Raw genomic sequence first — 108,661 nt, 5'->3', positions numbered from 1 at the left:
TCATGGAGGGAAAGTGAGTATTTTGCGGGACATCCCAATCCTCATGTCACAGATTAGTGTTTACTGTTTTTTTTGTTTTGTTTTCTTTAATTACACATGAGGTGGCCACCCAGGCGCCCCTCTCTTGGTGTTTAAAGCCTCTAAAAGTCTCAGTCTGGCCATGACAAACCTTCACTACATAATAGATATTATGATTATGTTTTTATTAGAAACAAAGACACTAAGCTTGCCCTATGGAGTTTGCAATTTACAAAGCTTTTACAAAGCTTTCGTTCACTTTTGCAACAGAAATAATGATGTCATCAGCTCTCTCTTCATACATTAGTTCACATATCCATCCAATACATTCAATTGAACACCCAGGTATGCCACTACTGACCTTGACATAACATATTTAGAACATAATGACTATAAGGGCAGGGGTGGCTCAGTTGGTTAAGTGTTATATCTCAGGGTCCAGAGATCAAGCCCCAAGTGAGGCCTGTGCTGGGCGTGGAGCCTGCTTAAGATTCTCTCCCTGTGCCCTTCTGCCCCACTCTCATGCTCGAAGAAAAAATAATAATAAAAATAGTTTTTAAAAAGAACATAATGGATACATTTTCTCTGCCCAGATCTCTTCACATGGTTAGTTCCCCCTAGTCATTCAAATCTCTGTTTAAATGACCTCCTTCGCAAGGCCTTCTTCAAACACAGCCTCCCATCATTCCCCATCAGTCACTGGATTAGCAAGCAGCAAAGGCCTGACCAAAAACAACTCCTATAGATTCCATCTCTTCAGCAGTATTCTAATCGATCTACTTCTCTCTAGCCCATCTCCTGCCTTCACTCAGATTCTTTCACCAGATTACTGCCAACGGCTTTTCTATTCTTCCTATCCCTCTAATACATTCTTCACACGCTAGCCAGAGCTATTTAGGAGAAAATCGGATTCTCTCTCATCATATACTCTCTCCTGACATGATTCTACCACCCCTACCCACTTCCCCACCCACCTATCCCAAGATAACCTCATTCCGTCTTCAGTAACCCCTGCTTCAGATACCTTCTCAGATGCTAAAATCAGTATATATATACAAGATAACACACAGATTCAAAGTATCACCCACAGTTACAAGTGGAAAAAGAATAAATTTATAATGATGAAAACTGAAATATACCAGTTTAATAAATGATCGGAATTATCACCAGCCATGACATGTCAAATTACATGCCCATTGGTATGGTTCACTGAAAAGGGCTCAATATCACTTCTCCAGTATTCCTGCCAAAAATGTGTATCCTGAGTCTGAATCCTAGAGAAATAATAGACAAACCCAAATTGAGGGATGTTACAAAGTAAATGGTCTGTACTCTCCAATAATGTCAAAGTCATAAAAGACAAAGACTAAGGAACTATTCCTGATTAACAAAAACCAAAGAGACATAGCAACTGAATACAACATGTGACCCCGAGATTGGATCCGGAACCAGAACATGTTTTTTTCATTTTATACAAAAGAGATATTAGTGGGGAAATTAACAAATTTTGAGTAAGATCTGTATATTAGATAAAAGTACGGTATCAATGTCAATTTCCAGGGTTTGACAATTATATTGTAGCTATGTGAGAAAATGTCTTTTTTTTTTTTTTTTTTAACTAAATACACATCAGTAAATACAAGAGTTCTCCAGAGACAGGCGCCTGGGTGACTCAGTGGGTTAAGTGTCCAACTCTAGATTTCGGCTCAGGTCGTGATCTCAGGGTTGTGAAATCAAGCCCCACGATACCCCCTGCACTGGACGTGGAGTCTGCTTAAAATTCTCTCTCCCTCTCCTTCTGCCTTCCCCTCACTTAAAAAAAGCAGGGAGGGGGCGCCTGGGTGGCTCAGTGGGTTAAGCCGCTGCCTTCGGCTCAGGTCATGATCTCAGGGTCCTGGGATCGAGTCCCGCATCGGGCTCTCTGCTCGGCAGGGAGCCTGCTTCCCTCCCTCTCTCTCTCTGCCTGCCTCTCCATCTACTTGTGATTTCTCTCTGTCAAATAAATAAATAAAATCTTTAAAAAAAAAAAAAAAAAAAAAAAAGCAGGGAGGGGGAGCTCTCCAGAGAAACAGACTCATAGGATATATAAATATATTTGTATATATGTATATATATGGAGAGAGAAGGATTTATTATAAGGAATTGGCTCACATGATTATGGAGGCTGACAAGTCTCAAGATTTGGCAGATGGGTCAGCAAGCTGGAAACCTGGGAGAGCTGATGAAGGCCTGCAAACAAGGAGAATCAATGCTGCTGTTCCCATCCGAGGGCCAGTAGGCTGGAGACCCAGGAAGAGTCAATGTTTCAGTCTGAGTCCCAAAGCAGGAAAAAAGCCATAGTCCCAAGTCAAAGGCATTCAGGCAGGAAAGAACTCCTCTCTTTCTCAAAGAGGACCAGCCTTTTTGTTCTATATTCAGGCCTTTGACTGATTGATGAGGCCCATCCATATCAGGAAGGCAATCTGTTTTGCCCATTTAAATGTTAATCTCATCCCCCAAAACCCAGAATAATGTTTGACCAAATATCTGGGCACACTATAGCCCAATCAAGTTGACACATAAAATTAACCATCACAGCTGCTTAGAGGTAAGTGGGGCTTTATCTCTGAAACTTATTCTCAGATGGTTCAGAAAAAAATTATTTATGTGTAAATAAATACATAGAAATAAAGCAAACATAATGAAATGTTAATATTTGGATAATCTGAGTATCAGAGGAGGGATTATGTATTGGAGACACTCCATTTTTCACCCGTGTTGCAGAATACCTCAGTTCAGTCTGTCTCCTGTGTGTTTCTTCCCTGTGAGTCTCCTCTACTGGTCACATAAAACACCTCACTTCCAAATGTGTGGTTTTCCCCCAACACTAAACAATCTTCCACAACTCCAGCTGGGTGGCCTACAATTTAATTCATTTCTGACACCGATCCACCCAGGGACAATATCACATCCCGCAGGTTACAGGGCTCAGTCCCACAGGACTATCCCCCACCCACACACACATACACTTCAGACACCAGCTGTAAGCCCAGGCTGTCTGTCACCCGTCCTCCTGACCAACTGACTATAAATTAGGGTTCCAATGTTCCCCTCCTTTGGGTTCTAATAATTTGCTAGAGCAGCTTACACACCTCACAAAAACATTTTACTTACATTTACCAGTTTATTACAAAAGGATATGATAAAGGATACAGAAGAACACCCAGATGGAAGAGAAAGGGCGAGGTATGTGGGACGGGGCTCTCCTACAGGCCGCTCTCCCAGTACCTACATATGCTCGCCAGCCCAGAAACTGCCCAAGCTCCATACTTCTGGGATCTTATGGAAAATTTATCACATCGGCACGATGTATCATTAACTTCATCTTCAGCCCCTCTCCCTTCTCAAGAGAACGGGAGTGGGACTGGAAATTCCAAGCTTCTAATCATGACCTGGTCTTTCTGGAGACCACCCCTCAGGCAGGATCCCCCCTCAGAGTTGCCTTATTAGAACAAAAGATACTCCTATCACCCATGAAGTTGCAAGGGTTACAGGAGCACTGTGTCAGCAACTGGGGTCAAAGACCAATATTAGAACAAGAGTTGCTTCCAGTTAGGATCTTACAAGGTTTTTAGGAGTTTTATGCCAGGAACCTGGGCCAGGTACCAATATATATATTTTTTATTTTATATATATATAAATATATATATATATATATATTTATATAATTATATATATTTTAGTATCTCACAGGTATATATAGGAATTATTTGTATCATTTTGGGGATTTCTATAACTCTGAAAGTACTTCAGAAGGAAAAGTTAATAATAAAATACACACACATAGAACCATATATCCAGCTTGCTATCTCTTCTAGAATGCCATAAAGACACTTCAGACTCAAGCCCAAAACTGAACTGGGCGCCGAATCTTCCCCTTCTCCACCCTTCAAACCGGGTCTCCTTCCAGCATTCTGTATCCTACAGAACAAACGCCGTCCATCCGGATGTACAAGCCTGATAGTCATCCTTGACCCGTCCCCTCCCATAACTAACCTATCACCACATCCTGGGATTTTACCCTGCTAATATATGTATCTTGTAGTCACAACTTCTCTCCACTTTCACCTTCACCTCCACCACCACCACCATCCAAGTCATCATCATCTCTCACTGAGCCCGCTACAAATAACTCTGCAGCCAACCTCCCTGCCTTCACCCTTACCTCTCCGCCCATTCACATCACCTTTGCAAAATACAAATTTAAAGACAGCTTAATGCAATGCATGACCCTTGATTGGTTTCCCAAAAATAAAAAGTTATAAAGGACACTAATGAGACCACTGGGGAAATTTGCATGTCAGCTGTGTATGAGATAATAATATTGTATGAATGTTAAATGTCTTGCGTGTGGTAATGTTATTGTGGTTATGTAGGAAAAGGCCTTGTTTTCAGAAGATAGATGCTCGAGTTGATAGTAGTGCAATATAAAGATTTTTGCAACTAACTCCCAAATGACTGAGCAAAAATAACAATGATTTTATTATTGTTATTATAGACACAAAGTCAAAGAGAGACAAAGCCAGTCTGGTAAAATGTTGTCAGTGAATCTGGATGAAGCGTAAATAGGGAGCTCACTTTACTAATCTTGCAACTTTTCTGAAAGTTTTAAAAATTTTTTTAAAGGCTAGGAAAAAATATGTCATTATGTTCAATTTCTTGAGCGAGATAAAGATATTATGGTTATACAGGAGAATATACAGGTGATACATGTTGGTGTACTTGATGGTGAAATGCCTCTACTATCTGCAACTTATTTTCAAATTTGATAAGTATATTTTTAAAGTATACAGGTACTTGAATATATATTTATAGTACTTGAATATATATTTATAAGCATATACTATACATAAATGTAAAAAATATTGAAAAGTAGCTATTGCTTTGGATTCTATTTTTCTGCAGGTTTGACATTTTTCAAAATTAGAAGCTGGGGAAAATACTTGGGAATATATGGGAAAATAATCGATAACATATTAAAGATTAAAAAAATAAAGTACAAATTGAAAACTTACATATCATCTCGGAAAAAAGCTCATCCCGTTAAAGCCCTACTTAAAACCTTCACTAGCCTCCCACTGCTACCAGGATAAAGACAAAGCCACCTAACAAGGCCTACAAGGTCCAGTGTAGTCCAGCCCCTGCCTCTACCTACTCACTCACTCCCCATCATTATCCCTGCCCCTCCCCCCGCCCCCCTCCAGGCTCCGACTACACTTAACTAGACCCTAAGTAACCACTCCTCCAGAGTTCTCTCTCCAGGCCTTTGCGTTTGCGACTACCACAGCTTGACTATGAGGGAACTGAGACAGCGCTTTGGAGCTGTCTCTTCTAAACCGTTCTCCTAAAATCTCCTCTCTGAAGTTTCTTCTGCGCCCCAGGTCTGGCTGACATGATTCCTTAGCACCCTGTTCTCCGTCCCATCATAGCACTTAGCACACAATATTGTAACTGCCCGCTTGCTTGTTCATCCTCAGTGCTATCAAAAATTCTCGAGGACCAGACCAGCTTTATTTCCCAGTCTTCAGGACTGGTCTGCGCACAGTAATTATGTGTCCAGTAAATGTAACAGATTCCATTTTCTTGTATGTAAAGTAAAGGAGTTCAGCTCGATGGCAATAAAATGTATCAAATAACAGCAGTCCCAACTGAGCAGGAATTCCCGGATTTTTTCCAACTCTGCTTCACAACCTAAGACCACGAGTCGCCAAAGCTCATAGACTACAATTCCCGTTAGCCCTCGGGGCATCACGTGGGGCCTGCGCCCATGCCTTTGCCGCGTAGCCAGGACTCCATTTCCCAGCGTGCCTCAGGACGCGACGACAGCATTTGTCCGAGAACTTCGGGAGTCGGGTCCCTGAGCCACAACTGCGGTAGCCAAGGCTGAGCGGAAGGTAGAAAGGGTCCAGCCTGGGGTTTAAAGGGGACACTGGCTCAACCGCAAACCCCGAGTTGCGCGTACCCGGTCTTTGCAACCCCTGCACTCCCTGCTAAATGGGCCTGCTAAATGTGCCTTGCACTTCCTGCTAAATGTGCCTGTTCGCGGGCCCTTTCCGATCCTTCGTAGGCCCTCTGCTGCTGGCCAAATTCCCCCACGTCACACAGAGGGGAGGGTTGGTGTCTGGAGTTGAGGCGGGCACCCTGCAGGAGCGGAGTGCGGATGTGGGCGGTTTGGGGTGGGAAGCCCTGACCCTCACTGCTCTGGGCCTTGTCTCTGCGGTAGCCGATGCTGAGTGGGCAGCTGCTCCGGCGCCTGTTCTCCATGGCTGGTCGCGTCTGTTTGTCCCGGAGCAGCGCAGGACTGGGGACTATCGGTCCCGTCGAGGCAGCCATTCGCACGAAGTTGGAGCAGGCCCTGAACCCCGAGGTGCTGGAGCTGCGTAACGAGAGCGGCGGCCATGCGGTCCCACCAGGCAGCGAGACGCATTTCCGCGTGGCGGTGGTGAGCTCTCGCTTTGAGGGACTGAGCCCCTTACAACGGCACCGGCTGGTCCATGCTGCCCTGTCTGAGGAGCTGGCTGGGCCAGTCCACGCACTGGCCATACAGGCACGGACCCCCGCCCAGTGGAAGGAAAACCCTCAACTGGACATGAGCCCCCCTTGCTTGGGTGGGAACAAGAAAACTCGGGGAACCCCTTGAGCCCCAGGAGAGGGAAGACCAGGATGCTAATGGTTTGTGAATAAACTACGGGCTTTCTTCCGGTCAATACAGTCTGGTGTTTGTAAGGGATAAGGATTCTTGGGCCCCATTCAGCCAGCATATATATATTCTCTGGAGATAGCAACTCATTTCAGATCAGAGCTTACCCAAGGAAAGAGTAGCCTCGGGTGATCGAGGAAGGGCTTCCCTGGGGGGAGTGACCTAATTGGATCTTTAAAGGAAAGTCTACTTAAACCGAAAAGGAGAGGAAAGATGTTACAAGTAGGGGGAAGAGCTCAAGCAAAGGCAGAGAAACTGAACGAGACAGTGACTTGCTTGGACAAGACAGGAGTTACAAATACATTTGAATTTCATACCAGGGAAATGTTTGCCTTTCTATCAGCCTGTCCATTTCCAAAAGGATTTGCCTTTTTTTCTCAGAAAAATCCTTACCAAAACAAAAACTAAAACACACTAAGGCAGTGCAAAGATGATATTACAAAAAATGGATATAGAAGGAGAAAACTTCATATATAGCCCTTTTCTTTAGGAGTCTTTTAAAGTTGTATTTCTGAGGGGAGCTGAAGTGATGTCCAGATAAACAACTTTAATGACCTCAATGTGGTAATAGACTCTAGATACTAAAGAAAAAGATGAACATAAATCTTGATCATTTTGAGCTATAGTTTAGACTGCATCTGGTTGGACAATAGGAAGTCAGAGTTTTGAGGAAGGGCATACCACAGAGCATTCTGGGGCAGAGTGACCTGGCAGTGATGTGTAAGTGAATTGGCATAGGAGATGAGAGGCACAGAGATCAACCAAGAGGGAAGGTGGGACCCTGACTTCAAGGTCAGCTGTAGGCATGGAAAGGATGGAGTTTTATTAGAGAGCTACCATTAAAAAAAAAAAAAAAAAAAAAAAAAATCAGAAAATGGCTTGATTAGAACACAGCACAGACATAGCCATTTGGGATTTTAAGGATTTATTTCCTTTTTATTTTTCATCGTAATTTTTCATTTCATTTTTCACATCAACAGAGTTGAGTTTAGGGGGGTTCTCCAGGAGAGCAGGAGAGATGGATGGGTCCCTTCAGAGGGCACAAGGGAGAAGGCTGCGTCCAGCAAATGAAGGGTAAGGAAAGGGGGTACACACTTGTACACTGGGCACTGGAGAAGGTGGTCCTTTGAGCACAGACACCAAAGAGTTAAACAGTCCCCACCTGGTTCAGTGTTACAAAATGGGGGGAGTGACCACAGCGTGGGGGCACCAGACGCAGCACGAGGAGGGTGAATTTGGATTTTCTTGTTGTTGTTTTCACTTTTTTCCTTTTAACTTTTTTTTTTTTTAACATTTTACAAACAGCTAAAAACTACAACACGTCACAGCTACAGTGGGGGGAGGAGGAGCAGGAGGGCACCAAAGAAAGCAGCCACACAGTGGGGTGAGACAGGGCAGCTTAACTTACTGGGGCTATCATGTAGAAAGGGTGAAATGGGGAAACCGAGGCTTCTGGTCCCACATTAGGAGGTCCCTGGCTTATTGCCCAACCTCTTCCCACTTCAGAGGAGTTGCTAGGAGGGCCCCTGCTTTCTGCCCCTGCCCCAGCTCCTTGTGCTTTTTGATCTGCTGGTTTGACCCCATGCCTGGTTTCTTTCCCTCCCCTGCTACCCTGCCTGTGAGGGGACAGGTTGGGGGTGGGAGGGCAGCTGTGCAGTCCCTGTCTGTGCTATTGTGGGTAGAGCCTCTCACTCCAGAGGCCTGTGCTTCTTGAGAGGAGGTGAGGAGATGGACCTCGTCAGGTGCCCTTGGTCCGGCTAGACTGCAGGACTCATCCTTGCCTGACCTGGGACTCCTCCCTCCTAGGCCTGGCCCAGAAACAAGATTAGGGGAGGGACTATGGGAGGCAGGTAGTGTGTGTATCCACAGAGATCACTCTTGGCTTATATCTTAGGACAGTGACACCCTGCCCCATGGCACATACATACACATACGTGAAGTGTTACACACACAATCACATACACACAGGCCTGCTGAGCTGCCTCAGAACTTAATATATAAATAAATAAGAATCAGCTAATTTCATAAAACTCAGGCTCCTTACTTATAGCCCAAATTAGGGGGTTGGGAGTGGAGGCCAGGGGGCTGAGGTTTATTGCTGCTCCCCCAGCATCTGACAGCTGTGAGAGGGCACCTGAGGCCCTTCCAACTCTGAGAAGTTCTTTTGGTCCATGGACTACACAGAGCCCCAGCCCCCCGCCAGCCCACAACCACATGCCCATGGTTTCACCAGGGCCTAGGTAGAGGGGATGAGGGGGAGGGCAGGAGGCCTGTTCTGGACCCCCTAGAGCCGGGAAGAGCTAGGACCCCTCACTAACACTGGGGGAGAAGGGGGAGCCCGAGCCTTCTCCTGTGCAAAGTCAACGGGGGGAGGGGGTAGGAGGTGGGGAGGAGAGCTGCATCCCCAAATGGGGATGAAAGAGCCTTCCCTGTAGTTCCTGCCCACGGGGTCACACACATGCACACGCGCACGCGTACACACAAACACACGGCTAAGACATGGAACACAGGGGAGTGGGGAGTGAGGCTGCTTGGGCCGGGATGGCAGGGCAGGGAGGGAGAAGGAGCCGTTGGCCTCACAGTGTGCCTGCCACCCTCGAAAGCCCGGCGGCCCTCTCACTGCAGCACCTGCCCCCGGGTCTCAGGCAACTTCAGGGCCAGAGAGCTCCCGAGGGCAAGCGCAGCCGAGGCAAAGAGGATGGGGGCAGCCTTGGTGATTCCCACAAAGGATGTGAAGATGCTGATCCCCAGCACGGCCGCCAGTTTACAGAGGGCGTTCAGGAAGCCGAAAGCTGTGGTCCTGCTCCAAGTCCCCAGGGCAGTCCGAAGAGGAGATAACGAAGAGGCACGGGAGGATTTGTGGGGGATGGGCAAGTAGGTGGGAGGGCAATGGAGAGATGGCAGGTGGTGTCCAAGAAGGAGAGGAAGGATGGAAGGAGAGGTGAGGCATGGACATCAGGGAATAGAGATTGGGAGGCAAGGTGAAAAGAAGACCAAAAAATTTGGTTAATAGCTAAGACTTCAAGGAGCAAATACTAAAGTTAACAGCCCTTAGAGGAGAAACTCCATGGGAATGTGCATTCTTCTAACCCTAAAGATGATCTCCCATTTAGCCCACTTCCTTATCCCACCTCCCCCAAAACCGGCGGCCCTGCCCCCACGACACTCTGACTACCTCTTGTCCGAGGGGTAGAGTTCAACGGTCAACACGTCCAGCGCGTTCCAGGATGCAATGCTGACCCCCCCAAAAAGGCAGAGCAGGGCGATCATGGCTGACTCGCTGTTCCCAAAAGACAGGAAGAAGCAGGAGACACAGGACATCACGCTGGAGCCAGCTGGAGCCAGGAAAGGAGGGAACATGAACCCAGCCACAGTGATGCCCATCCACGACCCACCCCATGCCATCAACCAGGCTTGAGGGTAGCCCAGGATGAGACTCTTCTTCCCCAAGGACTCAAAACGAAGGCTCCTCCCTCATCCCCAACCTCACTTATAATTCTCTTTCTACTAGTAACGTTGGTAACAACCATCTCTTCAATGACAGCTATAGGCCAGCGAGCCTGATCTTTACATGCATTGATCTAGTGCATCAGGCAAATACTGTCATCACCCCCATTTTGCAGACGAGACACCTGGGCTCAGAGAGGTGAAGTAACTTGCCCAAGGTAGGTGGCAGAGCTGAGATTCAAAACCCATAGCCTCCAAGCCTGCGTGCTCGCTATTCTGCCTACTCCTTTACCCCCCCAGAGAAGCTTCCACGCCAGGCCCCACCCCACCTCGCAGCCAAGACCTAAACAGAAGAGAGAACCTTCTCTGACTAAGCTTTTCCTTCAGAATCAGGGGAGAAGTGTGTTGACAGCCTCGCCCTGGGTCCCCGGCCCCCGAGTCAGTTCTGACACACCACCACCCACCAGCCCCCTTACCAAGCATCCGGAGCCTGCCAATCTTGTCCATAAGCAGGGCAGACACGATGTTCCCGGGAAGCACAGCCAGCGTCCCCAAGAAGCTGACAAAGTACACCATGTAGGCGCCTTCGCCGGTCCCTGTCACGTCCAGCGGGCAGCCCTCCTTGTTGTGCAGGAACGTACTGTTCACCAGACGGCTGTTCACAAACTTGTACTCAAACAGGTCTGGGGGCCAAGACCAAGGAAGGCAGGTGGTCAGTGAAATGTGATAAGGAGGCTCAAGGCAGGGCTCAGGGCGCTGCCTTTGTGGGGTTAGTGGGGCAGGGTGGAGGGGGTCGTGGGGGGCAGGGCTCTCAAACTTGCTCAGGGCATTCATTATAAAATATCAAATGAGAGCACCTTGGCAACCAGGATTGTTCCTATGGTGCAGGAAATGACCACAGTCTATGAAACGGAACAGTGGTACCGGCTGTTTCCAAGTTATCTCACTAATAATCTGCTTCTTAGTCATTCCTTTTGTCTGCCCTAGCTGACTTTAAGCAGTAGTGATGCTGTGGGTCTAGGAAAAATTCCTGAGCCAGATATTAAAAATCATTAGAAGTCCTTTCCATTATTTTTCCTTGCAAGGTGGGAAAAACTTACCCAGTACTCCATTAGAGGTGGGATCCTCAGTCTAGCTGACAAAGCAGCAGTTCATGTTTGAGAATCACTGTTTTAAAAACTGGACTAATGTGGGGTGGGGGGTCACTGAGTTAAGCAGCAGACCCTTGATTCCCACTCAGGTGGTGATTTCAGGATAGTGGGGTCGAGCCCTTCGTGATGCTCCCTGCTTAGCAGGAACTCTGCTTAAAGCTCTTTCTCTTTCCCTCTGCCCCTCCCCGCCCCACCCCTCAAATAAATGTTTAAAAACAAAACAAAAATAAATACAAAACAGGGCGCCTGGGTGGCTCAGTTGGTTAAGCAATTGCCCTCAGGTCAGATCATGATCCTGGAGTCCCAGGACCGAGTCCCACATCTGGATCCCTGCTCAGCAGGGAGTCTGCTTCTCCCTGTGCCCCTCCCCACCCATGCTCTTTCTCTCATTCTCTCTCTTTCAAATAAATAAATAAAATCTCTTTTTTGAAAAGATTTTATTTATTATTTATTTGACACACACAGAGAGATATCATAGGTAGGCAGAGAGGCAGGCAGAGAGAGAAGGGGGGAAGCAGGCTCCCTGCTGAGCAGACAGCCCAACATGGTGCTTGATCCCAGGACCCTGAGACCATGACCTGAGCCAAAGACAGAGGCTTTAACCCACTGAGCCACCCAGGTGCCCCCACAAATAAATAAATAAAATCTTTAAAAAAAAAAAAACAAAACACCAAAAAACAGGCACTTAAAAAAAAACACACACACAAAAAAACAGACTAATGCAATGATTTCCAAACTTTTACCCACCAAATATCCCTTTTATGATTTTTTTCCTGAAGACCCTGTTGGAATGAGTTTTGCCCTCTTCAAAAGTGCATTCATAACATCACACAGTTACTTGAATTCCAGCTCAAAGGCAAATAACTTTGATGTTTTTGCCAGGTAGTCTTAAAACAGAGAACGTTTACAACGTTTAATTACAGAGAATGTTCCATTTCCGTTCGATTTTTTGAATTCTTGGTAGTAGCTCACAGGCCTGCGTACCACCTTCCTGCAGGGCCTCACAGATCTCAGCTTGTGAACCCTGAGCTAAGGAATGAGCAAGGCTCCTTCTCCCCCCTTCAGGGTCCACCCAGACCTTTGGTCTGACAGCCACCGGCCACACCACCTTACCAGTGTTATAGAACACAGTGTTGATGAACGTGCAGTTGCGGAAGAATGTGTTGCTCGAAGTGACATCCTCGAAATAACACTCCTCAAACAAGGAATCCTCAAAGGACACTGACTTCAGACGCAGCCCGATGAACCTGGAAGGCCAGGATGATGAGACATACTTTCCCCTCATCCTCATACCCTCCTCCAAGACTCATTCCTTGGAAGTGAGGAGAAACCCCAGGTATTTACCCCCCAAACACCCTGTCTCCGAACTCCCAGGCTCATACAAGAGGTAGAAAGGACAGGGATGAAGTGACATGGAAAGCTCCCCATGTACTTGTCATTGAAGTACTGTCCCCCACGGTGGATCTGATTCTCCAGCGTGAAATTAAAGGTCACGTGCTCCACACGCTCCCCAGAGAACAACTTGGTCCGGGCTGCGTAGTCCACTGCCTGGAGATGGCGGATCATATCAGGAAACCAGACAGTCAGGCCGTAGTAGCTGGAAAGTCAAGGACGATGGAATCAGACAAGGCTCAGGATTAGGACCAAAGGGTCCAGAAATGAGGGGGGAGGGGGAGAGTCAGGACCTTGCTCACCTCTCCAGCCTCATCCCTCCCCCCTCCTCCCTTCACCAACTGCCCAGGGTCTGGGGGTATTTCACATTGGTCTACTCACCCACCGCACTCTTCTCTCCCCTGCATCTGCTCTTCCCTCGGCCTGGAACAGTCTCCCCACCCCACCCCCAGCCTGTCTAACTTCCATCTGGTCTTCAGGACTCTGATCCCCACCCACCGCCCCCACACACCCCCTCACCTGAATGACATGGTGAACCACACGCCCATCATCATCAGAGTGATGCGTCGATATTCGGGACCAAAACAGGAGAGGAAATTGCCCCAAACCTAGGTGGAACAGAAGAGTCAGACAGAGGCTGCACTAACTTCTAGTACCCCCAGGTCCCCCCTTCTCCAACTCAACCCCTTCCCTTCAGGTCACCCACCATCCCCACACACAGGCTCCAGCCCTGCCTTCACCGCCACCTCTCCCGCTCCCTTCTCTCTCTTCACGGAACCATCCCTCGTTACCTGCCCCCCCAGGCTCAGGGCCCGGACCCCCCAGCGCTGGTACCAAGTCCCCGTGTCTGACTGGATTTCGATCAACTCATCCTCCTGATGAATCGTCTTAATGTGGGTTACCTGGGGTCAAGAGAGGGGGTTAGCCATCATATAGTCTCTATTTCCCAACCCCATTCTGGAGCCTCGGTTTCTCCTCCGGGAGCAAAATGCAAGCAGGGGGCGGGGGACAGACGTACCACGATACCCCAAGAGATGACATCGAGGGAGGGTATGGGGTATGGTTGGAGAGGTCGGGGAAGGTAGAGAGGGGCTGGTGGGGCTGGGACCGGAGTGCTATGGAGGATCATGGGGAGGGCTGTGGCTTACAGAGAAGACTCGCTCAGGATGGCCCTTGGCTCGCATGTTGGTGTCATGAACCTGCTTCAGCACCATCCAGGCCTCATCATGCTTCCCGTTCTAGAGCCACAGACACAGTTCCCATATCTGGGTTAGCTCCTGCCTGAGCCAGGGCAACAGGCCCCCTCCCTGTGGCTTCTCTAGTCCCAAGATACAAAAAGACTCCCCCCCACTACCTCCAACCTCTGGGCACAGACATCACCTGCTCTGAATGAGGCCCAAGAAGGGATACGGCAAAATATAATTGGACTTGGGCCATAGCAGGGGGAGTCCCGGAGACAGATACAACTACAGGTCCTAGGGATCCATGGGGACAATAAAAGAGAACTGAAAACAAGGGAATTGATGGTCAGAGGAAGAGCAGCTTCCTAACCCTGCTGGACCAAGAGCTACTTGGAGAGGGAAGAAGTAGAGGATGGGAACGTCTCTTGAACTCTAAAGTCGGGACCAGGCCCACTGCCCACAACATCTTAAGCCACTCCTGGGTGAGGAGGTACCCTCGTTTCTCTGTGCACAGAGACCACCCCCTACAGAGATACAGCGCCAAACAAAGGAAGCAAGCCAAAGTCCCCAGAAGTATGGACCCTGCGAGGGTCCCCCAAACCAAACCTACCGTGAGTGCTTGAACACAGAACCCCCTGCCTCCCCTCCCCCAGGCCACCCCCCGCCCCACTCACCTCCAGGAAGAAGCGGGGGCTCTCCGGCTGTGTGGTCAGTGCGCCAATGGCAAACACGGAAGGGAAGGCGCAAACAAGGACAAACACCCTCCAGCTGTGGAACTGGTAAGCAGACCCCATCTGAAAGCTCCACCCTGGCAGGGACAAGTCAGCATCAGCAGAGAGGCCTGAGGCTGGGGGGGCTCCCACCACCAGGCACCCAGGCGAAGAGGGAGACCCTGGGGCACGTTCCCTGGGGGCTGCTCACCGTAGTGGGGGATGATGGCCCAGGCCATGGCAGCGGCATACACTCCACCAATCATCCAAAACATGCAGAGCCAGCTCAAATGCTCCCCACGTTTCTCCTGGGCCAGAAACTCCGAGAAATAGGAGAAGACAATGGGGATGGACCCTCCAATCCTGGAGGGCATCGCAAGAACTGAGCATTAGAAAACAGCCCGTTCCTGATCCCTTGCCCCAGCGCTCCGCATCCCTGAGCGCCTTTCATCTGCCACACCTTAGTAAAAAGATTTCTCCCACAGTGCCCTGCATACTCCCTCCCCAGGAGCCAGGAACACCCTTCCTGGGGACCCTGAGAGACAGGCAGGGAGGCCTCAGGGGCAGAGGAGGCGCAAAACGTTGAATCTTGAAGATGACTGCAGAGTTGCACGAGGGAAGATAATTATGGACAAGAGGGGAAATGCCCAGAGGAGAAAGATGGGAAAAGAGTCTGAGGGCAGGCCTGTGGGGAGCAGGCCAAGGACAAGAGCTTGTGGCCCGGGCAATGAACACATGCTGGTACCTCAGGGAGTGTGGGAGTGTGATGGGTCAAGGCTTCCAAGTTCTGGCCGCCGTGGGTGTTAGCAAGGTCTTTTGTCAAATGCAGGAAATATGTCAGTAAGAAAAGGGATGACTCAAGGGTTCGCAGGCACCCAGGGCTAAGGCTGAGACCCACCAGGCCTCTTCATGAAGCCAGTCTCAGAATGGAATTAGAGGGTGGGTGGCAGACTGAGGAGTGCACCAGACAAGGGCTGGTGTTCTGGACAGGCGGTAGATGGGTCCTGGACAGGGGGAAGAGGGCCTGAAGTTGGTAGGAGAAAGGAATTCATTCAACGCATACAGATTGGAGGGACATCTGGTATGCCGGCACTGTGTTGGGCTCTAGAAATACAACAGCGACCATGGACGGTCCTCCTTCAGGACTCCTCCAGGGGCTTAGGAAATGGCCACTCACCCAACCCCGGAAAGGAGGCGGCAGAAGAGGAAAGTGCCATAACCCTGGACGAAAGATGAGAAAAAGGCGAAGACGCTGTTGACCGAGAGCGAGATGAGCAGACACTGCCTCCGGCCCAGCCGATCAGCCAGACCTCCCCAGAGGAAGGCTCCCACCATCATGCCCAGGTAGACTATAAGGCCTGAAGGAGGGAAACAGAGGCAGTAGGGGTATGAGAGGACATGCTGCCTTTCTCGCACTTTGTGAGCATTAAGTGAGATAGAGCTGCAGCAGAATGGATTGAGGAGCTGGAGGACTTCTAGAATAGCTAAGTCTACCCAGAGATGAGAGCAAGTAAGAGAAGGTGAAATATGAGCGAAGATGGAAGGCCATCCCCGCAGGCCAGGGATTCAAAGGCAAGAAGGCAGACATGAGAGACCCAAGAATTCTTTCTTTCTCGCCCCACCCCCCCAACCCCTGCTCTCTCTTGCTTGCTCTCAGCTCTTGCTCTCTGTCTCTGTCTCTCTGTCCCTCTCTCTCTCTCTCTCACACACACACACACCATCCCCATCTCTGGCTTGCCTGGAAGGAGCAATGGATTGTCCCACTCTCCCAAACCCTCCTAGGGTCACCTCTCCCCTCCCAGCCTTGATGCCCTCAAAGCAGCAGGAGGGGTCTCTCATGTACCTGGGAAAGCAGCTCCATTCCTTCTGTCCCCCCCCCCCATGAAATCCCCCACACAGAACCTGTCTTTCACTCCTCCTAGCTCCAGGGCTTCTGGACCTAAAACTCTCCTGTTTCTTACTTCTTTCCTATATTCGGAGTTGGAGCTGATCTTAAAAATCATCTACTCCAAACTCTGCATTTTAGCCATGCTTCAGCCAAGCCCCAAGGAGTGGGGATCTGCCCAAGGTCTCATGGCAACTTGGGAGCAGGGCAAGAACGACAGATCCTTTGTGGGTGAGTCTGGGGAGTTTCCTCCCTCAGGGTTCACATCAGGAAGGGCCATTAGAGACCACTCACTGGCCCTTGAGCACTCCCAAGCCTGGCCAAGAGCAAGTATGACCCATCTTCTCTGGCTGAAGACAGGCCTAGGATTGTTCCCCTATCCTAGTCAGCCTAAACTGACTTCCCATCTAAACTAGGAAGTTTAGACACTGATTTGTTTCCCAGATCAGGGAAAGGCTCAAGTTGACAAAAGAGAAGTGTCCAAAGAAACATGGCCACCTCCTGGAGAACTAAGCAGACCACCACCCAAGCCCCAGCCCAGCACAAACGACCTCACTGTGACCCAGCCTCAAGAGTAGGGTGTGTGAGGGGAGAGTGTGCAGAGGAACTCCAAGCTCTCTGGGCACATCTTGGGACCAGGCTTCTAGGAGCCCAGTGGTAAGGACAGGGGTTCTCACGACCAGAGGTGTTTCTAGAGTTTGGGGCAGGACAGGGCTAGAGTGCCTCCCCAGTGTGTCTTACCTAGCATGCCTTTGTTGGAGTCTGACAGGCACATGTCTTTTTCAGCGCTGGGCAGCACAAAGCCCACCACAAAGACTTCGACACCATCAGCCATCAGTGCCAGGCCAAGCACGAAATAGAGTGTCCACTGGAAGCGGCCATGGCCACACTCCCGGAGGATGGCTTCATACTGCTGAGCTAGTTCTTCCCGTTCTTTCCGCCGTTGCGCCTCCCCCCGGCCGCCAGGGGGGCCCTCCCCGTCACCCAAGCCCCCCCTCCCTCCAGCCAGGGGAGCCCCATCTGCCATCCGCTCGCCTTTGCCCCCAGACTCTGCCCGGGGGATGCCCTGATACTCCCCCTCATAGATCTCATCATCCTCATCGTGGCCCTCAGTGGCATCACTGGACACACCACCTTCCTCCTCGTCCTGGGCCCCTTCCCCACGGTAATAGCCATCAGCAGGGGCAGGGAAGTCATCGTCATCGTCCTCCTCCTCAAAGCGGGAGTAGGATCTACGGGAATATTCATCCTGGACTCTGTCCAGGCCCTTCACCACCTTCTTGGCCGCATGCTTCTTGACTTCCTTGGCAATGTCTTTGGCCCCACGGATGAAAGCTGCCCGGTCTCTGAAGCCTTCTTCCATGATGTCTTTGGGAATACTTCACTATACCTCCTCCACTCCCTGCTCCTTATTCAGATTTTGTTCAAGGATTTGTGAAGTTAGAAAGCCTCCTTCCTCCAGGTACTTAGATGAAGTGTGTTCAAATATCTCTAGCCACGGAATGAGAAAATAGGAAGGGGAAATGAGGGTGAGGAGTGCTGGCCAATTCAGTTGGATACATGGGGAAGGGAGATGGGGAGCAGGGGAATAGGAAAGGAGAGGGGAGCCAGGTTGTGGGGGCTAAGACGAAGAGCCAGGATAACTCAGGAAAGTCCGCCTACTTTTCTTCTAGAAGCTTCGGGAGATCTAGAAAATATAAAAGGGGGGGGGGGAGGAGGTTGTGAAGCCTAAGATGGTAAAGAAGGCCAAGATAGAGCTCCCATCAACCAGAGCCCCTCTGGGGCCATGTATTACAGATGGTCTCCTTGCTTCAAGCCCACGCTCAGTAAAAAGGGGTGATTTCCTGGACCAACTGTGGACCGTTCAGTATAAGGTCCCTTACTTTGACCTTGGAGATCAGCCCTATGAGATTTCTCTAGAGTCAGGGTCACCTAGAGCCCTCCTCTTGATCCCCTGTCCCACATAAAGATCAGATTTCTTGCTTTACCACCAACCTGCAAAGAACAAAACAGGAAATATGGGAAACCAGAATTCTTTATTCTAATCCGCTCTGGCTTTCTAACTTGGTGCAGAGCTTGGAAAGAATGTGTATACGGACCAAGTCCTCCCAACTGTTGACTTCAGTCACCTGAAGTGAGGCTTCTGTGCTCCTCCCCTCAAGTTCTATGCTTGTAGGCCTCACAGGGAAGGGTCTTCTCAGTGGGTAAAAGATGGGTTCCAGAGTTGGAGAGACTTAGGTTTGACTTTTTGGCTTCAACACTTACTAGTTAAGTGACCTCAGGCATAACTCTGAACACCCAAGCCTCAGTTTCCTCTTCCTTAAGAAGGGGAAAGAAAGGACTAAATGACACAACATGTGGAAGTTCCTTAGGATAGTACCCAGCACATACAAAGTGATGAATAAATACTAGTCATTACTCCTTGCAATGATGATAATATGGTGGGATCCTCTCCACTCCATCACGAGACCCCAGGACAAAAGCCACCCTGAATGTTCATGGAGAAAGCTGGTTTGGGGCAAAGCACACGACAGTTATATGACCTCAGTTGAAATCCCAGCTCTGCCATTTACTTTACTGACTGCTTTTGGGAAAATTATTTAATTTCCCTCAACCTCAGTGTCCTTATATTTAAACTGGGGATAATTTTATTTTTCTGAGTCCACAAGAGAATTCAACCTCATAGGAGATATTCTACAAATATTAGTTTCCCTCCTTCCTACTAGACTTAAAAAAAAAAAAATGTGAAGGAAGCAGGAAGCAGCAAGGGAAAAACTGAAGGTTGTACTTGGAGGTTGTTGTCCGGTATCCTCCCAAAACAGAGTCCAAAGACCCCTCTGTGTTCAAGTTAATTCCAGCAGATGGGCCCACACTGTCTCTCTCCAGACAAACTAGGAAAGACTCAAAAAGGGGAGACCTGGAACCTGAGGTCATGGAGAAAAGGCAATGTCTGGCTGCTGCCACTTTCCCTCAGGACATCATCCATGGCTCCTTCCCTGGTGTGGGCAGGAATAGAAATGGCTGACCAGATCTATACTTTTCCAGCATGGGGGTCTAATGTCCATAGCTGTGACTCTTTTCTCCAGGGCCTCCCTTCCTAACCTCCCTTAATCCTTTCTGCTCCTCCTCCAGGAGTCAAGGAAAAAGGAGTCCACAAATACCGTACTGCGTAGGAGGCCAGGAGAGAATGAAGGGGGCCTTGGGCCTCCCCCCAAAAAAGACATCCTCCAGAGGGAAGCACAGGAGAAACCCCTTTCCTTCACAGAAAAAGAGGAAGCAGGATGAGATTCTGATCAGAGAACATTCCCCTAAAAATATCCTGCCTCCTGCTCCCACCCATCTAGGGCCTTCCTTAAATGTCACACATGCATACAGAAGCTTGGGTAGAAGGGGTAAGTCACACTATGTGGCTCAGAGAGAAGCACTGACAAGCAGGGCCTTAGCCCCTTGGGCCTGATGAGAGCAGTGGACCACAATGACCAAAACCAGTGACCCCTAGGTCACCTTCTTTTCTTTGTGATTCAAGTCCCCAACCATCCCCCATCCAAGAGAGGGAAATGTGGAGTCCCCTCACTGCATGTCCATTTGCTTTCATCTCCTTTGATTTCCATCTAGGATCTCCCGCAACCCCCAAACCCTGAAGGAGATAGATGGACCCATCAGGAGCCACATCCTGTGTTTGTCAACACTAGTTACCCCAGAGAAGGTATATGGAGGGTAGGTAGATAAGGCCCCAGAGCCACATCCGGATATGATGGCTCAACAGTCAGCTCCCCCAGGGCCAATGAGCCCAGGAGGTCAGAGGGAGAGAAAGAAGAAAAATTCTTCCAGTTGGTGAGGAAGTGGTGCTATTTTTAGCCCCCAAAGCAGCACAGGGTGGCTAAGCCTGTGGGAGAGAGACAGGACTTGAAGAGGTGGAGGTTATAGGAGACAAGATTCAGGGTTACACGTCCCTTTAAGGTTGGCTGGCTCCTCCTGACCGGAAAAAAATGGGCCCAGGAGATTTTACGCAGAACAGGGGAGGGGGGCTCCCGAGCAAAGGTTTCCCTTCTGGACGATAAGGAGAGGGTCCAGAAGCTCCCACCCCCCATCAAAATCCCTGACTTTGGGAGTCACCCGCATTCCCCAACCCTCCCTAGTCCAGGTGACAAGGTCATTAAGAAGCAGTCAGTTAAAACATCCACCAACCGGGGAGGCTGGGGGTAAGACAGGAGCGGGTGGGGGGGGGGGGGACAGGGCTGGAGCTCCCCTTCTTGTTACAGCTGGGTGACTGAGCCTCGGCTCCCACCCAAGATGCCCCAGGCTGCACCTCCCCTCCTTACATCCTATCCCAGGCTTAGGAAGATGGAGCATTCACAATTCGGAAGGGGAAAAAGATGAAGGCACAGCGGAGGAATACGGAGACGCTGGGCGGCAGGGAGAGACCTCCACAAGCACAGGCATAGAGACCGCCTCTACCGGCATTTGCAGCAATAGCCAACCCCCTAGCACCCCCCACCCCATCTCCCCTCTGCTCTGGCGTAAAAGAGGAGCCCCTAGAATTGACTGAACCTATTCTCTGAGTGCCTCCCACCCCCCACCACCACCCTTAGTCCTGCCTCTGGGCAAGTGCCCATCTCGCTCAACACCCCCCGCCCCCGCACTCGGGAGCAACGACCCAAAGCCCCCTCCATGCGCGCTTCAATCCCGGTGGTTTACCATCTTTCTACCCAGCATCTCCATTCTTCCTTTCTCTTCCCTCCCTCCTTCACCTGCCCTTCCTCCTCTGTCCCCACCTCCCCAACTCCAGGCAAGCCGACTGAGGCAGTGTCCATTCTCTGGCCCCAGCCAAGGTCACTTATGATTGCGGGGGGGTGGGGGGGCCGGAGGGTGTGCAAGGTGAGGAGGGCATTGGACTTTGAAGGAACGCTAGCCCACCTAACAAACCCCCCACCCCGTCCATATCTGAGAGGTAGTAGCGACTTGGCTAAGGTCGAGAAAAACACCCCTACTCCATATATGTATTCTGATCCTCACAGCCACTGAAATAAATATCCATTCAGACCACCACCAGCCCCCTCACCCCTAAAGTGGGGACGGTCAACCCCCCTCCCCACCCCACCCCCCACCCCCAGCAAAGCATCGGAGGATAAAATGGCTGCAAGGCAAAGCAAGGATGCTTCTGCCCCGGGTGGAGTGGAGGTAAGACACTGAGAGACGGGTCTCACCTGGCCGGGGCGCCCCGGGTAAGGGGAGTCCCGGGTGCGGGTGGGGGTCCCGGGCGCAGGGCTGGCGGCAGCGTCGACTGCTGCTCCGGGTACCAGGGGAAGCGGCAATGCAGACCTGCCCCCCCCATACACGCTCCGGCCCCGCCTCCGCCCGCCTCCTCCCCCCCCCACTCCCCCCCCCCGCGCCACTGAGCACCGGGAGAGACCATTGTTGGGGGGTGGGGAACGGCAGAAGAAAAAAGGAGGGGATGGCCTCAGGGCATCGGGGAGCAACGATGGAGGGGCTAAGGGGGTTGTCACAGACACAGCTAGAGAGGACACACAGCACTTCCCCAGCCCGCTCCTAATAAAAGATGAAAGGAACTAAGGAAGGAATAGTGATGTTAGGAAGACAAGTGGGCAGACAGAAAGGGAGGTGGGGAACAAGGCAGCCCCTTTCCCAGCGCCCCATTCCTAGTATGACACGACTCAGGAATTTCAGGGCTTCTCTCTGCCTCCAAAACACCTCCCTTCTTCCCCTTCTCCACTAATCCCAGCCATACCCTTTTCCCACGACCCTCTCCCCAGTCCGGAGTGCTCAGAATCCAAGTTTACCTGGCCGTTTTTGAGAAAGCAAGAATAGCAAGGTTTTTGATTCTGAACTGCCAGAGGTGAGACTCGTGGAGAGATCCCTGCCATCTTTTCCCAGACACAGAAGCAGCCCTCATTAGTTATTTCCGGCGCAGACGTCCCCGTCCTTCCTTCAGCTGGTGGCGGCAGAGGTGAGTAGGGGAAGAAGTTGAGGGCGATTTACAGGCCTAACCAACTAGACATTAACCCTTCTATTTATTTGCTCCAATGACTTCAGAAGGGACTCCTTTGACGCCCCATCCCATTCCTTTTACCACACGTGTACACACACACACACACACACGCACAGTTCTGCTCTGGGGGCAGGAGATCCAAGACATACCCCTTAGTGACCAACCCTGCTCCAGAAGCGAGGGGAGCCCTGTGGTGTGGGGATATGCATCCTGAATGTCTATTCTAAGAGGTGAGGGCTTAGGATATTCTGGACAGAGCACTGACCAGAGGCTCCCACCTGAGTTCTCACTTCGGTAAGCTGTGGGCTCTTGCTCAGGTTCTCTGCTTCTGGGAACCTCAGTTTCCTCATCTGGAAAATGGTGCGCTTGGCACCCTTTCCAATCTAGCAGTGTGTGATTCTACTTTACCAAACAAACATGGCAGTTTCAGAAGATGGGAATATGGTGGATGGAGAGGCCTAGCCGGCTGCGCCCTGAGAGAGCACTAGGAAGGATTTACAGTGTTGAATGTACCACTAACAAGAATGTCCATCTAAAAACAAGAAACCAGTTCAAAAGTCAGAGTGTTTATTTCAGATCAAAGAATTACAATCCAGGGTACATTGATTTCGGTTGAAACCCAGACAGTGTCCCAGTTACAGGAGGTGGACTCCAAGTTTTTATTGGGGGGAAAAGGAAGATTAGATAAGTTGCTTTTATTTTTTTTTTTTAAAGATCTTATTTATTTATTTATTTGTCAGAGAGAGAGAGCGAGAGCGCACAAGCCGGGGGAAGGACAGGCAGAGGGAGAAGCAGGTTCCCCACTGAGCGGGGACTTGATCCCATGATCCCAGGACCTCAGGATCATGACCTGAGCTGGAGGTAGAGGCTTAACTGGCTGAGCCACCCAGCGCCCCTGGACTTCAAAACTACATCTTGGAAGTACTTGATTGTGCCAGTGAAGTTTACAATCAACTGAAATATGAAGCATAATGTAGCAGTATTAATTTACCATGAGAAATTTTACTGTTGCTCAGACTCATATCCAGTAATTCTCTTCTTTAAATCAAATCAGAATCAGAATGTCAACATATAAATGCACAATGACATAATTGAACAGGAATATTTTTATCTTTAATGGCATCTGGCCATCCCCAGTAAGGAGTCGTGCCAATGGGTTCAGAAAACTCTTCTTGGCTACAATTCTCCACCCCCATCTCTGTTCTATGGGCAGCTTTGCCAATACTCCCGGACTACTCTAATTCTGTTGGCTAAAGCACTCTTTCCAGGATGGTATTTAGTAAGGCGGTGCCCGCCTGGGCCTCAGGGACTCTCCCTTTACTAGGCTTCCATCGCTGACCTCTCTTCAGCTTGATACATTCTTCATTTAAATATGTTAATATTTTCAATTAGGTTACAGCCAAATCTTGCTGGCAGAGAGCTGGTTCTTCTCTTTAAGGTGACTTTGCATACTCTCCACTTATCCATTACTTGCTAAAATAGAAATATTATAGTCATACAGAGAAAGATTGTATATATTTTCCAGTTCTCAGGAAAGATTTGATTATTTTTCCCAGGAACTACAGACCCATGCACCCCAAAAGCTACTCCTCCACTGTCTCTCCTTTGCTGGGTCCATTAACACAAGAGTTCCTAGTGGATAGGTCCTGGCCTCTTTCCCCCTTCAATTCCCCCTTCCCCATTCTCACTTGTCAGATCAGATAGTCCCATGACTTTAGTCACATCTATATGCTGATGATTCCCACATTTATCTCTCCGGTGCAGATATTTCTGCCAAGCCCAAATTCAAAATCTCCACCTGTAAAATCAATATCACTGCATGGATATCTCATTAGCATCTCAAATGTATTATCTGTAAACAAACTTCAGATTGAGGTCTTTCTCGACTCTTCACCAAGGTGCTCAGGCCAGAAACCTTGGAGTTATCCTTGTTTCCTTTCTATATCAAGTCTTGTTAGCCCCACTTCAAAATATATTCTAAAATCTGTCCCTTCCCTGCTGTCCCCTAGTCTAACTCACCACCATCTCTGTCCTTTGCCACAGCAGCCTCTTAACTGATTTCCCCACTTCTAGCCTTTCTCTGCTAAAACCCATTACTCACAGTGGTCAGGGTGATTCTCTAAAATCAAATCTAATCCAACAGATACTCTCCCAAGAGAAATGAGTGCCTATGTCCCGCAAAAAAAGACAGGCAAGGAAGTTTTCCTAGTGGCCTCATTCATCATATTCAAAAACTTCAAACATCTATCAGCCAAAGATTGGTTAAACGTAGATAAACAAACTGGTATATTCATATAGGGAATACTACATGACAAATTTTTTAGAGACTAAAATACTATAGGCAACAGGATAAAAAGATCTCACAAACAAAATATTGAGCAAAAGAAGTTAGACCAAAAGGAGTACATACTGTATGTTTCCATTTATACACTGTTCAAGGAAAAGCAAATTAATAGTAGAGGCTACCACCAGGAAGGGGAAACTGACCGTGGAGGGGCACAAGGGAACCCTCTGGGGGCTGGAAATGTACTAACATCTTGATCTAAAAGGTGGTTAAAGGGGTACTTACATATGTAAAAATTCACTTAAAACCAATGTGTTTTTCTGAATATGTTAACCTGCAATTTTTAGAGAAAGGTTTTTTTTTTAATTTTTAAAAAAGATTTTATTTATTTATTTGACAGAGATCACAAGTAGGCAGAGAGGCAGGCAGAGAAAGAGGTGGAAGCAGGCTCCTTGCTGAGCAGAGAACCCAATGCGGGGCTTGATCCCAGGACACTGGGATCATGACCTGAGCCGAAGGTAGAGGCTTTAACCCTCTGAGCCACCCAGGCGCCCTGAAAAAATTTTAATGAGATTTTACCACTCCCCTTTCTTTAAATCCTCCAATAGCTTCCTACTGTACTAAGAATTAAATCCAAACTCCTAATCATGGCCTCAAAGGCCTTGTAAGATCTGGCCCCCAGCTGCCTCTCCAACCCTCTTCCTCATATCTCTGCTTCAGCCTCACTGATCTCCCTGCTGTGCCACCAACATGCCCAGTGCAGACACAGCAGAGGACCCTGGCACTTGGGGGTCCTGCCGCTAAAATTCCCTTCTCCCAGATCTTTGTCGCATCATTCAGGTCTCCACTCAAAAGTCACCTCTTCAATTGGCCCTCTTAACTCCACAGTCACTATCTTATCACCCTGCTTTATTGTTTTTTCTTACAAGATATCCCTCTCTAAAATTATTATTTTTCTTTATTTACTTTTTAAAAGTTTTGTCTTCTCCTACGTAGATTGTTGGTTCTAAGGAAGCAAGGACCTCATCTGGCATATTTACTGGCTGACTATACCCCAGTATCCATCAAGTAAACATGTAATGAAAGAACATTCCAAATAAGTTAAAGACTATTACCTTTAGTGCCAGTGATAGGTGTTGAACTAATAGATGAAGAATTTGTTTGATGGGGTGCCTGGGTGGCTCAGTTAAGCGTCTGCCTTCAGCTCAGGTTACAATCCCAGTCCCCCCACATTGGGCTCCTTGCTCGCCAGGGAGCCTGCTTCTCTCTCTGCTTCTCCCTGCTACTCTGCCTGCTTGTGCTCTTGCTCTGATTAAAAAAAAAAAAAATTATATATATATATATATATAGATAGATAGATATAAAACCTTTGAAAAAAAAATCTGAAGGAATAGAAGTTAATTGCCTACTGAGAGTTGCCCCATTTTTAGTCTCTTTTCCACAACGGCTTGTATTAGGTGAGGGAAATAAGACTATGGCCCAGGAGGTGGTGAGTGGGTATGTGGTAATGATGGTTTACCTTGTTAGAGCCTGACATGGGCAATTTTCTGACCACTTAACATCGAAGAACTCACCCCACCTCCCCATTAACCCTATGAGATCATCACCATTTACAGGTGATGAGATTGAGGCCCTGAATGGCTAAGCAACTTGACCTTAATCACACAACTCAGAAGTGGCAAAACGAGGATCAGAACCCAGGCAATATTGACTCAGCGCCCTAATGCTTTCAGAAGGTACCCATCTAAAGCATACGGTTCAATGGGTTTTAACAAAAGTCTGCACCCATGTAAGCGCCCCCTTGATCAAGATAAAGAACTTTTCCTTTATCCCCCCAAAATACCCTCTGCAGTCCATATCCCCATCCCTGGGGATACTGTAGATTCATACAGTATCTAGGTGTCTGGCTTCGTTGTTCTGGGTCTTAGAGCTTCCCAGGGTTTTTAACCACTGCCTTATATAAAGCTTCCTGGTATGGTTTCTTTGCCCACTTACCTACAAACTGGCTCCTTCACATTAGCAACCCCCCTGCATTCCGTCAGCCTTCTCCCCACCACACTGTAAGTACATGAGATTGTCAGGATGGGGAGAGTAGAGGGACAAAACAGGGTCAATGATGGCACCTCCAAGATACCAGAAAGTTCCAGGACAGATGCTAAAAGCACAAAAAGAGCTCCGATCCTTTAGGAATTTATAAACCGGTTAAAAGGGAATGTCTTATAAGAAGAGTATAAGTGGGTGCCTGGGTGGCTCAGTTGGTTAAGCGTCTACCTTCGACTCAGGTCAGGATCCCAGGGTCTTGGGATGGAGCCCCGCATGAGGCTCCCTGCTTCGTGGGGAGCCTGCTTCTCCCTCTCCCTCTGCCACTCTCTCTCTTTCTCTCTCTCATGAATAAATAAATAAATAGTCTTAAACAAAACAAAACAAAACAAAAAAAACCCTGATAAGTACCAAAGGAAAAGATTCATTCATTCAGCAAGTAGTCAGTAAACATAATATATGACTACGAAAGTGGCTCTAGGGCTGGGGCAGATCTTGGTTCAATTACTGCATTTCTCACTTCTTAGCATGTGACCGTGCTCAAGTAACTTAATATCAGTTAGTTCCCTGATCTTCAAATGGGGGTAATAACAAAACCTAACTCAGGGGATTGTTATGAGAATAAATGGAGATAATGCAGATAAAACACTTAGGACAATACCTGACGTATTAGTAAAAGTTCAGTAAATATTAGCTGTTATTATTTTTACGATTATTATTGTATAGGCCAGGTACCTTTCAATATTCTCGGGAGACAGATTAATAGAATGAGATTCCTTAAGTGTTCAGTGTCATACAGGGATACTTAGATTGGGATCCATGAATTTTATGGAATTTTTGCTTCAGGGTATTGGATATATATGAAAATGTGTATTTTTCTTGGGTAGGGTCCATAGTTTTTGTTATATTCTCAAAGGACTGTCTGTGGCCCACAAAATATTAAGGACCCATGGTCTAGAGCATGCATGCATTCTCAGTTGACCCCAAGGGGTCAAAAACTGGTTTGCGCAGCAGAAATCTTAGATGTAACAATGGTTTGTGTTCCCCTGAAAAGGGCCCTAGTACATAAACAGATACACAGCTTATCTGTGTATTAAAATTTCATGCAGGGGTGCCTGGGTGGCTCAGTGAGTTGAGTCGCTGCCTTCAGCTCAGGTCATGATCTCAGGGTCCTGGGATCAAGTCCCGCATCAGCCTCTCTGCTTGGCAGAGAGCCTGCTTCCTCCTCTCTCTCTCTCTGCCTGCCTCTCTGCCTACTTGTGATCTCTCTCTGTCAAATAAATAAATAAAATCTTTTAAAAAAATGAATTAAAAAAATTTCATGCAGGGGGGTGGAGACCAATTTGAAAATGATGTCTCCTGGTGGGAGTGGTTGGGGGGGGCAATAAAAAAATTGTTGAAAAACCCTGGTTTGGTGAGTAACAAACAGATGTGTGGAGTGAAGTAAGGAAATGTAGGAACAACACTGGTTCTGCACAGAGAACCGCTGAGCACTGGCATCTGTAATGGTAGGGGAGTGGGTAGTTAAACTCAATGACTGGAGGAGGCACTCCAAAATTAGCACTGACTGAATGAAAGTGCAGAGGTTCTAAGAGTGAGTGCCTGAGGAAACAGTGATTCCAAAGAGGGAAGCAGGGTATTCAGCAAAGGCACGAATTCACTCTGTGAGGGTGGTGAATTCATCCACATGCCATCTATCAGGTAACAGCTGAAAATGCCACACAGGAGCTTATATGAAAAAACAAGCAGGTAATCATCAGCACGAGGGTAACCATCATTGACGTCCTCATGGATGATCAGTCTGATGCCGTGGAGGCAGAAAGGACACAGAGGCTGAGACAAAGCCTCCCACAACCTGGGGCTGCTGGAGTGCCAGCCTGGGGAGCCTGGGGCCAGGAGCCAGCTGCTAGCTGTGCCGGGTTCCCAGCGCAGCCAGGTCCTCAGCTTCTGGCCACTGCAAAGCAATTGTGTAGCAGAGCTCTGTTTAAAATGGAGAGGTCAATTTATCCCACTGGGATTTAGAAGCCTGGCATTCTTAGTCATCCATGGTGTGAAATAATCATGCCGGAACTTCCTCAAGCTTTTGACAGATGTCCACTAGATGACCCCACTTGCCTATGTCCATTCACCTCAAAGTCAACATACCTGAAACTGAACTTACCATTTCCATCTCGCTCCCCAAAATTCTTCCTGCTGCATACCCTCATCCTGATTCTGCTCTCCGTCATTTCACAATACCCATTCGAACACCTCATCCTGCTACTTTGCCTTTTAATAAAATACCTCCCGGGTGTATCCCTTCCTCTGCATCCCGGCTCCTTTCACAGCCCTCGTTTAGGACTTCGTCTCTCCACCCGAATTATTGCCAAATGCCCAGCTTGGCACCTTGCCACCAGTCATCTCCCTCAAACTACCTTGTTTCTAAAATGCAAATCTGTCCCTCCCTTGCTTAAATCCCCACTGTGGCTTCCACTCATGGAGAGCAACTTCCTGCAACCTGTGTGCATGACGGGGGTGCTCACATGGGAATTCCCTCAGCATGTTAGGCTGCTCAACAGGGCCTGGACGGCAAGAATCCCTGAGCCATTAATAGCTTCTGGCCTGAAGCTGCCTTCTCTGTCAGTGCGGTTTCAAATGGTTCTCTGCCATGTGAGAAAGGACAGAGAAGCACAGATCCGTGGGAGCCCCTCCTGCCCCACCCCCGCTAGTTCCAACACTAAATCCAGTGCATTTTCTGTTGTGCCATTCAGCAATCTCTGCTTCCACTCAGGAATATTCCATCCATCTATCTGGAATGAGCTTTCCTTTCTTCACCTGGGAAACTTCTGCCCTTCCTTGAAGATTACATGCAAATGTATCACTTTTTTCCCAGGAATTTTCTTGGACTTTCATGCTCAGTTAGATACCCTTTCTCATGCTCTCATAATATTTTGTTTCATAACAATCTCTTATGTGTCAGCCTACTCCCTTGGTAAAGAGCAGAACAGAACTGCCTTGCTTGTCTGTGCATTACTTAGCAGCCACCAGCGGAGGTTGTGTCGCCATCAAGTCACGTGAACAAAAACTGCAAGAGAATGAGGGCCAAGCTCACCTTTTTCTACCTAGACTTCAGGAAAGTTCATGATCACATAAACCAGAAAAAGAGCTTTAGGAAGGGTGCAATATCAGGGGATTAAATGCAGCAAAGAACAGAAAGAAGGCCTTTGGATTTGGTCTAATTACTGAAAGTCTTTGAACACAGATTTAAATGGGATGAAAGTCAGGTCTGGAAGGACTGGGGAGAAAAAAAAACAGGGATAAACCCGAATACCTTATTCCTGATGTCTAAAGGTAGACAACGTAAGAAAGTAAAGGTTTACTGAGTCCCTACAGTCCCAATTTCAACGGTTTTGCAATTATGTAAGACACTTATATATATGGCGTCAAAGGAAACCGAGTTTAACACAGTATGCTCAAAAAAATCTGGCTTCCTTCCATATCATTCCCCTCTCCTCCACCCCTGCTGTGGGATCAATTTCCATTCATTTTTGTCTGTTTTTAAAATACAAACAAAGGGGGGCTCCCGGGTGGCTCAGTTGGTTAAGCACCTGCCTTAAACTCGGGTCGCAGTCCCAGGGTCCTGGGGTCCAGCCCCGCATCTGGCTCCCTGCTCAGCAGGGAGCCTGCTTCTCCCTCTCCCTCTGCTGCTCCCCCTGCTTGTGTTCTCTCTCTCACTCGCTCTCTCAAATAAATAAATAAAGTCTTCTAAAAAATAAAATATAAATAAATGTATAGATGATCACATACCACCTCTTAGATGTGGTGGCATACTACACTTTTTGTTCTGGTACTTTCTTCACCTGATGTATGCTAGAGAGCTTTCCAAATCACCACGTAGCCTTTCCTCACTCCTCTCTGCTGCTGCTACACAGATTTACCAGTTTATTCAACAAGGTCCTTACTACCAATGGATAGAAAAGTTGCTTTCAGCGTAATGTCATTACATACAGTGCTGGGATGGGTGGCTTTGCGCACATTACCTCGTATTTTTGCCAGCACTATCCCCAGGAACTTCACTTCTGTCCTCGCGTCATGGTCACAATAACCTGTGTGTGTCATGGCTTCTGGGTCTCAGCTTACAAACTAAACAGAGCCTTTTAAAAATGTGATAAGCACCCTCACTCCTACCTTACCATTCTTCTCCCAACATACTTCCTAGAGAAAAGAGAGAAAGTTACTCTGCCAAGGAAAACAGCATGAAGCATAAACAAGGAATTTAGTTTTATTTTCTCTGTGCATTTGCAAAACACTTAGGACCAACATAGAAAAAAAAAAAACAAAAAACCTCCTGTTTAAAAAAAAAAAAAATTACACCCAAGGAAAAAAAAAAGGCCTGAGAGGGATTAATGCCTTAGCCCTACGGAGCTACAGCAACTCTGATTGGTCCAAGGAATTGAGAAGATATTGGGAAGATAGAACAGGAGGCAAGACAATGAAAAATTATTGCGGAAGAGGGCCTCGAAGTGGGCCACGAGGGGGAACTGGAGGACGGGGGGTGGGCCGGGGTGGAGGGAGGGGCCCCCGCTGGTAGCCATAGGGGGGGGGTCGTGGAGGCCCAGTGTATCCATGAGGAGGCATCAGCGGAGGAGGTCCACGCATCCCATGCGGAGGCATAGGACCTGGGTGACCTGCACAAAGGAAAAGAAAAGTCAGTCAAGGCAAGAAATAGGAAGTGTTGATGTGGGGTGAACACACAGAGAACACTAACAGGGAGACCATGAGCAGAAATGCAAATAAAAGAAAAGGGAGGGGACAGGGCTGTGACAAGGGAGTTGTAGGACTCTGACACTCAAGGATGACGGAGGTGGCTAGAGCCTACTCACCCATGGGAGATCCAAACGGAGGCCCTCGAGGGGGCATGCCCATTGGAGGAGGTCCAGGATGAGGCATTCCAGGTGGTGGTCGCGGTGGTGGCTGACCCCCAGAGCCTGGAGGCCCAGCATGGGGGTGTCCTAAGCCATGAGGGCCATGGTGGGCCAGCTGCATCTGAGACATCCCTGTGAGAACAAAACAGACACAAAGAGCAAGGAGACAAAAGGAATACAGAGAGCACAGAAAATGGAGAAAGGAAAAGAACAAAATTGAGAAGTAAGTCACATCAGGACGTCTCGAAGAGAAGGCTGCTATGAAGTGCCTTTATCCTCAACCCCATTCCAAGGGTACAAATAAGTCAACTACTCCCAATCAACGGTCACCCACTCCACTTGTTCCTTCCACAATTTAAGACGCTCTAATAGTGCTACAGAAGTCTGTAACAAGTGGAATGATTATTCCACTGACAGGATTTGGGAAGGTAGCAGTGATCCTGTCCAAGCCAAGATCTAATTCTAAAGAACGAGTAAGAATTTTTCAAGTGGACAAGAGTGGACTAGAATAACCCAGGCAGGAAACGTTAGCATGTGTAATTCACAGGGGCATCAAACAGCTAGTTATGTTCAGGGAAAACCAGTAACCCAGGAATGGAGAGCAGCATGTAGTCAGGGGAGTAACTGGCAGGCACTGATCACGAAAAACCTAGAATGCTATGGTGACAAGTGTGGGTTTTACTCTGCAGGTCCAAGGGAGCAACAGAAGAATCTTGAGCAAGGGTGTGTAAATGTCTGTGTTTTAGAAAAATAACTGTGCAAGTGGATCAAAGATAAGAGAAACGGGAGGCAAAATATTAGAAAATTACTGTAATAAATTCGGTGTGAAATAATGAGTATGAAGGGGCCTGAACGAGGGCACTGGCAGTGGGAGCCAATGCCAGAAATATTAGTAAGACTTGGTATCTACAGTGGGGTGATAGGAAGTAGTTAAAAGTAGTTCCCAGATTTCTGGGACGCCTGGGTGGCTCAGTTGGTTAAGCAGCTGCCTTCAGCTTAGGTCATGATCCCAGCATCCTGGGATCGAGTCCCACATCGGGCTCCTTGCTCAGCGGGGAGCCTGCTTCTCCCTCTGCCTCTGCTGCTCTCTCTCTCTCTCTCTCTCTCTCTGGCAAATAAATAAATAAAATCTTTAAAAAAAAAAAAAAAAGTTCCCAGATTTCTGAATTAAGCATCTGAAAACAAAGAATACTAGAGGTAGAATAGGTTTGAAGGGCAGGATAGAACAGTGGAGCTGTCAGGCAGTAGTTGACTTAAGGTCACGGACCAGGGATACGTATCTTGGAGGCATCGGTGTACAAGTAACGGCACTATGTGGAAAAGAGAACTAAATACAAAAAACCTAACTACATGGAGAGAGAGAAAAGCCTATTAAGATTAAGGAATCAGACATAGATGAAGACTCCAGAAAAACCAAGGAACAAGATTTTCAAAAAGGATGACATGCCCAGTTTCAGGTACACCAAAGGGCAAACCAGATAAGAATGGAAGCACCCCCTAGATCTGGCAATCAGGTTACTGCTTTGGGGTAGAAGTCACAGGAGAAAAATTAGTAAAAGTTAAAGGGGGAAAAAAGCAAGTAGTTATACACTCTGGATAAATTTAAATAAGAAATGGAGACAGAGTGGTAGCTGTTAAAGTAAACAGAGAGCAGTATTTTGTATGTTTTTATAAAGTAACGTCTGAAGAAAAGTAGAGCTCTGAAACTATCTATTACTATTATTGCTGGGCAACAAGGGCAGCACCATACGTAGCAAGAGAGCTCCTCCACCAGGCTCCTCCCTCCCTTCCCCAGCAAAGAACACCCACCTGGATGGGGCATCCCACCCGGTGGGAATGGGTGAGGATGTGAGTGCCCATGTCCAGGATGTCCAGCCCCTGGGGTTCCTGCTGATGGTGGGCCATGCCCTCCAGCCCCAGGAGGCATAGGTGGCGGGGGCATGGCTGGGGGTATCCCAGGTGGAAGGGCTCCAGGAGGCGGCACTGGGGGTGGGAAGGACCCAGGAGGAGGCATGCCTACAGAGGAAATGGAAGAAAAGTTAATGAAAGTAAGGAGAGAATGTCTTCAGAGAGCCTGTTCAATGCAGCCTCTTTAGGCAGGATAAGCTCTTTTCCCTTCCTCCCTGCCCTCAAAAGTCAGAAGCAATACTAGACAACTCTGAACAACTTTCTTCCCCACCACAACTGTCACCCCTCACTCCTTTTCTCATCACCTACTGACCCCACATCCCCCTTTATCTGTTCTTTTTCCTTCCTTTTGCCCCACCCTCACCACACCCCAAACCCAAGACAAAAATATTCTGAGTAAAAGCTTTACCTGGAGGAGGAAGCCCAGACCCCAATGATGATACCACAGGATTGGGGGCTGAGGGCGGAGGGGGTGCATCTGCAAACAGCTGATGAGGACGGTCAGCCTGGGAGAGTGGGTTCTGGGCTGCCAGAAGTCGTTCAGCTGCTGAGCCATGGCGCTCACCCTTGGAGTCCTTCTTGAAGGCATAGGACACAGTGATAGGGCGGTTACAGAGATACTGCCCATTCATAGCCTCAATAGCTGCATCCGAAGCATCAAATGAGGCAAAATTAATAAAGGCATAACCTTTGGAGTTGCCTGTGTCAGGGTCCCGCATAATCTTCGGGGTTTGTAAGATGACCCCAAAAGCGCTGAAAGTATCATAAAGCAGCTTCTCATCAATCTCCGGGTCCAGATTGCCAATGAAAATGTTGGCTCCCACGTCCAGGTTCTTGTTGTGAGCTGATGCCTTGTTCACCCGTATTGGTTTCCCATAGAGTTTGATCATGTTCATGATCTTAATGGCATAGTCAGCATCTTCCTCACTCAAGAATTCCACAAAGCCATACCCTGGGAAGTAGAAGGGTGGAGATTAACAACTTAAGTGAAGTGATTTAAAATGGGGTATAACTCATTCACCTCCCAAAGCACAAAGAACATGAAATAACAACCTCACTTCAACTGGAAATGGTCCCGGAAGCAAACTGTGAGCTACCCTTAAAGGAAAGAATCTGCAGGTGATTTATTCCAAAACAGATATGAAAACTGCTGGACCCCTCCAGGGGCAGTCTGTCTGGCAACAGGTAAACATTCCTCTTGTCATGTACTCACCTTGGTGCTGACCTGTGACTCTATCTTTTGGCATGTGGGTGTTGACTACCGGCCCTGCCTGGAGAAATAGCTCCCACAGCAGCGGTTCGCTAACCTTCTCGTCCAGGCCCCCGACATAGACAGTGGCATCTAGAAGATAGGAGCAGATTAGGGGAGGGATGAGATAATGACAGGAAAAAAGAGGTGACAGGAGGGGGAACTGCGAGTGCACATGGGGTGTAAAAAGCAAAAAAGCAAAAAAGCAAGATTAAGCCCTTACACCTCCCTCATTCGAGAACTAGAGAACCTTAAGTCCAACTGAAGGTTCTGCAGCAAATTCTCTGTGAATTGCTTTGTTTCTGGTTTTCGTTTGCTCGGTTTTTTTTTTTTTTTTTTTTTTTTTTTAAAGAGAAGGCAGAGAGGATTGGATAGAGCATCACACCTACAGGCCTCAGTCGGCACCCGGCTCCCCGCCCCCAGCAGGCACGGGGGCCGGTCTCCCGCCCTCCGGGGGGATCCGATCTCCCAACCCCGGCGGAAACACTGCTGGCCCTAGTCGAGGCCTCCCAGATTCCCTGGGCCCATTCCCGGCTGGTCCCCTCCAATCACCCTGGTTCCGCTCGGAGATCGGCCCGGCCGCCATGGCGAAAGAGCTCCCGCCGTCTCCAGGCAGCGATCCCACCCCCTGACCTTAGTCACTACTTCCACTTCCGGGGCGAAGGCGGTCTTGAGAGCGGCGGGCGGGGCCGCAACGGAGGAGGAGCCGGAAGAGCGACTGCGGCCATCTTAGGAACCGCGGGGTCTACGCTATTTGTGCGACCAGCTGTTCCTGTCGTTGGTTTTGTTTAGAGTCGCCGCTGGGGGCGATCAGAGCGAGGAAGGCGGACTGGAAGTGCCCAGACCCTCTTAACGCAATGCTAGACGTTAAAGGACCACAGTTCTCCCAAAAATGTAAATTCGACAGCTCAGGTCATGATCTCAGGGTCCCGGGATCGAGTCCCACATCGGGCTCTCTGCTCAAGAGGGAGCCTGCTTCCTCCTCTCTCTCTCTGCCTGCTTCTCTGCCTACTTGTGATCTCTCTCTATCAAATAAATAAGTAAAATCTTTAAAAAAAAAAAATACTGTGTTGGCAAAAGATCCTTCTTTCTGTTCCCCGGAGAAGGGTGTGCTGTGGAAACCTCCCCTTCCCCCATCCCAAGGATTCGGCTACCTTAGGGCATGGAGGCAGCCCTCCACTCTGTCCCGCAGTCTTTAGGAAGCGGCGGCCTCAACAGACCCTGGGCTTGAGGCATTTCGTTTTTCCCCAGGGGAGAGGATTGTTGGACGTCTGAGCTGGGTTCATGTCCGAGCTCACCTAGTCCTATTGCATGAGGGGTGATGGAAACCTGAGACTCAGAGGAAGTGTGATAAAAGCCGAGGGGTGGTTGATATTAGAGCCCAGAGGCCTCAGTTTCAACCGCCAGAACACCCCGGGCCCAGCAACCAACGTCTCAGACGGTATGCTCTTTGCTGATCTAAGAAGATGCATGTGGACTTTGCCTGGCCTATCCCCGTATTTCCTTAAGAATAATGTGGTGGGTCGCATCCTCTCCTGGTTTATACCCAGCAGTTTCTTACCTAGGATCTTTTATTCAGACACAAGAGATAATGCCAGCAACATGCATAAATAACTGTGCTTTAATGAACTCCTTAAATAGAAATGTCACTACAAAATATACAGTTGTCAGAGACAGGGTGCCTCCCATACCCACGACATACCCATAGGAAAGAAAGGGAAGAAACAAACTGGGATTAAGCAGCAGGAGGAAGTGAGAATGAGTTGTGTAGACCATCTTTTTAGAACTGACAAACAGTATCTCTCATCTCACATTTAACAGCTGGATATCCAAAGGGATAGAATTGCCTTGAAAAAAACAAAGGTAATCTTATTCAGGATTGCTTTTGTTTCTTAATTCCTTAAATCCTAAGAAACATCTTGAGCAACAAAACAGGACAGGGCAAGAGTTGGGAGGTTAGCACCACCCATCTGCAATGGAAAGTTGATCAGTGAGCTTGTTGAGGGCTGGAGTGTCAAAAGCTGAGACAGCAAGACCAGATAATAAAAATTGGAAAATTAAAAAGAACCCTCCCTCACGCCCGACCACCCTCTGCCAGGCCCATAAAAAAGACAGCAATTTCAATGGGATTGGGAGAGAATGGTATGTGAATCTCTTTTCTTGGAATGATCCTCAGGAGATACTCTTGGTGTCCATTTCCTTAAAAGTTCCTGAAGATGGGATAGCTCATCCTGGAGGCCAGAGATTGTGGGAGCTGAGAGGCCTTTCTGGGGTGACGAGAGGCAGAGAGGAATATTATTATAGCTTTAGTTGCCTGTTTTATGAGAGCTGTCCATTACTTCTGCCATCTTTTTCTATTATTACTATTACAATTGACATACAGTATCCTGTTTCAGGTGCACATCCTAGTGATTTCTTCATACTTTTATAAGATTTTGTAAAATTATACTTTTATAAAATAGTACTTTTATGTAATTTTTATACAAAAAGTTGATCTTTTTATATATTACAAAGTGATCCCCGTGATAAGTCTAGTTCACATCACCTCTGGCATCTTTAATTAATTCTCTTTCCCCCTCCAACTACCCCCCTCTCAGCTCTAGGTTCTACTTGATCTGAACCACAAGCAGTCTTTCCCATACATACACACATACTCCCAAACCTATCTACTCTGATACCAACAAGAATGGTACTTCAACCTCAATCCTCCTCAGTCTCTTGGTTTTCCAGCTCCTGGACACACCTGGTTTCTCCCAGAACATTTGGTTTAGCAGTCAAGCCCCTTCTCCCACTCCTAATCCCTATTCCTGTCTTCCCTCCTCACCTGGACCTCAGGCCTTCCCCTCAGGTAGCAGCGTCTCCACAGCCTGATCTGGGGTCCCAGATATCCAGGCAGCAGCAACCCCGGGGGCAAAGGGCAAGCTCCCCAGTGTGAGGGGAGCCCCCACTCCTGATCAGCCAGGCTTTCAGAGGAGATAGCTGGTCGAGGGAGCCAACGAGAAGAGACACCCAGTAGGGAGGGGCTGTCCCGCCAAGGACAGAGCTGATTCAGGGGGGTCAGGGCCCCTTTGGAGAAGAGCCACACAGAACTGGGGGGTCCAGGAACCAGGAAGCTTGGCTAAAGGGAAAAGAGAAATCAACTGGCAACCTAGAAACCAGATGACCCCTCTTTCACCAAACTGGGTCAGGAAGGAATATCTAGCTGCCGCCTGCTCACACTGCATTAGTGATCAACCTACCAGACTCCCCCCTGAGAACTCTTTATCTACTCTCCTCATTAGGCCTCAAACTAGGCCTCGGGTCTGATTAAAGTCAATTTAAGGGAAACTTATAAAATGTGTATAAGAAAAGGGTTACCGGGTGGCTCAGTCAGTTAAGCATCCAACTCTTGATTTCAGCGCAGGTCATGAACTCAGGGTTGTGAGATCCAGACCCACATCGGGTTCTGCGGGTGCTCAATGGGGAGTCTACTTGAGATTCTCTCTCCCTCTACCCTCTCCCCAGCCCCACCCCCACTGGCATTCACATGCTCTCTCTTTAAAATAAATGACTCTTTTAAAAAATGTGTGTCAGAGGTAGAAAAAGATGAGGACAAGAAGGACCCCCTTTGTGCTATTCTAGGATTTCTGCCTTCCTGGGGACAGTCAAGGACTCTGACAGCACAGAAGTATAGGGAAGCTTTCCCTGGGGCACTCAGACACCATGTCTTTCCACTTCTCCCTACCTAGTAGGATGAGCCTGTGAGAAAGTCGAGGGAACCTAGGAAGTGTAGACACCTCACCTGCTGTCTAGGGAGCCAGGAATCTGGGCAGTATTCCGGGTCATAGCCAGGATTATGGAATTGTAGTATCTGTTCACTGCTGTAACGTAAATCCCAGTCCCAGACGGACAGTTGTGGGTTAAGAGAGTTCCCAGCAAGGGGTTGGGAGTACCCTGGGGTACAGATTTGTGTATAGGAGTTGAACTGGACAGAGAAAACAAGAAAACGGATGGTTAAGCAAAAAGTAATCCTTTTCCCAAGTCTGGAGAGAAATCGTAAAAAGCTCACCTCTTCCTCTGGGAAATCAGATGTGGGGTGAAAGTCAAGTCATGAGAATGAGCACCAACTCCCCTCTTCCCCCAGCCCCACAAATTTCACTTTCCATAAATCAAGACTAAACAGAGGGTATTTCTCAAGAAGAAGAAAAGACAGCTCAAAAATGGAAGTCACTGACTGACCTGTCCGCTCTGCTTTCCGCGCTCCCAGGGAGTATTTCTCAAGAATGTGAGAGTGTCAGGAACTCTGGCACTGTCGTGAAGAGCAAGAAGGAAAAATTCTGAGAATTCAAACTCAGCTGGAAACTGCTGGAGGAGCTGCCAGACACAATCAAGGAAGAGAAGAAACACTGGAGCCTGAGAAGAGGGAAAGTGAGAAGTTAGAAGGGATTGTAGGGGGAGGATGACACCTAAAGGGGGAGGATGACAAAATGATGGGGGACAAGGGACACAGCCAACAGGGCCACTAAGGTCAGGGAATGGAAACCTAGATTGAGGGTTCTAAGGGGTTGTGGCGCCTTATTCATCTAGGTCTCCCTTCAAGCTCAACCTAATCTCAGGATCTTTCTAACCCAATTTCACTTCCAGTGGATTATACTATATAGTTTTCTCATTCCCTTATACCTTTAGTAATAATCTCCCCCCAGTACCCTCCCCAAATGATCTCACCTCTTCACTGGCTCCAGTTACTCCAAGTCGGGTCAGGAAGGGATGTCCAGCTGCCACCCACTCTCGCTGCACTAGTGATTGGAAGCCAAGCAGTGTTCGGGCTCCAGGGGCTGAAAGCAGCTGGACGAGTGAAGAGAGGAGGCCATTGAAATCACGATCACTGCGCTCTGGGTGACAAAGAGGGAGAAGGGACAAAGAAGGAGGGGCCAAGAAACTAGGGCAGAAGAACATGAGAAAAGGAAACGTGGCAAGAAGAAGAGAGGGACACAGAGGAGAAAAGTGTGGGTTACGGAGGATTGAGAGGGCAAATAGAAGTGAAGAGAAAATAAAGGCCTTGAATGATTCAGTTCATAGACTCCACCTAGATAGCAATACCCAGCTTCAGTGTAGGAGGCAGAATCATAAATCTCAAACCAGCCTCCTCACTGTCCTTCCCACCCCAACCCAGTCACCACCTACTGATGGAAGGACAGGAGCAGCAGGCAAAGAACCCTGCTATGAGGGACCACAAGCTATTGTAACACTACAGCTAGTAGTAATACTACTGCCACTGGGAGGCAGGGTAGCACTGAAGGATGAGTTAAGGCCCATGGGTAGCTCCTAAGGACAGGAGAGGAGGACTGTAGTGCTAGCCGGGGACAAGGAAGACTCAAAGATCTTCCTCCCATTGGGTGGGTAAAGGAAAGAGGAAGGCATGGAATAGGTTAACCCAAGAAACTCACCTTGGAGTACTACAGAGCGAACCCTGGCTGTCACTAAGACTGAGATGTCACTGGCCTTTCGAAGACAAGACCTGAGGGGGCAGATAAGGAAGGGGAGGGAAGAATGATAAGCCTGGAAGAACGGACTGATAGGTCACGGGATGGAAAAGAGGCAGACTCCAAAATTCTGCCCGTTCTTCTAAGGAGCAGCAAATAAGAGTTTTCTTGGGAAATCAAAAAAGCTTATGAAAGGCCATTCAGGAATTCAAGTTAACAGAAAATTGGGGTAGGTTGAATTAAATAAATTGTGGCTGGAAAATGCAGGTGTACCTGACATAATCCAGCCATCGTGTTCCTTCCAAGGCTGAGAGCCATTTCTCCTCAGCTGCAGATGAATCTGAGAGAGAGGACAGGGGTCAGAAGGACAAAGAGATCCGGAGAACTCAGAACTTATGATTCAGGGTCTGCAGCCTGAGGTTTAAGAATAAGTTGGGTAAGGGTTACTCAGGACTGGGGATAGAAATAAACAGTAACTGTAAATGGTCATGAGGCTACTACAATTAAATTGTGGGGACAGTTGTACCACCACGTAAATGTAATAAAATTCACTGAACATTTAAGATGGGTGAAGGCTAGATTTTATGGTATGTAAATTGTATCTCAATAAAGCTGTTAAAAAAAAAAAATACACTAGGGATAAGAAGACAGGAAATCAGTGAGTCTGTGGGAGATGGGAGTTGAATAGAAAACTGTGGATCTTTGGCCTGAAGGGTTGCTCATACTGTGACAGGCAAAAGGGTAAACCAGGTTAGGGTGAGCAGACCTAGGGGTGGGGGTAGGGGTCAGAGGTCATCTCACCAGGCAGGCAGAGGGCCCTCAGCTTCAAGTGGGCAAGTTGAATATCTGTAAGACTAGGCAGTTCATCCACAGCGTCCACCAGCACAACATCTGAATGCCCAGCCTGGAGCATTGACTCCACTGCTCTGGAGAGGAAGAAGTCACAAGGTAAAGGAACAAGTGTGGCCAAAACCTCCAACGATTCTTCTGCTCATCAAACCTCCCCTCACCTGATATCCTCTTTGTTAGGGTCGCTGGCTGTATAGAAGCCACCACAGCGGAGAAGATCACTGCCCCCAGGGTGATGCCAGGACAGGCGCTGCAGATGGTGGGAGGTTAGGATCACCATGGGAGAAACTCCTAGCCCCACCCTATCCCGCACCCATCCTGACATCCCTCTACAAGGACCCCCCTCTGACCTCCCACAACCATCTAATCCCCAACCACCACCCTGGCCCCACACTGACCGGTCCACGGCCCTGATGGAAGTGGCCAAATGTTCTCCTGACCTCACTGTCCAGAGTTCGCTTCGGGACCCAGAAATAACGTGGGAGGCTGTGAAATTGAGAGTTACAGTCACCGCTTGGCTCAATGAGCTCGTTATAATGCAGACCTGTCATTACAAGGAAGTTGCTCAGGAGGGAATTATTTCAAGGGACCCCAGGTTTAGAGATCTAGGCAGTAAGGAGGATAGCTTTCCGGATCTCGTCGGAGGCTAGGGTTTGTGGGCAGTCCTAGCTCTAGAGGATCTGAGAACTGTGGGAAGATCAGGAGGGCAGTGGCAGTGGGGGTAGACTGGGGGATCACCTGGTGGCTACGTCGAACCTCTCATTGACAGTGCTGACTCTCCAGCCCTTGGCCCCCTGCTTTTTCCGCTCAGTCTCCCAGTCTTCTGATGTCTCCAAGAGGGGGATAGGTGGTTTTCTGGACCCTGAACTCTGGCCTAGGGCAGGAATGAAGCACAGAAAAGAAGGAAGAGGAACCAGAGAGAGCTTCTCAGCTCTACTGTCCTCAGCCAGCCTCTGCTCTTCCCGATTCTTTACCCTTTCCTACCCTAAAGCACCCTCACTCACCAGCCTTGCTCAGGGATATCCCTGCATACTGTTGGGCTTGACTGCTCTGAGCTCTAGCTCGGACAATGGCCATGGTCACCTGTGGAGGAAAGGGCATCCCAGCCTTTTGGCTCAGACTGAAGAAGTGAAGAGGAGGACATTGGTCCCATGTGTTGCTCAACTGCCTTTGCCACCAATAGGGAACCGAGAATACCGTCCCAAGGAAGGGAGCGTCCGCAAGTGGTGGGGACTAGGGTTAGGAGAGAGAACACATCCAGAACCACAGAATCATGGAATGTCAATTCTGGGAGGAATTTCTGAAACAATCTCATCCTGTTTTTCAAAGGAAGAAGCTGTCATACTCCTGCTAATTGGCAGTGCCGGGTTAGAATTAAGGCCCCTTACTCTCATTACAGTATCCTCTATCCTAGCCTTTTAGCCTCTCCTTGAGGAGAGAAGCAGATAGAAGGATGAGGGGGGTCCTAGGAGATAGGGGAGTAATAGGAATGCCAAGGAAAGGATCCCAAGGTTCTAAGGGGAGGAGGAGTCTTACCTGAAAGGCCTGAGGCTCTAGTCCTCCAGCCTCAAAAGCAACTCTGAGCAGCCGGAAGTCCCGGCCATGAATGAGAATCTCCTCAGGGATAAATTTAAGTGGGGACCCTGGACGGAGAAGCTGGACTCTGGACAATCCACTCACTGAAACCAAGAATTAGAAAGCAGTGTAGCCATGGATCAGGGTCCCTCTACAAGGAAGTCTTCCAGCCCATCTCACTCCATCCCTGCTGCCCTCTAAGAATAGAGGAAGGATGAGGAAGGGTGAGCGCCCAGTAAGCCCCTTCACCAACACCTCACCCCCCACATCACCCCACTCACCAGCCTCTAATCGTCCAATGTTGACCAGGACAAAATCATATTCACTGCTCAGGGGAGTCTCCTAGAGGAAGCGCATGACTGATGCTAAAGACATCTGAAATCTTGCTCATTATCCTACCTTGGCAATCCCTAACCTCCCTAGAGACAACCCCTTAAGCATAAGTCTCCCTGTCTCACTTATCTAAATCCTCCTAGACTCACCAATCCATTTCTCACTGACTGTCCTTTCCACTGGCCTAACCATCTCACCTGACTCCGTTGCCATCCACAGGGCTGGAAGGTGACCCTCAAGTTGGTGCAGATCAGGGTTCCAGGCAATTCAGGTTCCAGCCCCTTCCTTACTCCTGGGGCCCATCCTAGGATCTGCTCCCCTACATGGGAAGGGGGAGGCCAGGTTATGACTATTCCCAGTGTCACCTACACTGGTATACACCTACTCCTCGGAGACAGAAGGCTGTAAAGAAGGAAGATTAAGATCCTCCCCTAACTCCACTAGAACAAAAGCTTAGGAGGAGGTCATTTGTATTCTTTTACTCTAGAGCTTAGAGCAGTGCCTGGCACCGAGTAGGGAACTCAAATAACTCTTGAATAAATAAATGAGGAAAGGGAGTAACAGAGTCTGGACCGTCAAGGTCCACACTCCTAGCCAGCTCTGACAGAGAAGAGAGCAAGCCTCAGCCAGAAGCACTTTGAGCAAGTAGAGGAATACAGAGGTATCTTTGGTGAGGTTTGAAGCAAAGTTTGAGCAGGATGAAATCTGGAAGAGTCTTTGGAGATTGGAAGTATTGGAAAGGAAGTTATTACCTGGGAGGCATCCCGTGGCCAGCTGACGGCCAAGCTGACAACTCCTGGACTCCAGCATCCCAGTCCTCTGGACGGACTTTGGTCCAGAGAGCTGTGAAGGGTGTAGGATTAATCCCCAGGCCTCTCCAATCCGGGGATCCGGGATTACCTCAGCAACCACGGTTGGAGGCCTACACTCAGACTCTCAGGGGAAACTGAGATCAGCGGTTGTGAGGAGCTTAGGACCCAGTTGGCAGACAGTAAAGGGAGGGGCTGGTTAATGGATAATGAGACCAAGAACTTGAGACTGTGAAAAAGACAGACCAAGCTTCATCAAGAAAAGTTGATATGGGACACACCCTCCTCCTCTTCTAGCTCCTTTCTTAGCTCCTCTTCTATCTCCATATCCTCCTCATTCACACCGTCCTGCCCATGGTGCCCTTCCCTCCCAAGCCCAAGTCTCCCCCTCCTTACCCCCATGTCTGGCTCCACCTTCTGGGGGGCGATGTTGAAACTCTGGCCCCGACCCCCCCACCACATTTCTCTGGCTCCATCCGGGGACGGAGCAGTGAAGGGGGGGGGAGACCTTGAAGATGCTCAAACCCCTTAGGAAGAGGCTGAATCTTGTAGTTAAGAAGAGGAAAGTCAGGGAGAGGGGCAGGGGACAGCACCAGGGAAAAGAGCGTTTGAGGTGCACAGAGCACGATTAGGGGTCTTTTGAAAGGTGTGTCCAACCCAGCTAGGGAGGCTCCTCGGAAACTTCAGTCGACTCTGGAGAGGGCGGGAGAGATGCCCAGCCCCTTAAAGGGGAATACGCACAGTTTTGGAAAAGTGGAGAAGCCTGGAAAAGGTGAGGAAAAATGGATAACTGGGGGGAAAAAAACCCAGATTCTTTCCCCAACCCTAGATCCTATGCTCCTTCTGTTCACAAGCACTGGAAAGTATTTGAGGGGAGCGGTAATACCGAGTATTAACCCGGAGTAATTTGGGCTGGGTTTTTTTGTTTTGTTTTGTCTTCTTGAAGTGGGTGGTACAGTGGGAGGAATGCAAAAGCAGTTCAGGCTTCCTCGATGCCTCCCCTGACACACCTGTTAAAGTAGTAGGGAGTTGGGACTCAAGGGATTTTTTGCCTGGGGAGGCCCAAGAAATGAGGGAGAAGAGTTAAAGCATGTTGTATATGGTTCTCCAGGGAGCATGAAACATACCTCGTGTGGAGGGTGCCCTGAGAACACTGGAGAGAGAAATGGAAATATCTCTTGGTCACAGACAAGTACAGGAGGGTATGTGCAAGTTCTGGGAGTAGAGGGAGGCCCAAGGAAGAGATCTTACTCCAAAACACACACACACACACACACACACACACCCCGTGGGAAACCAGAGCCCATTCCAGGTACATGATCCCTCCCTCCAACCCAGACATCAGATCTCCAAATTAATGATTCATGTTCTGGACCTGCAAAGCTGAGGGCTTAAAAATTCTCTCAGTTCAACAGCCCCATCCCGCCATGATCTCCCCTGCAACCCCCTCCCTGCAACTGGAGAAGCAGAGGTGGGTGGGGAGGACCCTAGGAGGGAAATAAAGGAATTGCAGTTAATGGCGCCTGGGTAGAAGGCTAAAGTCTGCATTTAGATGCAGAAAAAGACAGGAAATGCAATACAAAATAAGGGTTAGCGAGCTGCTGTTTTATTGATGTTTGAGTCTATACTGAGGCAGCAGACCTTAGGTGGGACCCAGTTTTCCAAAGTGACACTCAACTCTCCCCTCAGCACACACACCCTTCCGGCCTCAGCTGTAAAAGTTCCCTGTCTTGGCTGCTACTGTGGAAATAGTGAAGATATTGGGACACAGGAAGTTAATTTGGAACAAAGAGGCATATACCTGCTAGGAAGGTGGCCCAGAAGCCTTATTCTAGAAGTCCTAAAAGCTCCCAAGCACCCCCAACCCCACCTACTTCCCATGGTCCTCAATCTCTTAAGGGAAGAAATACTTCCCAAGGTCTCTTGCCATAGGAAGAGCTGTGTTCCACAATTATAAAATCCCATTCCCCATTTTCCTTCTCCCCACCACCCTTCATTCAAGAGCCTCATTTTATTCTTCATATTTTGAGGTATAGCAGCAGCAGCAGCAGAGGAATGGGGGGGGGGTGGAAATCAGGGGAATGGGGGGAGCTGGAAGCCAGAAAAAAGTTGGTGACTTGGATGAGCAGGGGAATGAAAAGGGGAAGCAGCTGAGGGCTAATGGGAGGACCACCTCTCCGTATCCCCCACACCAGCAGAGGTTTTAAGTGGATGAAAGGATGCAAAAGCATGGGGCTAAATCAGATTTTTCCATTTTCAGGATCCTGGTCTGGTTGCAGGTCTGTGCCAAGAGTGAAGGCTGCTGGGAGGGGCAGCTGGGGGGGGGGGCGGAGCTGAGTGACTCACTAGATGAGTCATAGATCCAGTTATAAGCACAGAAAGAGGCCATCGTCCTCCCCACCCCTACCGCTACCGTGCTATGGTTACCGTCAGCCAGCTTCCGTTCCTCTTTCCTACCGCCCCTTACCCACGTAGCCAGTGAAGGGCGGTGGCATGGAGAAAGTCTCCATGAAGACTCATATTTTGTTAAGCTACTTAAGTACAGGGCCAAAACACCCTGAGATTTGCAGGCTGGGTATTGACAAAGTGAAAGAGACAGGAGTGCCTGTGTGACTCACTGAATCTGCAGTTGAAGGGCCTGGAGGGAAATAGAAATTAGAAAAATCTGGGGTGCAGGTGATTCCAGGCCGGGAAGGGCTTCCAATGCCGTCATCCCATCTGTGTCTAGGGCACTGACTGGAGAAAGAAGACGACCCAGAGTCTAGAGTCACTGGTGTCTGAGTAACTCAGAGACCATTATCTCCAAAAGTGTCTTCATGGGAAAGACAAATGTGGCTGGAATCCTGGATGTGTGGCTCTTTAGAAAGGAGACCATTCGGAACCAGCTCCATTTCTTCTACTTCTGTATCACTTCCCAAATACGAAGGCATTGCTAACTTTTGTTTTATTGGTCTGGGAGCTTTAGTCTCTCTTGAGAAGAAACTGAGCCAAAAAGAGTGCTTCCCTCTAGGCCTTGTACAGCACCAAGTTCCACACCATCCCCACTCCACAGAGAGACTGAATCTTTTAAAAAAAAAAAAAAGGTTTTGATATAATCTTTTTATTTTGTAGATAGAATCCAGTATGGGGGGAAAAGTTTTTATTAAACCTTGTAACTCCCAATAAAACGAGCACAGATTAAGGTAGGAATCTGGAGACCTATCCTATAGAATATCTGCTCCATCAGGGCTGGGGTGGAGAATGTAGGGTGGAAGGACAGCACTGTCTTAAAAGGGAAAAAATAACAACCCCAAATATTTCCCCTCTCCAATAAAAACCTCGGTAGGTAGCCCAATGCCCTGGATTAAAGGAACTAAGTGCACTTATTAAAGACCAAGAGATCCCATCCGTCAGCCAGGATTACAGGATCCGCCTTCCCCTTCACCCACATACCCCTCCTTAACCAAGGGATTCTTGCTCATTCTGGGTGCACATCATGTACCCCTCTCCTCCCCTCTCCCCAACACAGTAATTGCATGGGCTTGCCTCTCCCACCCCCTCATCTTCCCAAAATACCACAAACCAACCAGAGTCTGTTTTCATTTCCCAGGCATTATTTCTTCACCCTCCATCCCACACAACCCCTCAAAGAATAAAGCAAAACAGTCTTTACTCATCCCTACAGAAAAACATCCATTGACTCAGGGCCCCTCATCCTTAGAATGGAGTTTTTTTTTTTTTTTATGCTTCAATATATAGTTACCTTCCCAAATTAAACAAAAATAATTTCATTCTGAATAAAAAGCTACAGGGCCTAAATAAAGCCCTATTCTATCATATTCACCCCTAGACAACCCTCCAGAATTTCTTTTATTTGAAAAGAGGTCAAATAAACTGGGATTGGTTAGTTTAGAAATCAAAACAAAAACAAACATGACACATGGTTTCTGTTTTTGTTCATTTGTCCTCAGTTTTTAAAAACAAAACTATTAACTAGAATCTAGTAACAAATCAAATCCAAACACAGCAGTCCAAAGGAGAATTAGAACTTTCCTGGTTTTACTCTCTGGGAAAACCCCTGGTTTGTTCCCATTCCTCTTGGTCCAGGCCAGAATCCTGTGCAGCAGACAGGCGTCGAGGGGAAAGCTCAGTGAGCTGTGCCAGGTGCAAGCTGGGGCCACCTGTTGTTTGGGTGCACGTAGGGGATGGGGATGGAGGCTCAGAGGTGATGGTCTCACCAGTGCTGTTCTAGTCCCAGAGTGAGGTGAGCAAGGCACTCACTTCGGGCACAAAATTTAAGTGGTGCCCCAAAACTCAATAACCAATATACCATTTAACACAGTTATTTTTTGAACATCAAAACCAATGTAAAACATCCACAATGAACTAGCTATCAAAATTGTAAAGACAGGAGTCAACCCCATACTTGCTCAGTTCAGCTTATTTCCCCGACCCTAGTCTCAATCCCATTTGATTCTTAAGATTTTGATATTTTATTCATCATGCAGGGTTTTTTTTGCATTGTATTTTAAATACTGCATTAAAACAGTATTTATCTTAACCACTGATATTTCAGTACCCCTTAAAGTTCTGTACCTGAGAGAAGTGCTCATCTTGTACTAGTCCCAGCCCTGTCCAGAAATATGTACATCCCCCTCCTTTGGAACTGATTTCCTTTAACATCAGTGCTTCCTGAAAACCATTCTATTTTCAAATAAAAGCCCAAGAATTAATAGCCATAGGAAATGATTAAGTCAACAGACTATCAGATTTGAAAAATGAGTGACTTTCGAGTTTGCTGAGGAGAGAGGAACCTTTCTAAACTCTGAGCAGTTCCAATGAAGAGGATAGTCTTGACAGGATTTGTTACCAAGGGGGAAATGGGATGACAATTTTCCTGATTGGGCAGAAGCAACATATGGCAATTACAAATGTCCCCAACACACACACACACACACACACACACACACACACAACCAGCCCACATCCAGTTTAGAGCAAATCTGGGGATGACATTCCATGAGATGGGTTAGGAGTACATACCTCAAAAGAGAAACCCACATACAGGAAAACAGCCCCAATTAACACTCTGAACACTTAAGTACACTTATTCCCCTTCTTCCTATTTACCCAGGAGTGTATACAATTGCATAGTTGATTTTCCCCCCCCAGAGGGGGAAAAAAGGAAAGAAAGAAAAAGGAAAATTGGCCCAGGATAGGTCCTCCAGTTTAAAGCTCTTAGAAGTGGTGCTGGCCAGAGTGAAGGCTGTCCAGACTTAGGCTTTGTGCAAAATGCAAAGGCACTCCCCCATTCTGTGTCCATAGGCCCATTCCCACGCTCTGGGGAAAAGGGCGGAGTCAGGGAAAGGGGGAAACCCAAAGACAGATCGGCTCATTGGGAGTAATCTGTGATCTGTGGTTACAGTTCACTAAAATATATTTCTCTACCTTTTTATAAACTGCCCCTGTGTTTCAACATCAATCCTATTATCAAAAATATGTCTTCTTACAAAGTATTTTTTGTCTTATTTTAATAAACTAACCACAGATTAAGGTCAGCTATGGCTTAACAAAAGAAGCCGGGATGTTAAGTACATTCTCCAAAAGTAGATAGGAAGGAGAAAGAATCACTTAAATAAGAAGGAAAAAAAAATCATTTTTTAAAATGTTTTTGCTCACTGGGGTTTTGTTTCTTCTCCTTTAAAAAAAAAAAAGTTAAAATAAGTTGCTTCCTACAGAAACACAGCAGCAGATGATGGTAGTACTCTATTTAGGTTTTTGGTTTTGTTTGAAACAGTCTGGCCAAAGGTCTGTCCTGCTCCCGCCCCAGAGTGCACTCACAACCCAATGTGTGGTTATTGCTAAGTAGTTACAAATGATCCCCTGTGCACCCACTCACCTGGAGAAGATTCAGCCCACACAGCTGTTCTTCTCATCACTCTTCCCTTCCCTTAGGGAACTTGTTTTTTTTTTTTTTAATAAAATTAAAGTTATTAAAAAAAAAAATCACAATCTTAACTTAGCTGAGCTCAGCCCTCAAAAAGGATGAGCAAAAGATACAGGGCAATCAGCAATCTCCTCTCAAACTAGAACAGATGACAGATGGCTGTTTAGAAGGAAATAAAACTTGAGAGGAAAAGGATTCCCCTTTTAAATTCTTCCCTTTCCCATCTCAATAAATGGATGTAAACTAACCCCCCTCCTAATAAGCACCCGTGAGCACACATTACTGCCTTGTCTTTCCAGATCCTTCAGGAGGAAGAATTGATCCAACCCTAATTTTTACCTTAATTCAATTCAATAGCAAATCTAATTCCCCAGTTTCCCTCCACACTCCCAACTCCACAGTCATGTGCTTTTTTCCAACCTACAAGAACTTTGGTCTGTTTTCTCTTTTATTGACTGAGAACCTCCTTTGCCTGTTCCTGCCCTGGACGTCTGCCTGCCTCCCCACCCCCACACATTAAATCTTCCCCTCGTTTCCCTTGGTCTTGGGGTGTACCCAAGCAGTTATGAGACAGAAGCATTGCCTTTTCCCCTTGTACCTCCTCAGTCCCAGGAGGACTGACGAAGGACAAGCACGGCCCTCCAGGCACCTCCAGCCCTGACCTGCTCTGCCCAGCCTGGCAGCTCTCCAGCGCACACACACTTCAAAAGTTTCCAGCCAGGCTCCCACCATCACTGCATTTGCCCCATCCGCATGGGGGCTGGGTCTTGATGAGCTAATTCTTTGAGCTTAACTCTCTTTGTTTAGCCCCCCTTGCCCTCCAGGGCCTCCCCTCAGAACCTGTGCACCAGCAGCTCCCCACCCGGTTCACGCTCCCTCCTCCGCAGTTCTTCCCTGTAACAGCAGGAGCAGAAGTTGTTTGTCTCCGGGTGTCCGTAGAAGCTGCAGTTCGGTTGTTTGCATTTGGTCTGGGTTGGAGGAAGCCCCCGGGGACCTCCAGCCCATCCATCTGGCTCAGGGGGCTCTCTGTAGCCGTTGCTATAGGAATCAGCCACGCGGAAGGGGGGTGGTAGCAGTGCGCCCCTGTGCCCGTCCTTGGAGTGGCTGCCTGGCTCCAGAGATGGGATGCAGTCCTGATGGGGGTAGGGTCGCCCTGGAGGGCACTGTCTGGGGAAGGTGGCATAGGGTGGTAGGCCCCCCCCACAAGGACCTCCTGCCAGCTGCCTCCGGGGTTCCTGGCAGTGGACTCCGGCCCCAGCAGGGCGAGGGATCGTAAAACCCCCAGGATAGCCAGCAGAGAACGCCACTGGCTTGGATTCTGCTGGGGGTGCCGGCAGCAACTCCTCCCCGCCATCTGGCTCTGGCTTCTTGGCTGGAGGAGGCCCACTCCCTAACCCCCCATTCAGGATCTTCCTCTCCACTTCCTTCTGCTTCTGCTCTGCCAGGAATCTCTCCTCAGCATCAGCAAGGTAGCGCTGGATCATCTCCTCCTGGTACTGATGACGGTGACCCATCTTCAGGGTGCCAACAAAAATAAACTTCCCCTCCCCTTGCATCGCAATCCTCATAATGCTCAAGCTCTGCATCACCTCCTGGCTATACTTGCTCCCTCCATTACCCACAGATTCGGACGTGGGCTTCTCAGACACGGCCCCATCCCCCACTGCCTCCTCCTTGCCGCCTTTCCAGCTCTTCAGCGAGTTCTTCTTCTTCTTCTCCAGTGTCTCGGTGCCGGTGCCGCTGCTAACCCCTGACCCCGTCCCCACCCCTCCCGGCTTAGAGCCCTTGCTGTGCATCAGGCCTCCCATGTTCTTCTTGAGCTTGCTGCCCAAGGTTTTGCCGAAGCTGCCCAGTTTGTTGGCCACAGAATCTGCTCTCTTCTTGTCTTTCTCCCGACCTCGCTTTGACTTCTCTTTCCGCTTGCTGCCCTCATTGCTCGTAGAACTGCTGCCAACTGACTCCTTGTCTGAGTCCCCAGACTCAGGAGTAGACCGGGGCTCATCTCCAGCTGAGGCTGTGGGGGACTCAGGTTGTGCCAGGGGAGCCTGGAGGATGTAAGAACAGGATTAATGGTTCTAGTCCCATGGAAAAGGACCAATAACATCACCCCTGTGCACTCCCTCTCTGGAGTGCCTGCCTAGTTCCAGTGAAGGGCGGCTGTCATGGTGGGGCAGGGTCACCCAGGAGGGCACTGTCCTTCCCCAGCTCCAGTCAGCTCTCCCATGGACCAGGGAAAGATGTACCTACTATCTAAAATGCAATCTGACTCCCTTCTGTAATAAGGAGATAAAAAAAAAAGTGTCTGACATTCTTCTAGAGCAACAGGCAACTATACAACACATGGAGAGGAAGAACATTCCACAGATACTAGAATATTCTTCATTATAAATTTGTCTCTTTTTTAAAGTTTTTATTTATTTGGCAGAGAGAGGGTATACAAGTAGGGGGAAGCGGCAGGCAGAGGGAGAAGCAGGCAGAGGATCAAGTGGGACTTGATCCCAAGACCCTGAGATCATGACCTGAGCCAAAGGCAGAGGCTTAACCATCTGAGCTACCCAGGTGCCCCATTACAGATTTCTCTATGCCTGGGGTGCCTAGGTGGCTCAGATGGTTGGGAGTCTACCATTGGCTCAGGTCATGATCTCCAGGTCCTGGGATAGGTCCTGGGATCAAGCCCCATGTCAGGCTCCCTGCTCAGTGGGGAGTCTGCTTCTCTCTCTATCTCTCCCACTACTTGTGCTCTCTCTGTCTCTCTCTCAAATAAATAAATAAAATCTTAAAAAAAAAAAAAAAATTTCTCTATGCCAGAATCTGCCCCAAATTAATCTCCAGGAAGACGTAACTAACCACAACCAAGCCTAACCATTCTGCAACCCCTCAACTTTTAGATATTCAGCACTGGGGTCTGGCTGTTTGCCCTGTTCCTGTGTTCCTGTTCTATGAAGAATGATGACCTTCTCAGAACCTACTGGATCAGTCTCTTAAGGAGACTTAAGCAATTCTCTCTGGTACCTGCACAGAGGTCTACATATGTAAGGCTTGGAACAAAGTAATGACGATCCAAAATTCACCAAAAAGTCTAGAAAGCTTTTCTTGAAGAATGTGTTTTAGTATCAAAAAGCAGAGCTGGAAAGGAGCTACGGAAAATAGAGGGCGCTAACAGGTAAAAAGGCAGGAAAAAGTGTCCTTTGGAACTCATCTGATATTTTCCAGTTATTCCTAACCTTGAATGGTTAGCTATCACTCCGAAGCGATTTAGAAGACCATCGCCAAATCACCTTGCTAACCAGTCACTGAAATAGAGGCCAGACAAGGGTGGCGTGGGAGAAGTCCTCACCTGTGCATCAGAGGAAACTGGGATCCACTTCACATTCATGTAGCCATGTAGCAGATGCAATTTGACCTCTAGGGACAGGATTACACTGTGAAGAAAAAGATAGAATTAAAAACATCCCATGAGGGGCGCCTAGGTGGCTCAGTTGTTAAGTGTCTGCCTTTGGTTCAGGTCATCTCAGGGTCCTGGGATCGAGCCCACATCAGGCTCCCTGCTCAGCAGGAGGCCTGCTTCTCCTTCTGCCACTCTCCCTGCTTGTGTCCCCTCTCTGTTTCTCTCTCCGTCAAAGAAATGAAATCTTTAAAAAGAAAAAAAAAGAAAGAAATCCCATGACCTTTAAAAAACAAAGTGTGTGATCCAGTTGGGAGGATGGAAGAGGGCTACATGGCTTGGGACTCAGATAAGGTTGGGTCTGAATTATAGCTCCACCAATTAGTACTAAGCTTTATGACCTTGAGGCAAGTCACTTCATCCTCCCTGAAACTCAGCTGGGGTTGGCAATGGACATAAATAATATCTACACTGTAGTGTTGTTGTGAAGATTAAAACAGTATTGGAAGGGACCCAGCATAACGTCTGGAAAACGGGAAATATTGACTGAACAGTAGCCACTATTGTTGTTGGTGTAAATATTATTAAGATGGAACTTTTGATATTTAGGTGAGAACTTATTTTGAAAGCCATGAATTCTGAGTTTTTAAATCAAACCCTCTCCATTAGATCCCAATGTCAGGAGCCCAAAGAAGGAAACACTGGACAGGAGGTAAGAGAGGAGCTTTTATACCCATACCCTCTCTAGGAAGCCGTGGAAGGCAAAGGCGGAAGACTAAACCTGTTTTGGGAGGCCGCAGGGAGGGGGGCTGTCAGAAAGAACAAATGTTTCTTGCTATTTAAATTCAGAAAGGCAAAAATCCAAAGCAGACTAACTATTTTGGTCAATTACTTAAAAACCCCTCTCATGGACTGCCTGGTTGGCTTAGCTGACAAAGTGCACTACTCTTGATCCTGGGGTTGTGAGTTTGAGCCCCATGTTGAATGTAGAGAGTACTTAAAAAATAAAATCTTAAAAAAATTTTTTAAATAAAATAAAAACCCTCTCACTTGGGCTGGGATTAAAAAGTGTGACTTGATTATCTTGATTTTCTGATGACTATTTTGGAGATTCTGGGATGTATCAGTAGACGACCATTCCTCATATTATAAAGAAAGAACAAGTTGCAGTCCCAGGATTTCCCTCTCTTTCATGGGGAGAAAAAGCATGTTCCAAGAATTCTAGTGCCCAACCTGTCCCCCATGTTTCCATCTTCCCAAAACTCCGGAGCTAGGCTGTGACTGTCTTGCCTCTAAGCTGAGAAGAGTCTCGGGGGAAACAGATGCTGAATGTGGAAAAGACACTTCGTAGGTGGGAAGGCTACACCTGCCTCACCTGGCCAATCGGACGTTGTCATTGTCATCTTTGCCCCACTCCCAGCCCCTTCCAGGGTCCACAGCAAAGTGCAAGGGCAGCAGCTTGTGCTCTGAATCTGTAAGTGGGATCACAGCTGAGGAGGAAGAAACATGTCATCAAGGAGTTTCCTTAAGAAGAGAGGAAGGAAACTGAACACAAACTGACTTCACTAAAAAGGAGGCTAGATCGTATCACAGGTCTCAAACTGAGATCATTCCTCAGTTTCCACATGTGAATTACACTGGCATCAAAAACTGACAGACTGGTTTTCCCTTACTAGCCAACACACAATTTAGGCCACTAATCTCCATGACTCCCCACCAGTCAGTCAACGAACACTCATGATGTTCTTGCCAGTTAATGTGGATTCAAAAAATTCAAAGTCATTATTAAGACAAACACAGCAAAGCATCACTAGAAAGGTTCTATGACCTTAACACACACACACACTCTTCACTCCAGAACAGGAAGCAGCAAATACAGGCAGGCTACTGTTTTTCCCCCAAAGTTCTTTGTCAAAATGTTTTTATGTTTAATTTAAACACCCTGGAGTATCTTTGGCTTAATAAAACCGTATCAGTGTGCACTGCCTGGGCTTGCATGTCACTTAGTTCTTCCCTCCCATACTCTCTCCCATTTCAGGTTTTCCAAGTGAAAATAAAGCACACCCAAAGACAACAACACCGCATTCAGCACCTTGGTCCTTGGCGTTCTCCTTCTGTTCCATGGACACAAGTGCAGAGAAGTGGGCCTGATCATAGGCGAGCACCAGAGGGGAGCGGTGACACTGGCTCACTGGGACCTCCAAGGGCAGATAGATTCCCCCAAAGGGAATAGGGGCGAATGCTGCAGCAAACCACAAAGACTGTTATTCAGGATGTGTTCTTGCCTAGAGGGCAATCCCCAGGCCCCACTCTACCCAGTGAGCTCCCCTTTCACTCACTCTAACCCCTGGTTAATCATTCTTTCTTAAGTTAAGAATCCTCATCAATTAACCCCAATTGCTTAGCATTCAATCTCTATAGAGAATTTTGTATCGTTCTAATGTATATCTTGTCTCTCCCCAAGGGTCCATATAGCCCCTTCCTTCCCTCCTCCCAGTGCTTAGCCCAAGGCTCTGCAAACAGAAGGTGCTCAGGGCAGGGAGGACTGACTCACCTTCCCCTCCAGAGTCCCTCAGCATGGTGTCAGCCACAACGACTATGGGCCTCCTAAGCACATGGGCAAGGACAAAGACGTGGAATTCTTCTAGGCTCTCATATACAGGCTCCTCTGAACTCTCCACCCTGGAGTTGCAGGAGGGGAGACAGTGGAAGGGGTACAGCGGGGGGAGAGGGAGGAAAATAAAACAAGACACCCCTGAAGACCAGTCCCACAAAGAGGAAAAAGAGGAATGTCTTTCCTGGTTTTCTAATCTTAAGGCTGCCATGGACATAGCTGATTATTTTATGCTACCATGGCTATTTCTATTCCTGTTTCAGAGATGAGGAAATCCAAGAAAGATTTGAAGGCCCTAGGGCTAAAGTAGTGTTAGGAATCTGGAAGTAATCCCTTGGTTAAAACCAATCTTGCTCAATAGCCTTCCCCAATCTGTTTTATCCTATAGCTCAGGACACAACTGTGTAGCCTCACTTGACCACTTTACCACTTCCACCACAACCGCCCACACATGCATCAAGTCCTACCAAAAAAGGGGGAAAAAAAAAAGGACACAAAAATTCCTCTTCCTACATTCCCTTACGTGAAAAAGAGCATCTCACACCTCACCATATCTACCTAGTAGCCTAATCACAAGTCTGAAATAGTTACTCTTCTTTATCTCTCATCTTAATTAATCACCTAGCTTGACCAATTCCATCTCTTACCTGTCTCTTGTGTCTCTCTCCTCCTGCCTGTCTGCAACCCACCACTCTTGATCACACCCATGGCCTGTCTCCTGGATTACTACAACCACACCCAGTCTCACTGTCCTCTTCTTCATCAGCCACTCTGCTAGCAGTGTGCTCAAATACACGAATTTGCTCCTATCACCCAAGTATACACAATTCAGTGGCTTCCTGCCCCCTGCAGCAACATGATTCAATATGGGGTATTTGGTACAAACGCAGATTTCTAGGCCATAGCTCAGTCCAACTCAACTGAAGTTCCTTAGGGTGGGGGCCTCCAAATCCACAACTTTAGCAAGCCTCCCAGATTATTTTTATGCACACTGAGGTCTGGATAGGTTATAATTTTTAACTTTGTATTATAGAAAATTTCAAAATTTTAAACATTCAAAACTATAAAGAATATTATACCTAAACTCTCATGTAACCATCACCCAGCCTCAACAATTATAAAACACATGGTCAGTGTTGTTTCATCTAGATCTTGATCTATTTCACTATAAACCCCCACTCCAACCCATCAGATTATTTTGAATCAAATCCTAAACATCATCCATAAATTTTTCAGTTTCTATCTCTAAAAAAAGAGAGGACTCCTATTAAAAACAACCACATAATCATTAATATCAGACTTTTTAAAAATTTAATAATAATTAAACACATAGACATTGTTCATGTTTCCCCAACTACCTTATAAACAACCATATGTTTCCACTGGCTGATTTGTCTAAGAGTGTTTAAACTTGGGTTCTCTCTCCTTTATTATTTTCTTTGCAATATATTTATTGAGAAAACAGAGTCATGTCCTGCAGTTTCTCAGTCTGGACAGGGTACAACAGAACCCTCAACATGGCACACATGACTCTAGTTATCCAGTCTTGTCTAGCACTCTAGACCATGTACCCTGTATACTGGCAATGCCCAACTACTTGTAGTTCCCAGAACATAGCATGACATTCTTACACCCTTCTGTATCCTTGCCACAGCCCCTCTCTTTCCTTCTAATATCCTCTTGGCATGAAGTTCTTTGGATGCTGAGGACTCAGTAAAGACTACTTCCTGGGGCACCTGGGTGGCTCAGTGGGTTAAAGCCTCTGCCTTCGGCTCAGGTCATGATCCCAGGGTCCTGGGATCGAGCCCTACATCAGGCTCTCTGCTCAGTGGGGAGCCTGCTTCCTCCTCTCTCTCCCCCTGCCTCTCTGCCTACTTGTGATCTCTGTCTGTCAAATAGATAAATAAAATCTTAAAAAAAAAAAAAAAGACTACTTCCTTCCTACTCCCTTGCTGAGCCACACTTACCCACCACAGTTGGCTCCATTGGTACCTAGATGCATGCGGGGTTCACTTGAGGCAAGCTTGATCAGCTCATTCCATTCCTTCTGCCATTCGTCCTCTGTGTACACCAGCCCTGACTGTGAAAGACAACAGGGGAGAATAAGCAGTTAAAGACCAGGTTCACGAGGCAGCAGCAAGCAGCAATTCCAACTCACTCACGCTGCCCCCTCCCTATCCTCTTAGCACTTGGCTTATAATCTGTACTACAAAGTCAAGTCTCTTCTCCCTTTCCTAGTCAAGGTCCACAATTTCTCTTACAGTTCTTTTTCTTCCATTCTTTTCCAGCCCATTTCGGTCCAGCTTGTTTCTGTCCTCCGGCCTATACACCTTACCCCACTTATACCACTTCATCTAACTGACTCTGGCAAAGGACAATGACCTTCTAATTGCCAAACTCAGCGGACTCTGGTTTTCATCTTTCTTAGTCTTCATGTAGCATTTCAACTCCTCATTAAACTTTTTTCTCCCTCAGCTTCTATAACTTCTTCTCTCTCTCTCAACTCTGTCCAACCCTAACAATATTGGCTTTGTGTCAACAATATTAGCAGCAGTCGGGCGCCTGGGTGGCTCAGTGGTTTGGGCCGCTGCCTTCGGCTCAGGTCACGATCTCAGGGTCCTGGGATCAAGTCCCATATCGGGCTCTCTGCTCAGCAGGGCGCCTGCTTCCCTCTCTCTCTCTCTGCCTGCCTCTCTCTCCATCTACTTGTCATCTCTCTCTGTCAAATAAATAAATAAAATCTTTAAAAAAAAAAAAAACAATATTAGCAGCCTTGGCTCCTTCTGGGTGATCTCTTCTACTGCCATAATCTCATCTACTGCCATTTATACTCGGATGCTAAAATCTCCCTCTCCATCCCAGGCCTCCTCTTAATTTCTATATTCACATCTAGCTGCCTACTGAAGACTGCCAACTGCCCTTGACTGCCTCAAAGTCTATACAGTTGAAACTGAACTCTTGGGCGCCTGGGCGGCTCAGTGGGTTAAAGCCTCTACCTTCAGCTTGAGTCATGATCTCAGGGTCCTGGGATTGAGTCTGGCATCAGGCTCTCTGCTTGGTGGGGAGCCTGCTTCCCCCTCTCTCTCTGCCTGCCTCTCTGCCTACTTGTGATCTCTGTCAAATAAATAAATAAAATCTTTAAAAAAAAAACAAAAATTGAACTCTTGCAAAACCCACTCTTCTTCCTGTACTCTTGCCTTAGTGAAGAGCACTGAATATCACCCACCATCCAAGCCAGAAACAAGGGACTAACTGAAGACTCCTCTCCTTTTACCCACCCCACACCTGATCTCTTATTCAACAATTATTAAGCATGAACTACTGCAATGGTCCTTAACTGGTTTTACTACTTCCAGTCATGCATTCCACTGATCCATTTTCTACAATATTACCAAAAAGATTTTTCTAAAATTAAAATCTGATGTTTGCTTCCTGCTATAAATCATTTTAAGAATCATCATGACCTGGGGTACCAGGTGGCTCAGGTCATGATCTCAAGGTCCTGGGATCATGTCCCACATCAGGCTCTCTGCTCAGGGAGTTTGCTTTTCCCCCTGCCCCCTGCCCCACCTCATGCTCCCTCTCTCTCTCAAATAAATATAATTTTTAAAAAAGAACCATCATGACCTATTAAATATAGTTCAAAATCCTTAAGCAAAGCATACGAAATCCACTTCCTGGCCCTACCCAACTCTCTAATACATCATTTACTTAGCTGTAGTTCCCTGAATGCACTGCATTGCTTTATACTTGAGCCCCTGTCTAGCTTGTTCTTTCTGCTTGGAGCAACCCACCCCCTATCCACCTGGTGACCAATTTCACAACTGTCAGGGCAGAACTCAAGTATTTTTCTTTCTTTCTTTTTTTAAGATTTTATTTATTTATTTGACAACAGAGATCACAAGTAGGCAGAGAGAAAGAGAGGAGGAAGCAGGCTCCCCGAAGAGCAGAGAGCCTGATGTGGGACTCCATCCCAGGACCCTGAGATCATGACCTGTGCCAAAGGCAGAGGCTTTAACCCACTGAGCCACCCAGGAATCCTTTAAGTATCTTTTCTATGAAGCCCTTCCTAAATCTTCCTGGTAGACTCACTCTTTCCTTTGTGCCCTCCCTCCTCAACTGCTATACAGCCTTTATCACAGTACCAAAGTAACCTATTACTTTGGTACAATCATGTATTTACATGTCCATCTCCTCCTACTACCCTTAAGGGCTGGGACCATGTTTCAGGCAATATGCTAGTGTCTACGATATGATCAGTAATTAATAAATAGATGCTGAGTAAAACTATAATTTTTATCAAAGGAATGGGAAAAGTGGTACAAACAATTTAAAAATATCATTTGCAGGTGCCTCGTTAGCGCAGTAGGTAGTGTGTCAGTCTCATAACAATATCATTTGCCTTTAAGATGTATATGGTAATATGACAGACAAGTCTATGTTATTCATTGTATTCAGCTTACACTGGTATTTAAATGAGTTTATAAGGCTTAAACACACACTGACAGTAGAAAGAATCACACTGAAAATGTGAGGGGCATGAGCAGCAAAATTTAAGAAGAATTAAAGAGCTGTTGTAAGCACATTTTAGTTTATGTTTTTTTTAAGACTTTATTAATTTATTTGAGAGCTAGCTCATGAGCAGAGGGCAGAGGAGAGGGAGAGCTCCCTAAGCAGGGAGCCTAAGGCCAGGCTTGATCCCAGGACCAAGGGATCACGACCTAAAGGCAGATGTTCACAGGACTGAGCCACCCAGGTGTCCACATTTTACTTTAATAATAAAAAAAAGACAAAGCTATGTTCTCTTTGTAAAATGCTGTATCGAAGCTTTTCAATTAAATATTGAAATACACTGAAATATACTGTATATACTGATTGGTCAGTACATACGGACTAGGCATTCTGGTCACTCTTCCTCTCACCTATTTCAGCTTCCTGTTTTCATACACAAAGCCACTAGGTGGCGTACCCTGCCAACATGAAACCTTCCCTACTGGTTTGATTTTTTTGTTGTTTATTTATTTAAACAATCTCTACACCCAACATGGGGCTTAAATTCATGACCCTCCCAGGTCAAGAGCCACATGTTCTATCTACTGAGCCAGCCAGGTGCCCCCATCCTCATTGGGCTTGACCACTAATTTCAACAAAAAACAAGGCCTGGGAAATCAAAACCAATTTAGTTTGTGTGGTGTTTGGTCCTTATTAAAAGAAGACCCCCACAGTCCCTCACGCCTCCCTCTATTCTCATGCCCAAGGTGCAGTATAATGCCATAAACAGTCTCAACTAAAACAATTCTCTAGGCTACATTTCCAGTATGGAACCTTTAATGTGCTGGGCAAAAGAAGTGTTCCTTTGATAGCCGCTATTCTCTATGCATGTATTTCCACTGGGGACTTTGAGGGGGAAAGGTGGCTGACCAAGAACAGAACTTGGGTATTTCTAGGTCTCCTAGCTAAATCCATAATAATCTAACCCTATCTTTAAAATTACTACAATAGCTTAAGAGCTGGAATTGGGCATGCCCATTCTCTGACTGTTGCTGTCACTTTGACTTAATGCTCTAGTTTGACTAAATGCTCTAAATGCTCTAGTTTGGTCTTTTCTTGACTGTGGAGTGGTCAAATGTAAGGTTAGGGATGGTGTAAGTTAAACAGTGAAGAAGGCAAATTTTCAGCTGGCTCTAGTTTAAGCAAAAGAAGCTCTCCACAAGGTCCAGGTCAGCTCACCAGGAAGCCATGGGACCTGGCAATAATAAAGAATGCCATCTACTTGGCCTTGCCCCTGTGCATTTATTTCCCCTCAGGAACCCTCTGGAGCAGACTAGCTGATCAAACACACCATTCTGAGCTTAATACCATCCCAATTTTAACAATTGGGTTCTTTGTTTTTAATCTTCAGGATATAAAATTCTAATAACTTAAAAGAAAAAACCTCTTAGTTCTATATAATGGCCAGTTATGACAGAGCAATAAAAGGTGACAAGAAAGAAGATGGAAAGAAAGAGGGCAGTATCTGAAAAGACAGTCCCATATTTATGCTAGAGCACCCAGCCATATACATGGCAAAAAACCACCAGATACTCACAAAGAGCACAAGATAAACACAGAAGACAGAGCGAGAACCAAGAGAAAAGAGGGAGACCTGTTATCTTTATGTAAGTGGACAGTGTCATTTTTTTTTTTTAGTATTTTATTTATTTATTTGACAGAGAGAGATCACAAGCAGGCAGAGAGGCAGGCAGAGAGAGAGGAGGAAGCAGGCTCCATACTGAGCAGAGAGCCCAATGTGGGGCTCGATCCCAGGACTCTGAGATCATGACCTGAGCCGAAGGCAGAGGCTTCACCCACTGAGCCACCCAGATGCCCCGACAGTGTCATTATTAAAGTGAGGGGTCAGCAAACTCTTTTATTGCTCCGTCATAACCGTAGCTAGTAAATCTTTTAGGCTTTTTTGGGCCACATGCAACTACTTGACTCTGCTGCTGTTCTAGTCTCCACAAGGCAAGCACTAAACATAAACAAACATACATAAATGAATGGGCAGGGCTGTGTTCCAATAAAACTTTTTTTTTTTTTTTTTTTTTAAATAAAACTGTTGGTGGGATTTGTCCCACAGGCCATAGTTAGCTCAACCCTTGTTACGGGGATGGAAAGTACAAACAGTCTATTGTTACTTTCTTATACAAAAGCAGTCTCAACATCTGCTAAATTTCTGAGAAGTACCATTCAAACTCAGTTTAACAGGCATGTTTTTAAAATTTTTAAACAAACAGGGTATGTGAAAAGCAAATAGTATATACAGCCAACGGAATTTTTAAGCATTTAGCATTTCTATAAGATTGAAAACATAGGGCGCCTGGGTGGCTTAGGGTTAAGCCTCTGCCTTCGGCTCAGGTCATAGTCTCCGGGTCCTGGGATCAAGGCTGGCATCGGAGCCTGCCTCCCTCTCTGCCTACTTGTGATCTGTCTCTCTCTGTCAAGTAAGTAAATAAAATCTTTAAAGAAAAAAAAAAAGAATAGAAAACGTTAAGTCCTTAAAAACTGGTCTAGCATTATCATAAGCAAAACACCCCCAAACAATACAAAAATCCTGTGGACCTGTCAGATCTTATTTTGTAAAAGATTACTACTGGAGACTTGCTGAGCATCTTTCAGGGAGAAGCACATAGTTAGCTGCCTCCTCTATGGGTCTCAGCTTCTCCATGCTAGTTTTCAGGACTGTATCAGAAAGGCATGGGCCCTGTGGTGTCTTCTGCATTTCCTACAACTTCCAGGATTACAAGGAGAGTACCACCAATTAAGCACCAGGAGACACTGCCTGTTGGTACGCACTGAACATTTCCTATAGCCAACTCTGGAGGACAAGGTGCTCCCACCCAAACTCCCTCACCTCTTTGTTCTGCTGTGTCTGCTGCCACCTCCAGCGCCGTTTTAATGCCTCCTTCTCGGCTCCCTTCTCCATCAGTGCATACAAAGCTTTCCGCAGCATCAGGTCCCTATCGTGGAAACCCCACATGCCTGTGGCAAGGAAACATACAGTAGGATACCTTACCTTTATTAATTATGATGCACATACCCTAGTAGCAAGGAAATCAGGCTTAAGGCCAGGTTCAAAGAAACCCCTGTGACTTAGGGGAGAGGTGAAAAGATGTTCCTACTCTGGAGGTTCAGAAACTTCGAGAACTTACAAGTGGGGGATACACCACATCCTACAAACTCCTGACAGAAAGCCCCTTACTAATATGCAAGTCTAATAAACTAAAATACAGAGTAGCAGCAGAAAAGATGGGTCTGGCACATGACAATCAGCATCAAAGCTAGAGGGAGGGTTGGAAAATGAGGACTTTTTTAAAATCTAAGGCAAAAAACATATTGAATTATAAATAAGTTTTATAATTAACAAATTTCACAAAAACTGATGAAAACATCTTTTTTAAATACCAAAAGAATAAATATTAAGGAGAATGATATACACATAGAGCTTTATCCTGCTTACATATTTGCTGCTCAATACTTCTGCAGGGTAGCTCTCCAAGTGGGACCCCTGCTAAATCCTAGGTTCTACATATGTTCCCTGAACAAGAGACTGAAAATCCAGGGCAGGGCTCTCTTCCAACCCCTCCTGCATGCCCACGCCCATGCACACGCACACACACACACACACATGCATGCTATACAATCACTTCTGCCTAAGATCAAGGTTAGTGGATTAAATCCTGCACATGAGATCTAAATTCTGTTGCTTTCTTTCTGAGGGTGTGGAACACCATTTTCAAGACTCACCCAGAGAGGCTGCATGCAGGAGGCAGTTTCCATCCCCAGTAGTTGCCAAAGGAAGCAGCCTCTGGCAGGTAGGGTCTACACTCACCCACCAGTTCAAACGCCCTACAGAAACAGGAGGAAAAGGAGAGGAGCAGATTATCCATAAAGCCCTTCCCACTTCCGGGGCTCTCTAACAGACTCCAAACTTGCCTCCCCTAGGAAGCCAACCCAGAATACTGCTACTCCTTATATCTTCTTCACTTACACCTAGTCAATCAGAACCTGAAGAACATGATTGGTGAGATCAGCAGTTCTTACATGGGGACCCCTGATCTAACCAATATCCAAGGGGACATTTGGCAATATCTAGAAATATGTTTGGTTGTTACAACTGGTGGGGGGATGCTACTGGCATCTAATAGGTAGAGGCCAGAGAGATTGCTAAACAAAATATAATGCACAGGCAGCTCACACAATAAAGAATTATCTGGTCCTAAATGTCAACAGTGCTGAGACTGAGCAAGTCTGGGTTAGATGATGGGGCCCAGGTCATAGGTTGAAATCTGTGTTGGTCACCTGGTCTGACTCCTTCACTCTGCTCAGGAGACCAGTAAACATCATAACAATGAAGCTCAGCACAAATCCATCATCAGTAAAAGAAAAACAACCCAAAGCATGTATTCACAGGGTCACGTAGGTATCATCTGCACATATGACAGCATGTCGGCTTATATGTGGTAGGACTTTAAAGACATGCGCAACAAGATAGCACATGAAACACCTTAGAAAATGAGCCTTGATTCTGTCTAGTCATCCGTCTTCCCATTATTCACATGAGGAAAATATTTTGTGAATCACACTTCAAAGTCTCCTTGAATTACTGAAAAGTCAACAGAAAGAAAAACTGACCTATAATCTCACTAGCTAGGTAACCTGCTAACTTTTTAAAAAAGTATAGAGAGGCACACAGTTACTATAGAAGGGTGCAAAAGAAAAATGCAAGCTTCTTTCCCATGCCCCCACCTACCAGCCCCCAGCCTTTCTTCTAAGAAGTTTAACACCTGATTAGCTTTTCCCAGAATTCAAGCAGCCTCGCCCCACCATATTAACTAATTTTAACAGTAATTTAAGACAAATTTAACTGTAAAGGCAGATAAATCTTTGGGGAAAGCTCATGTAAACAAATGGGACTTTTAAATTAATCACCATTGTGCATCATCTGTAGTATTGGTTCTTTCTGGTCACAAGGGTGTTCCAGAGCCAATTATAATTTATTTCTATTTTTTTCTCTATGTATGGATTTTTAGGTACTAATTCCTGTGCCTTTCACGTGTATATCTGGTTTCCCTTCCATCATATGGGAAATTTCTGGGGTAAAGTGTCTAATTTTATGTGATACGGTGAGTGCTGTGAAATGTGTAAGCCTCACAATTCACAGACCTGTACCCCTGGGGCAAATAATACATTATATGTTAATAAAAATAATTTTTTAAAAGAAGTGTCCAATTTGTGTCCCAAAAAGAAGCACCTAGCTCAGTACATGTTGATCTGACCAACTCATGACTTTGCAGTCAGCTCCCAGACTTAAACTAGAAGCTACTGGTCAAGGCCAGCCCCTCCATGTGGCTGCCTACCAGCGCAGAGCAGAGGGAAAAGCCCATGAAAAAGAGCACTCACTGACCTGCCTGTTCCAAGGCAACCAGCATGGACTGTTCAATAAGGTCTCTCTCTATGAAGCTGCGGAAGTCTTCATTGTACACAGTGAGATCTGGAAGCTGGAAGGCACAGATGGGCATTTCCAGGGGGTGCTCACTGCTCCCCCCACCCCCACCATTGGAGGAGACATGGGACCGGGCCAGGGAAACAATGCTGGAGCTGGCGTGGGAGATGCCCCTAGACAGGCGTTTTTCTGCAATGAGAAACGGAGTTACCTTAGAACATACACAGCCCAGAGAACATTCCACTCATGTGTGATGATTACCCCTTGACAAGGCAGGGAAAAACTGTGAGTCCAACTAGCTACCAAATTTCCCAACCCTCTTTCTAAATCCAAATAGAAGTAGGGAAATATGGAGAGTAGTATTTTTGCAGGCACTTAAATTAGCACCAACTATACATTCCTCTTTCCACCCTTTTTAAAAAATTTGCCTGAACTTCTCCCCATGACTCTGTCTTCTTTCACTTCCATTTCCCAACATAACAGGGACTCATTCATTTGGCAACTTGGTCACTGATAGGAAAAAGAGGCAATAAGAAAAATGGGGTTTCATTTTGCTACACTGCATCAAATAATCACTCTGATAATTTTCACAGTTTTGGAGAATATAGGAAAGACTTTCCATTATACAAAATTAATGATAAGGGTGCCTGGGTGGCTTAGTCAGTTAAGCATCTGCCTTTCACTCGGGTCATGATCCCAGGGTCCTGGGATTGAGGATTGCGTTGGGCTCTCTGCTCAGCAGGAAACCTTGCTTCTCCCTCTGCCTCAGCCTCTTTCTCTCTCACGAATAAATAATCATAAAAAAAATTAATGATAAATCTTATATATCTGGAAACTTTCTTATCTACCATTAATAGCATTTATTTACATTATTTAAACTTCTCTGGATTCATATTTGTCAGAAATGTATAGGTACAGTCATTCTCAATATATTAGAAAAAGACAGTAATGTACACAGTGCCCCAAATTATTTTTTTTTTAAAGATTTTATTTGTTAAAGAGAGAGAGCACAAGCAGGGGGAGTGGCAGGCAGACAGAGAAGCAGGCTCTCCAGTGAGCAAAGAGCCTGGATCCTGGATCCAGGACTCGGTCCTGGATGCAGGACTCGATCCCCGGACCCCAGGATCCTGACCTGAGCCAAAAGCAGATGCCCAACCAACTTAGCCACCTAGGCATAGTCTGTGATCATAATCTGCCCAGTGTCATATTACAATCCATTTGCATGACTTGAATTTATATATAAAGATTATCGAAAGCTAAAAATTGTGTTGGGAAGTAGTTCTTAATCCTGTACTTGCCAGAGATGGCATACAAGAGTTGTCTAAAGTTATTTTATAGTGATGTTATTTTTTAAACAATTTTTTTAGGTATTTAAAAAAGTATCATAAGCCCATGGTAAAAAAGCAAAACATTAACAAAAGATATAAAGTATTACAAAGAAATCTCCCCTTTATTCAAAATTTCTGATTCCTTCCCCAGAGGCAACCTTTTGGATCCTTCTAGAATTTTTTATACACATAAAAACACACATAGCTTTGGGCGCCCAGATGGCTCAGTCAGTTAAGCGATGGACTCTTGGTTTCAGCTCAGGTTGTGATCTCCCAGTCATGAGATAGAGCCCTGCATTGGGCTCTGCACTTGGAGTGAAGTCTACTTGGGACTCTCTCTCCCTCTCCCTCTGCCCCTCCCCCTGTGCGTGCTCTCTCTCTCTCTCTTGCTCTCTAAAATAAATAAATAAATCTTTTTTTTTAAGCCCGTATAGCTTTTAAAATCATTTTAAAAATAATTTATGTTTTCAAAACATAAATAAGAACATACTGTATAAACTGCACTGCATCTTAGCCTTCTCAATAGATTTTAGAGACTTTAAAAACAGCAGGTTCTACCTAATTCTTTCCAGTGGCTGCGAGTACTCTGCAACATAAATGATTTTATTTAACTACCCCTCTACTAATGGACATTAAATATTGTTTCCAAGCTTTTAACTTTCAAGCTTTATGCTGCATATGTGTATGTGCCCACTGAGGTCTATTTATTTAAAGGATATCTCCACGTGCACATACACATATATGATAAATTCCTAGAAATCAAATTGCTAAGTCAAAGTATACATGCATTTCAAAATTTTGATACATACTGGCAAATACTAACCTCACAGGTAGATGGCGTGATCCTCTGAATTCTACATTTATGTACTTTATCTCGACAACTAGATTGTTCTCCTTTATCCATTTCCCTCTCCGTATGTGAAAAAGGCCTTCACAGAGGGGAATACTCAAGAAACAGTGGGACAGTGTGGGGCTCCTGCACCGAAATAGACTGAGGCCACCTCTGAACAGTTTGTCAGGGGAGCGGGGAGAAGAATAGGAGCGTCTCCAAAAGATGGCTCCATTTAGCAGTTCCCTCACTTCCTTTCTACTCCCGCCTACAGAAACAGCCCTCAGTTACCCCAGTACCTTGAACGATGTCATCCTGCCGCTGCAGGGTGGGTCGGGGAGGGCGGGCAGACTCTCTATCTGAAAACCCTTTCTCAGGGGTCCTGGAACCACCACTCCCTTCACTAAAGGGTGGGGGCAGGTTCCCAGCATGGACTTGACGTAGCTGTTCAAAATCACTGAGGGCAGCACTCATGTCCCAATTCTTTCCTGGCAGGAGACAAAGCAAAAAATGAAATGGGTACTCAGAGTACAGGGAAACTGGGGAAAGACATAAAACAATCACTCAAACCACCCTCTCAAAACTAACAAGCAAAATTCATGCGCATTTCCACCATTCTCCTGTTCCTAATTTTCTTCATTAATACTTCAGTCTGTAATACCACAATTTCTTTATTTACTTGTTGTCCTTCCTAAGTCAGTTCTGTGAGCATTGAAAATTTGTGTCTCTGATCTGAAAGGGCCCACAGAGGCCACAGATAAAACAGAGGAAGCCTAAAGTAGTGACTTGCCCAAATGCACAGCTAGCTTGCACCACAGAGATGTGTGACTAAAGCCCAGGTCTCTTGATTCTGAGATCCAGAGAGTGCTTAGCCTAGACATGCATGCACTATAATGTCCTATACCATACAGAACTATACACAAAGGTATAAGTACATGCATTTTTCTAAAGAAAAAGAGCTGACAGCTCTCATCAGATTACCAAAAGGAACTGTTAACTGCCCCCAAATTTAAGAATCACTACTCTACTGAAGAGAAGACCCTAAATGTCATACTGGATTTTTCTGTTACTTTCTCCAGTTATATTATTCTGTAAATAATATATTATATGATTGTTCGCATTTCTTTCTATTCTATTCCACCTGCTACCCCCTCAGTTCAATTCCTATCATCCACTGTTCCACCTCCGATCCACTCTAAAGTATCCCATGAGATAAATCTTTCCAAAGCACAGTTCTGTTCTGTTTCAGTTCTGTTCTGTTCATTTAAGTTCCAGAATCAAAACTGCTAACTGCCTGCCATTGCCTACAGAGTAAATTCTAGGCCCTTGTGTCTGACATTCAAGACTTTCTATGACCTGGCCTATTTCTCCAGCCTTTTCTCTGTGCTTCAATTTCCCTGGCTGTGAAACTGGAGATGATTCCATGTAGGACTGTTATGAAGATCAAATGAATTAAAAGCACTGATACACAGAAAGTGGTTTTTTGCTTTTTTTAAGATTTTATTTATTTATTTGACAGACAGAGATCACAAGTAGGCAGAGAGGCAGGCAGAGAGAGAGGAGGAAGCAGGATCCCTGCGGAGCAGAGAGCCCGATGTGGGGCTTGATTCCAGGACCCTGGGATCATGACCTGAGCCGAAGGCAGAGGCTTTAACCCACTGAGCCACCCAGGCGCCCCCACATAAAGTTTTATATATGTCTTTATTGCTGTTGCTGTGATATCTTGTTATTACTGATTTTCCAGTTAAGCTGTATGAATCATTAATACCTGATGAATTTACTTCTGAGCCATTACATTCACCACTTGTTCCAACTCCCTTTGCTCACACCACTTCAGTGGCTCTGGCCTCTTTACTGTTCCTACAAACATGCTAAGACTGCTCCCACCTATGGCCTTTCCAACAATCTCCGCGCTGCCTAGAAGGCTCTCTTCCCAATTTATCTACACAGACAATCCCTCAACTCTTTCAGATATTTGTTCAAATGTCACATTCTTAACAAGGCTTGCCTTAACTACCCAAGTAAAAATTACAACCTGCCTCATCATTTCCCATAGCACTTCACACCTTAACACACACTTTACAATGATTTGGTTATCATGTTTATTATTTATTGACTGTTTTTCCTGCTAGAACATAAGGGCTGGAATTTTTGTTTTGTTTTGTTTTGTTCAGCACCTAGAACTTGACACACAGTAGCTACTCAATACATATCTGTTGAAAAATGAAGGACTTTTGTCCTGACTCAACAAATAAATGAATGAATGTTTACCACACAGTTGGAAATACAGAACATGTATTGAACGTTGGCTCTGTATTTGCAGTTGTGTGGTAAACTCCTTAAAATCAGCTCCTAATAGCCAACTTGTCCAAAACTGAATGTCCATCATTCTCCTTCCTAGGACTTGCTTCATCTTCTCTTTCTCTATTCCTCAAATTGGTAATGGTATCAAAAGCCCTTCAGGCCAGAAAATTCCACCAGAAAATGCAGTTCCTCACTACTCAGACCCAACTACTTGTCTGCCCTCATTATCTAGTCAGTGTTTGTACTCATGAAACATCTCTCAAATCTGTTCTTTCTTGTCCATTTTTATTGTTACTGTGCCCATGCAGGCCCTCAAGATTGTTCCCTGGTCTTTGGGAGAAGTTCAGCTAGTCTCTCTTCCCCTAGCATGTCCCCTTTCGAATTCGTTCTTTACACCAAAGTTAACTTTTAAAGGGAAAAGCAAGAGATAAAGACAGAAGCAGGGAGAAAATGAAGATCAGGCCCTTTGACTTCCCTTCTAAGTTCTATCTTAAATCCATCCACTTTTCTCCCTTTTGACACTATAGTAGTTCAGGCCCCCACCATCTCTCACCTCAACTGTAGCAACAGTCTTAACTGGGTTGATCACTTCTCTGGCCACAATCCAATTTGTTTCATATCCTTCAACGAAAATTCAAATCCCATCACATCACTCCCCTGATTACAACCCTTCACCAGCTTCCGACTAAACACGGAATGACATTTAAACTCCTTACCACAGTCTACAAAGGGCCCCAAATTCTGCTTCCTGCCTTTTTTACTCATTTCCTATCACTCTTGCCTCACTCTTCGTACCCAGTGCCAAACTCTTTCACGTTGGGTCCTTGTGTAAGCTTCTCATATCAACAAACACTCTCTTCTCTGTCCCTTTAGTGTTGCTGCTACTCCCATCCACCCTTCTGGGTTTAGCTCAAATGTCACTTCCTTAGAAAGGCCTTTCTGCACCCTGTATCTAAATTAGGTTTATCTCTTACACTCGTATAGTACCTTCAACCTTTCCTTCATAGCACAGAAATGTATGCACATGTGTGTGAGAGAGAAAGAGATCACACAAATATTAACTGTAATATAAATGTTAAGAGCCAGCCTCTGAAATCAGATCGCCTGATCTCAAATCCCACTTAACTTCTCTGAACCTCAGTTTTTAAAACTATGAAAGTGGGATAATAAAACTTATATTGTAGAGTGACTATAAGAATAAAATAATATATCTCGGGGCACCTGGGTGGCTCAGTGGTTAAGCCGCTGCCTTCGGCTCAGGTCATGATCTCAGGGTCCTGGGATCGAGTCCCGCATCGGGCTCTCTGCTCAGCAGGGAGCCTGCTTCCTCCTCTGTCTCTCTCTCTGCCTGCCTCTCTGCCTACTTGTGATTTCTCTCTGTCAAATAATAAAATCTTTTATAAAAAAAAAATAATAATAATATATCTCAAGTACTTCACACATACAGCATTCAACACACATTACTACAGGAAGAGGAGGCATTTGAGCTGAATCCTGAAGGATGAGGAGAATTTCAGGAGAATAATGAAGGAAGGAACACTGCAGACTTAGAAAACAACTTAATATGACCAGGGAAAGGTGACAAGTTGGGCCAGGCAGAAGCATAAGGAGGAGAAGGTAGTAGGAAATAAAACCAAAATGCCAGTCAAGGGCAGAGTCCTACTGGATTAGCAAACTGGAGTCTAAACCCAGATCTTCCATTTCTCTTCAGGCTTAGCGATCTGTGTCATTATATATTTCCATCCTCAAAAAACATCTATTAATTATGACTCCAAACAAAGAATTCTACTGACTTGATTCCAAGCCTTAAAGACCTTAAAATCAGAATGTTCACACTTATGTGTACATACAGATTTAAGTAAATAAAGGTAGCAAAATAAAAACATTAACTTAATTCACTCTACACAGAGCCACCTATACAAATTAGAGAAAGAAACAAAGCCACAAATGATCCTAAAGTCATTTATATGTAAAGAAAAAGACTTACAGATACAGAATTGTACTTTTAGTGGATTAATATAAAATTTCACTTACACTACCTGAGCATACATTCACAACGGAGAAAGCTACACCAAAAATTCAAGGTGAAAGGGGATTTCTGCATTTTAAAATTATGGTGAGTCACACATAGGTGGATTATTAGAAGCAACTTAAATGTAAGGCCTGCCACACACAAAGTATCTTTCTGATCACCTTTAAATGTTCCAAGTCATCCTAACAATAAACATTGTATTATACTTTCTCTCTTCTCATCTTTCCCCTCGTGACTCCTTACCTTCCAGGAGATCTCGGGCCAGCCCAGGCTCTGCGCCTGTGGAACGGACAAAATCTGACAAGACAGCATCCATATCCAGGGTCATGTGATCATTAAGTACTTTCAGGCAGCTGAGGTAGGGTGGACATAGATCAAAATTCAGCCCTCCACCTGAGGAGGAAATAAACACATAAGGCTCAAATTACACTGAAATAGGATAATCACAGCCCAATTTCAGCAGCTTCCTTACCAAATGGATAAACGATCCTGGTTCATTCATTTCAGCTGAATTTATTATGAAGAGCAACATTTAGTTTCCTAATTCCTCATTAATTTTTTTTTAAGATTTTATTTATTTATTTGACAGACAGAGATCACAAGTAGGCAGAGAGGCAGGCAGAGAGGGGGAAGCAGGCTCCCTGCTGAGCAGAGAGCCTGATGCGGGGCTCGATCCCAGCACCCTGGGATTACTCGATCCCAGCACCCTGGGATTACAACCTGAGCAGAAGGCAGAGGCTTTAACCCACTGGGCCTCCCAGTGACCCCCCCTCATTAATTTCTTAAACTACTAAATTAATCACAGACCTAATGTCATTCTGAGTATAATGCTTTTCTTCTACCTCTCTAGAGTATTCCGTTTCCATCCATCAGTTTGCTTATCTAAGCTAACGGAAGAAAGCAGCAGACTACCACCCTGAAGAACTCCCCACCTTGTTTATTTCCTTGCCGGCACTTGATTTAACCTGAAATTATTTTAATAGATTGCTGTCTAGGCTCCCCCTCTAATACGTCAGTTTCTTGAAAGTTCAATGCTTGTGTGTCTTGTTCATTACTGTGTCCTCAGCATGTAACACTTGGCACAGTAAATATGTGCTGAATGAATGGATAAATGAACAAATGAATACTATACACTGAAAAACTTTAGAGTTGACTAGTGTTCTGAGGCTTGCTGAGGACATGGAAGGAGCAAGCTGATTAAGCTTAAACTACTCAAAATAAAATAAGCTTTTACACAAAGCAGAGTGGAGATCTCCAAGGTACATGAAAGTTAATTTTTGCCCACTAATTTCATGAACCCAGGAAATATGCCTTTCTCCACTGCGGACAAGTGAGCCAAGTAAGTTCACCTGAAAAAGATCTCTTCTTTCAGACTTGACTTTGGCAGAAACTCTGTCCCTGACCTGATAGCCTGGCACCAATCCACATTCCTCTAAAGTTAGCAGTCCCAGCTGAGGAAGCAATAACAGAGTGAAGAACAATCTCTGACCAATTCTACCACATTAGACGGGTTCTCTGGAAAAGAGGGCCTGATCCCAAAGCAACCATAACACACCTGCCCCGCCACAACCACCAATCCCTCGCCTTTTAGAGAAGACCAAAAGTAGAATTCTCAAAGGTAAAAGGTGACTCAGGTGACTGCAGAAACAGCTCCTCCTAAACAACCTGAAGTCTAAGGGTGACTCAGATCCCTTTTCTTCAGACCTCCTCCAATCCCATGACACAGCTTGTTTGGTGGTATGATCATATCCTGATTTTCTGCATTCCTTAGAAATATTAAGCAAATAAAGAGCAACGATTTGTGGGTCATAAAACCAGGGAGTCACTAATCTGAGTGCAGGGACGTGTTTTAGTCATATCTGTAGCCCCGACACCTAGCACCTAGCACAGCACCTACAACACTGCAGGCAGTCAATAAATGCCTGATGAGTAAATGATTAAATGACTAAGGGAACCTCCACACCAGCCAGCACCAAACCAATCCATTTTCGGTTTAACTTGGCAAATGAGAAATTCTAGGGTCTTTCGGACTTCCTATCACCCTCAATTTCTAAGTCTTCCATGGTCCCAATCCATTTCTCCGTTTCAGAAACTCTTTTTTCTTTCTTTTTTTTAAAGATTTTATTTATTTATTTGACAGACAGAGATCACAAGTAGGCCGAGAGGCAGGCAGAGAAAGAGAGGAGGAAGCAGGCTCCCCGCCCAGCAGAAAGCCCAATGCAGAGCTCGATCCCAGCACCCTGGGATCATAACCTGAGCTGAAGGCAGAGGCCTCAACCCACTGAGCCACCCAGGTGCCCCCAGAAACTCTTTTCTGAAGAGACATCTGTACTGTCACTAGTTCCATCATGCCTGTATCGTAAGATTTTTACCTACACCTATATACGTTAGCCTGGTGGCTTTGGTCCAATTACTTACAGGGTTTCAGGTGCCTCTTGTTTATCCTAGACTTGTATTCGATGACCTCTCAGATCCTTCCCAGGTTTAAAAAATGAACTTTTCCTGTTCACTATAGCCTCATAAACCATGATCCTGACATTCTCTTTTAGTCTGTGTATTATCGATATCTAATTTCCTTCCATTTCAATATCCTAATTGTCAGAAAATGCTGCCAATTCATGGGAACTTTTGGCCTAACAACCTCAAATTCAAAATGTCAAGTTATAAAATAAACTAGTTCCTTTCATTTTATACTTAAGAATTAAATTCCTTCAGAATTCATAAATGAATGAATGGTTTCTCCCTCCCCTAATACAAGCAAGAACTTCTTCTCCAAGCCCATTTCGGTCACTTCTTAGAGGTCACAGGAGATGACTGCAGCCCAAATAACTTGAAAGTATGACTAATCCAAGACCAAGAGCATAGCTTCAAAATGAATTTCAATCTTCTCTCTTTAAAAAAAAAAAAATATTCAAAGGAACTCAGTAAAGCCACTTTAATAACTTTCTGGAAAGACTGTGGGAGGTATACAGTAAGCAGACAAATAGCAATCAGAAAAAAGATGCTCAGCAGAAGAGAGAAGAGTTGATTAAGCCATGGGCATGTAGGCAATTTCCCAGCCAGACACAGGCCAATAAAAAAACCATCAATGTCACAGCATCACAGACCTCATTTGCCAATACAGTAGGTCTTTCTTCAAAAAATTATTTTTGAGAAGTAATTCAGAGATCCAAAACTATCTAGAATGACTTGCCAAAAAATTCAAAGCACTAAACCAAACTTCTTGGCAGCACATTCATTCTTCTATCTGATGCCTCCAGGTGCAGGCCACAGGCTCCACCCGAACCCCACCCAGCAGGTGAGGACAGTGGCTTCTGTTACGTCACCACCAACACTTGGCTGGCACTTCTCAAAATCCAAACGGGAAATAGTCACAACATGGACTAAAACACACAGTCCTTGGCTCTGTCTCAGCACACAGGAAGAAAAAAAAAGAAAATACTGGCTTTTAAACTTTCAAACAAAACAGAGGAGACACTCAAACATCTGTTGATTGAATGGTGTTTAGACAAATCTCAACTGGGGGCAAAACCCTCCAGTCCTCCAACTGGATGAGACATTAGTGATTACTTAATTCAGTGTCTGCCCCCAAGCAGAAATCCTTCTTTTACATCTCTTGACCGAGAAATCACCCAGTCTTCACATAGATACAAGCCTTGATGGAGGACTCATTCCTTTGCCACCATGTCCGTCTTACTTTGAACAGACCTAATCATTACAAAATACTTTTCTAAATTAAATCACCAGCCCACCCCCCTCTGTGACTTCCACATCATGGCCTGTGTTCTTCTTCTCCAGAACAATAAAACCACACCCAAGAATGATGGCATTTGCATAGACAAGGATTAGAGAAAGCATTTCTTCACATAAAAATGTGTTAACAGAGAAACAAACAAGGCTTGAAAAGTCGGATGCGTTGTCCAAAGTCTGAACCCAGATATTTTGGACACATGCTCTACTATACCACACCGCCCCCAAAGGCACTAGGGCATTACCCCAAAACAGGACTGATTCTTACCCACTGAATTCTTTCACATAGGAAAGGGCTGTGCCTATCTCTTATATGTATTAAAGACTTAGACGCCTGCCTTATATTGCCCTCATTTTAAATCCTACCATTTTCCTCAGCAAATTCAACACCCACCTACACCATCCATCCAATGTTTCTGCTGTAAGAGTTTCATAATCTCACCAAATGCAAAGACCTTCATCTCCACTCCAGCACCTCAGTCCTGGACTCTGCCATCTCCTAAACTACTACACCTCTATATTTTCAACATCCAAAATTTTACTTTGGCTACAGTCTCATCTTCCTTCCAGCTTTCCCTTTCTACTACTAAACCTGCTATCTTTTTTTTTTTTAAGTTTTTTTTTTTCTGTTGTTCCAAAGGTTTTATTTATTTATTTGACAGACAGAGATCACAGGTAGGTGGAGTGGTAGGCAGAGAGAGAGGAGAAGCAGGCTCCCCGCCGAGTAGATAGCCCGATGCTGGGCTCAATCCGAGGACCCTGAGATCATGACCCGAGCCGAAGGCAGAGGCTTAACCCACTGAGCCACCCAGTCGCCCCTAAACCTGCTATCTTAACTCAATATATCCTCACCTCAGACCAAGTCATCCAATTCCTTAACTACTTTGTTCACAATTCAACAAAAACCATGGCGTGCCTACTATGTGTTAGGTGCACTATGACCAAGACTAGAAACACAACAGTGAACTAGACAGATATAATCTTTATCCTCAAAAAGATTCCAGTCTGGAGGAAAAAAAAAAATCACAGAAAATTGTAATAAAGAAATGCTGGAGAAGTGGTGTGATCTCCTACAGGGAGTCTGAAAAAGCTTTCCCAAGGAAGTGATATTACATCTAAGGACAAAAAAATGAGTAGGAATTGGAGGGACAAACTGGGAAAGAAAGAATGCTCCAAGCAGAAGAAACATATATCAACGTTCTATGTCAGGAAAAAACACAGAGGTGAGAATGGTACAAAATGAGATTTAAGAGGGGGGCCTGCTGGACCCTACTAAACATGGGGATTTTATCCTAAAGATAATGAAAAGCCATTGATGTAAGTCACTGTTGTAAATAGGGGCAGGACATGATCAGACATGAAATATTAAAAGATCCCCCTGGTTGTAGTGAGAAGAGCATGGAAGGAACACAAGTGGAAATTACTGCAACGACAGGATGGTGAGCTAGACTAGGGGACACGATGGTGAGCTGGAAAGCAGTGACGACTGAGGGGAAAAAAGTGGATTAGATGCCACTTTGTCCCTTCTTGCCTAACTGAATGTGAGCCCCCTGACTGATCACTTATTTTCCAGTAAAAAACTAGTTCCACTATTCTTCTATTTCATCTGTCCAACCTGATGCCTCCCACACTCAACTTCTCTGCTACTACCTGGGCCTACTAAGCAAGATAAGATCAAATAATCATGCAGAGGAACCCAACTACAAATAAATGGCAGTCAGTCTCATTACTTTCCATGGGACACTGCTGCCTTCTGCTTAACTTGGGGACAAGTCAACTAATGTTCTCAGCTACTATGCCACACCTCCAGTATTCTCCTACTCAGCTCTTATCACTCCCTAACTCCTGATGCATGGCCTTGCCTTCAACTTCATAGAAAAAAATATGAAACAAAGCAAGAGGAGTTCCTTTAGGTTGACTCCCCTGTTCCTACCTGCCAGCTGTTCTTCTCCTCTACCCTGTAAAACTCCCTAAAATCAACATTCACATGTTACTTTCTCCTCTAGATGCAGTGCTCATCCTACCAAAATGGGCTTCTATTGAAGAAGAATGGCACTGACTTACAATAAGATCACAATTCTCCTTACTGCTTATCTAAAATGATCTCTTTGTAGCACGTGATACTTATCACTCTTCCTGCCTCTCTGGCTCCGTGTCTTGGTCACCTTTGTGGACTCCTCTTCCTAACCAATGGTTAGTGCACTGAAGGTTCTACCTCAGGCCTTCCATCTTCTTAATTCATATCATCTCCTTGAGAATTTCATTCATGCCCCTGAACACCAAATGCTGATGACTTCAAAATGTATTCACAGCCCCAAACTCTCCAGCTCACCTAGGAATCCCATATGCACTTCAAACTCAGCATGTTAAAAGCATGAGCTCATTCTCTCATCTCTGCCCTTCCCCCTTTCAAACTACCCCTCTTCCAGTGTTGCCTATTCTAGCAAAAGGTACCATCATCCGTCCTCTTAGCCAAGTCACAAAAGCCGGGGAGCCACCCTGGAATTCTCTTTTACCTTATCCTCATTCACAAACAGTCCTTTAAGAAGGACTACTCATTTCACCTTTACAATTTCTTAAATCCATCCCACACTCTTCGTAAGCTAAAAATATTTTATTCTCTCAAGTTTTTATAACCTGGACTCCAGGAAATAGCTTCCTAATTTCTCCCCCTTCCTCTCTCCAGGCATTGGATGCTGTGGAGACTGATCAATCTAAAATGCAAATAGGCCTTATAGCTCCAGGCTCTAAATTCTTCAATGACTAAAGCATCAGATCCCTTCACAATCTGGCTCTGCCTAACTCTCCAGCCTCATTCCCCTGCCACCATTCCCCCTTCTGTCCTGGTAATTCCCCAGGTACACCATGTGCTCACATTTCAGTTCCTTTGCCCTTGTTGTTCCTGCTGCCTGGAATGACTTGTGGTCTAGCAAGTGATTTCTTACCTCTTCTATGAAACTACCCTGAGTACCACCTCATTTGCAAAACTTTCTCTGGGTTCCCAACTTAAATTGCTCTCTTCCTCCTTGCTGCTGCACCTGCTATTACACCTGTGATTTTATTTACACACCACAGAGTACTTGTGTTTATTTACACATTTACCTCCCCCACTAAACCATGAGCAATTTGAGGGCAGGAATTTTGTCTTGCTCATCCTGTATCCCTAAAACCCAAGCACCACTCAGTTTTTGTTCAAGTAAACTAAATTGTATTTGTATAGTACCCCACCATGCGCGCAAACATGCACTCACACACACACACACCAGTATCGATGATGATCAGATCATCAGTGTTGTAAACAGGCAGGTCTCAAACAGTGGCTCATCTCAAAGACATTTGCTTAAGATTGTTATATGACATTATTTGCAACAAGTTTCTTTTCCTAAACATTAACTCAGACTAACATTACAATCAGTCTGCATGCTCTGCATGCCCAACTATTTAGTAACGGAGAAAGATGACCCAAAATTAAATACTGATTATGGATAACTATTATAATAATAGTTTAAATGCCTGAGAAACTACTGACCCTACATTTTCTCATCTACTACATCCCCAAGCATCCACATTCTTACACTATACCCTCTCCCAGTCCTAGTGATGCACTACAGCTGTGCCTGAGTCCCCTCCAACTCCTCCCAAAACTCACTGGAAAACCACAACATTCAAGACTGTCAAGAATTTTCAAAGGTCAGAGACTCCTCCATGTCTATGATGTCAGTCCCAAGGAATCCAGACAGGGAGAAGGAGGAGGGACAAAAACCCTTAGAAATTTCACACAATTCCTGATTAGGTGGGAGGGAAAAATCAAAGACTCTCTTGGCAGATTGTTCTTAATTAAAATGGGTCCTTACAAGTGAAAGAAGCAAAATATAACCTTCTTTTAAAAAAGGAGAGAGAATATGACCAAATTCCATACCAAAGAGACCTATGCAGACCTATGTTACAACTGAGAGACAGAAAGATGGGTCTAAAAGGGAAAAAAAGAAGTGACAGGAAGTAATATGTGTTAAAGCTTCAGATATTATTTCATTTTAACTTCCAAGTAACTCTAAGAGATTTGTTTGTATCATTAACCCTACCTCACCAGATGAGATTGCTAAAACTCACAAAAGTTAAGTAATTCACCCGAGATTACAAATGGAAAAAGCCGCAGAGCCAGGATTTTCACGAACCCAGCCTACTGGACCCCAGAGGCCAGACCCTTGCACCACAGCACCCCTAGTCCAGGGAGGCAAATGGCAAAAGCACGTGCCATCCACCCATGTGCCAGTCTACCCTCCCAGCTGCAACTGCTTTCAACACAGAGACAGAGAGACAGTGAGAACTGGCTCTGGATTTGGACAGATTTAGGTTCAAATACCAGTCTACCTACTAAGGGTTGAACTATGGGTAAATAATATAACCACTTGGTGCCTCCATTTCTTCACGTATCAAATGGAGAAAATATCTGCATTTCAGATCTTTTGTTAGCATTAACTAACTGAAAATACATTAGGGCAGTGCCTGGCATAAAGTAAACACTCGAAAAAGGTCAATTGCCTTTCTTCTGCCTAACTCCCTCGACATACTCCACCTCGCTCCACTAGTACCCAGTACAGCCCCTGTACCTTTCCTCCGAAAGCACTCTCTACTCATCCCCAGCAAACCCTCCAGGCCCACAGCCATTGCAAAGGTACCATCAGCACATGCACACAGGACCTAGTCAATCATTTCCATTCCAGAGTCTTTCAAATTCGTTAAGCCTCCAAGAAAATGTTGCAAAAGGACTTCTTGGGCTGTACTTTCTACCAGATGGTCCCTCAAAAATAAGAGCAAAAGAAAACTGTCCTCTCCTCGATGTACAGACACAGCTAAATAGCCGATTCATTCCCAAATTTCCAATAATAGCAAACTGACACATATTTACTGAAATTCTAATGCCTTAATCTACCAACCCTACCTCCTCCCCACGTTTATCCCTTACTACACTACTCATTCCACATTCAAAGATTTTATAATATTCTCTTAATCCCATGCATGTTGTCTATTTCTTGGGATAAAATGTTCACATCTCCTCCTACATACGCTGCACAATTTCTGGGTTGTTTTCTACCTCCACGACACTATATGCTCAAGGAAGAGCCACTTACTCTCCCTAAATCAAACTTAAGAGAAAAACTGAACCCCCAAAACTCAATCATATAATTTACCATTCCAAAACAATTTATTAGTTTACTATATGCTACTGTGGATACAACCCAGTAAGGACTCAAGAACTGGCTTCATGGTTTTATAACTACTACTAGCATGTGCATGTGTCAGAACAAGATTTAACTATTTTTTCAAGAATTTCCAGTTTGGGGGTACCTGGGTGGCTCAGGTCATGATCTCAGGGTCCTGGGATTGAGTCCCGCATCAGGCTCTCTGCTCGGCAGGGAGCCTGCTTCCTCCTCTCTCTCTCTGCCTGCCTCTCTACCTACTTGTGATCTCAGTCTGTCAAATAAATAAAATCTAAAAAAAAAAGAATTTCCAGTTTGTTTGTTTTTTTTAATCAGGCCTACCAATAGCAAAATGAATCTCTAACGGACAAATCCATTAACAGCCAAATCCTGATATAAAGATCAGGGAGAAGTTCACAGAGAACTCCTTATGAACTGGCATTTGTCTTCTCAGTGTTACTGACAAAAGGCTCCTTGGATTACAATTACTTGGGAAATTTAATAATTCGGAAGATGTGTACAACAGAAGTGACCTTTAGAAAAATAAGGGTAGAGAGAGTCAGAGAGAAAGTCTATTATTATAAAATTGGCACAACAACAGTAACTTGAATAGAAACAAAAGTCATGTTAATGTTTATTTTTTTAGATCCAAACCAGTATTTCTATTTGCCACATACAATGAATTTTTTCTCTTTCAGTGAGGGTCAAAGATAGTTCAAGGTTTGAGTCTTAGTACACTCAACTTTTAAAAGAACAGTCTGTAAAAATAAAAGTTCTACTTAAGCCCTTATAAAGATTCTGATTACTAAACTTTTGATATGGGAGAAAAAAATAAATACTACAGATCAACAGAGGCTAGTAAAACACATTCTCTGAATCAACCAACATTCCCTAGTTGAAGACAATCTTCTCTCCCCTTCTTGATTCTTAAATCAAGTACACAACTACTAATTTTTTAAGAGCCCCAAACAATTAGAAAAAGAAATTTGTCTTTTATAAAATTATATAACTCCTTTCAAAGAAAGCTATCTTTTATTACTATTATTATGTTTAAAATTCTCCATCTGCAAGTTTCATCTATCCTGGCCATATCTAGACCTCATTTGAACTCCTCTAGGCCCCGTATGTGCAAAATTCACTTCCTGTTATCATATACTGCCTTGTAATATTAGTTGGCCTTCCTGATACTAGCATCTTATCTCTCCAATCTGATTATCCGTCCTTCAATCAACATTTACTGGGTCCACCATGTACCAGGCACTGCCCTAGGGCCTTAGAGATACAAATGAAGAGAAGCCAAGAGTCCTACCTTCGGGGCACTCCAGTCTGCTGGGAGAAACCTAAACATGTTATTCATCCCCAGTGGGGTAGGAAAAGGTATAAGAACTAGTTTACCTGGATGGGTTAGGAAGGTTTCTCAAACTGGATCTTAAAGGATGTGTAAGAGATCATCAAGATGGAAATCAAGATACATTCTAAAAAGAATTAAGATCCTTGAGGTTGGCACCTTTCTTTTATACTTAAAAAAATTCTAAACAGGCCTAAAAAATTGCTTGGCACATAGTAGATGTGTAACAAATATTTGTCATTCTAAATTATTCAAGCTAGCCCATGTGTATGGATGACTGAGAGCTAATCTATATCTAAAATAGGCTTGTGAATTATTTACTGGTTTCAAATGTCATCATTCACCCCCTGGATACACATAATCAAGGTCTATGCAAATATATCTGTACACCTGTCTGTTCAGTAAAAATAGCTTCTTTTGTTGTAATTTCTGTTTTTAAAGCACTTTCACAAATAAGGCCTCATTTAATAAGAATTCTAAAAATTAAATACTCTTTTTGAGATTTCTTTTTTTAAGATTTTATTTATTTGTGAGAGAGAGAGAGAGAGTGAGCACAGGCAGGCAAAGGCAGAGGGAGAAGCAGGCTCCCTGCTGAGCAAGAAGCCCAATGTGGGACTCGATCCCAGGACGCTGGGATCATGACCTGAGTGGAAGGCAGCTGCTTAACCAACTGAGCCACCCAGGCGCCCCTCTAACCCCCTCTTTTCTGATGGAAAATACATGCATACAGAAGCTTACAAAGCTTAAATGATCCCCAGGTAGCAAGGAGCTTGGACCTAGGTATCCTGAATTTAAATACAGGGTTTATATTAGTTCTACAGGGACTTATGACAAAATCAAATTGCTCTACGCATGCAAACTCCACAGAATAAGAAATTATTATTTTGCTTTTAAAAATACTATCCATATTCATCCACACTACTAACCCCATCCTCCCCACCAACTCCACCAATACAAATACATTTCTATTTCTAGGTTAGAGTTAAGAATTAGAAAATCCAGCCCAGGATATTTTGAGACCCAAATAATTTTGGGTCTCCTTCATCTGTATAGGTTGTGCCATTGGTGGTAATAATTCTTCTTTATTTTGTTTTTAAAGAGTTTATTTATTTGTCAGAGAGAGAGAACACAAGCAGGGGGAGCGGCAGGTAGAGCAGAGGGAGAAGCAAGCTCCCCGCCGAACAAGGAGGCTGATGCAGAAGATGTGGGACTCGATCCTAGGACCCTGGGATCATGACCTGATCTGATAGCAGATGCTTAACCGACTGAGCCACCCGGGCATCCCATTAGTAACCGAACCGTGGGTGCCTGAGTGGCTCAGTTATAAGCGTTCGACTCTTGATTTCTTAGGTTCAGGTCTTGGATCTCAAGGTTGAGACACCCAGCATGGAGCCTGCTTAAGACTCCTGCTTAAGATCCAGGACAAGGAGGGCATCCCCCCTGACCAGCAGAGGTTGATCTTTGCTGGGAAACAGCTGGAGGATGGGCGCACCCTGTCCGACTACAACATCCAGAAGGAGTCGACTCTGCACCTGGTCCTCCGCCTCAGAGGGGGCATGCAGATCTTCGTGAAGACCCTGACGGGTAAGACCATCACCCTGGAGGTGGAGCCCAGTGACACCATCGAGAATGTGAAAGGGAAGATTCAAGAGAAAGAGGGCATCCCCCCTGACCAGCAGAGGTTGATCTTTGCCGGGAAACAGCTGGAGGATGGGCGCACCCTGTCCGACTACAACATCCAGAAGGAGTCCACTCTTCACCTGGTTCTGCGCTTGAGGGGTGGTGTCTTAAGTTCCCCCTTTTAAGCTGTTGACAAAATTGCACTTTTCTTTCAATAAAGTTGTTGCATTCCAAAAAAAAAGCATGGAGCCTGCTTAAGACTCTCTCTCTCTTCTCTCTGCACCACTCCACCCCCACCACCGTGCACTCTCTCTTTCTTTACAAAAAAAAAAAAAAAAACTTTTAGGGGCGCCTGGGTGGCTCAGTGGGTTAAAGCCTCTGCCTTCGGCTCAGGTCATGATCCCAGGGTCCTAGGATCAAGCCCCGCATCGGGCTCTCTGCTCAGCGAGGAGCCTGCTTTCTCCTCTCTCTCTGCCTGCTTCTCTGTGATCTCCATCTGTCAAATAAAATCTTAAAACAAAACAAAAAAGACCTTTTAAACCACTTTCAGTGCAGAGTCTACTTGTCCCTCTCCTTCCCCCTTTGCTCCCCTCCCTGTGCTCTCTTCTCACAAATAAATAAAATTTAAAATAAATAAAAGAAACCATGCCTCTTATATTTAAGCACATAAAATTAGTTATAAGAATATAATATAATCTGACTTCTAGTCTATCTGGGAACATAGACTGGGAACACTTCTATTTTTACATTTCGGACTAATGTGGAACAAGCCTGGTGGTGAGATGCAGAAAGTCAGCTTATTTTTCCTTGTTTGGCACTTTGGAATTATAGACATTATCTGGAATTATGGAGAATTGTATGTAGAACCAGGAGATTACTTCATTCCACACCCTCAAATTGCAGAGGAGAACCCTGGGAACCAGGTGAGTGACATTAAGTGGCTTGCCCAAAGTCACAGGGCTAACTAGTGCTAGAACTGCGTAATAGAACATAAATCTGTTGACTACTATTCTTTTTTTTCTCTCTAGATATTTATTTATTTTAAAGAGAACGAGAAAGCTTATGTGTGCACAAGAGTGGGGCAAAGGGCAGAAAGGGAGAGAATCTTTAAGCAGACCTTCATCTTCTCCCCATTAAACATGGAATCCAAAGCGGGGCTTAATCCCTTGACCCATGAGACCATGACCTGAGCTAAAAACAAGAGTCAGATACTTAATGGACTGAGCCACCCAGGCACCCCTCTTGACTCCAATTCTAGCAATCTTTACCTGACTTGACATGTATCGATGACTTTCAGTTCTCCATGTGATCTATTTTGTGGATTTATCTATGAAAACTTCTTTCTTCCTGCCACCCAGATAAATCTGTTACTTCTACAGATGTGTACCAAAGAAAAAGATGCATAATTAGGAAATTTAATCACTTAAGCAAACCATATTAAGGGAAATCATCTATACAGATGGTCATGAAGGCATGCTAAAATCAAATCCCCATTTTTGTTTGACTCATCACCACTATAAAGATATAAACTGGATTTGGAAATATTCTTCTAGCACTATACTCGAGGTCGGAAGTTGTGTAGCAAGAGGGTAGGATAAAATTAAGTGTGACAAAGGGATAGATTTTTCTTTTTCTTTTCTACTGATAGTCTGAAGCTATAATATAGTTCTCATATGCCATTATGGAATCACAGCAATTACTAAATTTTAAATAGAATCCAACATAAAATAAAAACCAAGAGAGAAATAAAGCATCAACTTTCAACACATGACCTCTTCCTGTCCGAAAGAGTAAATAAAATGCCCGCATCATCAAAGCAATCACTTTCCTCACATTCACTTTGATTCATGTTGATTTGTGGGAAAGCTATATCTCTTCTTCCTCTTAGGAAGGGCCACCATCAGCACAATAGCACCGGTCACTGCAATTCTCCCCTAATGAAACCTGAACTTCCTGACTCAATCATTCAGTAAGCACTTAGTAAGGACCTACTCCAAGCCAGGCAGGCTGCTAAGTGAAGGGGATGCATAACCCAGTAAACTGTCCCTGCTTTCTAGAAGTTCATCTAACAGGCTGATTCCAGAGAAAACCCCAAGATAGGTATTGGTTAACTTCCTTTATTTAACACAGATTATTGAGTTCCAGGCACTGGTGACAGAAAAAGATTAAGAGTAAACTTTTAAAAGTAAGAGTCTTTTCAAAACTTACTGAACAGGGCGCCTGGGTGACTCAGTGGGTTAAGCCTCTGCCTTCAGCTCGGGTCATGATCTCAGGGTCCTGGGATAGAGCCCCGCATAAGGCTCTCTGCTCAGTGGGGAGCCTGCTTCCCCCATCTCTCTGCCTACCTCTCTGCCTACTTGTGATCTACTCTCTATCTCTGTCAAATAAATAAATAAAATACTTAAAAAAAAATTTACTGAGTAACTTGCTCTTCTGAATTATTGAAATCACATGTTCTTCTCCAAGAATGCCAATCATCAGAGGTTGACTCTAAGGGATTTTGATGGTAACACCCAGCCAAATATTTTGGTCAAAGGCACTGTTTCCTTAATCTTAACCACTCTAGAAGGCCATACTGTCCTAGACTGGTACATTTTATCAATATAGGATCCATAGAAACAGAATATAGTTGATCTCATCAATGAACTGGAAGGAGTTGTTTCCTATATAGACAGATGCTTCCAGTAGAATGGACTATGTCAAACATATGACAAATCCTGTTTATGTTGCCACAAGAGTGTATATCTAAGTACTATAGGCAACCCTTCATGATCACATAGCCCCAGGCCAAGTTTTCAGGGTGACGAGTCTCTGCTTTTCCTTTTCCCTTCCACAAAAAGCACAAAAGGTATGAATTAGTACACAAGTCGTCCTCTGAGGTTTTCTCCTTGAAATTACTCCAGGAAACCAACCATCGTTAGAATGAGTCCTATCCCATTGATCTTTTTTTTTTTTTTTTTTTTAAAGATTTTATTTATTTATTTGACAGAGAGAAATCACAAGTAGTCGGAGAGGCAGGCAGAGAGAGAGAGAGAGAGGGAAGCAGGCTCCCTGCTGAGCAGAGAGCCCGATACGGGACCCGATCCCAGGACCCTGAGATCATGACCTGAGCCGAAGGCAGCAGCTTAACCCACTGAGCCACCCAGGCGCCCCCCCATTGATCTTTTTTTTTTTTTTTTTTTTTTTTTTTTTTTTTTTTTTAAAGATTTCATCTATTTACCTGACAGACAGATCACGAGTAGGCAGAGAGGCAGGCAGAGAGAGAGAGAGGAGGAAGCAGGCTCCCCGCTGAGCAGAGAGCCCGATGCGGGACTCGATCCCAGGACCCCGAGACCATGACCCGAGCCGAAGGCAGCGGCTCAACCCACTGAGCCACCCAGGCGCCCCCCATTGATCTTTTTAACATTATTTTATTTTCACATTCTCTGGTAGTGGTGGTGGTGTTAACAAATGCCAGCTCTGGAGTTCACAAAATACCTTCAAATATATTACATCACTGAAAAAAATGCAGAGGATAAAAGGAAACATCATAGGCCAAATATCTCAAATATCAAAAACCAAATCGAGTTTAACTGGAATTGAAAAACAAGCACTTTCAACTCTACCACAGGACTGAGAATCTATTTCTATCAAAAAAGCATAGGATTGACCCTAACAAAGCAAAATCACGAACCTCCCTTTAAATTAGGTCTAACTGATTTCAATTTGTATATGTTAAGACCACAGTTTCAGCAAGAATTTGATATAAATCTTCGATACCCCAATCCCATTTCCAAATGTTTCCCCACAGTTAAATGATCAATACATATTATTCTAAAGAAGGAATAGTTAATGATGAGAAAGCTGCCCTAGAATGACAAGCTGACAACACTCACCATTCAAGTATCTTTAAAGATTTAACTAATATTTACTCTGTACCAATCAAGTACTAAGCACTAGGTTAGACACATCCACATAAATCACCTCATTAACCTTATGTGTCATGCACAGATAAGACTAAATCCCAATCCTTAACTGACCTAGGTCCCTAAAACCCACTAGTTCTACCACTAACTACCTCGATCCCACCTAATAAATCCCTAGAATGCAACTAGAACTCAGCTTCTCAGTCTCACAGACCTAAGCATTTTTAGTGCTTCTACTAAGTAATGCTTACCACAAAACCTGTGTGCCTATTTTTAAGCTCCTAACTCCAAAACAAACACGGTTCATCCGAGATATGGCACATGGTGATAATGGACATAATCAAAAACAAGTAACTCTCTTGGATCACACTAGCTAAGTGTGATCAAAACAAAACTGGATTTTTTAAAAAGATTTCATTTATTTATTCGGAAGAGAGCAAAAGTGAGAGAGATCACAGAGGGAGAGGGAGAAGCAGACTCACTGCTAAGCAGAGAGCTCTGTGTGGGGCCGACCCCAAAACCCTGAGATCATGACCCAAGCCAAAGGCAGATGCTAACTGACTGAGCTGCCCCATAAACTGAATTTCAGCTGTTCAGACAACACTGGATTTTTTTTTTTAAGATTTTATTTATTTGAGAGAGAGAGCAAGAGAGAGAACACGAGCCGGGCGGGGAGCAGAGGGAGAGGGAGAAGCAGAATCCTGCTGAGCATGGAGTCCAATGTGGGGCTTGATCTTAGAACTCCAGGATCATGACCTGAGCCAAAGGCAGACGCTTAACCAAGTGAGCCATCCAGGCACCCCAGACACTGGATTTTAAGTCTTCCCAACCTCAAGACTATTTTCTGGTCCTCTGAATACAGAAAGTCTTCTCTATTTGAATGAACTGCAGAAGACAAGTCTGACCCAAGAGTCCTTACTCACATACTCATCAGAGATAACTGGTAGAAAAAGGAAAAAAAATATTCCAACTGGTATGACCACATTACAACGTTAACAACACATTACTCACCATCATGCTACAAGAAAGCACTTGCAAGTGGGCAAGGAACATTCAGGAAGTCAAGGAAACAAACAAAACTCTCCCAGTCCTCAAAACACAAACACATCCACATGCCAAGGAAGGTTACACCGTCCAGTTTATACCGAGGTATGAGCAAGTGGAGAGGGAATGGGGAGAAGGGAGGGGAAGTGAGAAGCATTATTTGGCAGGTGTGCTTGTCAGCACCAACAGATTTCTTTCTTGGACTCATGAAAAGCCTTTTTTTTTTTTTTAATTATGTAAAGATCCCTTGATTTTTTTTTTTTAACATTTTATTTGTTAGAGAGAGAGAGCATACGAGTAGTGAAGAGGGGCAGAGGGAGAAGCAGACTCCCTGCTGAGCAGGGAGCCCAACACAGGGCTCTATCCCAGGACCCTGGGATCATGACCTGAGCCAAAGGTAGACAATGAAGCTTAACAGACTGAGCCACCTGGCACCCCATGGAGAAATTTTTTAAACAAAGAAATACTGGGAGTCGCACCCATCTTTATAACTTGATTTATTTAAGTAATCACAGAGAACATGCAATATATATAAATGGCAGCATGTTAGAGTAGTTGCATACATTCCCTCTGAAATTCACCAGATCTGTATGTAAATCTTAGCTTTGTCACTATCTTGCTGTGTGACCTTGGACAAGTTATTTAACTTCTCTGTGCCTTAGCAGGGACCTCATCTGATAGTCACTGTGATATCCTGAGCAATTTCAACAATACTTAAGTATCTTGGCTGAATTGGTAAATATCTTTATTAACAGTAATAAATATTTTAGATGAATTAATCAGTAAATAGGTACAAGAGTTTCTACCTTATTGAACAGTTATGAGTATTAAGTGAGGTGATATATAAAGTACTTAGTATAACTCATGGTAGGGTCTCACTATTAAAGAGTAAAGTTTTCTTCCCTTTACTTCCCAGCCAGGTCAGAAGTTAATAACAGAAGAGTCGTGGCAAGGATTAAAATGGGGTAAGAACTATAGAACCCCAGTGTTGGAAAATGTTTACTACTAGGGCCCTAGTCATAAAATCTAGGAATATTTCATCTTAGCAGATGAAATTAAATAAGAGACCCTTGTAGTAGGTACATAATAAATGTTAGTTGATCCAGATAACGCTATTTTGAGTCTTCAGGTTATCTGTTAATACCAGATACAAGCCCGGCAGAATAAGAAAAGGGAAAGAAAAGGGAAGGAAAGGAAAACAGAAGGGAAAAGAAGTGAGACTGAGTTACATCTTAAATAAACCAGACTATGTATTTAAAAACCAAATATAAAGGATTTTTTATAAGGCTATTTAATTCTCCAAAAACTTCCCATTAGCGAAAACACTCTATTGATTCACAGTATTTACCAACCTTTTTAGGTAATAAGATCTGTGTAACTAAATTGTTCTTAACTGCTGACACGGTAAATTAGCTTGAAAGATTTGGGTCCAAAACTCTCCTCCTCCTTTTACTCCAAAAAGACTGATGGGGCCTTTTCTTTTGAGGCTACCTCACCTACAGCCTGTAACCACAGCAACCTATCTACATGCAGAGGAAAAGGCATTTCACTTCAAAATTGGGAATCAGAGAATATATGCAATTAAATCCAAAATCGGAAGGAATCTTTTTCCTTGACTACGAAGAACTGAATGTGAGAAGACAGCTCTAAGGAACTCGGGTCACTGTTGCCTCATGAGCCCGACAGTATACACATTTACTGTCTGAAGATAAGGAAAACCTAAGAGAACTGAAACGGCTTGTGGGTAAACCTCATCATGATGTGCTCTTCAACTTCGCATTTCACTTCCCAGGCATCTTCCTCTGTGTTTTTAACCACTTGTCTCATCTCCTCTTAAGCAATAGGGTATAATAGAGCACTGGCCAAGAGTCAAAAGAATGGGCTCTACACCAAGTTCTACTAACTTAGGACGTGTGCAAACTTAAACCGGTCATTTAAACTATGTATTCAGTATCACCTGAGAATGTTGGGCTAGACTCAGGGCTCTTGAAAGGCTTCCACCCACCGAAGCATCCCTTTGAAGAGCAGATGCATTAGAAACCAGCCAAACCCAGCTCCTTTACTGCTACAACCCAGATGGAGAACACACGCATTGTTATTATCTACTCTTCTATAAACGCAGTTACCAGGGGCGCTTGGGTGGCTCAGTCAGTTAAGCGTCTGCCTTTGGCTCAGGTCACGATCCCAGGGTTCTGGGATCAAGTCCCACACTGGGCTCCCTGCTCAGTGGAGAGCCTGCTTCTCCCTCTCTCTCTGCCTGCCGCTCTGCCTACTTGTACTCTCTGTCAAATAAATAAATAAAATCTTTAAAAAAAAAAAAAAAAGCAGTTACCAAATTCTATTTACTTTTCTTCAAATCACTGGACTCTCCTTTCTCTCTCCATTACTCTAACCCCTGTAGAGACTCCTTCCCCCAGGACTATCATAACTGCTCTACCTGGTCTTCTTCCACTTTACACTGCACAGCTGAAATTCATTTTCCTAAAATACTCATTTACATATAAAGTTCTGTGCTTGGTGATTTTTCACTGTAAGTATAAACCAAATTCTTCTGCCTTAGATTTAAGGCCCTCTCCTATTTACCTAACTCTCCAACTTTATTAATCTTGTTGCTTGTCTACTTTCTCTACCCTCAAAACAAAGCAGGCATAGTTCACTGTTCTCATGCCTTAAATGCTTTCTGAATGCTCACTGTTCTCACGCCTAGCCCTCTGAACTTACCTAGTCTCCTCTCTTCGCTAAGATCTAGATTAGCCTAAGTATAAAATTTTCCCCTACCCATTCCCTCTAAACGTCTATATAATTACTGAGGCACCTGGCATGCTCAGTTGGTACACATCATGCGACCCTTGATCTCAGGGTCATGACTTCAAGCCCCTCATAGGTAACAGAGCTTACTTAAAAAAAAAAAAAAAAGTAATTCTGACAACTGTACTCCTCACTTGACACTTTGTATCCATGACTTCGTATTATTATTCATCTTTTTACGCAAATAATGCAGTCTTTACAACTAATTAAGTTCTTCATGACTTTAACTCTTTGTTTACTGAAGCCTAAATTTTCAGAGAGCAAATATTCAATAAAATGTTTGCTGTTTAGGGCGCCTGGGTGGCTCAGTGGGTTAAGCCGCTGCCTTCGGCTCAGGTCATGATCTCAGGGTCCTGGGATCGAGTCCCGCATCGGGCTCTCTGCTCAGCAGGGAGCCTGCTTCCTCCTCTCTCTCTGCCTTCCTCTCTGCCTACTTGTGATCTCTCTCTGTCGAATAAATAAATAAAATCTTTAAAAAAAAAAAAATGTTTGCTGTTTAGAGTAACTACTACCTTGGACAAGTCAAACTTTCTGGGCCTCATTTTCCTTATCTAGAAAATGATAATATGTAAATTTCCCTTCAGTTCTAAAACACTGTATGTATATAGTAGTATATACTAGTAGATACTATCTAGATATCTATATATCTATATCTAGATATCTAGATATCTAGATATCTAGATATATCTAGTATATCTAGATATCTAGTATATCTAGATATCTATCTAGTATCTATACTAGATAGTATATACTAGTATCTATATATTATCTAGATACTAGATAGTATCTACTAGTATATACTAGATAGTATACATACTACTCCATAGTTATATTTGTTTCTCATATTTCTTTTTTTCTATATATCTATTTATGTATATGTAACTATTTCCCATTTAACACAGAATACAAATTCCCAAGGGGCCAATTCTCCTACTACTTGTTTAGTTTATTTGCTGGGTAGTACTTCCTTAGCATCTCCTTAGAGCATGTTGTCCAAATTCTGGTACACAGCAGGTATTCAGTAGAAAGGAATTTATAGTCTCAAGCTGGCAGCAAACAACAAGAGAAATTTATGTAGATGATTTTCTTATCTCAATTTCCATAATGAACTAGCATATTACAAAAAACTTCAAAGATGATGTGAGAGAGAAGGAACTTAATGTTGTTAAAACAAGAGGTCACCTTGTGCCAAATAGCTAGGAATTTATTTTAGGCAACCAAAGAAACCAGGATGCAGCAAATATTAAGTCTAACTTTCAAATTCTATTTTCAGAATTCTGAGGAGTTTGAGAAGTCTCTACCCAGAGTCATCAAAAACGGACCAAGTATTCTTCATGTCAGATCATTTCATTCTTAGTGCTGACGGAGATTTTCAGAAAATGAATAGTCTAACACTCAGCCAAGTGAGCTCTTTGTTCAAAGAAAATGAAAGCAAATACTCACAAAGGAATTTATAAGAGCAGGTAAGTTTTTAAAATAAATAAGAACTTGCTGTCTAAAATATTTTTGTTAGCAGTGTGATATTTTCCCATTGTCTTTCTCGTTATTCACATGAGACTATCTTCGCATAAAGGCTCAAAGTTATTAATGATTCAAAAGACAACAGTAGACCAACTCATTTTAAATGACCCTGACTTTTCAAAGAACTATTTTAGAACACAAAACTGTTATGTTCAAAGCTAAATTCTATATATGATGTTTTCCAAACAGGTGTGTAGCCTGGATATAAGTTTGATATAGTTAAGGTACAAGGGTTAGAAAGATTTCTAAGCCATGTTTTAAAGGATGAGAAGAAACAGCCTCTTTAAATTTTTATACCTATCCCCATTTTCCATTCCTGTTCCCCAATCCTATTCCACAGTATCTGCTAACTCCCACTATCTCTTTGTTGTTTCACTCTCAACTACCCCCACCCACACCCCACCCCACACCCCAAGGTCCCCTTAACCTAAGAACTGCTTAGGGAACCATAAAGTAAGAGGCTGGTGCCAGGAGCTAGGGCTCATACCATCTTCCCTATTAAGCCTCCAAATAAAATCAAGGGTCAGGTAATAAAATCAGGTAATTTTCTCTTCCATAGTTTTTCCCCACCACCGATCTCCCTTATAAGACTTAAAGAGACGATATGGGGGTGGCAGGAAGTTTGGGCTGGAGGTTCAACTCAAAGAAACTGAATGCTCCTTAAAGCCAACTCAATCCATTATATGCAGCTACTGATAGCAAAAGTTTTCATTACAGGCTTATCTCTGGCCTACAGTCCTCACAGAGTCCCCGACAACCTTCTCCAGTATCTACTAAATATGTGCTGAGAAATACAAACATTTTACAAAAAACTTGAAGCTTAAGATAACTACAAAAAAAAAAAAACTGGTTACAAATTAAAGTTCAGAAATGCATTTTAGAATTATAAATGGATTTGGGATTATCCACCTTGAAAAGGTCCATGATAATGTTCTGCAGAACGCCAAGAGAAAATCAAGACTGGATGAATATGGTTTAACCATACAAAACTGCAAATACAAAAGTATTTGACTGCTTTTGCCTACAAAACTGCAATTTCATATAGTTCCACTTAATATTTAATTTCTACTTGGCAAGTGAGGGAAGAGCTTCTGTGAGGCCGAAATAATGTTATATTGGGACTGTACCTTCTAGAATGAAAATATTCTGCGGAGATACAATCTGGTTTCATTAAAAAAAAGCAAGTGTTAAACATATATGTACATATATACATACATATGTACAAATGTGTCTATTAGGCTTTCTTCTTTAGGTACCAAAGAATTCCTGGTTCCCAGCAGTGTTTATGAAGTGAACAGAAAGGAGAAAGGCAGCTTTTTCTCAACACCAGTATCCCATGGCCAGTGAGGGTGTCAAGACCTTGATGACAACAGCAGAATTTGATAGCTAGTGAAATGAGTCTGGCCACAGGAGAGCAGCGCCTCACAAATGCCATCAGGATCAATTCCCAGGAGTTTCCTCATTGGATGATATCACCAATCAATTCCCATTTCATTTCTCAGGGAATGTTTGCTCATCTCTTGCAAGAAGTTAGTCTTGACTACTCTCGACAATTATGTGCATTTTATTTAATTTTCATTGCTGAATATTTCTTTATAAGCTCTATTTTAATGGGGCCATTATCATGCTCATAACTAACAGTTCATCAGTGCAAAGGATTTCTTTTTTATTTTTATTTTTTAATTCATTGATTAACCATTTAGTCACTAATAGTGACTAAATGCCTACCATGTATAAGTTATTGTGGCAAGCCCCAGGAGAGACACAGAAGATAAAAGAAATTCCAGGAGCTCATAGTGTAGTAGAAATGGCATCCGAAGGGCACAAATAACAAAAACACAAAAATATACAACTACAAACAGACAAGTATGAATAAAATGATAGAATTCAGAAGTGGGAAAGATCTCATCCTGTTGGAAAAAAACAATCGGAAAAGTTTTTATGGACAATATGACTTAAACGGGGACTTTGATAGGTAGGATATTTTTTAACAGGACAAGTGAAAAGGGCAATGGAGGTAAGAGGCTTAAAGATTAGATGATTAAGTAAATTAGATCTACATGAAGACATATCTGAAAAAAAAATGCTGAGGAAAAAACTGCAAAAGGATACATACAATACAATTCTGTTTATGTAAGATTTCAAAACTATATGTTGTTTGTGTATACATAATATATAAAAAAAAAGTATAAAACATGGAATTGAATGACAGATAGTAAATCAGACCAGTAGTCATTTCCCAAGAAAGAGGAAAGGGGAAAGGAAGCATAGTAGGACTTAGCTATATTTAACATTATATCTTAAACAGAGTTAGAGATCTAAGACAAGTATGACAAAATGTTAATATCCATTAAATTTGGGTTAGGTGCTCAAAATGTTGGGATTTTTTCTCCCCTTGACTTTTCTAAATATTCAAAATATCTTATTATTCAAAATTTTAAAATTAAGAAAGGGCCAGGTGAATAGAAAAATAGTGGAATCACTAACCCAAAAATAACAGTCAGGAGGAGCAAGATGGTTCCCCCAAACTTTCAGGTAACACTTGATTAGTTCAGCTTTCAACAGAACAAGATCCTTCATATCCCTCAGAGAGTGCACAGAGGGTACTCAGAACAGGGTGGGGTGAAGTCTGACAGATATGGACAAGAAGTAAGTTCTTACTGCCATCCTAAATCAGATATCCGAGGGGAGCGATAACCACGATCCGACGCAACATAAATGCCAGTGTAACAAAGTCATCGCCCCCCCGACCGCCCCCAAAAAAGCCAAGAAAACTTCCAGATACATAGGAATTCTGATAAAGACTCACTGTGAGTAGTTATTCCGTGCCTCCTCTCTCCCCTCCTCTCCCCAAAACACTCACAAACAAAAACAAAATGTACCCTTGCCCACTTGAGAAAGAATTAAGAATTGGCAATTCTGCTAAAGTGGATAGTTTCCAAACTAAGGCCCATCTCTGAAGAAGATGTGGACAGAGCCCAGAGCAAAGAGTAAAGAAATCATAACTCAGTTAAGTTTTGAGGAAGACTTATCAGTGAAAGGTACCCATCCCAGGGCTCCTGGGTCACTTAGGGGGTTAAGCCGCTGCCTTCAGCTCAGTTCATGGTCTCAGGGTCCTGGAATCAGGCCGGCATCTGGCTCTCTGCTCAGCGGGCACCCTGCTTCCCCTTCTCTCTCTGCCTGCCTCTCCGCCCACTTGTGATCTCTCTCTCTGTCAAATAAATTTTTAAAAACTTAAAAAAAAAAAAAGAAAGGTACCCATCCTTCCACACCCCCTTGTGTCCCAACTTTCCTCAGGGGAGTCTAAGAATCTCTAAGATATCCTTCTATCCTGTCCTGTTCTTCTCCAGCAAAATGACTAAAGCGTAAAACCCAAGTTTAAAGTTAGCACTTCAAATCCAAACAATTTCCCTTCATGAAAACCCAATGAAGGGGCACCTGGCTGGCTCAGTCGGTAGAACATGCAACTCTTGATCTGGGTGTCATGAGTTCAGGCCCCAGGTTGGGCCAAGTGCTTGCTTTAAAAAAAAAAAAAAAAAAAAATATATATATATATATATACATACATATATATACGTATTATATATATATAATGTATATATAATTTATATATATAATTGTATATAAAATGTATATATAAAATTGGAGATATATATATATCTCCAATAAAATTAAAAACACAGGAAAGGAAGACTTAGAATACAAGTGTAATAAACAAATCTTGTTTTTTAAGATAAATATCCTTTTTGTGAATAACCAATTTATTTCTTCTACAAAGTTTCACTGGCACAATTTAAAATTAAGTTTTAAAGAACTTGAAGGGAACTTAGCAAGAGAGATAATTACATCTGCACATTCAGTAAAATAAATAACTTGACATTCTTCTATATCTGCATCATTAAAGATGAATAACCCTATCATCCTATTCACTCCCCTCCAGGGCACCCAACTGCCTCAGCTCAAAAGCCCTATTCCCTGAGGTACTCTCAGGGCAGATCTTCCTCATTCAGACCTGGGAAAATGCCACCATTCACTTCGGACTGGTAAAAACAACAATGGAATGGAATGTCTTCTAGCACAATGAGGAGTAGCAGGATGTAACAAACACTGGAATGGGACACAGAGGATCAGCGAGGTGAAATGATATTTATTAATCTCCAACCACATTATAGCCACTGGAAATGGAATTCCAGACGAAGCTATCACAAAACTACTTCTATGACCCTGAGTAAATCTCAGGTATGTCCTCTGAAAATGAATGGGAGACTAAAACAGTCCCTATAGTTCTCTGATTCCATGAGTCTACAAATACCAGCACTCAATAAGAACTGTTACTGTTAAGCATAATAAAGGTACTTAAAAAGCCTTTTGCTCTGTTCCTCTCCAATGTATGCCCTACACCACTGACAAAATAATCTTTCTACAACGTGAAACTTAATTCTCCACTCAATGCTTAAAAACCCTGAAATGCTCATCATACTGGAGCACAAGCTAAAGCTGTCCATGATCAGCCTTAACTACTTCTCCAGCCTTATCCCTGCCCTCCAACCCTGTCCTCCAGCCACAATCATTACTTAAAAGTTACCTGAAGAAGTCTGGCTGTTTCGTTCCTTTAAGCTTTTACTCATGTTGTTTTCTCAGCCTGGAGTGTACTTCTCCCTGTCTTCTGTAGGCTACACCCTTAACTCATCTTTCAAGACTCATCTCAAATGTCATCTCTTCTCGGAGGCACTTTCCAACCTCTGCACGCCCAAGGCAGAACTGACCTTTAGGTCCCTACCATCCCCCCTACATACTTCTATCTCAACAACAGCCACACTTCATGACATCTATATATTTATGCATCTGTCTCCTCCCCCTGGGCCCATAACTCCCTGTAGGTAGAGACCTTGTCTGACTCATCTGTTTCCTCAGAGCCTATGACAGAAAGAGACATTCAAGGGAGGTTTGCTGGCATTGGGAGGAAAGGAACAGAAAATGAGAAAGGACAAAGAAGAAGTCAATTAAGATGGCCCGAAGAGTGTAGAATAGTGTCTATCACTCTACCACTATCCCCAGTCTTTTGCTCTTTCCCTAAACTCTAGTCATCAGAGAGCTTATTCATTCCCTTGGCTACAGCTCCCACATCCATGCTGAGGAGCCACAAAACCGCGCTTCCAAAAATACTAACCCCTGCCTCTACTCTCCACCAGCTTCAGGTTCATCTAACAAATGGGTCAGCTTTCTCTTGGGTGTTTCATTCCTACTTCACATCCAATACCTTTCAAACTGAACTCATCAAATTCTCCTAAAAAATGAGGAATTCTTCCTAATTTCCTGATCTTAATGTCTCAGAAACCCGAGCTTAAAATGTTAAAGTCATACTTGATGGATCACTCTCCTTCATCGGCTACATCTAGTCGTCACTGACTTTAATTTTTACTTAACAATCTCTTTTTCCCTCTTTCTCTACTTATCTCAACCCACACCCCAACTCTAGCTCAGGTTTCATCACCTCATACACCCAAGGAGCCAATCTCCCTTCCCTCCCGGCCCACCTGTTTCTACTATCATCATATTGCTATTACTATCCTCAAAAATTCACAGTGGTTCACTATTTTCTATGATTTAAAAATCTCAATTTATAAGCCTGCCTTTTAAGACCCCTCTAAAACACAGCTCCAAACCAACTAAACCAACCTGCTCAGGTCAGTCTCATCACTGCCCCAGGAACACCCAAGCCTAGTCCAGGCTTTTGCTTGATCCTTCTCAGCTCCAAAACGAAATGACTTTGTTGTTGTTGTTGTTATCTGCTTCATCTTCACCCCTTGTACTTGATACAATTTTATTTTTTTAAGATCTGAAGTAAGTTACAATTCCTCTGTGATAGCACTCATAACTACCTGAGTGCTCTTGTCCCCAAAGACATACAATATGAGATCTATACTGTGCAATCGATAATATAATTTCTCATTTTCTTCTTCTTTTTTTTCTTTGTCTGGAATATTAGAGGTTCAATAGGTATTCACTCCTTCCTATACTCCTTATTCCCAACTAGACTGTAAACGCCTCAGAGGCACAAAATCATTTTTCCTAATCCTCCACATTACCTAACATAAAATTGAACTCAACGCAGGTCACCAAAAATAATAGCTCAGTAATTTTTTCTATCCAAAACTATTTCTTAGAGAAATAAAAAGATGAGACAGAAACCTAAAAAACACAGTTGAAAATAATCCTGAACTAAACTATATAAATTAAGATTCCTGACTTCCACCTCTGATCTCCCCTCAAAAATACTACAATCTCCTGACTCAAGAGGTAAATAATAATCCTGTGCTCATGACATCATAAGCACATAGTTTGGTAATGACTGTGAGAAGGTAGAGGGTAGGCAGGGATGAAGGAAAGCAAGTCAACTGAAAGAACAAGGTTGGAAGAACAAGCATGTGATCCTGTTTATTAAATGTGAACACTGCTCCTCATTCCTTTTTTTTTTTTTTTTAAATTAGCCATATTTTCAAACAACTTAATTTCAGGAGGAAAAACCTGACAGTTTTTTCAGCAGAGTCACTATCTGGAAGAGCCTCTACAAAGCCCAAGTGCTCTGAAAAAGCCACCTTCATCTTCATCGATGCAACATAACAAAATAGGATTCCTCCAGATACTGTGAGTAAACACTCACTCTGACTATAACACAGACATCATTTATAAATCACTTAGGCATAAGGCAGACAACCTAAGTGGTCACAATGGACCTGCACAGATTTTGAAAAGAAACTGGTCTTCATTAACATACTCATATAATCCAGTCTTAATTATCCATAAATGAATTACCCAATTTACAGGATTTCTGAGGCATAATCTTTAAACCAAGTTTGACTGTTCTTCACCATCAGTATATACACTCCTCACCATCAGGTAATAATATAGGCTTAGAAACACAGATTCATTTCAACATCAATATGATCCTCAAAACATTAAAATAAATCTGGCTTAAGAAAATTATGCATTTTCAAACCAAGAAATTTTCATATTAAATTCTGAATTACTTAACATTACTGTACCCTACAACAGAGATAACTGGAAGTTAATGCCCTTAAAACATGATACTGTCCTTACCATAAGCTCTTGAAGATAAGGCAGCCACAGCCTACAGGCCCACAGTACAATGTGAGACAAGCACAAACAGAGCTCAGCATAGTGAGTAAAGTGTGAAGACAAAAACTTTACAAGAATCCTCTGTCTCCTGGATGATCCCTTTAGGCCAAGATGGTCCAGAAGAGAAACCGAAGAGTTACAATGTACCGGTGCCTGCCTGACTCTTTGCCCCTGAGTTCCTGGACCAGAAGGCCCAACATTTTTTAAATTCATCCTTTGTTCAAGGACCTACAATGACTCTATTGACCCTACCATGAACACCCAACAGAGTCTGGCCTCTGAGTCCCCTCCACCCTCTTGCCTGCTCTACCCATGATTTTACCACCCACATTCTCTCCAGTCCCTCTCATTTATTACCCCAACAAACACAACTTAGTCATTCATACCACCACTGCACACTGTACATTCTATACTTTTTGCCTGGAAGATCTTTCAGTTTCTTTTACTCTTAACACAGAATAGCTATTTCATTTACTTGAACGCTCACTCATATTTCATAGATAAGGATGGACAAGTAAATTGTCCAAGATCACACAGTCCAGACTTGAACCAAGTTCTACCTCCATTGGCCATGCCTCCTTATGACTCTAATCCACAGCCTCCAAGTCCATTTCAAATTTTGATGATTCAGAAATCTTCCCTAATTAATTTCACAGATTCTCTTACTTCTAGTTTTCTAGCCTTTACATATTCCATTTGCAGCACATTAAACTTGGTTCTGTTTATATGTTGTGTCCTAAATGTTAAAGCTTGTAACAATGTGCCTTCCCCTTTATATATACCACCTTCCACAACCCCACCCCTGTCCCAAAGGCAAGGACACTTGTCTTTATATCCTTTCTATCTTACCAAAGCCTGTCACTGGAGCTTGGAGACAGCTTAATCCACAAGAATGCTCAATCATTATTCAGCAAAGATTCCTTACTTAAAAACAAAACAAAGCCCAGAGGCACCTGGGTAGCTCAGTCAGTTGACCATTTGACTCTTGGTTTCAGCTCAGGTCATGATCTCAGGGTCATGTGTGACCTGTGTGAGACTCTGCACTTGTGTCAGACTCGGCACTCAGTATGGAGTCAGCTTGAGATTCTCTCTCCCTCCCCCACTGCCATTCCCACTTGTGCTCGTGCTTGCGGGTGCGCTCTCTCTCTCTCTCTCTCAAATAAATAAATCTTAAAAAAAAAAAACTTTCTTCTCTCATATTAAAAAATCAACTGAGTTCAGGCATTCACACAACTGTCCTGCATCTATATTCCAGTTACACAGATTTTATCAGGGGCTGTTGAGATTTCACAGTTCCTAAGTTTCCATAGGAAGACGCTGCTGAAGCCACAATTCGAAGCACTTTCTCAAAATTCTTCCTTGATGGGATGAATGTTTGGGTAAAAGAGGGAGCCTCACAAGGATCTGCCAGGATCCTTGGCATGCTTGAGCATGCTTGAGAAGCTCGAAAACTTTACAACTGGCCCACAGTGCCCCCATAACAATCCAAAATTTTATTTTTAATACTGTTACTCCATCATATGGTTATATATATTGAATCTCGAAACCCCAAACAACGATTTCTGAGAAATGGGAATAGTGGCAGACTATTAGGCTGCCCTAGGCTTATTCCTACTTATTCAACTGCTTCAATTCCCACCCCACCAGCCACCAAATAATAAATGTAAGAGGAAGTTGATATAAATAGACATAAATACACTTTCTGCCTGGGGACACTGTTCTTTTCTTATACTCCTAACAAAGAATAACTATTTAATTTGCTTGAATGCTCATACATATTTTATAAATAAGGATGGAGAAGTAAATTGTCCAAGGTCACATAGTAAATGCCATAATCAAGATTTGAACCAAGTTCTATCTAACTTCATAGGCCATGCCTCTTTATGACTCTAATCCACAGCCTCCAATTCCATTTCAAATTTTGCTGATTCCAAAATCTTCCCTAATTTATCTCATTGATATAACTAGAACTTCCCAGACATCACTAATATCAGCATCAACCGGGGCACCTGAGTGGCTCAGTGGGTTAAAGCCTCTGCCTTTGGCTCAGGTCATGATCCCAGGGTCTTGGGATTGAGCCCCACATCAGGCTCTCTGCTCAGCGGGGAGCCTGCTACCAACTGTGGAAGGTGGTATATATAAAGGGGAAGGCACATTGTTACGCCGGCCCAGTAAACAAATCCTCCTCTCTCTCTCTCTCTCTGCCTGCCCTCTCTGCCTACTTGTGATCTTTGTCTGTCAAATAAATAAATAATCTTAAAAAAAAAAAATCAGCATCCACTGACTCAGAAATTAAAACAATTATTAATAGTCAACAGACTCAGGGAAGGTGATTGTGATTTTTAAAAATTTGATCTTACTCTCCAAATTCAATCTTTTTTCAACAGGGGTCCCCAAAAGTAAGAGATTAAGGAAGTATTTCCAAGTTGTTGGTGACCTAACTCCACCAAGTCCAACTAAAATTACCATTCATTACTGTTCAGCCTGCCTCATACAAGTCAGAAGACAGCCCTTTCCCTGGCAAAGGTTTACATTTTTTTTTTTTCACAAGGGAGTCTCTGGCATTAAATGAAAGGGATAAGTCAGGCAACAACAAAAAATTAGTAATAGTTTGGGAATTATCTTCCTTCCATCTTTCCTTCCTGCTTGAATGCTTAATGCCCAAAGTGGATATCTGTTCAATTCTAAATTATTCATGTTAATGGATAATTATCGGCAGAAAGGTGCTGATAATCCGAAATGGAAAAAAAATTGAAAGATAATCTATTCCAGTTTTGGAAGATCTTTTCAGCATATTTACCTTCTCAATTATTCCTAGCATGAGCTAATATTTGTATTCATTTGCGATCACTAAGTACATAGTAACTGGCCACTTATTCAGGGAGGTGCTCTGAGGCTTGCGGGGTAAAGAGTGGAAATTAGAACAAGACTGGCATTCACACTCCAGATAAGCAACATCAATTTCATTTATTTTACAGTTCTGATCAGCCTTCAAAATAGCAATAGACTAGCACAGCAGGTTGGTTCCTAAACTTTAAAAGAACTGTTCAGAAAAACAATGAGGACAAAGAGTATAATTGTTTGCCTATAATGTATTCATTTGTAAATTATGCACAGCAAATGTTTAATTATAAGTTTGATTCTCCCTAGTCACCCAGTTTGTTCCTGCTGTCTTCTCCACCCCACAAGAAATGCAGTCTCGTTCACTAGGAAAGAAATTTTCTAGATTTTTTTTAAAAACTTAGGATTTGCTATCTTTTTGGACTAGCCTCACGACTACCTCTTCTTGCCCTTTTCCACCTTGGAAACAGATTCTGAAAGACAAAAGGATCCAACCTCCTCAAGGACTTCCTAAACATATAGAGGACAAGTCAAAGACTGAAAAGTTACCAGCTTCTGGTTGTTCTAAAAGGCATTTTACATAGTTATAAAAATGAGGAAAATAATAAATTCTTATATAAAAATATGAGTAAAATAACAAATTCTGCTAATTCTTGCTTTTGCATTTACGAAAGGAAACCCCCTGAAGAGTGTGGCGGAGACTCTCTTACATATAATTTCACCAGTCTACTTCTTTCAACTTAATTTCCTATCCGTTTTGTGCCCAGAGGAACCACCCAGTTTAGACAGACTACCTAGAGAGACAGAGGGAGCGGGCGGGCGGGGAGACGGAGAAAGAGTCAGAGACTCAGGGAGACTCAGAGACTCGGAGCTCTGGTCCTTGTGAGCCGACAAGCTAAAAATACGCCGGCCCAGTAAACAAATCCCATTACATCCCGACCGGAGCCACACCGTTAACCTAGTAATTATGAGAAGAGGAGTGAGATCACGCAGCCCCCGGCTTACTCATCATCAGCTTCTAAAGTTTCCATCGGCTCATGGCAACTTTTCTTTTTTTCTAAAGTTCATAAGCCTACCCTAGAATCAGTCGATCTCTCTTTTTCTCTCTCTCTCTTCTCTCTCTCTCTCTCTCTCACACACACACATTCTTTTTCGCTCCCTTCCTCCATTCCTGGACGCACCTCAGTTTGGCTATCTACAGGGGAGAACAAGCTTGTTTTCTTTTCGTTGCACTTTTATACTCAGACTTTACAATGAACTTTATCTTACTACAGGGATAGGACAGGCTCCGCACTCTTAACCACCTTAAAACTCCACCATCCCTCCCCGAAAGTCTCGCTGACAAGGGGGCGACCGTCCAAACTGCCCAGCACAGCTTAGGAAGAGAAGCCAGGAACCGGGGTGGAAGCGAGGAACACGGGACGCAGGTGAAAGGGAGAAGTAACGGGGAAAAGGTTGGGACGAAGCAAGGCACAGTCGGGGCGAGGAGGGGGTGCCGGGAGGCGGTGGCTCCGGGTGAAATATAATCAGAAAGGAGAAGGGGGACAGTGGAGATCAGAGGGTCGGAGTTTGGGAGTCTCAAGAGACGGGAGGGGCGGGAGCAGACGGGGGGGAGGGTGACAGGGCAGGGGGCTCCGTTACCCTCGCGACTCCCGGGGCAAGGCCCTAGGCCGGGGCGGAGCGCGGGGCCCGGCCGCCTCTCCTCATTCCTCGGCTGTGACCCCGGGGTCCGGCTGGCCCCTCCCCCGACGACGATGGAGGCGGAGGCGGTGGCGGAGACTGCGACCGCGGCTGTTGCTCCGCACAGGATCAGGAGCTGGAGCCAGACGGCACTGATCAGGACTGGCCTCCCCCAGTGGTTTTTTGCCTGCTCCACACCCCGTCGCCACTCCGACTCCGGCGGCTGGTTCAGGATCGGTGGCTTTCGGCCGTCCGGCCGGAAACTAGCGCCAGTTTCCGGCCGGAGCGGGTTGGTGGTGACACCCAAGCCGCCCCCAGGCCTCCTCCTGCCCGGCCCCGCCCCGCCCCGCCCCGCCCCATAGCAGCCCCGCCTTTAGCGCCTCTCCCCTGGCTCTGGCCAGTTTGGCGCCTGCCCCGCGCGTGACCCCGTGTTTTCCTGGCCAGTGTTTTTGAGGCCTCTGATCTGGAGAGTTCTTGGAGCGGTGCTGGAGGGGTCCAGAGCCTCTTGAGACTTTGGGGCAGAGTCAGTTGGGTACAACCCTTTGGGAAGAAGCAGAAAGAGGCGGGTAATTCTGGAAAAGTGAGAAGGGTGAAAATACTTTCGAAGTAGAAGACTGAAATTCTAGTTACTCTTCGCGGTCATTCTGGACTGACCAGAGGAAAATTAACAGTGCTTCTTCCAGAGCAAGTCTCCACCCAGTTTTGCAGTCGTCTTCCGTCACATGTGGAATGAACATACCCTTCTCTTTTAACACTCAGTACTTACTTACTTGCACAATGATGACATGTATGCCTCAGCCCAATAGAAAAAAGTTAAGTATCGCTGTTTTATTAGTGCGTTTTAACAGCATCACAACATAATTCAATTCAAATATTTCTTGAGTCCCTACTATGTGCAAGGTACTGTGCTCATTGATATTGGGGACACAGAAATGAATAAGACATAATTCCAGGCATCAAGGATCTCACACTTTAGGGGTGTCGGGGTGGCTCAGTGGGTTAAAGCCTCTGCCTTCGGCTCAGGTCATGATCTCAGGGTCCTGGGAGCCTGCTTCCCCTCTCTCTCTCTGCCTGGCTCTCTTCCTACTTGTGCTCTCTCTGTGTGTGTCAAATAAATTTTAAAAATCTTAAAAAAAAAAAAAAGGATCTTACACTTGAGTAAAATACATGAAACTATATTATATAACAGCTCACATGTGTGCTCTGTGAGGAACAATGGGCTAGGGCATAAACTTCAGCATATAGCAGACCTTCCATATTTATTGAATAAACAAATAAATATTAGGATACTGTGAACTAAGAAGAGCTATTTAATCAATACCTCTTTGTGACAAACACAAAATGGGGCCAGCCCCTGCTATAACCTGACTAAAGAAATCCTGAATTTTAATTTAGATTCCTAGCATCGTGGCACCTGATCTGCATATTCAAAATGTTTATTGTCTAAATTGTGCCCATTAGGCCTCCTTAAGAACGAATACTGTACCACAGTCAACTTTTCCCCTTAATACTTCCTGAGGTCCTTAGTCTCTAAATGGCAAGGGTGGAGCATAGACATTTTGGAATTACCCTGCTCAGGACTAGAAAATGGACGTCTGAAACAGGAAACTGCCTAGACGGGTAGCTATATCTCCTGGGGACACCCAAGGTTTAGAGTTGATTTAGGGCTGTGCCAAGGCCGAGAAGGTCAGAGTGTCTTGCAGGAGGCACACCCAGGACCAACAGCACAAGCTGGCAAGCAGAGCCATTTGGCCTGGGCTTCAGCTATGGGGGGGACTGCAAATTTGGGCTACTGTTCCATGGCAAATTTGAGGAAGAGGGTAGAATAAGACTTGGTCATCTAAGTTGGTTCTAAGTGAACTCCATTGATCACAACCATCCCTTGCTAGCTAAATCTGAGGTAGGAGGACAGGTCCACAGATGAGGAGCCTCAAAAATCTATATTTTCTTGATTCACCAAAGCCCTCCCAGGACGAGGTAATGCTGATCTGTTGACTATGTCTTTCCAGTCTTAAATCCACTACCACCACCTTATTAGAACCAGGTACAGAGTTCAAAGACACTCTCCAGCCTCATTACTACAAGGCAGACTTTTACTTTTGGCAGTGACCACAAAAAGTTTCCATATTTGAAAGCAGGGCCAAACTCAATTAAGTAACCACAAATTTACAGTCTTGCCTGGAAATTTAGGGGCCAGGAAGTGATGGGGTTGCAGTTGCTTTGTGCCTGTTTCTTGCTCTGACCATCCATCACTCATTGTTGTTTGTGCAATTGCTCAATGGGCCGCTTGTTTTGGGTCAGCCCAGGCTATGTGGGTAGCAGTGTGGTCAGCCAGGCTGGGAGCCAAGCCACCTGGATTCTGGTCACAGCTCAGCCAGCCCCTGAGCCATTAAGTGACTCCCTTCCTATTCCTATGTGTCAATTTCTCTGCCTAGAAACTGGGGACCTCTTCTGTAGTGATCTGCAGCCATTTGAGCTGTCACATGCTCAGAAGCAGCTCTCTGATGTTGTCAGCTGCCAGAACACAGCTGATTATTTTTTGCTGCCAGGTCAAAGAATAGTAAAAATAAAAGCAAGCAAGCAAGCAGCAGAGAAAATTCTACAAGTGTACCAAGCCACATACCTTCATCTGTCATTTAGTACTAAGTTCTCTTCCAGTCTAAGGCCTGTTTTTGTTTACTCATCTTAGCAATTCGAAGGGATGCTCCAAGGAGTTCCCTGAACTTCCACTTTAAGCAAGAGCAGAAAAAACAGAAAAACTGAAAGGAGCATTGCACCAGAAAAACTAAAAGGAGCAACTATTTCAATACTAGCTAATGGATAGAGTGGGGGAAATGTTCAGAGAAAGCTATTTTGCAGCCAACCAGGAAAAAAAAAGAAAAAAAAAGAAATTGTTTGCATTTATATGCTCTTGTGGTGGGACAGAAAGAACACCAAACCAAAATAACTTCCTTTCCACTACCACCACTATAATTAAAACCAGTGGTCCGGTGGAGTTTTAAAACAGCATATTGTACGTGCCTAAGAACCTCAGACTGACTGAGAATTTGGGAGACTGAAAATCAGGAATCTAAATATTTTTAAAATACACACAGTTCAGGGCACCTAGGTGGCTCAATCAGTTGAGCATCCAGCTCTGAATTTTGGTGAAGGTCGTGATCTCAAGGTTGTGGGATGGAGCCCCACATCTGGCTCTGCTCAGTGGGGCATCTGCTTGAGATTCTGTTCCTCTCCCTGTTTTTGCTCCTCTCCCTGCTCATGCGCTCTCTCTCTCGTCTCTCAAATAAGTAAATCTTTAGTAATAAGTAAATAAATAAATATACCCACAGTTCTTTTTCTTTTCTAGGTATAATTATCTTACCACATTGTATCAGCTTCTGCTGTACAGCATAATGAGTCAGTATTTGCGTATGTTGTGAAATGCTCACCACAATAAGGCTATCCATTATCATAG

General features: G+C 44.8%; 6 protein-coding genes across 8 annotated transcripts; 2 read left to right on the top strand and 4 right to left on the bottom strand.

Annotated features, from left to right (window-relative positions):
- Positions 1-5,822: 5,822 nt before the first annotated feature.
- BOLA1 (bolA family member 1) lies at positions 5,823-6,764 on the top strand. The gene is made up of 2 exons (XM_004776829.3): positions 5,823-5,951; positions 6,281-6,764. Exon 2 carries the CDS (start codon positions 6,284-6,286, stop codon positions 6,695-6,697), a length of 414 nt encoding a protein of 137 aa, XP_004776886.1. The 5' UTR covers positions 5,823-5,951; positions 6,281-6,283; the 3' UTR covers positions 6,698-6,764.
- A 901-nt stretch (positions 6,765-7,665) lies between these two features.
- SV2A (synaptic vesicle glycoprotein 2A) lies at positions 7,666-22,460 on the bottom strand. 3 transcript variants are annotated; one of them, XM_013048002.2, is made up of 14 exons: positions 21,731-21,845; positions 18,186-18,210; positions 17,265-18,014; positions 15,816-15,996; positions 14,850-15,001; positions 14,603-14,736; positions 13,896-13,985; positions 13,539-13,649; positions 13,267-13,355; positions 12,788-12,952; positions 12,469-12,602; positions 10,681-10,887; positions 9,933-10,092; positions 7,666-9,557 (listed from the first exon to the last, which is right to left on the bottom strand). In XM_013048002.2, the coding sequence occupies exons 3-14, from the start codon at positions 17,884-17,886 to the stop codon at positions 9,374-9,376; spliced, it is 2,229 nt and encodes a 742-aa protein (XP_012903456.2). In that variant the 5' UTR covers positions 17,887-18,014; positions 18,186-18,210; positions 21,731-21,845; the 3' UTR covers positions 7,666-9,373. The 3 variants fall into 3 exon arrangements, with proteins under 3 accessions (XP_012903456.2, XP_004776884.2, XP_004776885.2); XM_004776827.3 differs by lacking the exon at positions 21,731-21,845 and adding an exon at positions 22,325-22,460 and having other exon boundaries at positions 17,265-18,210; XM_004776828.3 differs by lacking the exon at positions 18,186-18,210 and having other exon boundaries at positions 21,731-21,826.
- An 8,642-nt stretch (positions 22,461-31,102) lies between these two features.
- SF3B4 (splicing factor 3b subunit 4) lies at positions 31,103-35,571 on the bottom strand. The gene is made up of 6 exons (XM_045083140.1): positions 35,471-35,571; positions 34,883-35,011; positions 34,079-34,621; positions 33,571-33,777; positions 31,720-31,893; positions 31,103-31,524 (listed from the first exon to the last, which is right to left on the bottom strand). The coding sequence occupies exons 1-6, from the start codon at positions 35,502-35,504 to the stop codon at positions 31,337-31,339; spliced, it is 1,275 nt and encodes a 424-aa protein (XP_044939075.1). The 5' UTR covers positions 35,505-35,571; the 3' UTR covers positions 31,103-31,336.
- A 950-nt stretch (positions 35,572-36,521) lies between these two features.
- Positions 36,522-47,712, bottom strand: MTMR11 (myotubularin related protein 11). Its single transcript, XM_004776823.3, is given in 18 exon segments — positions 36,522-37,052; positions 37,054-37,185; positions 37,743-38,036; positions 38,700-38,882; positions 39,137-39,310; positions 39,623-39,789; positions 40,345-40,415; positions 40,654-40,720; positions 41,182-41,306; positions 41,391-41,479; positions 41,628-41,715; positions 41,968-42,103; positions 42,234-42,312; positions 42,766-42,908; positions 43,086-43,146; positions 43,335-43,456; positions 43,890-43,980; positions 44,343-47,712. Coding segments are annotated over 18 exon segments (2,148 nt in total). The 5' UTR covers positions 44,409-47,712; the 3' UTR covers positions 36,522-36,992.
- Positions 47,713-47,864: 152 nt separating this feature from the next.
- Positions 47,865-105,521, bottom strand: OTUD7B (OTU deubiquitinase 7B). The gene is made up of 12 exons (XM_045083139.1): positions 105,169-105,521; positions 72,593-72,742; positions 68,313-68,501; positions 65,818-66,045; positions 64,158-64,259; positions 63,265-63,392; positions 57,839-57,951; positions 55,812-55,939; positions 55,350-55,499; positions 54,633-54,747; positions 53,210-53,294; positions 47,865-51,917 (listed from the first exon to the last, which is right to left on the bottom strand). Exons 2-12 carry the CDS (start codon positions 72,675-72,677, stop codon positions 50,706-50,708), a joined length of 2,535 nt encoding a protein of 844 aa, XP_044939074.1. The 5' UTR covers positions 72,678-72,742; positions 105,169-105,521; the 3' UTR covers positions 47,865-50,705.
- On the top strand, positions 84,059-84,486 carry LOC106004115 (ubiquitin). The gene has a single exon (XM_045083141.1). The coding sequence runs from the start codon at positions 84,205-84,207 to the stop codon at positions 84,451-84,453; it is 249 nt and encodes an 82-aa protein (XP_044939076.1). The 5' UTR covers positions 84,059-84,204; the 3' UTR covers positions 84,454-84,486.
- Positions 105,522-108,661: the final 3,140 nt, after the last annotated feature.

This window comes from Mustela putorius, unplaced genomic scaffold (genome assembly GCF_011764305.1).
Source record: "Mustela putorius furo isolate JIRA1106 unplaced genomic scaffold, ASM1176430v1.1 tig00000695_pilon_pilon_pilon, whole genome shotgun sequence".
In the NCBI taxonomy this organism is placed as follows: Eukaryota; Metazoa; Chordata; class Mammalia; order Carnivora; family Mustelidae; genus Mustela; species Mustela putorius.
Note: the sequence above shows the minus strand (reverse complement) of the source record. Positions and strands in the feature narration are given on the sequence as shown.

What these genes read in the sequence shown, in the direction of transcription:
- BOLA1 (XM_004776829.3), top strand. Translation starts at nt 6,284, where the DNA reads ATGCTGAGTGGGCAGCTGCTCCGGCGCCTGTTCTCCATGGCTGGTCGC.
- SV2A (XM_004776827.3), bottom strand. Translation starts at nt 17,886, where the DNA reads ATGGAAGAAGGCTTCAGAGACCGGGCAGCTTTCATCCGTGGGGCCAAA. An exon ending in CACTGTGTTCTATAACACTG is followed by an intron (nt 10,888 to 12,468) that starts GTAAGGTGGTGT and finishes CTTGGCCCCCAG; the next exon opens with ACCTGTTTGAGTACAAGTTT. An exon ending in TGGCAGGCTCCGGATGCTTG is followed by an intron (nt 10,093 to 10,680) that starts GTAAGGGGGCTG and finishes TCCTGGCTCCAG; the next exon opens with CTGGCTCCAGCGTGATGTCC.
- SF3B4 (XM_045083140.1), bottom strand. Translation starts at nt 35,504, where the DNA reads ATGGCGGCCGGGCCGATCTCCGAGCGGAACCAGG. An exon ending in GATCTCCGAGCGGAACCAGG is followed by an intron (nt 35,012 to 35,470) that starts GTGATTGGAGGG and finishes CCTATCTTCTAG; the next exon opens with ATGCCACTGTCTATGTCGGG. An exon ending in TCCGTTTGGATCTCCCATGG is followed by an intron (nt 31,525 to 31,719) that starts GTGAGTAGGCTC and finishes TCCTTTGTGCAG; the next exon opens with GTCACCCAGGTCCTATGCCT.
- OTUD7B (XM_045083139.1), bottom strand. Translation starts at nt 72,677, where the DNA reads ATGACCCTGGATATGGATGCTGTCTTGTCAGATTTTGTCCGTTCCACA. An exon ending in GGCCCGAGATCTCCTGGAAG is followed by an intron (nt 68,502 to 72,592) that starts GTAAGGAGTCAC and finishes GTCTCCTGCCAG; the next exon opens with GAAAGAATTGGGACATGAGT. An exon ending in GAGGGACTCTGGAGGGGAAG is followed by an intron (nt 55,500 to 55,811) that starts GTGAGTCAGTCC and finishes GGTTTGCTGCAG; the next exon opens with CATTCGCCCCTATTCCCTTT.
- LOC106004115 (XM_045083141.1), top strand. Translation starts at nt 84,205, where the DNA reads ATGCAGATCTTCGTGAAGACCCTGACGGGTAAGACCATCACCCTGGAG.